The sequence below is a fragment of the Anopheles ziemanni genome, chromosome 3, assembly GCF_943734765.1.
Source record: "Anopheles ziemanni chromosome 3, idAnoZiCoDA_A2_x.2, whole genome shotgun sequence".
NCBI classification, from domain to species: domain Eukaryota; kingdom Metazoa; phylum Arthropoda; class Insecta; order Diptera; family Culicidae; genus Anopheles; species Anopheles ziemanni.
Window position 1 is genome coordinate 9,578,216 of NC_080706.1, and position 115,341 is coordinate 9,693,556.

The 115,341-nt window shown below is 45.9% G+C and overlaps 6 protein-coding genes across 7 annotated transcripts; 2 read left to right on the forward strand and 4 right to left on the reverse strand.

Annotated features, from left to right (window-relative positions):
- Positions 1–234: 234 nt before the first annotated feature.
- On the reverse strand, positions 235–1,670 carry LOC131289778 (high mobility group protein I-like). Its single transcript, XM_058319089.1, has 2 exons — positions 1,543–1,670; positions 235–662 (listed from the first exon to the last, which is right to left on the reverse strand). The coding sequence occupies exon 2, from the start codon at positions 628–630 to the stop codon at positions 235–237; it is 396 nt and encodes a 131-aa protein (XP_058175072.1). The 5' UTR covers positions 631–662; positions 1,543–1,670.
- Positions 1,671–11,970: 10,300 nt separating this feature from the next.
- Positions 11,971–80,984, reverse strand: LOC131289791 (RNA-binding protein Pasilla). Its single transcript, XM_058319102.1, has 9 exons — positions 80,861–80,984; positions 51,713–51,894; positions 43,674–44,282; positions 43,430–43,631; positions 38,022–38,102; positions 20,095–20,283; positions 17,998–18,638; positions 16,356–16,857; positions 11,971–12,221 (listed from the first exon to the last, which is right to left on the reverse strand). Exons 1-9 carry the CDS (start codon positions 80,982–80,984, stop codon positions 11,971–11,973), a joined length of 2,781 nt encoding a protein of 926 aa, XP_058175085.1.
- A 14,801-nt stretch (positions 80,985–95,785) lies between these two features.
- LOC131287209 (probable maleylacetoacetate isomerase 2) lies at positions 95,786–109,351 on the reverse strand. 2 transcript variants are annotated; one of them, XM_058316241.1, is made up of 4 exons: positions 109,178–109,351; positions 108,661–108,838; positions 96,194–96,312; positions 95,786–96,124 (listed from the first exon to the last, which is right to left on the reverse strand). In XM_058316241.1, the coding sequence occupies exons 1-4, from the start codon at positions 109,199–109,201 to the stop codon at positions 95,786–95,788; spliced, it is 660 nt and encodes a 219-aa protein (XP_058172224.1). In that variant the 5' UTR covers positions 109,202–109,351. The 2 variants fall into 2 exon arrangements, with proteins under 2 accessions (XP_058172224.1, XP_058172223.1); XM_058316240.1 differs by lacking the exon at positions 109,178–109,351 and having other exon boundaries at positions 108,661–108,871.
- On the forward strand, positions 96,826–97,670 carry LOC131287206 (uncharacterized). Its single transcript, XM_058316236.1, has 2 exons — positions 96,826–96,879; positions 96,957–97,670. The coding sequence occupies exons 1-2, from the start codon at positions 96,826–96,828 to the stop codon at positions 97,668–97,670; spliced, it is 768 nt and encodes a 255-aa protein (XP_058172219.1).
- On the forward strand, positions 98,190–98,980 carry LOC131287208 (uncharacterized). Its single transcript, XM_058316239.1, has 2 exons — positions 98,190–98,231; positions 98,309–98,980. Exons 1-2 carry the CDS (start codon positions 98,190–98,192, stop codon positions 98,978–98,980), a joined length of 714 nt encoding a protein of 237 aa, XP_058172222.1.
- LOC131287207 (uncharacterized) lies at positions 100,229–101,111 on the reverse strand. The gene is made up of 2 exons (XM_058316237.1): positions 101,061–101,111; positions 100,229–100,921 (listed from the first exon to the last, which is right to left on the reverse strand). The coding sequence occupies exons 1-2, from the start codon at positions 101,109–101,111 to the stop codon at positions 100,229–100,231; spliced, it is 744 nt and encodes a 247-aa protein (XP_058172220.1).
- Positions 109,352–115,341: the final 5,990 nt, after the last annotated feature.

A 115,341-nucleotide genomic window follows, 5' to 3' on the forward strand; every position in this document is an offset into this window, starting at 1 on the left:
CGATACTGTGTATGTTCAAACACTCTATGTCTACTTTCAAACTTTAAGTAGCCTAAAAGTCGAATGAGGCAACTGGTGTCGAAGTGGTTAGTTGATGGCAAAAACGGCTTTACAGTAAACTGGCTACTCTCAGAGAATAGAGAACCTTTGCACCTATTCCGTATCTAATGCAGCCATAAAGCTGCACCACTCGTCCCTTCTGCCTATCGTTTAGTGAAATGATTTTGTACTGCACTAGGGATTCTTTTTCGGGCGTCCTCGGCCTCGACCGGTGCCCTGGGTAGCCTTGGAAGCTGCCGCCTTTTCTCGCCTGGCAGATTTAGTATTGGCCTTTTTCGTCGTCCCTTTGCGGGGACGACCGCGACCTCGCTTCGCCGGTGCCGGTGCTTCCTCGTTGTCACTGCCATCCGGTTCCGTTGCTGGTGCGGCCTGTCGTTTTTTACTCGCCGATTTCGGTGGTGAGGGAGCAGCAACCTCCTCCTCCGTTCCGTCGGAGTCGCCGTTTTCGACCACGGCCACCGGTTTCACCTTTGCTGGAGACTTTTTGACCTCCTGACCGTTATCCTCCACGTTCACAACGCTCTTCTTGGGACGGCCACGTCCCTTTTTCACCTGTGGTTCCTCGGTCATCTCGAAGGGTGGTGCTCAAATGAAAAACAAAACTAACTACTATTTCGAAAAGGTATTAATATTGAGTGCAAAATAATTTCCCAATTGTGAAATGTAGTAATTGTAAATATCCATTCGATTACATAAAAACTTGTAATTAATTTTAGCCACACAACATCGAAAAGAACAGGAACACAAGAATTATTTTAAGGCCAAAAAATATGCTGTTAAACGAAAATAGGAAAATTAATTGCTTTCGTAATTTTACTCATCAATAATTTTCTCAGCCCCATTTGGATAAGCTAGACGATGGCTTTAGTTGACAAGATGGCCTTTTTCGTGTCAAACAAATAACCTATCACCACATAACCATGCCAGAAATGCAACTACACCAAATTATGATACGACCGGATGTAATTTTCCGTACAAAATAATAATGGGCTGGAAATATTCTCGATCGATTCTCAGAAGAGGATAAAAAAAAACCTCGGCAAGCAGCGCTTGCTACAATATGGAGAAAAACTCAACAATATTCCGTGCGTGTAGTTTTGCTATCGTTACCGTGCGACGGATGGACAGTTTATCGAAGCGTCCCAGGATGCTTACGATTTGCCGCCATTACATTCCACGACGAGATAACGCTAGGCTTCACACGTCTATTTCCATAAGCGGTGCGTTCGATGTTGCGCTTGGACAGATTACGGAAACGATCTTCGCCAAGCGCTTGGTTAAGATTTTCAATATTCTAATGATGCGCGCCCCACATACGATTAGACTGTCAATATAAATTGATGGCACGCCAAGCCAAGCGCATTCGGATGGCGAAGAAAATGGAGAAACAAGATTACAGCACTAAAGCCACACCCGTGGAAAATGGAAAACTTGCACGAAATTGAACCACAATACGTAACAAAACTATCCCGATTTACTTACGCGGTGAAAATGCTTCTTGTTTGAGATTTTTGGCGGCTTTCTGCGGTAGCGAGGGTAGATTGAATCCAACAGAAAAGCGAACGACACGAAGTAGACAACGACAGCTAACTGGCAGCTATAAACTAAAATACCAGTTTTAACGTCAATCGAGTGAATTGGTTCATCATTGCAGCGCCAGAAAGAGTGCACTAGCAGTACTGGAGAATAACATCATATTCTTGATGGTAGAGAGAACAAAATAGCAGTATCATTAACCACGCGAAAGCTAACCAAGGAGGTGCAAGATAGCAAGGTGTGGCAACTTTGACGTTTCTGTCGGTTGACATGAAGAGGCGTTTGAATTATATCGCATTTGTCGACCGTTACGTTGAGTATGAATACAAATGATTTAATCTGAAGCTTGAAGGAGAAACAAAACAAAAACCAAGGTGTTGACCGAAGTTTAAAAATCTGAACAAAATTGTTTTTTCTTTATGTAGAGTAATAAATGGAATGGTCAGAAAACTAACTAAATAATACTGAAACAATCACCCAAACGCATTTTGCATAATCCATAACGGAGAGTTCGATAACAATTTTACATAAATTGACGCTTCAAGTTGATCATTCGATTTACCATATTTCATTCTTTATTAAATCCATAAAACGATGTTGAACAAACTCAATCGAAAACACAGTCGACACCACACATCGACAGCTATAAATGGCATCAGTTTCACACAGACGCCACAGCTCAACGGGTCAATTGGCGCAGCTTTTCTTTTTTTCACCTTTCCCTCCACAAATTCTCTGTAGAGGCAATTTTCTAACTCTATCCTGGAAGCTTTCCATACAGGTCCTTTCCAACCCTTTCAAGTTTATAACATGCCTCTCCAAGTAGCGTCGTGTTCCTACTAAATAAATTCAGTTAAATTTAATGTACTCTTACTGTAACGCCCTATACGCGCACTACCACTGTGCCTCCATTTCATATCCTTACAGCGTTTATTTTAATTTCCTTTTTAATAATTGAACTAATTTGACAGATTCCGGTCACTATATGCTCACTCTCTAAATATATTTCATATGCAAGATGGTTTCTGTCGGCAAAAATTCTTGTTTGCCATCTCTCAATGTATTTGTGGTTAATAATAATTTTTCATCACTCGACTGCACATAACTTCTGTTGCTTTTTTTTTACCCTTTTTTATTATTATCATTAACTAGGTTTAAATGTTTGCTGAAATGGATGTGTTTTTTCCTCTGTTGCGTTTCGAGTATACTCGTTAGATTTTTCTTTGTAATTTCGTTTAATAGTTCTAATCTTCTCAGCAGTTTGATAAACGATGTAAGATGAGGGAATTGTAGAAGTATTCTATGTTTGTTTGCTTGCTTGCTTTTTTTTGTAGATTTTTTCTATTCCTGCTTTTCATTCCGCTCATCATATTGAACCGTACAATGATGTATAAATATGAACAATGTAATATCAATGCCATTTTTTTTATTCCCCCACTAGCTTCATTTTACAAAATGTAAGCTTTGCTGTTTTGTTCTTTGCATTTGACGGATAGGTTTTCTTCTTGTGTATGTTGTATGCGATTTTTGTTTTGAACTTTTCTCTAGTTTTTGTTTGCATGTTTATCGCACATTTCAAAAACTGACCCATTAAGTTTTCACTTTTCCTAAAGATGTAACATCGTAACATCATTGTACTGACAAACAAACTTTATGTATTTGTTAAAATTAATTCAAAAGATTCTTTAGGATTAAGTTACATTTAGAGCAGGAATTCCGACAAAAGCATGGTCGCTACCAGCGCCGAACCATGCCATCTATGCCACCAAAAGGACATACACAGCCGGGTTTATACTCAGTGAAAGATACTTAAGATAACTTATGCCACGTTAGGACATCGAGTGTGGGGTTAATCAGTATTCTATTCCAGCACTAACGGTAATAAAAGGGTTTGAAAGGGCCAAAAATGAAGACGAATGCCGGTATGTGATAAAGCTTTAAAGGTGTTTTATGTTTCAGTTCCACATTCACCATGGAAAGTATTTCCCTTACACAAAACTAGATTTTCCCTACCTTGCACTAGGAAAATACTGGAACCACTTTTGTCCACAGTGTTCTCTGCCCTTTGTCATCCATTCATTACGTTTGGCGTTCTATCCCACGTGGTACGCTTTTGTTTGATTTTGTTTTAAGTTATTTTATTACAGTTTTATTTCCATCCATCGTTCTTCTCTATAAACAATTCTCTTGACACTATCTATTCACTTTTATTTGTTATATTCTCTAATACACTGGCTTTCTTTCTTTTTGAATTATTTCGTTTCGTACTAAATTTTCCCCTCACACATTTCATTCTGATGTCGTTTTGTTTGTCTGACTATAACACATGTTTGCCACCTATTCTACAGTGCCATTATATTTTTTATCTTTTTTGTTAGATGTCTTAGCTCTTTTCTTGTTCTCTTATAAATCGTAGAACAGATTATTTATTTAGCAAATGAAAACGAACATATCAACTTTAGATTTCCTTGCACCGCGTTTCCTACTTCACTGCTTCTTTCGCGTATGCTTAAACGAACTCACCAGCTTTTTCTTTACTTATTTTACCATGCACGATGCCCGATGTAACAGATGCACGAAATTAGCTCTCAACACCACAACGTGTTATGTGTTGTCACTATAATTTGTTTATTAGATGCTCGCTAAACGACTAATAGAAAACCTTTTGCCCACGGTTGTAGGAAACGAGAACAAAACAGAACTATGGAAGGCGATCCTTGTTTTAATTTTCTATTCCTTTTCTTTTTGTGTAATTGTGTATGTTTTCCTTTGCCGCTTAGGGATGCGTTCCACTCGCACGATTTAACAACAGTTACAACTACTAGGCTTTAGAAACAGTCGCGTGTATGTGAGTGAAAGTTTTAAAGTGAGAAAAATGGGCCTCGTAAGTGTGCCGTAGAGTGTGTCGATTCTAGTGGTGTTTTTTTTTATAAAGGGTTTGTACGGATGGGGACAGAAATCTGCTATCAGCTCGCAGGTGAACTCTAAGTTCGCTTAGGTTTTAAGGAGTCCACGTTTTACACCACATGGCGTAAGCACGTGGTTGATGGTTGTTTAAATCTTATTTGAAAATATTGTCTATCATTGTAATGGTATTACACTTTATTCTTATGCTTTGTTATTAAAGATTTTTCGGCCGATTTCGGAGTGAGTGTTGGAGAATGTGCGGGTAGGGAAATGGTTTTATCATCTTATTCAACAACTTTTTTTTTATAATGTTTGCCTTATTAAGGATTTAAGATTTTTTTTTCTTTGACAGTTGAGTTCGTTTTTTTGTTTTAATTAGTTAATTATTTGTTTATGTTCATCCTAAGGGGTATTGTTTCTACAACGGATTTGAAAGAATAACATTCCACCTTTAATGTTGTATGAACTTTTCTTAGTAAGTTCTATATTTATTTCAACCGATGCTAGAAAACAAACTAACAAAGGCTAGTAAACTTCCATGAAGTACGAGAAGGGGTAGACGAGTATCACACATTGCGTGCACAAAACAAGAAAAACCAAGTCGAACCCAAAGCCAAAAACTTAACTTTGTGTTCCTTAAAGTCTACTTTGTGTTATATTTTCTACAGGTAATAAGTTCCATTCCATGCCAATCCCATGCCGCAGCCCTTTTTGAATTGTTTTCTATAATAGCTCTTCGTCCAGCGCAGCAATTTGGGACCCCGAGGACGTGTTGGCCGGAATTCGGTTCTGGTACCCACAGATATTGTTCAACCATTAGAGTGTGTGTACTGTTAAAGGGCACAGTGGAAAAAAGGGGGATATGGAATTGTATATATATATATTTTTTCCGGTTTAATATGTGTGGTATGAAAATGCTGCTCCTAAACATGCTATGCGGACGCGTAGTCAAATGTGTGCCTTACGAAGTGTGCTTAATGGATTGAAAAGGTTTATGCCCGATATCCTGTGTTGCATAAAAGGGTATGCTTCCTATCAATGGGGGCACAGGGTGCAGCTGGCGCACCGCTTTTGTTAGTAAAAGTTTATATTTGGCAGGTAACCGCGGGAAAAGGATGAGTATGTACGTGCAAAGGTGTTTAGATTTAGAACAACTGGCAACGATAGTGTTTGTGTGTTGCTGGGGCAAAACCGGTATTAATCAATGATTATTTCTGGTGTATTTTCATTATTGATAGCGTTAGCCGTACCACTTTTGATTTCTGATACTTTTTTTTTCTTTTAATTTCACCATATTTAACACTTCCTCCAATTTCAAACTTTTTAATTGTGACAGCGCACACACACACACCGATTTTCTGCGAATTTTGTTTTGCCCACTGGGTTAGATAAAAACCCTTTTTTCGCTGATTTCTACCGTTTTGCGTGAGTGCATTAAAAATTCTGTATGTTGTACCACTTTGAACTCATACTTTGTGTTTAATTTGTTGCTTCTCTTTTAGATGAACTCTCAGTCTACAAATATAGATTTCACTACATTTAACATTTTTTGTTGTGGGTGTGTTGGTTGGTTTAGTGTTTCTTTTTTTTCTCTCCTCGCTTTCGATATAGAAAGGTGAAAGGTTTAGGAAGAACTGCAACACCAATGTGCTGCCGTGGATAGTGACAATAGTAGTATGCCATGCGTGCTTGATGTCGGTTGTGTGGTTATCCTCCATTTCATAGAATAGAAAAATCATTTTTCTTCGTTTCGTCTCCAGGATGGGAGAGAAGCAAATGGTTCGTTTAATGATAGTTGTAAGAATGTAAGAACTAACGGTACAAATTTAGCTTTTCCGGTGAATACCTGTTTTTTCAATCCTTTTTGTTGAAATATCTTTACCAACCATGGTTGTATATTTATTATTCTTTTCGTTTTTTATTTAAGGTACGTAATGCTCTTTCAGAAAGGGAACGTTGTTTTGCGTCATGCAAAGTCCATTCTCTAGTTCGTTAAAAAGGAAATTGAGGAAGAATAAACGATAAAATAAGATGTCCTCGAGTGTTCAGCGTTCCAATGTGCGGGAATTGCCCATGCGGGGGCCGGTGCCTATGTTGGAGTGTATGCTTGTGTGTGTGTGTTTTTTTTATCCATTCAACAAGTAACAGCAATAGATTCATCTACCATCACAACGTTAGACATTATCGGCACGCTAGTTGCCATCTGTTTTGTATTGACTTCCCGAACTATGTACACTTTAACCACCTTCAGTGCGACTTACTTTTGTTGCAGTGGAGTGGCTCGCCTTCCTGTCATGGGTTTTTGTTTGTTTTCTTCTACCACGGCTGCTTAGTACCGCTCCGTATCCTTTCGGTTTTTGGCGGTAAATCCTGCCCGACTCCCACCCCCATCAGATCCGCACCGCGAACCGTGTGTTGTACTATCGATTGCTGAATCCATTTTCATTTCAATTCAACTGCTTATGAGCCCTTGTCACTAGAAACGCGGAAGAATAAACAGTAAACACATCTAACTGCAACACATATAAGACAAAAAGGACAAAAAACAAAACAAAACAAACCATCAAAATAGACCTGGGATGAGCTAAGAGGAAAATCAGAACCAAATCAAGCAAACAAGAAAAGAACCGAAGGTGAAATAAAAGGAAAATAAAATCAGTACATCAGGCGAAAATAATGTATAACAGCACATAAAATAAATAAAAATAAACAACAGATTTCCAGCAAAGTTACAAAAACAAAACAGTAAAAGAAAGACGAATAGCACCAACAACCAACGTTGCAAGAGAAAGGGCCCAGGGTCAGATTGTTCAACCGGTGTGGTTGGCAACTCCATATGTGTTTTTTTTCTCCATTAATTGTCTCATTATATTCCATGTATTTTCACTAAATTTTGTTTCATAAAACGCTCCGTTCTTTCGGTTCCCCTCCCCGTCTGTCTCGCGCAGCTGTAGCATTCGGGCCGCCATTGTCCTAGTCTACTCACTTACTTACTTCATAAGTTTCATTTCCCTTCCACAACGGTAACGATCGAATCCTTCGATTCGCAGCATTTCTTTTACACACAATTACGTGTTTTTTTCCGCTCTCCACTCCTCGGATGGATAATCGTTCTGTTGTTTGTTTTTTCTATAATTTGTTTATTTACTAGTACACCTTTCGTTGAATGGCGCTCATCTATTTGCAACTCTTCTCTATAGTATCCTTACAATGTGTGTGTGTTTGTGTTTTTTTTTGTGTTGTAGTTGTCACCCTCGCTTGACTACTAATATGTGGTGTACTATTTTGCAGATGTTGCACGCATTTTCCTTCAGTTTCGTTTCCTTCGTCATTTCACTATAAATATAGATAAACTTTGAATAAAACATAACACAGTAGATAGAAGAAGATGGTACGAGTGTAATGCTTGTGTTTTACAATGCGTATGTGTTTAATGCTCGTGAAAATGGTGCGTGGTGTAACGGGATGGTAACGGGTTTGGTATAACGTTTGCCCCACCGTTCGAAGGTAGGGCTTTCCGGCTTTTCCTTCCCTTTCTTCCGGGACACACACGTGGTGTGTGGCGCATCGCCGGGAAAGGGGTTGACCGATTAACTAATTTATTTGGAACTAGATGTTTTTTTGTGTGTGTATATGTTTGTGTGTTGGTGGTGGATTGTGGACGAGACGCGTCTTTAAGACCGTATCGACTACATAAAACTAACCCGTGCAAGCTTAATGTTCTTTTCTTTTTTCCGTATGTGTGTTGTATTACTTTCCTTTAGCTTAAGAATCTATTTTTCTTTTTTTTTACCAGGCGAACCTTCCTTCGCCCTCCTTTCAACGCCACCGATCGCTCGCTCTATGGTTTCATGTAATGGTAACTGAACAAAGATCCGTATTTAAAATTACACAATTATCTTTACGTGGATGTTTAGTATTTATATATTTATATATGTAGTGATGTGTTTTTTTTTTCAATGTTTTGCTATGTATAAAGTTATATACGGACCAACTTTCGCTTACGCTGTACCCGTTTCCGTTCCGGACTTTAACCGTGTTCCCCAAGAACATTTCGCGACCTGCCCCAACGTGTGGGGTCCTTTTTTCCTTTTTCATTTGGCAACCACGCACATTCACGCCGAATAAGAACCCATTCCACGCGCTCCAGTGACGTCGTTGGCCGCAGGGGTGCACAATGGTTTGGAAATGTTGTTATGTCGTTTTGGATGCAAATTTTAACAGTGCAAACAGGTGACCAAACGGGACTTAAAACACTTTGGAAGGTAACACCCGTCTCGGGGCTTTTCCATGTTGGATTAGTTGCTGTGTGTCCGCGGACAGGGTTGGCACGTACACAAGCGAACATGTCTTTTTCTGCGTTTCGAACAGGTTGTTTTTTCTTTAAAACAAAAAACCACAGGGAAATCAGGGGCAAAGTCCAACATTCCGCTGGCAGCCAGTGCGCCGTTTCACATCCTGGCACGGGGGGGGGGGGGGGGGGGGGGGATAATTTTGGCGGAATGTTCCTCTGGGGCGCCTTAGGATTCCGCCATTCCCATAACCTCCACGGGGCCAAGGTTTATCGTCTTTTTGGTTTCTTCAAAGGTCATTCCACACCGTGCGGTTTCGTTGAAATAACTACCGATTCCCTAACCCTAACTAAACCAGCCGCGTTTAAGCTGGAAGCAAAACGAACGAATAATAACATGCAAACTGAAAAAAGGACATAGTAACTTTCCTCCGAGGCGAGGCTAGTGTCATACGATGAAGAGTTTCGGTACATGATAGTGCATAACAACCAGATGCGCCAAAACATCAATAATGGTAAACTTGATGCCTATACCTAGTCTGAGATACTCCAAACAGAACCTTTAACGCATTCTTTGCCACAAAAGAACCTGTGTTCCCCTTCAACAGCTACGTACGTTTCAAATCGCTCGTTTTGCTACTAATTTACCGGTGGTTTACGACTAACTAAACAACACTAAAATAAGTCAAAGGAAAAGAAAGAAATTAACCCTTTAGGCCTGGCCTGGAACCCGTCGCAATGGCGCACGGAGGAAATGTGCACATTTTAACCGACTCTCGGTTATTAGTAAGTAAGCGAAAACAAAAAGAAACAATACGGATGAACCAACCGATTAAAGTGATAAAACCGTAACTTTATATACCACCTCCCTCCCCCGAAACGGCACCGATCGGTCCGATTGAGGATGGCCGTGGCTTACTAGAAGCAGTAACCTTTATTTCCTACGCCTTATGCCCTAACCTACATTCATGCACTAGTGAACGTTTCCGTAGTCCGTTGTAAGGAGTTTCATCCGTTCGTAACAAGGCAAATCTTAATCGTCAAACAAACACTAGAATATTTTTCGCGTTAAAAGTAATAAAAAAAAAAAAATACACCCTTATATAAACCATTCCAATTCCATTACTTCCTTGCTTCCGTCGCAAACACTGATTGTCTGCCCGATCGAACGCTAACTATTCCACTTTTCCCGACGCCTTTCGACCGTTCTGCGATGAGAACGAGGTATTAAGAAAGAAGGTTTAAAATTTATTAAAGTTAAAAAAAAATAACATACATCCCTATAAAACTTACACCTTACGAGAAAGAAAACAAAACACGAAGGCGGAAGGTACTCCCGGTTCGGTTATGGCTAGAATGAACATCACTACCCATCGATACGCCACCATTGCGGTCTTTCTTGCTTTCGGGTGATAATATGGTTTGCGGAACGAATGTGACAAAAGTTTAAAAAAACAAAATGGTAGAGTGCATGATTCGGTTTTGGTATTCGTTAACGATGACTGGCATTGCAGAGGGCACGATCGCCGAACGGTAACCACTGTACGCCAGGTACGTGGCAGAGTATAACGGAAACCGAACACAACCATCACAATGTCCCTGGATGATGGGTGTGCTTCGTCACAAAAACATAATGTAACTTTACTAACCCAGGTAGGATGGCCCATGGCAAGGAGGGAGGATCTAACATCAGGTGGAAAAGCAACGTAAGTACGCCTGTTCGTACGGTCATACTAAAGTTCCACCCGCTCATTGCTAACAACAGGGTTAACAATAATGCAATGATACAGAAATTGAACTTTTAAAAACATAACTTTCCTACGAGAAACATAGTGAAACAGGTAACAAAATTTGCATTCCACCCAAATCGGTAACAAGAATGCATGCAAGTTTCAACATAGGGGCTAAAGGGGGCTAGTCATAGCTAAACAAATGACTGATGATAACATGTGTTGTGATGCGTGTCGTTTATCGTAACCGTTTGAAGTTATGCGTGATGTGTTTGTTTGTGTTTATGTGATTTTCTTTGAATTGCGATTTTTACCACCTTTTTTCATCACACTCCAACAGTTTTTCTAACTCTAAACCTTCCTTTCCATTTGCCTACATTGTTTTTTTCATACATCTTTTGATTTTGTTACTATTGTACCACGCTCCTCGTTAAAACTGTGTAATGTGTGTAGGTGTTTGTGTGTATGAATTGTTATTGATTCATCACGGTTTAATTTACCTAGTAAAATAACAACTATAAACTAGATTATTTTCCACTCCACGAACGTTCGATTCATGTGTATGTTTTCATGTTTGCTATGTTGTCTGTGTCTGCTGTATTAGTTATAGCTAGTATTCCACTTTCCATTGCTCGCTTTGCACTTTCTCGTCCTTTCTTTTCATTTTGCCTACCCTCGCTGTTCGCTATCACATTGCGAAATCGTTTTATAGACTTTCCATTTTCCTTCCTTTCCGTTTGTAGGTAGCATTACGGTTATAACGATTGAAATTTTAACGCTAACATGTCTACTTGTTTATGTTTTGCATGCTTCGTAGCATCGCGCACACATGCGCGCCTCCAGTTGTCCTTCGTTTTCGTCACTAAACTTAAAATGGCGCCTTGCACGGATAAAAATGATTTTAAAGAGAACAACAAAATTATTCGGAACAAGAAGTACGTAACAAACAAACAAACTCTTAACTTTCACTGCCTTCAAAACGAAAACGACGCCTCTCGCCTGCTGCAGGAAGCAACGCGAGGGTAAATAATAAGGAAGATATAGATTATGAAAGGAGGACCGCAAATCATTGTGTGTGTGTGTGTGTGTGTTTGTATGTTTGTGTTTCTGTCCGCTGCCTATCGCTCGCGTTTAATGTGAATGCAGCAAAACGATCGTTTGCCCCCTGCCTGGAAGGATATCACACTTCACGATGGCCGGCCACCGACCAACGGCCTGATGCGCCATTTGCCTTACATTTCCTTCGCGCTTGGATCGCTTCTCTATCGCTTCTCTCTATCTACCTCTGGCCGGGCGGGCGGTGACGTCGGCTCAGATTAAAGGATGCGCTACGTACAGGTGAATGTTTGCCTTAAACTCGTCGATGGCGGCCTGCGGGCGGCCCTTGGCCGTGCCGGCAAAAGCTGCGGTGGCGGAGCCGGCGGCTGATGCGGCGGCACCGCAACCCTATTGCGACACGGTCGCGACGGACGCGGCCGACGTCTTGTTGGCGGCCGCCGCCGTCTGGCAGGCGCGCTTCGTCTCCTCCTGGCTGATGCGCTCCTCGATCAGGAACTGCGCCACGTTGATGGCGTTCGGCTGGCCGGTGATGGTGACGATGCGGTTGCGCGTGCCCGGCGCGAAGATGCCCTTCTTCGAGATCTGAATGTTGGCTCCGGATATGTGCTGGATCTCGACCAAACTACGCCCCGCGGGTCCTGCGATGTTGGACGTTGGATGTGGTACGATTTTGGGTTTTTGGTTTTTGATTTGTTGACGATGCGAAAACGAGAAAGAGAAAAACATTATCAGTACGCTCCGGTGCGGGGTGGCTCGCTGCATCATCGCATCGAATTTGTGACGTGCAGTTTGCGGACGCCGTTCCAGGAGGCGGAGGTGGACTTCAGTGCACCGCATGCTCCAGCGCCGTTTCTCCTGGAACGGTGTCCTCTGCGGACGGATAGAGGGTTTGAAGAAGCGTTTCACCATCACCAGTTAGTAAGCGCAGAGGTCTACAGCGTAAAGGTTAAGCGTTGATAGGGCAATAAGAGGGCAGCAAGATGAAGCCACTTGTAGAGGGGGCTTCCAACGCCACAGCAAGTTTGACCCAATGGTTTACTTTTCGTGTTGATGCAAAAGGTTCGGTTATGTAAGTTTTTAAATAGCAAAAACAATTTGTACCGAAAAATATTATATGCTTAGGATGTATTTGGTATCAAGTCTAAAAAAATATTTTTATTACGTATGTATTTTAATTAAATGTCAGCCCATAATTTGCATTTGATTAGCTTCATTTGTTACAAAGGTTTAATCAAATCTTGTTTACCCAGTTTTTGTAATAGCTCTTTCCTTTCCACAATGGTTCTGTGAACTACAAGCATGATAAATACAGAGACATGAGATGCCCTGAGGATGGTTTCATTCCTGGGACGCAACCTGATACCCAACACCAGAGACATTCCAACTGGAACTGTGACACCTGTGTCCACAACTATAGCATTCTAGCAAGCTGTACGATGCGACTTTTTCCAACACGCACAACCCCACCAAGCGATTTACGAAACAAACCCCCTCGCTATTCGGCTAGGACTTAATGGAAACCCTCAAGTGATCGTGCAGGTTAGTCGATGGAGCAAATGCTGTTTTCTACAAAGAATGTTTCCTATCGCTTTGAAAGATGTTCCTGGGCATCAATCCCACCCGAGGGGGGATAGCTTTTGAGGTTGGGTCAAACTTGCTGTGGCTTTCGAGGAAACGTGAATGTTCAAAGTGATACATTGTACCAAGCGAGAAAAGTAAAGCAGACTTTGGGTTAGATGAAGTGTGTTTAAAGACGACGCGATAAAGATAAAGCAACGGTAGTGGAAACATATATATAGTACGAAGAAGTAGAAGTAGAACAAAAAAAGTGTATATACTTGGCAGATAGGGACAAAAAAGCGGCCATATTCGGTCTCGATCGATCGTTGCACTTGGGCGAGAAACACGCACGCAAGTTCCTCTCGCTCATTCTCTTGCGTTCGCTCTCTCTTTCCCATCTCGGAATGGTTCACTTAGCAAAATGGGATTTTTCGGGCCACAACGCGAAGTGTTCCAGCGTCGTATAAGCTCGAAAAAGCTGGTCGGATCGCAATAATACGATCGCAAACGATCGATGCATCACCACGTCGCGTCGTTCTGTCCTTGCTAGCTGTCAGTCGACTGTCAGTTACTGACGAGCCCTATGCCTATCGTAGTATCCTGGTGGTTTGTACTCATGGCATCAATGTTTACTAAGGTTCTAGTGCTATTCTTCAACAAATGCGTGTGATTCTTATCGTAAGGCTTCCTTAATCTACAAAATGTTTTTTTTGTTTGATAAAATGTCGAAGAGACATAAAGAAAAAGAATAAAATTAAACAAAAACATAACAATAGATAGTCTTCTGGTAAATAGGATCGAACAAAGTGGAATGATTTCATGCATATGGCAACCCTGGATAAAGATCTAGACAATATTATCCTACCGTTCGGGCATCGACGATGCGTTTATATCATATGACATTTCCTTCATACCCTCTCAGAGGTACAAACAGTTTAAAAAAAAAACAGCTCCTTAAAACTGCAAGCTCAGTGGACACACTAGGTCTTATCACATGTACGATGTGCTTCGTTCTACACGAGAGAATCATTAGATTTCCGAGCTTCCGCGCGATGCGCTCTGGAGCGAATGTGGAATTCTTCCCCAGCTCTGTAGCTTCTTTCAGTGGCAACAGGTTAGGTGTCGGTGGACTGCGACCTGGGACGAGTTCCGGGTCCGCATCCGGTGAGACTTGGGTGGTGTTTGGTATGTGTTGAAGTCTTTAGTGGCATTCGTTGTACCTTCTAACGCTTATCTGGCTATACGCGCTACCCTGGTGAGTCTTATCTAAGTGTGACTGTGTGCATGTGTTCGATATCGTGGCACGGTTTTGCACCGTTCTGTAGGGAGGGGGTGTGTTTTTTTTTTGGGTCGGAGTCAAAGTGGTCTCAGAAGTGATGATCGATTACGTTGTCGACCGAGCTCATGGGATATTGCAGAAATGGCATGTATGTCGATTGCAGGTAGGGATTACCTGGAAGAGTAAACGTTTATTTGGTCAAATTGTGGCTTGCTGTCGAGCAACGGATGACGGTTTATTTGAAGCTTGTATTTTCGTTTAATTGATTCAGCATTGTTTTCTCTTTTGTTTTTTCGTTGATACAATGGAATGGCATGGGATTTGGTCGAATGAACACTGCAGAAGCAGTGCAGTTATGTTATGCGCCACTCTCGACTCTGTTGGTAGAACGGAACAGACCATCAGGATGATGACGCACTGCTCTCTGACGTGTCGTGACATGGGCGTGAAGGTTGCCGATAATGGTTCTCCGGAAGCAGTGACATGATGCGTGGAATCCAATGATGATTTAAATAAAATTTTCTTTGTACAACGATGTAACGCTTGTAATGGTTCCATACACAAGTGAGCGTACGATAAGAACGGAAAGAAGGGATGATCGATGAATTTTGTACAATTGGCTTTATGTTTCTGAATTAATTATAGATTGTATTGTACAGAAAAAATGTTCAACAGAGTTTGTTAGTATCGCTAGAATGTTTATAAAATTTAGATTTATGAAAAGCAACTCCGAAAAATTAGCTTATCTTTCTGGCGATCTTTAATTCATAGGTCGTATACACACAAGTTGCTTCACATAAAATAAAATAAATGTGTAACAAAAACTTGTGTTGATTGTAGGAAATTGATCCATTGAAAATAGTGTTTCATATTTGGCAGGGTAGTTTATTCCTTTGGATGAGGTAAGCGATGGTCGTACAGCGATCATCACTTTGATTTAAAATTGGCTTGCTTGTATTAAACTAGAGATTACCACATATAAATGTTCTACCGCCTACTAAGTGATATAAAAAATGACAACGAAAAAGATCTCGTATCAGAAAACAGATTTCGACCAGGTTTGAATGTGTTGTTAGTGGCAATGGGCTGCTGCTACTTGAACTCGAAAATTTCATGAAATGCGGTTACGATCTCTGAGCTCGATCGAACAACCGTCCGTCGATCAAGTTCCTTCCCCCCCACATCCGCCTCTCCCTCCCTATTTGCTCCCCGTCACCGATGGTGGTGATAGATTTCCCGAATGACAGTAAGAGAATTTTGTTTTCGAAAGCGCGCAGAGAGATGAACGAGAGAAGATCGTGAAGAGAACAGCGTTGAAGAAGACGCAACGTAGGGTTGTAGACGAAGGAGAAAAAAGAAATCGATAGAAAAAACAATCCTTCTCCAGGGGTACCTTGGACCCTGGTTAGTGTTTAGGGACCTTTAGTTTGTGCACTTTGTGTGAGAGAAGGATTGTTGTTTCGGTGTTTTATGGGAAGATATTATATAGAAATATAAGAAGAGAAAGGTGAAAATTTTGGGGAAAACGGCTTGGCGAGGAACCGAAGCCAAGGTTGGAAGCATGATTTCCAACGGAAGAGAATGTAAAATATGGGATGTTGGATATAGACGTGGTGTGCGAAGGTTAAGCATGAGGGTCAATGGACATGAGTGATATGAAAGTGATGAGTATTTGAGAGGATTAAGCGAATAAATGATAATGTTATGTGGTGATGGTCCAAATTAACCGTCTTAAAAAAGGATGACGTGATGGGAGTTGGATGATTGTATTTATGCGCTCGTTTGGGTGTGTACGTGTGAGGATATGAAGGTGTGGTGCGTGTAGTTCCACTTCTGGCAGGAATGGCGATTGAAATAAAAAACAAGGGCCGCAAAAAGAAAACACCAAACGACTGACTGGTTGGGAAACAGGAGTTCGGTGCGCGAAACTTACCCAGGATGGCGCCCACGATCACCTCCGGGATCTCGACGTTCTTCTCCTTGCTGGTGCTCATCTCGGCCGGCGTCGGGCTCTTGCTGAGCGAGCCGAGCGTCTGGGCGGCCGCATTGAGCGCGCTCTGGTTGCTCAGGCTGAAGGCGTTGTTGTTGATCGAGATCGGCGTGGCGGCCTGCGTGCCCGGGTGGCGGAACGGGTCGAACGAGGTCGGATCGTAGCGGTCGATGGCGGTGGTGCGGGGCGTCGCCGTGCCCGCGCCGTGCAGGTACGAGTCGAGGTTGAGCTGGCCGACGGCGCCGTACACGCCAGGGGCGGCGGAGGCCGCGGCCGCCGTCGTCGGTTGCATCTCCGGCATGCCCAGGTAGCCGAGTGTGGTCGAGTGCGTGCCGTTCTGCAGGCCGACGCCGATGCCGAGCACGCCGTACTTGGCCAGGACGCCGAGCGCCGCGTGCACCTCAGCCGTAGCCGTGTCGGAGTAGCCGGACTGTCTCATGGCACCCTGCGCCGTTCGCGTTGCGCGTGAGGGTTGAGGTCGGTTGAGTTTGTGTGATGACGTCGGACCGCAGCAGTGGGAGGTGGGGTTCAGCCGGGGAAAGGCGCCCGAGAAAGAGAGAAACACAAAATACGGATCCATCGAAATGGAAAATGAGGGGAAAAGAGAAAAAAAACGGAGAAAAAGGAGATAAGTTAGTATGGCTGATTGGGAAGGTCGGTAAGAGAAAGTAACAAGCTCAAAACACGGTACACTTAAACATTTGGGATGGGTGGGGACACAAACAAGAGCACTTGACGGTTGTGGCAGTCTCAGCTAATATTATCGATTAACATAAAACCCTCCCTTTGACGTTGACTACTGATCTTTAAAAGCCAAAAGGGTAAGTCAAGAATTGGTGGCAAATAAAGTACTCCTGAAACTGCCACAAACCGAAGAACGGGACGGTCCCGCGGGAGATATTGGAGCTGGAAAATGCTACTGCCAGAATGCCGTTTGCTTCATGTGGAACATCGAACATAGCGTTCGCGAGCCCCGGATGATCCTTGGGGGGAAAAATCAAGTAGATAACGGAAAAAGAAAAGCCCATCTCGATGCGGAATGTTTTTGGCGGATGGAAAGAAATATGATGATCAACATGTTTGGCCAAAACCGGCGGTAAGTTCGCGGGTGGAAAACCGTACGTTAGATGCATTCTTTGGGCGAGGTGTGGAAATAAATTTTGTAAAATTAAATAAAAAAAAAATACGGCACACACAACACACGGACAGAGAGCGCCATGTACGAACATGTAATGAGGCAAAACATGTGGCTAGATAGACACTGACGGCGTAAGGGCGATAGAGCAAAGGCAAAGAGAGATAGACATCGAGAGAATAGGGACTGACTGAGGACGGGTAGGTCGGGGGTAATTTGATTGAAGAAATATTTGCACAACTATGTATATATTTATAAACTGAAGATGTGGAAAAGAAAAGGAATTTCCAGAAATGGACTGACTCCGGTGAAACTCCGCGCGCGATGTAGGAAGTTTTGGGGAAATTGGGGATTGGGATCACATGGGATGGGGGGGATGTGGCTGGGGGAAAGGGGGTAAACAATAACAGGGTAAGAATATTTGAAAGAAAAAAACCATGAAAGTTCTACCTTAATGTGGTCAAGCAATTGTGTAGTAACTGTAGGATTAGTCTGTGGTGATGGTGCACCTAGGTTTAATGACAGATTAAGTCCGGTGCCATTGACCAGCAAACCGGCCGCCGTCGCACTCGGCAGGGGCCCGCTGATGGCGGAGTTGAGTGATGCGGTGCTGGAGCTGAAATTGGGAGTCTGTGAGGCGGCGAATGGCGAACCAGTGGGGTTGAAATTGGCCACCGGTCCGTTGATGTCTGCGTATGATACGTTCAAGCAGGTGCCGGATGATGGGTCTTCGACGATCTTGGCCAGGATCATCTTGCATGCAACTTTGTTGTTCTCCTTCTCGCCGATGATCGTGATGCAGCGCTCCTGCAGCGTGAGCTCTTTCGGCTTCTGCGAGATCTGCACGTAGGAGCCGGATTCCTCCTTGATCTGTTTGATGTACGCACCGGCCTTACCGATGATCATGCCCGCGGTCGAGTTCGGCACCAGGATCTTGACCTGCTTGTCGCGCTCCTGGGCCTGCTTCGCGTCCGCCTCGGTCAGTGCTTTGGTCATGTCCGGTTTCTCCCGGATCTTGTCAATGATAAAGTCGAGCACGGTCAAGATGCCATCGACCGTGCCGCTAATGAGGCAGACACGCTCGGTGGTTCCTTTGAAAATGAAGAGAAGGTCAACATGAGAGAAAAAGAAGAGAGAGAGAGAGAATAGAGAGAGAGAAAGAGAGAGAGAGACAGAGAGGGAGAGAAAAAAAAAGTTGATGAGCCTGAACTGTGAGTAACTTTGTACAAATGGTTCTTAAAGATTTCCTTCAAAAAGGTACCAAGATCACAAGACCAAATGGACTAAGAAGTGGGAAGGGTACGTTGGGACGATGTGTTTTTTTGGTGAGAAAAGAATAAAACAAGGATACTTTTTAGTCAGACATCCCGACACGCTTTGAGGCAGGTTTGTTAGAAACTTTTCTACTTCATTAGCACAAATGAAATGCACTTTCCTTAAAAAGCTGAAGACATGTTTTATAGTGAACCTTTTTCATGCAATTAAAACGTCAAACCGTGCCGAGAGAATGACTTCCAAGGGAAGGCTAGAACCTTTCTGTTTGTTTCTGAGAACACATCAAACATCTCCGACGATGGGGGAAAAGTGGAAAAATGACAAGAACATTTCGATCCCACTAGTCGGTGGGGGTGTTTGCGTAGTCGCGCCGGAGCACCGAGAGCACATTTCCCGAGCTGCACGCTGGAGACCTTGCTAGAGGGATGTTTGAAAATAGATATGATTATTGTGGCTGATGTCGTTGATCGGCATGATTGTGTCCTTTTGTGACCCGACCGGGGGGTGGGTGAGGCGACAGAGGCGCAGAAGAGATGTTGTCGTTTGATAATGTATCTATATAAACAATAAAACACGTGACCAGCGAGTGCACACGATGGGCGGCAGGCATGAAACGCGCCAGAGAGAGAGAGAGAGAGAGCGGCGACAGGGAGCGTGATACACCGAAAAACGGATGAAACAGCAAATGTTGCGGGGTTTTGTAAATACATATATAGCAAAACAAGGAAAAGAAAAAGGACACGTAAAGTGCTAGAACGTAAAAACAAAAACAAAAAAAAATGTTTGCCATTTGCTAACAATCGATAGCCGGCGAGTTCGACGAGTTAGGATACACGAATGTTTTGGTGTTTTGTTGTTTGCAAAATAATGCGCTGCTGTTTGTGGATGATTGGAGCATTTCGAATTCGATTATTTTGTGAGCGTGACTTTTGCGGAGCGCACAACAGAGAAGAAATCAAAAAAGGTGACACAAACAAAAACAGTACATGTTGGGTAAATATAAAATTTAGGGAAAAGTTGTAGTTGTTTGAATTGAGATTGTTACGATATTTTTAAAATTATATTTCCATAGCATCATTATCCTTTTAACAGCAGAAATAAAACTCAACTAAAACGAGGCTCATCACTGCACGTCGACCGATTGACATATCGATCGTAGCGCGAGGAAACGTGATGGAAAGAGTAAGAGAAGAAGATCGTGGGGATGCCAGGGCAGGGCAGAAGAAAAAGGGGCTCGGGCGGGAGGAAAACATTAGAGCCGACGGCACTTACCGGGGTAGAAGTCATGCGATTTGGACATCTTCACCCGTGCACCCGCGTCCTTCTGCAGCGAAGCGATCGTCTCGCCCCCCTTGCCAATGATGGCGCCGGCGGCCACCGACGGCACCAGCGTCTTGAAGTGGTAGTTGTCCCCGCCGCCATTGCTGGTTGTGGTGGTGGTGGCGGTGGCGGTTCCCGTGGCTGTTGGAAAACAGATTGAGATGGAAACAACGAAGATGGATTAGTAAAAACTGGTAAAACTTGTGCTTTTTTAAGGTTCTTAAATAACATTTTCTAATTTAAAATAGTTGACGAACTGTTGGGTCAACAAATAGTATGTGCTATATTGCTACGAAATATATCTGAATTCACCAGATATACCGATCTTATGCGTAAAACCACATAATAAGTTTAATTTTCTTTCGATCGTGGGAGAGGGAGTTAGCTTCATGGATTGGTATCTGATACGCCAACACCCAACGATGTCTAGCCACCAATCAACTGAGACATAGGACATGATCAAACAGCACCAAAAGACAACCGGTGTCAGCGTTTGCTTATCGCCATACTCGCTTTGCTTGGGGTCCAAAGCAGAAGCGGTTCACCTTGAAATTCTCCGGAATGTTTACGGACGTGGTCGTTGAGGTGGAATTGCAGAAGCATATAGCACCTACGCGTGTTAACATTAGTTTGTCCTCCACCCCCATTCGCCCCCACGATCGCGTCATGTTCGTGTGCCATACTGTGGATTTTTTCGTTGGTATAAAAACCTTTTCATTTACTCAGTCCTTCACCGTTGATTTTGCTGAAAACTGTGCCCGTTCAACTGGGAAAAGGATGTTTGGTTTCTTTCGTAACTTTTTCTGTAAAACACTGTGTGTGCACACACCACCATGGGGGGAGTCTTCCACCAACGTCGGCAAGCAGTTGCTTCGATGGTGACCTTGAAGCAAGAAGAGATCACAATTTTTATCATACCACTGAATGTCAGGGTCTTTCACCAGAAGACTCCACCGTTAAAATGTTGACAGAAGACGGTTTTACGTCAAAGCCTCCAAGCGAAAAGGATGCCAGAAAAACGTAAAAAAGCGTGTACGCCTCTTTTTCCATATCGTTCACCACCACTGACGAATGGCGGAGGAGTTATTTGCCCCAAAGTGCGGGCTGCCGAAATCGAAAACATCAAAACCCACTTGTCACTTTGATCTCCGAGGGGAGAGGGAGGGCAAAGTGTCGGGGACGGCCATAGGACTCCAAGGAAAAAAAACAATCCTTTGAAGAACTGTCACTTTTGTGCCAGGTAAGGTAAGTGGAGTAAATTGGCTCGGGGCGCGTGGAAAACCTCGAGAGGAATTCGCCCGGCCCACGGATGGATTCTCGGTTTCACTTTCAGGTCTTCACTTTCGAGCGCCAGTTGTTGGTAAATTTCGACTCCACCGTCGAACGGGGTCAGTAAAGTGGGACGAATGATTATCGACCGCAGAAGTTTGGAGAAGCCGGCAAGAGACCGAGATTGAATGTTTGGTGCAATGCTTCAATTTCGACGAGTTCAATTATTGTGACGGTGATCGCCAGAAAGGAGTTCGTGTGATGTCTATTTTTTTTTGTTAGTTTGACATTGCAACATGGACTAGGCAATTGACTCGCATTTGTAAAATATCGTAGAAACGGTACATACTTTTTGGAGTTTCATATTGAACACATTTAGTTTCGTACGGGGCAAAAAACGAACCCAGTGTGACAACCTATACCCAATAATAGGACACAAACCACAATGGAACAGCAACGTTGATAAGTCAGCGTCAGCCCGAGTGTTGCCAACTATCGAGCGAACTTTGAAATTAAACTTCTTGTCGAGCAGCACGCGAACTAGAACGAACCGATAAGTCCCTTTCTGAAGCAATTTAGCAACTCCAGCAGATCGTGCTCTATCATCGAGTTGCTATAATCTTCTCGTTTCGTAAGCCCTGGCCCTAGTGGTGTTGGGTAGTTCATTTGCCATTTGCGCCATTCCGGTGTTCGGTATGTGTAGTTGTTTGTTTTTCCATTCGGTCTCCCTTCCTTGCACAATCGGTACTTCTAGGGGCCATATGCTTCTTGCGCTTCATTTGATCCTTTTCACTTGAGCATGTTCCTGATTTTTATCCCTTTTTAACTGGCGTTCCTTTTTTCCACCTCTCTCGCTCTCTTCGGTGACTTTGCACGTGGTTGGGAAACTGGAAACTGGACTGAGGAAAATCCCAGTCACGGCGACCACTGGCGACTACACTCCTCCCTCCCGTCCTCCCCCCGCAAAAAAAAACTGTCCCATGGGGTGGAGCGGAGGCTATAAAAGTTAATTGTGTTTTTCCCTAGCGGTCCGGGGAAACTGTCGCAACACGCGGCCCGGGTTCATTCCGACCGCACTCGTACGACCCATTAGCTATCGGGACCGGGCTCGGAGGCGCGTGCACACTGCTTTCGTACAAAAAGTTTTCCCGCTCGTCACGTCACGTAGGGAGAGATGGGTAAGTTTTTATTTCCGGGGAGAGTTCATTCTAGAGCAGCGCACTCCAATGTCCGGTGCGGTGCGGTGGCTTTTCTGTGTTGGTTCGTGGGATAAAAATGGGACTTAGTAAACACAGTTAGCTCTTTAGACGGATTCGGTTGAGGCAGATGGCCGGGAGTGAGTGTCGCTGTGCAAGATAAGTTTTCGCAGGGAGGAAGAGGCTAAATGAGGCAAAACTTGCGCAACATGTTTTTCTATGATGGGAAGATTGGTGAACTGTGGTTTTCCTTTCGTGCTCCGGGTAACTAAAATAAATAATTATTAGGAGACCAGAAGTTGGTAAATTAAGTAGCCTATTCGTCTTTACACACATTGCAAGTGTTCTAAAAATGTGCTAAAATGAAATTTGTCTTTTACTACAGATCGAAATACTTTATCTAATGCGCGTAAAACTTCAAACTTATTCTAACGTTGAAAACTTGCTACATCCATCGAACCTCATCGAGATGAGGATAATTTCTCAGCTATAATCAACAACATCATAAACAAGCCATATTATGAGTTAATAAGCACCATCTCATCTTCATCATACGTGGGTAAAATTGCAAACAATCACGACATAATGATACGCCAGGCAAGTGGATAATCGCATCTTTTGCGCAAAGACGTTTGAGACGTTTGCTGGTGGAGGTTGCGACTACGCTGACCGGTTCCGGCTGCTCTTGCTCATGATCATGCGGCTCTTGTCTTACTAGATCAATGCCTACGACAAGCGATCTTTTCTCGGTCATGGTCAACGACGCGGGTGACACACTGCCATGGGTTCTGCAGCGACTCCTTCGATGCGCCGGTGTGCGTGAGTACATTCTAACCTACTACTGAACGATAGAATCGCGACCTGTCCTACAAGGCAAGAGGCTACCCTTCCGAGGGTAGGCCCTAGTTTCCGTTGAAGGTTATGTCTATTTCGCGTCCGCTTTTGTTTTTGCTGTTGTCACATACAACATACTTTCTATGTACGGTGCAATTGTGATGGCAAAAAGTTAATTGAAGCTATTCTCCTCCCCTTCGGGCCACTCGGTTCAAGTGTCCGATCATGGTGAGGCACGGCGTTGCCACGGTGTTAACCGATTGATGCCGATTAGCATTGTTATTCGAAGCAACAACCTACACACACGGGCGAGAAGATCTATTTTTATCGGGCACCCACCAATACCCAGACTCGGCCAATATTTTATTCACAGTGACTGATTTGCCAGCCAGCCTGCTTCGGTGCCGCGCTCGTGGCCATCGCTCGATTGACATTTGGGTGCCCGCTGATGTCGGGCCCGTCGTCTAAGTATGTCGCTCGACTTAATTTCGACGGCGATGCAAACGAATGACATCGATCTGCTTTCATTTGCAGTTCCGATTTGATTGAATAATTGAACGGATCGAGGCAAGCGTGTGCACGTACCAGTTCGTCGTTTAGTTGGCCACCGGGGGGGAGACAGGGGGGGGGGGGGGGGTTTGGGACAGGGACACCAAAATGGGACACCGAGATGTGTCGTTTGCTGGGGTCCGGTGGTCGGCTACAGGTGGAACAGACGGATCGCTATTTTAAGAACGGAGCCCGCAGCGAAATAACAAATGAAATGATTACGTTCTTGTCTTGTCTTGTCGGGTTTTCCTTCGTCTGAGAGATGCCCGGTATCATCATCATCGTGCGGTGCTGTATCGAATCCGAGCACAGAACGACCACCAATCCTTTGACCCTCGACGAAAAAAAAGCTTGCTAATGAAATAAACTTTCGAATCAAGTCCAAGGTCCCGCGAGGTGTCGCGAGGTGACCGTGAGCCATCTCTCGGGAGTCGAAAAAAAAATCGACGTCTCTCGTGCTCGCATACGTGGTTTTATTACGTCAACGCGACCGTTTTTGGGGTGGCGAAAACGAGAAGCTTTTTCTCAAGCGGGAGGGAAATAAAATAAACAAACAGACAGAGAGCGGGTCCCAAGAACGTGACCGACCAACTGCAACCAGGCGGTGGAGTTTTCCCCGTTGTTTTCTCTGATGTTGCGCATTGTCGGGCGCGTCGTTCCGCAGTTCGGTATTCGGCTGGGCTGCCGTTCGTTTAAGATTCAAATGAGCAATAAAGGCACACTTTGGCTAAAAGGGACGTCGAGGGAAACTGTCCCCAAAGTGGGATACCACGGGTCACGTGTTCATCCGCGGGCAGTCTCCCGAGTTGGGTTGGGGGGAAAACAGCCCAGATTGGAGCACGGGGTGTCTGTTGTCGCCCTCCGCCTTGTCTGCAACGCAGGAACCGAACGCATATCCACTAATCAGCACTGGGCTTGTGTGTGTGTGTGTGTGTGTGTGTGTGTGTGTGTGTGTGTGTGTGTGTGTGTGTGTGTGTGTGTGCATGCATACGATATATACTGCATCACATCAGAGGCCAGCTTTTGCAGTTGCGCATAGCAATTGGTGCATATTTTGAGCTCCCGCTTCCGTTTTCCGTCACCACCATTCCGGATGCACACGACGAATGGTTTGCTTGGCTTTTCGAACAATCCGAGAAAAGTTATTCTCCCCGACACGCAATCACGGAGGTTGTGATGATAATAGTGTGCCACATACACCGGCTTATGTGGAAAAGTGAGTTATTTATTTGGGGGAAAGAATTTTAAATAAAGTAGTTTATTTGTGGGTTTTTAAAAAAAATATAACTTTAGATTAAAATTATAGTTTAGATTCAGATTTATGAATCTGAATGGTTTTTTTATGTTATAGAGATTCATTAATCCCAAAAAATCATCAATTTATGATGGGCAAACAATGGATAGAATGACCCCCATTTTTTGTCGCTTGATCCATTGCAATGAAAGAATCATAGAGATTCGTGAAAGATTCATTAAGGATTCACAAGATTCATAGGTGTTTGAAGATTTGCATCCCAAAAGATTCATGAATCCTTCTCAATGAATCTTATATGAAAGATTCGTAAGGCACAATACTATTCATGAAACGTAAGTTTAAAATGTGATAGAAATCAATTTCAAGGCAAACGAGTTAATCTACAATGTTTTGAAAAAATTATAGAATTAATGGATATATATACATGGACCTAACATGCATAACTCAACGTCAGAGAGTCACTAAGTGAGCAGTAATAGCCAATCATTAAACTCTTAAAAACATGTCAAAATTTGAGGCAATAAAGTACGACACTAGAGCACAGTTAAAGCTGACTAATCGGTCGGTTAGTGGGAGCAAAGTGCGGGCGGTAAAAGTTATGGGCAGATAAAACCACCATAATCGCACCCCCCCGGGCGCGCTGCTTTCCTCCGACCGAGCGGGCTGCGAGAGTGAGCGATGCGAGTCGATAAAAATCGAACCATTTTCGATGTATTAAAGGCTGCCGGGCGGCACCATCAAAACATCGCTGACGGTTCGATCACCCAGCAAGGTGTTAACACAAGTGTGACAATCAACACCCTCCACGGTGGGTGGGTGGAGGAGTGGAAGCTCGGCGGTGGTGGAGTGGTGGAGATACGATTGTTTTCGAACGACTGGAAAGTTGATCTTCCCGTTCCGTTGGCACATCTTTCTTGATTTGGATGCCCTAGGAGCGAAGGGAAGTTGTGCCGGGTTATTCGAACCTTTGACGTCATACTATCCATTCGCCATCGCTTTTCATTTGTGCCACGTTTCCGTGGTGTGTTGGAAAATTCTGGCGCTTCTATCTGCGTTGAGCGTTGAACTCGCGGCTGGTAGGAAGGGGGACACCCAATAAGTGTCATTCGGAATGATTGGACTAACTCGCGCGCAGAGAGCGGGGCCTGCGGAAGGTGCCGAAGGGCGGGCGGTGTGCAGCAGGGCAAACTTCCGACGATTATGATTATTACCAGCGAAAGCTAACGCAACGTGGCAGACGATTGGCGGATACTCAATCGTACGGCAATCACGGGTACGCCCGGGCGTTTTGGAGCTGATTGCCGGCGGAATTGAACGTGATTGTTGGTGTTGGTCGTTTGCGAGATGGCATCATCTCGTCGCCGAAACCCTGCTGCGAACTGACACACATCTTGCCAATCTTTTCCCTCCGATGTTTATCATTTTCGGCGATGATTACCGGTGGCTTACGGTTGCAAAAGTATGGCTTTTCCTTCGTGGGCTTACCCGTGCCGGAGAAGAAGTCAGAATGCCTATTCGTTGGAGATCCAAAGACCATTCGTGAGCCATGTTAGTAGTTGGCTGGAAAGTTTTGATGACGCCATTTTTCGTATTGCACACACGAGGAAAACTTTCGCCCAGAAACTTCCGCCGGTGATTGGCACAAGTTAACAACAGTTACAGTTTTGCCATGAGAATTTGCGAATTGTTTGCGCCAAGTTTATTATCCGCTTATTATTGGATCGCTTCGCTTTGTGAGTTTATTCACTCAACGAGCTAAACTAATAATTCAAAATTTAGCACTATTGTAAATGAATTCCTCATCCAAACAGCCTCTTAGAGTGAGCTGTAAATTCATCTCACGAAATGTTTGTTTAATCACAGTATAATGATTCAGGAAGGCTGATGAACCAAGATTCTAACGGGTCTCCCTGTAGGGGAAATGAAATTCAATTTCCACATGGGTAGTTTTGAATCGGTTAATGCTTTTCAAGGACATTCCAATCAACTCCACTCTTCGGTTTCAACGAATGCTGGTCCTTTGGCATGCATGTTTAACTATTTTCTCGTGAGAACTACGAGCTCATCTAACGGATTTAAATACTTTTTAGACAAACATGTCGAACGTTCTAGTGGCTTTAAAAGAACGAAGAGCACAACGCGGAACGTTAAAACATTCCCAAACGACGGCGTTTATTGATCGACCATTGCATTCCAGCGTGTTGTTCGCGGGCTCGTCCATTATCGGCACATTTCGCCAGTTTTGTTGGCCGGGGAAATAAAAATAATTAAATGCACGTTGGGACGTTTGCGAGCGAAAGCGTGGCGAAAAAACACTTACCTTGCCACCGCCCGGAGTGCATTTAACTGTTGGTCGTTCGTAGCGTAAAAAAAGCGTGTCGTTATATTGCGTTCGCTACACGCTCACGTTTTAATTCCTCCGACATTTCTCCCGCGTAACGACCACCGGGAAAGCCCGTTCCTGCCAACCCGGCTGGCCCTTTACAACCAGGCGAAGTTGACGGTGATGATCAGACCGTGATCAGAGCGAGTCAATTTCATTTTTTGATGACTTCATCACCGAATATTTGTCGGTGCGGCGTCTTGGTTGAAAATCTTAAAGCTTAGAAGTACACCCACTGAGGGAGGGGTGGTTTGGAAAATGGCGCATAGGAGGCATGGTATGGTTGTGGCCCAAAAGTGCCCAAGACACACACACAAACGCACAAGCGCACGCGAAAAGATGTACAGACCCTCGCGGACTTCGGACCAGGGAAGCGTCTGCACCAAAGCATCACCGTTTTATGCGCTCGTAAATGTTACCGTTGGGCGCGCGTTATTATTATTTTTATTGTAACGAGCCAAAACGAGAAGAAAAAAACACACACACACACCCCAAAAACAACAACCCTTGGCGCGTAAGTGAGCGAAATCACGCGGCGCAATGGGGTGAAGCGCAATAATAAAAACAAAAGCAAAGCCAAACCCGAAGGAAAATCGCAGCATCCCCCCCCCCCCCTCCCCGCACGTCCGGGCGAATCACGGCCCTTCCGCCGCGTGGCCCATGCGGCCGTCCGAATGCGCAGAATGAGGTGTAGAAAAATCTGATTTTATGCTGCCGAGCTGCGAGGGCCTTTTGGGATGGGGGGGTTTTGTGTTTTTGGGTGACTATTTTTAGACGCACTTAGAGCGTCCACTTTTGCGCTAAAGGGGTCGAGGGAAAAGGGCTGGTGGGTGGGTTTGGCCGCGGTGGGGTTTTGCAAGTGCCCGGTTACTGTAAGTACCCTGTGCCGGTTTTCGATTCCCTCTTTTCTGGTGGACTAATAAATGGTATGCTTATTCCCCATGGAAGATCAATCGATTCCATTGGAAGTGATAAGAAAGTGTTTGGGAAATGTCGACGAAAAAGGATTTTTATTAAATAAAAATTTTTAAATTCTGTATTTTTTTCGGGGTAAACTAACATAACGCGTCTAATGTTCACCAACAACCGGGTCAAACACGCCCTACGCTGGGATATGAAAATTGAAATTAATGGCCGTAAATCTGCGCAGCGATAAAAGGAAATGCTCGTTTACGAGCAACTAATTGCGCCACAGTGGTCAGCGTTCTCGAAAATCAATTGACGCCGGGCGGGTGGGGGGGAGGAAACCGACGCCGAAACCGAACCCCGCCGAGATTGAGTGAGTGTTGGAGTGTTGTAAAAATTATGCACATTTATCCGAGATCCCAACGACCAGACCATTTTCATGCACGATTTCCATATTAATGGGTCCGTTAAAAGAAGCGCGCACTTGGGTGGCGTCAAGAGAGCATCGCCGAGAGTACGGGCGGAGAGACGATCTTGTGTGGGGCGTGTGTGTGTGCGCGTTTTAGCGTTTTTTTGCCCCACAACAATTGGTTGGGATTGTGAGAATTCTACGGCTCGTTGACGGGGAGCACGCCCCGCGATGAAAAAATGTCGGTCACCGCCACTTGACAGGCTCACTTCACTCCCGATAGCGCCCGGGGGAGGGGGGGTGAAGAAAACCGGACCGATACGAAAACTGACTCCCATCGTTAGCGGAAGCGAACCCGTCCCGTGGGGAGGGGGCGGAAGGTTCTGCGGTATTCTCCTTTATCAGTTTCAGCGGCTTTTAAGTTCTTTTCAAGTTTCCATTTCCTATCTTTCAAGTCTGTTGTTTCGCATTCCAGATGCCTTCTCCGTTTCGCATTATGTGCATTTCGACGCGGAAGAAACCGGCGGCTTCTGGTTATGCGATTTCTACTCGCACCGTTTAATCTTCCCAACTATGACGAAGCACGAACTGCGCTGAAGTTGTGAAGTGTTTAGCACAGAAGCGGTTTAGCTCCCGATCGGTACCCGATTGCATAAGGTCAGCGAAACCAACCGTCCCGACCGCAAGACCGCCGGGGGAAACGGAGAAGAGAAAAATGGACGACCATCAACCACATCGTTTTGTACCTCCCCCTTTTTCCACCCACCGTTTGCCAACACATCGAAACACAAGTGTCGATAATTGAAATCACATGTTTTAGGTTGCGGGAAATGTACGCGTCATCTCGTTAAGTGATAATGGATGTTAAGAGTTTTTCAGTACAGAAAAGTGTCGTGGTTTTTTACATCATCAAATGGTTTGTGGAAGTACGAAACCTTTTTGAAAAGGATTAGTTGTTATCCACCAGTAGGAAAAGAGAAAAATATATGCTATCCTGACACGTTGTAGAAAACATACTTTTTAGCTTCTCTCTATCCTTTACGCATTTGTTTAGACATACTTGTCAGGTTTTTTTTAAGATACACCCATCCATGTCTCTCGTTTTTCGGGTCGGTTTCACGCAGCCGTCCGTTTCATCTCAATAATGTCAGAGTGCGTCCCACGTCGTCGTTTTTTTCCACCCCAGTCCCAGAACACCTTTAGCACTTTAGCCAGCAAGTGTCGGGAAAGAATCTCAAGATACACCGAGGTAATCGAGAAAGAAGACATGTGGCGTCTACGCAATCAGCCGCGCGCTAATAAGATGCCATTTTACGAGCCACTTCCGGTGCACATCTGGGCCGCCGTCCGGAGCTGGGGGGGGGGGCACATCAAACGCACGACGGAGTGTTCTTCTCCACCCGGTGCCAGGCAGGCATATTGCGGCTTCACTTCTGGAGACCGCATAGTGACACCGGATTTTTATTATTGCCCACCCAGGGACCAAACTTCCACACACTCACACACACATATATAAGCAAACGGGAGAATCACTCGAAGTATCGGTGTCAACGCCGGGGGTCGCTTGGGTGTACTTCCGATCTGATGGCGCGCGCTTGAAGGAAGAAGGAAAATCCCGGCCATAAATCGGACGGTCCGAATATACATTTCCCCCCGGGGAAGTGACGGCTACCGGGTGGAGAGGAATGGTCAGGTGTTGGGTGGATGTTTCGCAAATACCGAAAACATACGAGCGTACGCGGAAACTCTACGCTTTCGGAAGCGCCCCGAGTGCTGGTCGCCCCGGACTAATGATATGAAAATATTTACACCTCATCAGCACCGGGGACAACTCCAGCCTTGCGTCTCGGTATGGCCCACACTCCACCTTTCGTTATAAGTTTTCTGCGTCGAGGAAGAAGGTGGGTCTTACATCTATCACGACGACGACGCCAATGATGCGGCTCCGTTCTAATTAGTCCCCCGGGAAGAAATGCCATTACTGCCCGTCCAATTGCATGATGGATTGGGTTTGGATTAGCTAGGAACTCCTACAAGGAGAGAGAGAGACAGTGCCACCGAGATGTTTGGCAATTTGACGCAATGTAGGAATATGATTTCCCAAGGATCCATTACGTTCCATTTCCAGCTGACAAACCAGATGTAGATTTAAAGCTGTTTAACATGACATCCTTCCTTAAACATCCCTTAAATGTTCACTATAATATCTCAAGTCCATCGACTCACGTCAGCAACAGATCGCGCCGTTACGCCGTTGTTCGCTTGGAAGTGGGGAAAAGAAAAAATTTCCCACCGAAATGATTATGAAGTTGCTGCCGCATACTAATTTTCCCTGCTCCAAGCGTAACGAAGCAGCAGTTGCTCTAGTGTTTGGTAAAATCACCATTAACCGTGCGGGGACGCTAGGACGTCGGCGTCCGTTTCTACCTCGTCAGCGGCTCTTCAAAATGTCCTTTCGTTCCGGCATCAGTACCGGGCTCCGGCACCAGGCTAATGGTGCTTCAAAACGGTTCCCAGTCTTCTGCCGGAGAAGAATAAACTACCGCACTACGACTCTACGAAAAAAAGCGAATCCACACCGTCAGCACTACCACTACGGGTGTGTTTCGAGTGCTGGGACGTCAATGAGGACTCTGCCGGGGCTAGGGTGGACGGCTGAAGTGAGGTAAGTTTAGTGAAAAGAAGTAAATTTATCACTCACTCATTTGGGTGAGAAAAGAAAAGTGGAAGTAAGGCTGGAGAAAAATGAGTTTCCTTGTGACTCGCTCGTACATGGACCTTGGATGGTTTGTCCTTCTGGAGCTATTGTAGTTCGTCTGTCGAAACCGTCACCATCTTCAGCACGGTCCGTCACGGCACACGACCATCTTGAGCATCTTGTGTACATCGTCATCACCGCCCGGGAACGTGAATCGAGCAAGGACGACTGCGGATCCAAGACCCGACCTCTCTCCATCTCTTTGCACCTTTTGCCCAGCGAACCGTAACAGCGGATGTGTGCGCCGGGCGGAAAACTTCCGCAGAATCCAACGGGTAAATGAAGGAACGTTCGGTGTTCGCTTCTCTTAAAGCCCGTTGGAAGGACTTACTTTGCGCTACGCTCAATCATTGATCTAAGGGATGGTCGTCCCAGGTTTTACCGTTTTGCAGAAAGCCTCAAGCCTGGACGAAGGCCGGTTCCCCGCTCCGATCCATGGACTTTCCCGCTTTTCTTTTTGACCGTCGGCTAAATTCCGCACCGGCCATTAAGGAGCCGGGGCAAGAAAGAATGCCCTTAACTATGCCCTTTCCACCGGGAGATGGAACAATTGCAGCCCACCAGCCAGAAAGGAAGTGATTAGACTACCGGCGGAAGTTGCAGCACGGCGTGGCAAAGTGTCCAGATGCCTCAATGCCCCGTCCAGAGTGGACTACATTCCTCGTTGAGGTGAATTAGCCGGAAAAGGTAAAAGGTAAAAGGAAAACGAAAGCAAAAGTTCAAACCGAACCTATCTTGTGCCCGCTGGCGCTTCGCAACATCTCTTTGGAGCACTCGTTATCCCTGTGTGTGTGTGGGTGTGTGTGTGTGTGTGTGTGTGTGTGTGTGTGTGTGTGTGTGTGTGTGTGTGTGTGTGTGTGTGTGTGTGTGTGGGAGTAGAGTCTATTTTTAATCCAGCCCTTGGAACTTCTTCGCGGGGAATGCTTTTCAGAGAGTAGAGTGCGGCTGACTGTAGAGTGCGGCATGAGACGCCTGCCTGTCTATCAAGTAGGCTCTGCACTGGCGTCGCCGTCGTCGTTGGTTGTAGTATTCGCCTACTAACATCGAGTAAGGGTGGGTATATTCATAGCGATACTCGACCCGGGGCTGTGCCGTTGGGATTGATCTGACAGCTATCGTCAAACTGTCAGGATGTTGCGAAACCGAGAAAACCGACAACAACCGAGCACCGGAGGGAAAGGTGTGTGTGTGTGCCGCGCAGTGGGATAAAATTGTCTTTTCACACCATGGCCCTCCCATCTTCACAGTGTCACTGTTGTCTCCATGGTGTTTTGAATGTGGAAACTTTTTTTTCCTCCCCTTTCACTCGGCTATGATTGCGCGCGTTGAAAGCAACATCAGGAATATAAATTCCATCCGGACGGAGGTTGGGAAGAGCGGATGACGCCCCCGGAAGCAGGATACAGTAGCAGGAATTGAATTTCAAGAATTCTCGACACACTTCCGGCCCGCATGATCCGCACTAGAAACCGAAGACGGTTTGTGCTGCTTTCCGTGTCATCCGTTGGGACAAATCCGTGCACAATTGGCATGCGGAAAGTCTAGCTTTGCAGAATTCTTCAAGCTTCACCGGTATAGGATTTTTGTCGGCCTCCAAAACAGGGTGCGATGCAGTTGACGAAAGCGGATCCATCCCGTTATCCCCTTCCGGAAGGGATTTCATGCTGACGATGAGGAATTGATGCGAACCTTCCAGACCAACACATCCGCGTGATGCCCTTCACTCTTTTTAACGCTCTCGAACTCCGTTTCCTGCGCGGGGATGGATTATTTTTATCCGTTTGTTTTCTTTTTTCTCATCTCTTCACTACCGACAAAAGCGTGCTGCTGCCATGGACGTGGGAAGATAAATCACTTCCAGGGGAGGAGAGAAAAAAAACCGCCTTGTAAAGAGACCGAGATCGATAGGAATAAACAAAAGTTGGCGTTAAATGGATACCCCCCACCGGCTCGGAATGGCGCGGTGGAGTTGTGCGGAACGGATGGGTTTTCTTTTTGTTTTTTAATTTGTAATCGTTTCGTGCGGAATCAAAATATGCTCATTAATTTATGGCGGCGATGGTGCAATCGGAGTTTTCACAAGCCCACTGCACACAGAGTAAGATTAGCCGGCACTGGTTCTACTTGCTCTCAACAGCACGATTTATTTCGCCTGTTTGCGCAACCGACACGTCTCGTCGGTGCTAAATGTTTAGCCTCTTTGATGTACGGAATGAGTTGTTGTCCATGTTGCCATACCGGTTATTTGGTAAACCTGCGTACGGATATGCTAATGTTTGGTTCGATGCGAAAATTAATGACATGCAGTAAGAAGCAGACTAAAAGATTTTATGTAAACTGTTTTGAGAAAGGGTCGTTTAATATAAAATTTAATTCAACCAAAAACCATTGCACTTACGTTGCACAAGCTTCGGCTGTTCGCAAAACAGTTTGTACACCCAACATACAAAAACTTCCCGACATCGGTGCAAGCAAAACCAAATTAAATATTTACAACCCACTCCCCCCCTCCCGAAAACCCAAGGACTGCCAAAGATTTGTAAATATTTGATGGAAGCCGAGAGGTTCACGTTTGATTCGTTCCATTTGCGATACTCTTCGGAGAGTTCGTGGTCTGACGGGGGTCGTTTTCGTGCGCCTTACGCATGAATCAGCTGGGATTACAGTTTACCACAGTTCACGACCCCGGGCGCAAGCAGGGTAGGTGATCTTACTTTTTATTTGGTTTTACTATCGGACGGACGACGGTAAACAGCTAGCTGCTAGCAACTGCTCATCGTCGATACAAGGTTTTCTTTACCATGCGTCAATATCATCAATAATTCCCTCTACCAAATGCAGTTTCAGGTCTAAAGGATTGCGGGAAAAAGGGCTAGCTTGAGTCAATCGATTCAGGGACAAAGTGGCAAAAGGAAGGTTGTGGACGTTTCTAGGTTTTCTATAAATTAGTAATGATGAAAATACATGCACTAAAAGCGTGTGGAAAAGCTTAAGTTCTCGGTTGACTGCAGCATACATGAGGCAGTCCTCCGATGGAATGCAACATACATTCGGAAACGATTTTCTTTTCTGTCGCAGCCCATTAGCCGTTCGATGGTGTCCTGGTTTCTCAGTAATGTGACACGCTTTTCCCCGTCGCCCAACGGACCCGTCGCCAGCCACCGTTGGTAGCAGCGGAACGGGCACGTTGGCAGTTGTGATGCGCGCACGAGAGATGCCACCAAACCCACGGACGGACGAGCATAAAGCACCACTGCAGTAAGGTGCAGTAACGAGTCGCCATCGTCGTGGACGTGAAAAGCTGCAAGCAAGCACACGAGCAGGCAAGGCCACGCGCTGGCTGGCTGGGATGTACGAAGAACGTTTTGTCCAGCCGAACCGTGGCCCGATAGACGTACATGGAGGCAGCTAGTTATTGCCATTTATCATTCGACAGCGACCTTCACGGAGCGCCGGCCAGACAAGGTTTCTCCTGCGGCAAAACGCCACTCGCTGGGTACGGTTGTGCCGTGGAGCATAAAAATCCAACATCGAAAAACTGAAACCGCCCGAACGAGCTGCAAGTATTGTCGCATTGCTTTGCGCGAGAAAAATAACCGCAGTGTTAGGAGTAGAAGCAATATTTACAATGAGTTTGTAAAACGTTTGTAACCGTTGATGTCAACGTTGTCACTCTCTACACATGATACACTTTGAAGGGGGTTTCCGAAATAGAAGCTCCCACACACACACACACACACACACACACACACACACACACACACACACACACCGGGGGGAAGACATCGTCCCCGACGGTTCGGAAAAGAAATAGGTCACAGAGCACTCGAATGCCTAGGGAATCGATCGAAGCACCGTGCAAGAGGGCGTCTAAATAGCATTTCACCTGTCCACGTGTTTCCTCCCCTGCTCTGCACCGTAACATAAACCACCACCAATTAGACACGTCGTTGTGGTTCATCGCACACAAACACGTGCGTCGGCCGGGAGAGTCGTTTATTTAGTTAGCCGCGAAAATGCGTACCAAGGCCAGCACGGCAGCGACCCGCGCGCGTCTCACATGGCCCTACGACCGGGCCGGTATGCAACCCCCAGCCTTCCCCTCCCCCTCCCTCTCCCGGGGTATGGGCTGCACCAAGTCGTTGCCAGCTCCGGTTTGCGCCTTCTCGGCGCGGATCCGTTGGCATTGTGCGGCAATTTGTAGCGGTGAAATTCCTGCGCGCGTACTCGCGTCTTGCTAGTTTTTGCCGAAGCCAACCCTCGACTGTACGGAGAGGCCTTTCGGGCAGTGTTTTCTTGCAAATAAACAAGTTGTCTTAAACACACGAGAATTGGATGGCAGCTTGAATGGTTCGTTGCTAGAGAACATGCTTCAATTAGAAGAAGGCATTCGTTATGATGAGAAGGAATTTTAATTTCTTTAATTGTAGAAAATAAACACATTACTGAAAAGTAGTACAATAATTATTTCTCGTCTTATTCAATAATACAAACTTAAGGGTTTGCAACATAAATCACCCACATCGAATGCATTGCACCGTTTGCTTCTACGAGTTGCCCCACATTGGGACGATTTATGTCTTTGATCTTCTGTCTTTTTGTGTAGAACGAACAAAACCGATGGCAACGATTTAGGTTAAACATAAGATTTAAAACGCCATTGCCTTCCTTTTGGCACACTATTGAGATGGTGGTAAAAAAGTTCTCGTAAATTTAAACACTCACCAAATCGGTCCACAGCTCGTCAGATGAAGTACTTTCTAAGACAAACGGATTTTCGCATTTTCCTCCCTCACCGTGTGCCCCAGCCGTACGCTCCGCTTCACCCGGCCAAATGCGTCTGGTTTGCGCCAGACACATCGAAAAATCCTTCACTATCCCTCCCCCGTTTTTGCCACCCCGCACTGACCACGTGCGTTTCCCCCGGGGCGCTAGTTCTATTTTAAGTCGGACCAGAGGAGAAAAAAAAGCAACCCCAGAGGAATCTTTGGCGGACCCTCGGACGGCCGGCGTTGGCTCGGATGAGGTTTAGGTGCGAAAATTCCAACCAGACAACGACACCGGCGCGACACGGTAAGAATTTCCGTCCGTAATGCTATTATAATAATAATTCGGTCGGGATGGCGGTAAGTGCCGTCCATCTGATCTGCGTTGCCCATCCCTGGCGTCGCGCGTAACCGAAGGTGAATCGAAGACGTTGCCTCTCATGGGGGTTTCTAACTTCGTTTATGGTTTTTTTAGTTCTCATCTGGCGTAGGAGTGAAATTAGAAAAAAGAAAATCGTGCAGGTATTCGGAAGATTCCCAGCCCGTATTGCCATTGCGAAAGGGAGTGGAGGGTAATATTTATGCTGCTACGAAGCTACCGGCTAATGGTGCGAAGTTCATAATTTCTCATCACATAAACTACCGGCCCGGGGCGGGTTGATTGGTGTTTATGAAACATCGGAGATCGCGCTCGTAGGTCATACCGGTAAAAAAAGGTTTAATATTACGTTTACTGAACGCTTTTCAGCCCGCAATCTCATTCGGGGTTTGATTTGTGAATGGACTATACACGAGCCAGCAGTTCGGCTGAATCGCATTCCATGGCCGAATACACGTAAATATGTGAGTAGCACGAGTAGTTTGTTTGCATCGACAATAATGGCGCAAAACATCGTTTTAGTTTCCGTAAACAAACCAATCGGTTCAGCTGAGGTTGGTAAATACCGCAGCAATAGAAGTCCGTTGTAAATCATCCAGCTGCAATCGGATGAACGTTGTTTTCATACGATCAGCAAGATTGCATATTTTTCTTATTGTTAAATACGAATCCATTTCTGAGCATTCATTCTCCTAGCATTTTTTAGCATTCGCGTTTGAAATGTTCCAAAATCACTATATTTAAGACAGAGACAAGTAGTGAAATGAAACGATAAAACGAAAACATAGGTTCTCTATGCGATCCTACAATAATTTGACTACAATTTATGATTCAAAACAGTGTTTCTCCAGCCTATCTCGCAGGACCATGACCTCTCGTCCTGCTTCGATGCTTCTTGATCACCGATCTGTGCAACTTTTCCGAAGGTGAGAAACACAAACAGGCCACCGGTGGAGCAACACTTTCCATAAACTGCAATATTTATGGGAAGTGAAGAGGCAAAAGTCAATGAAAATGTTGCGCATCTCCGCACTCCGAGCAAAACTTCCAACGGCCAACGGATTGGACGTGATGGGTGGGTGAAAAAGGGGGGGAGCTTTACCCTACTGTTTCAACCGTTCCTTCCCGGAGCATCGCTTCGCGCACACCGTTTTCCACCGTTTTCGCGTGCCTACCTTCGAGCAGTTCCATCTCGCGGTGGTTCAGCTGTACGTTGGCCATCGTGCCGAGATCTAAGTGCGCATCGGGAAACTTACCTGTGCGGAGCGAAACGCGGGGAGAAAGGGGAGAGAAAAAAGAGAAGAAAAGGAAACGTAACATTAGAAGACTCGTTTACGTAACACCGGCACCGACCGGTGTTGTGCGTCTGTTCTATTTTTCTTTCGTTCGTTTTTTGTTTTGTTAACGTAAATATAGGTCTATAAAAATAGCAGGTGAATGAAAGCGAGTGTGGTGCAAGGATGGGCGACAGGGGGGGTGACCGCAACGAGGGCTGGGGGTGTTTGGAAATGGATGGAAGCCTAAGCCTGGCGGAGCATGGAGGGAGCTTCGCGTGACCAACATTCCTGGGCTAGGTGGGAGTCTTGGAGCAGTCGGGGCCATTTCTGATCACCAACGGCCAGCAGGGTCATAGGTAAAATAGTAGGAGGAGGAGGAGGGAGGAGGGGTTCAGAGGTTCATTAATCCATTGCACATAGATGAGGATCTTGAAAACAGTGCCGAGCGGCTCTATGTTCCATCGAGAAAAGTTCGTCAATCCTTCAAAATGTGTTGCATTTTAAGGGACTCTCTAATTTGTACGTCAACTCAAGACAACATACAAACCGTGTTCGAAACTCTTTAAAATTACAAACAATTTGTGAACGACTTAGCCATAATTCGAACATAACATGTTGCTATAATTTTGAAATATGAGAGTAGAAAATAAATCTAATGTTTCTCCCGTACAAGCAAACATTGATATATGATACTTTGTTATTAAACCGTATGAAAGCATCCGAGAAGGTAACATAACCCGCTCGGGGGAGTGGTAAGAGTTCTAATTAGTTCTACGGCATCGTTTACCCACTCGGGGCTAAGAGTAAGTAGCATTCAAAAAAACATTCACCTCAACAGTTCACCCAAAAAGATCTTCACCAAAAGCAAAACTTGACGAAGCTGGCGATTTGTTGGTTTCTTTGCACCCAAAGGTAACTGCCCGCTGAAAAGGAAAGCTACGAAGGTGAACGAGTCACAGATACCGTCCAGAGATTATGCTGTTTTCTCTCCAACATGCCAAGCCGTCTCCAGGGTATCATACATTTCCATATTTTATTAACAACCTTAAGAGGAACGGTTGTTGCCTCCGAATTTCATTGGCCTAGGTTGAGCATAAAACAAAACGAAGCACCCTCCCATCGATGGATCGACGGTGGTTTGTGTGCTGCGAAATGGGCTGAATAATGTTGGCAAATTGTGTTTCGGGTGCAATGAGAAGCTTCGGGGCTTTTGTGCAAATTTTGGGAGAATGCAAATGTGACTTCGGATGAGCACAAACGTTCATGGGAGAAAGGATTCTAGGTGGAAGCCCCGTTTCTGGGCATGGATGGCTGTACTGGTAAAGGTCGTGTTGAAATAAGACAGATTCATGAGGAGAAGAAGATCTTGGAATTTTCCTCTGGGGAATTAGAAAGTTCTCCAAGATTTTTTATCGAACGATCGAAAGCTGTAAGACAAATATGGTAAATTGGGAGCTTGAAGAGTGGAGTTCGTAACTGAAGTCTTTCAAATGCACTATAGCCGATATTATAACCAGTATTATATTTCACGCAAGAGCTCCCTTAAATACATCGAGCCAAAGGCAATACTATGTACTCGTGAACGAGTGAAAGCGTTGCGCAAAAACAAGAAAACCAATTCCATGTCATATGTTGTTTTCAAGCATGTTACTATTGCATGCGGTGTTGTTTTAGGTTTTTTTTTCGCTTGTGCTCCTATCATCAATCTTTCACTTCCTCCCAACCTACCCGACGATGCAATATCAATCATACACACAACGTTTGAAAACTGGATATTGATCAAACGACTTCAAACAATAAGCCACCTCACGCCGTTGCGCATGAGGGGGGAGCCAAATCATGCTGCCTGAAATTTGCAACTGGCAAAAAGCATGCTCTCAGAACGACTGCAGTACGCACCACACTGCCATAACGATATATTTATTGCGCACAAAGCAGAAGGGTGTGAAGGGTAAAAAAATCCATCTAATTGACACTTGTTGCGGGGCGGTCCATTTGGCACTGGCTGTTTTTTTTTCCTCTCGCCGAGTTCGGATGTTCGGCAGTGACAGAGTGGAAGAGAAAACCGATAAAAATGATACCACGACGACAAGCGTCGCATCTGATACCGGCGGCCAATCAGAAATTGATATCAATCGTGTTTTTATTGTACATCACAAGGGGGGTACGATCGGTTTCTGCCTCGATTAAATTGAAGCTCGCTCGTCACGCAACATTGTGTGTGAATTGGGGAAATTGTGTTAAAGTGGCGCTGATTGGAAAATAAAAGCTGTGGCGCTTTTTTCTCCACTGAAAGAAGATAGAATCATCAAATCATCAAAGCAACCAATATTTAAAAAAAAAAACGCTAGTTTGTTTTGAGAATGTCAAATCTGCTCATGTTTGTGCATCACCATGCGCCTCCTTTAAATTGTCGACCACCAGGCGCCTCCATTAAGTGTTTTATTCGATCTTCTTGGAAAACTTATAACAAAAATATATTAAGTGAAGTGGGTAATACTGAACTCAGAATAACATCGAAATGTTCAGAGAGTGTTCGATTTCACATTGAATAGACACTAATGAGCATGCATTGATAGCCAGGTTGTAGTCATATTTCGTAGCTATTCAATGGATCATTAAGAAGATTTATCAGATGTAGAAAAATATTCGAATTTGGTTTAGAATTACACGCGACACAAATGTCGCAATTCCATGGTGGGGACAGGGGTGATATTCATACTGTTGGCGGTGTATATCATGTCTCAAAATGCATAATTATGTTATTCATTTTAAGAAAAAGCGGTGGGTAAGGAAACTCGACCTAAATCTAAAGACAAATCCTCCAGATAAACGCTTTCACTGTGTGAATTGAGACTTTTTGCTATCCACCCTTCAACAAAAACCAGGACATCATAAGAACCGAGCCGTGCTGAAGCGTGGATCATACATTCTCTCGCGACATAAAACAACAGTTCGGGGTGAGTGGAATGGCAAGTATGAAACAAAAACTAGGCCAACAAACAGTTCGATTTTATCCACCCCCCATTGCAAGTGGTGGAGTGGTTCGAAGGGCAGCCCTACGCTGCACTCGGGATCAGGCGCATGTGCTTTGGGAGCTGGAGTCAAGCAAACCGTGGCCCCTTGCTTCAGGCAGGGTTCTACCAACACGGCACGAACGACAATGAAGGATAGTCACACTCTAGGATAAACTCTTGTTTTTCTATGTGGCGACTAAAAACTATCTGGGGGAAAGTTTTCCCTTTTGATTTTTTTAAACCTTGGTTTAAAAGGAGTTGCCTTAGTACCTCATCTATGAATGTAAGATATAAAACCGCTTTGCTCAAATGGCTGATGTTTTGCTTTCCCATTCCACTTGCGTTTGTTTATTTTTTCTAGTTTTAAATAAACTCGTTGATAGAATCGTTATAGTGCCAAACGCGTTAACCTAACGATTTTCATAATTATAACACTCGGCTGCTAAAGTCGATCACCACAGTGTATGTGCTTTTGTTCGGCATGAAAAAATTATGTGCAAGCTTAACACACACACACACAAGCACAATCAACGGCATATCATTCAGCAACATTCTGACTCCCTCCCCCGGGGGGGCGTTTTATGCTTAATGAGCAATTTGGCTGAGGACAGCATTTACCGAACCCCGTGCAGCTGGTGGGCGTGATCATGGAGGGTCATTAATTATGCAAAAGGGATTTCCCGCGATGCAGCGCGAATTCGGAAGGGTAAGGCAATTTCCTACCACGATTCGTGCCCCGTTTATCATGCTTTATGCACCACACACAACCGCTAAATATGTCCTTGAGTTTCTTCCTTAAGTGGGTTATAGATGGCAAAGCTTATACTTATACTTATCGAACTTATCGAAAAAAAGTGTTACGTCTAAATATAGTGAATCGAGAAATGGTGACGTGAAAATGTGCTGAACTATGACCGTTGTGGTAAAATAAAATATACTAAAAGCATATTCACAAATTATAATGTGACTGCTGGCAACTTTTCCCGTGTTAACTGTTAGTTTTGTACAGATGGAACTGAAAAAACCCTTGAACATGAATATAAAAAACACCTTATAGGAAAGCATCTACATAGAAAAGGGATTAAAATATCATTATAATAGTCAAAAACCGATAAAAAGAAATTATTACGGTGATAAATACAATAAAACGGTAGTTTATGAAAACGATGTTAATAAAAAAGATAAATCTGAGTTGAAAGTGTTTATTTTTGATTTTCTTTATGTATGTCGATGATGAAATACGATGAATGGCTTCTCGGTGTGACCTGTACATGCCCGTCCCGTAGTACTGTCTCATCTCTTATTCGGTGTTCTCCTCTTTCGATGACTTTCTGGTTATGGTAATCCATTCGCGTTGGCAACAGCAAGCAGCAGTGAAAAGTGGTGGCAGTAGCGAACCGGACAGCTCTTTTCTCTTCCATTTCCCATTGATGTGTGGAGCGCGTTGTGTATTTAATACTTTTTGGCGGAAAACAGTGAAGCGGGTAGTGATAGAAAGCGCATGTAGAAGAAGAGGTAGTGAGTAGAAAGGCGTAAAGTAGTTGGTGTCACCAGGATACGTCGCGAGTGTGCTTAGAAGGTTGCCTTGCCCGTTTTTTTTTGACTCTTGATAGCGGTGTCAAAGATTTCTGGTGGTTGTCGCATTTATTTGGCGCTCCGTCCGTTCCATCTTTCTTGCGGGCGTGCGTTGGTGTGTATGTGTGTGTGTGCTGGCTTCGTTCTCTTTGGCAGCCCGGAGTGTGGCGTAGCGACAGTTGCTGCTCGACGGATTGGCGGTGGCAGATGATGAGGATGATAGTGGTGAATGTTTTGACGGTTTTTGGTTCAATGGTGAGAATGGTGAATTCACATGCAGATGCGTCGAAATGTGGCTTAGAGGTTGTTTCATTGTTTTTTTTTCTATTTGCGTGTTTTGCCTGTCTCCATTCCTGTATTGATTCATTGCTCAGCTGATCGATTTTTCGCGCTGGCGTTCGTAAACAAAATGGCCCCGGGCAAGAGAACCCCAAGTTTGTTTCTGGTTTATTTCGTTTTGCACATTGGCTCATTGTTCTGTTTGTACTGTGATGATAGTTTGTTTTGGCTTATTTTGCATTGATCGATTCAAACGAAAAATTTGCCCTTGTTTTGCCCAAAACGATTGCGAAAGTTATTTTCTTATTTTTTGGTTTTTTGTTTTGCTTGCTTGCTTGCTTGCTTGCTTGCTTCTGACATAAATTAGGCATACGGAAAAGAAAGTTGATGTACTGCACTTTAGTAGTGGAAGGTTTTGGAAGAGTGAAAACTCACCGAAACCGGACTTCTGCTGAGTGTACTGATGATGTTGATGGTGGCTGTGGTGGTGATGCTGTTGTTGCTGTTGCTGTAGCTGTTGTTGCTGTTGTTGTTGTTGTTGTTGTTGTTGTTGTTGTTGTTGCTGACTGTGATGGAAGGCAATACTTTGCTGCTGATGCTGCTGAGCGAGAGATTGCTGTTGTGCGTAGCTATTGAGCTGTGTGCTTCCATTATCGTAGTGGTGGTTGGCGTTGCCCACCTGGAAGGACGCTCCGTCGGAGGCTTCGAATGGGAAGCGCTGTGAGGCGTACGGCGAGCCCGACTCCTGGGCAAGCACGGACGATAGCATGTGGTGATGTTGCTGCTGGCCAATCATGCTGTCGGAGGGGGAGCCGATCGGCGTGGAAGTCGATCGGAACACCGGACCGGCGTCGACGTGATTCGTCGGCGTTCCGATGATGCTGCTGGCGACACTGTTCTGCTGCTGTTGCTGCGTGTGGTGGTGGTGATGAGGATGCTGCTGATGGCCGTGTTGTTGCTGATGGTGGCTGAGCTGGTTGATGCGCGCCATCAAACTGTCGCCATTGCTCAGCAGACTGCTGTTGCTACCGGTGCTGCTAGCAACGGACGAGGCGCTTCCGTTCTGGTGTTGCTGGCTGTGGAAACTGACGCGATGGTGTTGCTGGTGGTTCGCAGCACTACCCGGGCTGCTATTGTTGCGCTCATCGTGTAGGGCCGAGCTCAGCTCGTCGAACATAAAGTAGCCATTGTTGGTGTGATCGGGTGAATTTTCCAACGACGAATGGCTTCCGTTCGCCCTCCCACTGTCTTGGCGCTGTAATGTGCCATATTGTTGTTGCTGCAGTTGTTGCTGCTGCTGCTGCTGCTGCTGCTGCTGCTGTTGTTGTTGGCTTGCGGTTATCATTTGGCGCCTTTTTTATGGCTTCTCGCGCAAACACACCGTCGCGTACGGATTTGCCGGCCGGACGGAGCAACGGTCCGGAAAATTAACCACCGCAAGCTCCCCTCAATCGAAAGGCACACACACAAACACACGCACGCACGGCGCAAAAAGGAGCGCCGATCTGTTTTCCTACAGCAAAACGCTACTGCCACTCCGTAACACCGATCGCGACCGCAACGCTGTTCCGGTGGTCGGTTTTCGTGGGTTAATTTTTAAAGCCCACCGCTCTCTCTCTCTCTCTCTCTGTCTATCTAACAAGGTGAACAGTAATTGAAGGCAGGAAAACACTCACTCTCGATGCGCCATGGGTCGGAGAAAAAACACTCGATCGGTGGATAATTGCACTTCGTTTTCCATGTATCTAACCGATTTGGGCGCTGCTTAGTGTACCACTTTTTAGTTTCTTATCCTTTCAAACTGGCCAGCCGCGAATTGCTAGAGTTCAAGGAACGGTGTGGTGTGCTGCTGTGGTTTGGTTTTGGGCTTTCGCCAACTATTTCATGTTTCTGCTACTTCCTCTGGATTGTGTCAAAAGCAGAAGGATGGATGGCGAATGTGATTTACTATGCAGCAATAGACACCGTGTAGAAGGTTATAAAATCGAACGAAATCAATAAAAATATGCGACAAACAAATAGAAAAAAAAAGACGGAAAAGATAGCTTGACAAAGAGCGAACAGTGTGTAAGGCCCCCAACACACCTACAACACTAAACCGCTTCGGTCTATTTTGATCATAATCAAGTTTTTTCTTCTTCTTCTTACACTTAAACTATCGTATCGAAACGATCTTCTTCGAAAATGAGGTATCTATAATTTATGCGGGATGAATAATTCATGTTTTTCAACTTTGGAGAACAAACATAGATGCTGCGGAGAAAAGGAAGGCACAAACGATAATCGGGAAATAAAACCAAAACTGGGTGGAAACGAAAAAAAAAAACCATAAATAACGAACGAGAACCACGATCTGCGAAATATGCCTGGTTATTGATTTCTGGTGGAAAAACAACGGTTAAAATAGAAGAATTTTCTAACAAAAGTTGTGCTTTCTTGAAGCAGCAGGTAGTGGTTTACCGAAATCCGGTCCTAGCTCTACAACTCCCTTGAAAGCGGCCGGGAATTTGATCGCGTTGTATCGATCAAACATGTTTCGGGCTAAAACAAACCAAAACACCGACTCCTAGCAGCGACCGTGCCATCGACCCCTTCGAGATGTTCCCGTTTGGCGAGGTGCTGCAAAACTGGAGCACCGAAAACCAGCATCAGCATTTAAGTTCGCGAATATTTAGCGCGTTTTCCACAACAACTCCCCGTAACGTATCAAACGTATCTTTCAGTTTATGCAAATTGGTTAAAATACATAAAAAAACAAGACCACTATAAAAACGACCCAAAGCGAGTGCGACCTTAAAAGACGAATGCAAATTAAAGTCAAAACGATCCCAAACCACCTTATTTTAGTGTCACACATTAGCGAAAATTTTTGCAACATCTTGCAATGGCCGCAGCAGTGTCGAAAGCCTTAACTAACGCTTGAAAAGAGAGCAGCTCGGTCGGGAGTTGGCGAAGAATGTTGCGAAAGATGGTCACACAAGGAACATCGAGCGGAAATGAAACTGGTATAAAAATATAATAAAATAAAAACGGACCAATGACAGTGCGAGAATTACGACTCCGAAGTAACGAAGGAAACAATAAGCGAGCTACAATATGAATAAAAAAAAACAAAATAACTGGTTTCGTTAGATGATATTTCATATTGGTCCAACATATTTATGCCGCGTGCGTGCCAAACTTTCGGGTTACAATTCAAACATTATGAAACAAACATTTAAAAATTGGGTTTCGCCCTAAATGTTCAAGTAGCCTGAGTGTATTAGTGAAGGAAATTTTGTTCAGTAGAAAAATCTTAAAACTTGGTAAAAGATCAACCCAAACATATAAGCGCGTTAATGCGGTTAGGAAGAACTCGAAAGCTAAAAAGTAACGACGAAGCAAATCTTCTCAGAGCAGTAAAATTGTCTTCAGGTTTTTGAAAGGGTTCAAGCTGTTTGATCATGTTTCCTCGTAGGTTCTTATGCTGTTTTTTGTTTGGGAACTTAATACTGCTTATTAATGAAGCTATCGCTAGTTTGTGTATTTTTCTTCATCCCAGAGACAAACTCCACTACCCATTGATGTCCAGCCGGGGACGGGAGGCTCTTCGGTTCTCGCTGCACGAAGATGTCAAAAAGCGAGTAAAAGAAACACGTTTCCCCAATCGGCACGGGGGTGAAAGATCGACGGAGAGGACCCCCCCAACGGTGTCGGGTTAGGTTAGGGGAGGTTTCAATATTTGAATATTCAAATAAAACCGGCCTCTGCAGATTGCGTTTGCATTTTCGGTGGCAAACGTGGGCAAAGCGAGCGACATCGAGCCGGGATCGGGACGAATGGTGATCACACACATATGTTGTCATGGCTGGGGGCCGGGCTGGAGCGGAAACCAGGGAAGGGGTTTGTGAGAAGCGCGTGCCTTATGATGGGGAATCATAAAGTCCAAGGATTGAGCGAGAAGAAAAAGGTGTGAGCGAAAGGCCAACTGAAGACGATTAGCCGATGGTGGGCAGCAGCCCCCGGCCCCGACCACCACGGTGGTATCATGGTGTGCGGGTCATTGATTGTGACAACATGATTTACCCATAGCTGCGAATTCAAGCAGCGGCCAACCCCGTTTGCCCGAGCAGGTTGGCCTATTTGATTGCGAGCTCTAGAAAATGGAAACATTAGCGCGCTGTTAGGGGGGAGAATATTCGAAACATTTTTGTTTTTCAAAATTCTTCATTTCTCCGCGCCCCCTCACAGCATATCGCAAGCTGTATGTGCTTCGAACAGCTTTTTTTTTTCCCCAGATATCAACCACGGTTGGAAAGTTACAGATAAAAAAAGTAACACTACAGCAGACAATCGGTTTCATTAGTGGTAATGATGATGATAAGGGCGTGAAAAGTTCTCCCGAAACCGGAGTTGCGCTCCAGAAGTTCACCTAATAGACACATGCGGATGTGTGCGCTATTAGTGTCGGTTCAATGTAAAAGCGAACAACAGAGGAGATAGAAAAACATCGAGTGGGAAATGTCCCACGACAGTTGCCGACCGTAGAATGAAAATGGAAATTCTACGCCACGCATGCATTCGACGGGCGATAGATTTGACTGACTCCATTCAATTAATGTCCATCTTCGGTCTGAGAGGAAACCATTGCTCGCTTTTGCGTACCGCGCGTTAGGTCAAAGCGTTTGCTAAGAAATCGTCACCTCAGCCGCGACAATGAGAGTTTAAAGAAGTGGCTATAGCGCCTAGATGGTGCGATAGGGGTCGGGAAGGAGGAGAACAAAATACGTGGGTACGTTCCGTCGCTATCGGAAAGAAGACGCGACCGGGAACGGAACTCGCCACATGTGCGCAAACAGTTAACGGAGAAATATAAGTCAACGCAATCGTGCCGTTGTGGAATGGAATGATGAAGGCTTGGCGACCGAAGCGCGAATCGGCGATAGGGGAAGGATGGAGATGGGATGAACCAAAAAAAAAAAACAAAGCGGGTGGGGTGGGGGCAACAGAAACACACATATCAACTGTTTCAATGAAGTTGTTTTCTTATCGTCGCGCAATTCAACCTACAATACGCCAGCGCTACGCAACTGCCACCGTGGTTGATTTATTCCACGGCGTGTGTGTTTGTGTGTCTATGTGGAGTGAAAAATTGCGTGCCACGAATGCGTTGGAAGCAGATATTTTTTTAAAAAGGCGTTGAAACCCCCGTTTTTTTTTCGCCACGATTCACGAAACGTGCTCGCCGGAGGGCCTTTCTGTCGAACGGTTAGGAAAGGGATAGTAAGTTATCGTTGTATGGAAACTCACTTTGCAGGAACAATGCTAACAGTTGCGAATCCATTCTTTTCGTTTCCGACGCTTTTCCGATCCTTGTACTTGTACAACGAGTAACTAGCCGATAGGAAAAAAGGATGTTTTGCGTGTTCCTTCCTTGTTTTCTGAAACGTTCTATCGCGCACCGCAATGCTGACCACTAGGAGCACATTTCGCTGAGGATTCCTTGCAAAGAGAGATTACCAATTGGGCGTTTTGTGTCGATTAAACAACGGGTCAGTACGCTGCTTGCTACCCCTAGGTCGCCCGATGGAGGAACCTATCGGGCATTGAAATCTAGTGGCCCAGTGGGAATACACGAACAACCGAAAATAGACACCAACCAAACACACACATACACTCCCGTTAGCGATAGATAGGTTCGTTCCGCGTACGTCACCAACTAAGTAAAGAACACTTGATAGCAAACAAAACGAACTGAAAATAAAACCAATCAAATGTGAAGATTGTTCTAAATAACGAACGCCTGTACACCTCAAGGAGTAGCATGTACGATCGCGTAACACTTCGTAACGGGTAACCGGATCGATTTGTCAACCACGTCCAGTGATCGCGAGCCACCAACTACGTTTGCCGCTTGTTCGTTCACTAAACAAATAAACAAACAAACAATTGCCCGTTGTGTGCTCCGGAGAGCTTGTGGTTCGGTTCTTCGGCAGCGCAACAATCGTCGTCAACCGTGGCCAGAGGCGCGATCGACAAGCATCGTGTCACACACTAACGCGCTCACCATGCGCCCCCACCTCTCCCCCCCGGGGTCGCCTATCCCGGTTTGGCAGGCCGTCGCGCGGGATGGTCTTGTGTTTGACACTTGTTGACGTTGACGCTCGGGAAGGTTGCCACCGACGGTCGCTAGATGGCACAATAGCGCCTGTGACAAGTGCGAAACGGGCTCGGGTGCGCGCGCGTGATGCGTGTGGTTGTGTCACGAGCTGCTAATGAGCTACTGCCGTTCCCCTCAGCAAAAACAACAAGAAGGGAACGAAACAGGATAGCCTTCACGAACGCCGAGGTAAACAGCTAACGATTTTGACAGTTCTAGCCGTGGAGCAATGGGTTGGAGGTGTTCCTCCGGAAATACGCGTACGTGGAACACACCGTGGCCGCAAAAATTTCCCCCCTGGTAGGCTGTGAAACCAGCAACCGAGGAACAACAAGGGTACGGATCCGATCTCCGGATGATGGAATCGGTGGAATCGGAGCACAGTAAACTGAAGCGGACCCGCGCGCGCGCACGTCGACTGAAGCGGCGGAGTTGCACGGAGTTTTTGTCTATTTCTATGCACGACCGATATTGGACTGAAACTGACACTCGCCGGCGGACGCCCTCATCGCGTCGAACACACAGCTAACTCGTCGTCGTCGTCGGTCCAGTCCGGTCGCGTTCGTTCGCTTCGCTCGCTGCAGATACGGCGGCGCTTGGTTGCCTCCGCCGCTGCTGCTGCTGTTGCTGGTTTAGACTGACGCTATCTGTTTCGCTTACTCGCCCCGAGCCGATACCGCGACGAGTCCACGCTCCAAGAACGGGCCCCGCATGACAGGAGGGAGTGCAGGAGCAACGAGTGGGGGACGAGATGTGATCGCGGACGCACACTAACCCGCGGGGCGCGAGTCGAGTCACCACGAGGGCGCCTTATCGGCTTAGTTCCGCGCGCTGTGTGAGAGCGTCGACGACCAAACAGAATCGATGAGCTCCCTTCCCACCCCTTCCCGCCGCGGATGTGCAAGTTCCCGAGGTTCGGGGATTTTCGAATTCAAACCCACGTCGTCAGATCGACGGCGATCCGTATCGAAGCATCCGCGGTGGACTTTTTCTCCCATTATCAGCAAAACCATCCCTTTGGTTCGGGTTCTCAACCCAGGGTGGATATAAAAAATCTCCATATGATCGCCCCACGATCACACGCTGATTGTGGTTGCTGTGTTTGTGTGAGAGTGAGATATAGATTCGACTTGTTATCCGGCAAGGCGACCCGAACGATCGCGACAGAACCTTGTGCCACACGACCCAGGGCGACAGAATGAACTGATCGGATGGGCGACGGAGTGAGCGAGCAGGGAAGACGGCAGTTTAGGCGATCTTCACGCCAGTGGTTGGCGGAGGCTGCGGCGGATGAGGCTGCTTAACTCGTTTTTTTTTTCTAGATTTCCCCTCTATCAAACGCCGTTTGGTAATCGGTGGCATATGGAAATTGTGTAGATTCCATCCAACACATGTACATTCATTCGATGTAGAGGTGGAGATCGACACGATCGACAAATGGCGACCAACATTTTATTGGTTTCTATTCCCAATCTCACCCAGCGATCGCTACAAGAAGGCGTTTTGATGCGACAAGGCACGAAATGCTACTTGGGACACCTTGCTTCGGATGCGATTAAGCGTCAAAATGTTGTTCATCATGCAACAAGTGTTTCATTTCAGCGAGTGAATACGCTCCGAAAGTGCGTTTTGCACTCGCCCGAAATCGACTCACTTTCGACCACCAGGTTCCGCTTGGGCGAACGTTCCGAACGGGCACGGAACCCCCAATTGGCGATCGATAGTCGATAATTGTTCACTAATTTACAGCCACTTTCCCCCCACCCGGCCTCGTTTGCGACGAGACATATCGCGCACGTGATTTATTATAAGCGCGCACGCATTTGTGCATCCTTGTGCACGCCACGTGGTTCATCACTTTCGCATGGAAATTAGGCTTTAAAAAAACCCTTCACCCTTTGGTTTTTGTTTCGTTTTCCCCCGGACATTTTCTCTTCGTACCCACCGAGCCCGTACACGGGCATCCTTGAGCTCGATCAGTTGACGCTAATTGATGCCAATTGCTTTGTCGAAACTGGAGCCGCCATCTTGCGCCAACGGACGGCACGCGTGTTGGGGAGGGCAGGCATTTCCACACGATTGCCTACGGTTCGGTCTGCACAGGCAATCACTTCCCAGTACTGAGGTCCACCGTTTCGAGTTGCCGATTATTTTCTTCGCTTTTCGCAATCATTATCCAAGATTTTCCTCACTAACGGTGCACGCTCGAACCGCCATATCCTCCTAGGAATCGATTCGTTTATTGATAGCATTAGAATGTGTTCTTTACGCCCCGGCACTGGTGTGTTTCATACTTACACTCCTCATCAAACCCATCTCCCCCGGCAAGATCTATGGGATGGGCTTGGAAAAAGGAAATCCCCGAAGCCGATTCTATCCGGCACCGTGACCAGTCCATCAATCGAACGATCGCTTCCGAACAGCCGAGTGGACGCAGTTGCACGGTTGGAAATACCCCACGGTTTTACGACCCACTAACCACAATCATAACTCCCTTCCAGCCGGCATCGGCGCTGGTGTCCAAGGCGAACGGGTCAACAATACCCCGGTCAACGTCGGCAAGAAGATGGCGGACATACCACGTTGGCCAACGTTGGCGAGCGCAGGCTTTGCTCAATGTTTGAGCCCCGCCACCGAATGTACTCCGCACCGGGTGGATGCAAACGTACCGTGTCACAATCGATGCCACTGCCCAAGCACACGCTCTGTAGGCGCATCGTGCCAACTGCAACGGTGACTAGTTGCAGCAGAAAAGAACCAGCTGAGATATGGCATTGAGGTGGAGAAGAATTACCCTTAAGTGCAGCAAGACAACGTAAAGATATCTAGAATGGAAAGGAAGCCATCGTTTAACAATGGAATGATTGATAGGGAGATTCATAACTTCTTCCAATTATGACCAAATCTTATGATCTGTATAAAGATAGCTTCTGTATTCTGTGATAGAAAAAACGGTCATTACATCAACGATTTTCGGCCTAGCTCCAATACCACATCTTGCCCAGTTTCCTGCATTGCTCAGCCGTTACATTCAACTGGGTTTTACAACAAAGAATCGGCCGTTTCGCCGGTGACGAATGCGGTTTTTACGCAAAATGGCGCGACATTCAATCAAGGTTCAACTTGGAAGCTTTTTTACCACACGTTTGAAAAGAGAGGGGGAAAATATAGGAATTATAAATAACGATCCGATAAGCAATCTGAAGGCTTAGCCCGCGCTCTAAACCCATTGCCTATCGAACGGTTCCGTATGCACACACAAAAGAAAGAAAAAAAACGCAGACAGAACATCGACAAACGGTTACGGGTGAGTAGCTGACCCCTACCCGGTGAAGGCAGGAGATGCCGAACGAAAAGTAAAACGTCGGCCTTTTTTCAACGGAGGCACGCCAAGATAAGCGCGGAAAGTGTGTTTGTGCGCAGAAGTATGATTACCACTTATCGCTGCATAGTATGTACACTTTCGGTAAGGGGGACCGAAAACAAGCGCTCAACATAATGTCGGCCTTATCACTTTTGGCTTCTTGCTGAATTTTGTCGGACTGTTCGAATGAAAACAGCAGTTCGCGTGAAAAAGTGCGCCATTGAACAAACAAACGTAAACAAATAGCAAATTAACACAGTGTACGTAGCTGTATAAAAAAAAAGCACAGACTGTTTTACTATCAGTTTTCACACATTAACGTAGATGTATGTACAAGCATTACATTATTGCAGCATTTGCTTTTTATGAATAGTTTGTTAGTTTTAAGGAAGGGATCATACTCCTTCGTGGGATCCCGCAAAGCCCCAATGCAGTCAATCAAAAACCCTCCATGATCACGAAATAGATCAAACGACACATAATGCATGCAAATTTAGAGTGGAGAGTCGAACAAACGGGCGACATAAATGCCGCCCCAAATATCCTCCCTGACATTTGACATATTTGAATGCAATCTAGGACAATATACACACACACACACACGCGCTAGCCTCCGCATGGTTGCGATGTTGCTGCTACTGCGGATGACCTCGCTAAAGGTGGACTAGTTTACCTCCCCCCCCCCCGCTTTTCGTTCTCTTGCTCTGTCTCTCTGCCTCTCAGGACGAGATACGACATTTGAAATCCGACGCCAGTGCGACAACCCGAAGGCGTCTGCAAGGGGGTTTTGAAGAAAGAGAAGGCAAGTAAAAAGAAAATAAATAATAAAACACGGTATGTGTTATGAAAAGTGTGATCATCCGCTACAGCAATGGCCGAGCGAAACCCGAAGAGAGAGTGTTTGACATCCACCACTTTGACAGCTCCCAGTGCACAATGGGATCCTGGGGATCGAAAATGCAGTGAGAGGGACTGCGATAGAAGGGAGAAGCCTGCCGAAAACAGCTGATAAACCTTCGTCGGTCATGCTTCGATGATGCCGACGCCCTCGTGACATATGTTGGGGGCGCTCAGCTCAGCTCCATCTCGTTCGGAGTACCTGCCATCCCCCGGGGTAGCCCGGCGTGGGACACTATCCTGTTCATCTATGTGCGTGCAATTTAGGGGAGCTCTGTGGTATGCGTAACTGCCAAAAGGACTCTTTTTAATGGTACAACACCGACGAGTGGCCGATTCTCCGAGTAGGTCACTCATGTTTTTATCCTGCATACCGCAAGGACCGATGCTTTTCACGGGAAAACACGTGCGCCAGAAATGGCTCTCTTCGAGGCGCGAGTATCGGACCAATGTCGACCAGGAGATAAGGGTAGATCCCCGGATAAATGAGAGAATCGTTTGGCTCGGGAATTCGTCGTGGCACGCTCAGGACATACGCGAATTGGCAACGTCATTATGAGCGTCGACGGCAGCAGAGTGTGTTCTACGAATGACCTTCCCCGGGGAGTGGAGCATATAACGAACACAACAACACACACCCAAACCAGCAATAAGATATGCCTTGTTGATGGTAGAGCAATGAGCTAAAACAGGACCTCCAAAAAGGATAAACGTCGCTGTCTGGAGGAGCTACCAAAGACTCTCCAGCAGACTTTTGCTGCAGCTCATTCGGGAGGATACCATCAACATCCGAATGCACACGTGAACAGGAACATTCGGGGCGCTAAAGGACTTTCATGACAGAGAGCACCGCGAAGTGAGATGTTCTCCCACTGTTTGCGCTGGTATTTCCCTTGTATGCTGTCCTGCCAGCTGGGAGATTCTTCGTAAACGCGTGTGTCTGTATTGCTGTATGGCACACTCTCGTCAATATATCCTTCCAAGAGGGTTAAAAAACCTCGCAATGTTTGCCGCAATCAATGTCCGATTATGACACCATCCACACGCGCGATCAAGGACGATAACCTGGCCGAGGTCGTTGTGTGTACGCTATGTCACTCTCTTATTATAAGACATGCTTAATCGTTAATGCAAATAAAAATATCTTCTTTTAAGCTCATTGATTCAAGTAAACTTAGGATTACAACCACAAAACACGTATCTGGCTAAAGAAGTCGCAATAGTGATAGATACTTTTTTCCAACGGTAAGCTAGCTGACCCCGACGAATTAGAATAAAACCACACATGCCTCGCAATGTAACGCATAATAATCCCGTTTGGATGTGCCTCGATGTATGTAACTGGGACAGAAACCTCACGGTGCACGCACGGAATGGTACGAATTCGGAGAAGAACGTAGAATGAAATGGAGAACTGGAGCAAAACACCACACACGGACGAGGGAAAAATAAATAAATGAGAGCATAATAACAAATAGAGCTGCTTACGTTGGCTACCACCGCCGTTGACGATGAAGGAATCCAGGTTGCTGCCCGACTATGGACGGACCGACCGACTGAGCCTTGTGAACTCGCCTGCTCGCCTGTCCGACTGACTGACCGACTGACTGACTGACCGACCGTAGCCCGTAGCCCTAGAAGCGCCACCGACCGAAACCGAACCGGAGAGCCCGCTGGCCTGCTAAGCTGGCTGGATTTTGTCGGTGGCCGCCACTTCCGGCCGCGTTCCCGCACTCCGCCGCGTTCGATCACTTGGAGAAAATCGCTTCCACGGGATTGGCGGGAGGGGGGCAGGGGGGCAGGGAGTTCGAGTGAAAAGGACGGCTCGGCTCGTATGTCGTAACACCTGCAGAACGGCGACGGGCCACGCGAAGGACACGGGCACGGAATTGAAGCAGGTTCGCGATCGATTTCCCTCCCCACACGGGGGCACGGGTCTTCCGGAAAACGAAAACGGTGAACGCGGGACCTCACACTCCGAACTGCCACACACGCTGCTAGTTAGAGACACTTTCGCTGCGACACTGCGACCACCGCAGAACCCGACGGAGGAACTAGCGTGCAGTAAAGGACACTAGGTTACTTTTTTGTTGCCCGTTTCCTGCAGCGATGATCCACTAACAATCACGCACACTCACAGACACTGTGTTCAGTCCACGACCAGGGGGCCGCACGTGCAAGAAGAGTGTGAGAAGCAGGGATCCTATTGTTTTACTAGAAGGAAGAAGGGTAATAATGGCATAGAACAAATAAGCTACAAAAAAGTGATCACAAAAATTCCGATAACAATGCGTGGAAAAATAAGCCCCGGGAAACTCAAAGCAATCGCGGTATGATGCGCTCTTTCTCTCCTTCTCTCTCTCTCTCTCTCTCTCTCTCTCTCTGTATGACGTGACGCTTTTGCTTGCCCAAGGAGCAGGAAAGGAGAGAATGTTTCTTTGAGTTTACGCTGCTTTTCTTGAACGACTTTTCCTGGTAACGAATGGAAATTGCAGCAAGCCGTGTCCGTTATGACACAAACTAGCACGCTTTCTCGCTCCCGCACACCATAGTCCCTCTCCTTTCCACGACCCGTTTTTTTTCAATTACACTGCATCGTTCCGTCTCGTTCTTGCCAAGAGGGGGAGAGGGTTTCGCTTCCTATGTTGTAGGTGTTACAAGGCATCCTTCCTCCCTCGGTAACCCGGGTCACCTTCCGTAGCTGGTGTTTCACGGTTTGGTGGCGCACGGGCTGGCTTTTCAAGTTTTCCCATGCTAGGGCATTTTAATCTTCTTCTAGTTTTTCCACCTCTTCACGTTTGAACGTTCGCGCCGATCGATCCGCCACCCGACCGCCGGAACCAAGTTGTACCCTTCCGGGGCGACGGTCCGGACTGCGGCAACCACTGCGGCACAAGGATATGTTGTTTTTCTTGCCCGTTTTTTCACCGTTTCGCTAACCGGGGTGGTCGTGTTTTACTTTCTAACTAACATGACTTCCGGTTGATTGGCATATCAGGGGCTCGCGGACAGACAGCTCACTTTGGCGACTGGGAAAAGCAAGGACGTTCAGGGACACGAGGACGAACAGGATGCAAAACGACCAGTCAGGGCTTCCACAGTTAGTCCGGGACCCACATTCAGCTGGCTCGCCCCCGGAGACTAATGGACACAAGGACCTCGATGAGTTCCGGAAACAAACACACCACACGCTACTTTTCGCTAATGAAGTTCAGTAAAGGAATTCAATCAAATAATTTTACATAAACACGAATCCGCACACCAGTCCCAGAGACTGTTTGGCTCTCTTTCTAGTGAACTGATGGGTCGTCCTTCACTTGTTTTTGGTTTGTTCTGACTGTCTGACGCACGGCAGGGTTTTACACCCGACCGAACCCGATGCTGATGGTCGTGGATTTTCACCTGACACTAACAGTTACTACGGCTGGCCGCGTTCCGTTCTGTCTGCCGTGGCACAAACACACGCACACACGCACGCACAAGGGGTGGATTTGTTTGTTTAATTGCTTCACGCGCAGCTCCTCACCGGAGAGCTCCAAAAAAGCACACACCGCACGAGAGAATGCGTTTGATGATGTGTCGCAGCGGCGAAGTTTGCAATGTGCCTACGACGATATGGTCGCCCGTTTTCGAGGTTGAAGCACACCACGCACGCAGCTGGATCGTGTGTATGTATGTGTGTGTGTATGTGTCACATGAGAGCGAGAAGGATGATGTGCGCGAAAAGTAGACGCGACGACAAACTCACGTTGCTGCGGCTGCTGTTGCTGTCACTCGAAAAATGACAGCGCGCGCCCAAAACCGAGTACCCGGGGGGGGCGCGATTGGGGTGGAGCGGCCAGCCCGGCAGGGGGATGACGCGATGACAGCAGCGATGGCCACGACGAATACGGCGACCAACCGGTGATGGCGGCCAAAGTGAAGAGGCTCCGCGATCGAGAGAACGTTGTCAGAGTGTGGAAGGATTTGCCGATAGCAGCGCAGCTAACCTTTTGTGGATGCTCTGTTGTGGGGACCCGATTCAATCCGACCGCCCGAGCGACCCCGACCGATTGGCACTCTTGCTCTTGCTTGTGTTGCCCCCCCCCCCGTTGTTCAGCATCACACCCTCACGCCTGTTTTCCCTCTCGCCCGAAGCGCGTCGGTGATCGCGACACTCAAACACGGTTCTAATGGCAAAACGGAGCTCACCCTCTCGTGTGCTCTCCGTGTTGTGGGCATTCGCTCTCAGCTAGCTTTGCTGCATTTAGCGACGCGACGGGATAGAGGTGAAGGCCCCAAGGCAGCCCCAGCAAGACACAATGGGGGGGAAACCGCTAGAGAGGTTGCGCAACTGTCAGGTTGGCGCAGTGGTGTATCGACGAACACACACACCACGCCAACGAGAACCGCGGTCCGTTGTTGTTTATTCCTCGCTTCAGGGCTCGCTCTTTGGAGCCTGCTCCAAAACCTGCTCTCTTCGTCTCTCTGTTTCTCTTGCTATCTTTGACCGTCAAACTTTTTTTTTAACGTTACACTCGCTCAGGTGTTCGGTCAGCTGGAGACACGGTGGCCCGCACACTCACGGCGGCCTGCTATAGTGCGCTAGTGTCCGCAACCGATTGCGTCTGTGCGCTACTCTCACGTGTGTGTGTATGTGTGGGCAGCGACGCAGCTGGTAGCAGCCTTAATCCACGACTCCCAATGCACGGTTCGGGAGAACGAATGGTGGTAACTCATCTTCTTCCGCGACACGATGTCCATTTTGCTCGTTGGGCGATCGAATATCGCAAGGAGAGCAGAAGCCAAATTACTCCTACGCGGGCATAGTCTCCTCGTCCACATGTCCTGGTGTACGTCAAAGTAATGTTGGGCAAGCATTATTGCCAGTACTAATTCTCTCGTCGTTGCTCAGTGGTTGAAATGCCACATCGCGAGAGAATCTCAACGCGTCCTGGCGCTCAGGAACCGTTCTTGTCCACGTGGTTTGTGGATTGAGTGCCCTGGGGGGATCTCCAACCACCCGCAATCCGGAGGGGGATTGAAGGAGACATGGGGAGACGAGTGTTTATGTAATGGTGTGCAGCAAAAATGGACGTCTCTCTGGCGAGCGAGCGCCATACCATGCCCCATCAGGCATGCCGTGACGTTTGCTGAGAACTACCAAGCAAAAACGCGACACATACAGAGAGTCGAAATGGAATGTGTACGAATTATTTTCGACTGAACGATGACGCTGAGTGTGGCGTTCTCCTGGCGTTCGAGAAGCCCTGCGCATCCTTGCTCTGCCCTGGTTGCGGCATCACGGTCGAGGATATTCGGGCGCAGGGTGCCTGCTCGTGCCAGGAAATAATGTGGGTCACCCGAGGGGGTAGGGGGGGGAAGGGAATGTGGGAGCCAATGTTTGCAAGCTTCCGACTGCACGCAGAGCAGTGACGCAGCTTGTGATCCGTATCGGATGGCTTTCCAATTTTATGCCCCCCGTCTATTTTCGCTACTCTACATTGTGTGGATTGCATGTCAATCTCTGTATCGCTAATCCATCAAATTAAAAAATACTAACAACATTGCAATGGGCTGTTGGGCAAATTGAGGGACATGCAAGGTCCGTGCCTTGTTTTTACCAACAATAGTATCGTATTTAATAGCAATCAATCGACAATCGTTCTCGGATTGGTAGGCCACTAGAAAGAATGTTGTTAATTTTTGCCAAATTTTCCATGGTTTATGTTTCAACATTACTTTCCGGATTTTGTACATCTAATATTGGAAATGTGTTACATATTCTGATACTTTGTAGTTTGAACAACTCATTTATTTTAATTTTTAATTTCGCTGTTTGAAAAAAAATGTTCTTGTTAAGGTTATTTGTCGAGTAAAAGGTACTAAACCAAGGTAGCAAATAGCATTCAAAAATCTTTTGACAACCAAGTGATTTTCTTCCAAGGCGAAGAGATACTCAAATAATCGCTTGAAGCATCTCTTCACCTTCCCGAAACGTAACCTTCCACGCCGAAATGCACCAGCACGTGTTTCGTCAGTTGAAAAAAGGGCTCAAGTTCTCGTACGGGCGACCTTCGCACTTGGCTTAAACCCCTCCAAGGATGGATCGAATCGCAACGAGAGGAATCCGAGCGCTGCTGGAAGATCCATAACCAGTTTTGCCCCCTTGTGGCGGGGATCACATGCGATCGTGGCGACAAGAAGCGAATATGCTCAACCATTTAAAAATAAGCTCTGTAACATGAAGCAAAGAAGGGAGGAGGGAGTAGGGGGAAACAAAATCAAGATAATAAAATATATCCCCAAATTTATCCACCAACTGGCATCCTCCGACCGCGGGCGCACGGGGAGGCGGAGGGATAGAAGCGAAAGCCCCAAATGCGAGCGCTCAACGGAACGAAACGGAATGAGGGAAAAAGACGGCCAAGGATTAGGACCCGTGACCGTGTTTGCCCGCGCCCCTGACACGATGACGCCGAAACCGGACAGCCACCACCGACCACAAAACGTGTTTGGCCGCAGGAAAAGAAACGGATGGCATTGTGGTGATGAAACAACATTTAACAACAAACGCAAACAGGATGGTGGGAGGGGAACGGACGGCAAGGGAGAGAAAATATGGTGAGCATTTAAATCGAACCGGTTGCGCGGAAACGGACACGAAATCGGATTTCGAAGGTTGATCGGTTTTTTCTTTCCTCTGGGTGGAGGAGGGAGGTATAGTGCTTCCTCCCCCCACCTCGACCGTCAGCCGAAATCCCACAGTTTAGCGCTTTTCGGCGGTCGCGTGTACTTATTCGTGTGATCCGCGAAAAGCATTCTGCCATTCGGACGACCTTCCGTGATTGGATTCCGCGTTCCGAAGCCCGTTTAATTTTATTTTCGCTTGTTGCGACGTCCAACCGCGTTCAAAAAGCTTGTTTAATTTTTCGTCCGTTCCTCCGAATCGATTAAACGACGGGCTTTAGGCGCGCGCCAATGAGTGACGCGGCTACCGATTGGGTGGCTAGTGGTAGTAGTGTAGGTGTCACCGGATGTACACTGGTGGATATTTTCGTAAGCTTACGGATCCGTATAATGTCATAGGAATTTGAACGTTTTGCGAGGATCAGATCAGATCGGATGAAATTTTAAATAAGATATGGATCTTCAAACAGTCTAACTATTCGACAGGTTTGTCAATTACGAATTGTACGGTGTCGCGTCACTCACATAAGACGGACACTTTTGTTCGCGTTTTTTACATTCCAACAGAAGTGTTTTTAAATTTCAATCTGATTTCATTGAATAGATTTAAAACATTTTTGCTAAACGTTCTTCAACAAACTCAGTTTGAAGTACCGGTTCTAAGTGAAGGTTCTAAGATTTCTATGCCGAAAGTAACATTTTGGGAAACATATTAGGAATAATCTTATTCACCGTTACTAAATTAAACTTTCTCAATTCTTGCACAGTGATTTTCCAAAACAACAACCACCACACTGTGTATGGCACTGTAAAACATAATATAATTTGAAAGCTACTTAAAAGGCAGTCACTGTGACAGTGCATCCTCCTAAAAAGCCCCCGGGCGGCTGAGTAAGCAAGATTTACCAAATTTCACTCCGTAAAAAGGCAGGTGAACGTACTGGTTCCGGCCCGGGAAAGGCTCCTGCCGCGCCACAATTAGCCATCATGGAAGCCTTCGAGCCATCCGAAGCGCACCCACACCGGACCGAAAAGGGCCGTGTCTGGTCGTTCGGTGTCAAATTAGGTCGAGCGATGGGACACGGCGGAGGTAGCAGCGTTTTGGCTAATGGGAGGTCACGGCGTGATCCATATACCCGTGTGTGTGTGTGTGTTTGTGTCTGTTTCTGTTTCTGTCGGCTCACTAGGAGCTAATTAAAATTCATTCAAATTTCTCATTAAAATCCTTTTTAACGGGAAGAAATGCAGGCAGGTTCGGGGTGAAAAAAAAAAATTCCTGGCTCATCCCATAAGGTCCCTTTCAACAACAGTTCCCAATTTTAGCGGGCATCCTGCACGTGGCCAGGATTTCGTGCCATTTGAGCGCGAGGGAAAACCGCTCAGCCCGTTTCGCCCTCTTTTTTTTAATGTTTCGGGTATTTTGGCATCGATCCACTCAATTATGCCAATCGGCAGCGGGAAGGATAGGAGAAAGAGAGGGAGAGCGAGACCTGTGGTCGGTAGAGGGGAAGGGTATCGATTTTGAGCATGGGCAAAATAGGACGCTGCCGTTTATTGGATTTTAATTACGACTTGACGCCAACAGGGCAAGAAAATGAGCGTGACGAGGAGCGGGTGGGAGGTAAGATCAGGTACAGGTGCGTCCTTGCCGGAAACCCTTTCCGCTGTCACCGTCAACCTGCAGAGCCCGATTGATATATTTGTGTGCCGTTTGCCACCGTAACTTCTTCGCGGGAACATGGCCCATACGGTGTTGATCCCTTTTAAAGGCTTCACTGTGGGACATTTTATAGCGTCCCGGTAAAAAGGGTAATACAGTTGAAGGAAACAACATGTAAAGTATTGTATGCGCCATGTGTTTTTTTTTCTTCTGCCTAGAGAAGCCGTGCAGTGCGTTGTGATGCAATACGGGGCCAACGAAAGTAGAAGACAGTATGGAGCCTTACGCAAGGGAAGGAAAACAGAACATGTGAAGCGGTGCAAGAGGCACGAGAACATTCGAATGGACCCAGCGCCCGAATCGGGCTTGTCGAGAGCAAAAGATTAAGGAAGCAAACAAGAAGAGGAGCAAAACAAATGACAGCACTTCGTTATCTAATCATGAGCGAGCTTGGTTGCGAAGCGTTAGAGGCGCCGAGCAGCAAAACGTTCCCGGCCCGGTAGCAAACGAATTGTTGACCACCAGATCGCATTATGAAATAAGATCTGCTGCGCGCCGACGAGAGGAGCGACCAGTGACATGCGAAAATAGGACCTGCAGTGAAGAAAATGTGAGAAAGCGCAGAGAAAACGAGCAAAAACACATTAAAAACCAACGAGGTTGAAACAAAAAGTTTTGTATGACATTAAAACTTTCAGTGTGTAGTATGATTATTTCAACATGCTGAATATTGAGTTGGTCGAATTTCTAGTATGGAATATGAAAAACCAACAACTAGTAAGGTTTTCGAATAGGGTTGTATGGTTTTGATTACCATAATTTAGTTTTACACCCAGCACTGAGTTGGTAAATATTTGTAAACTCTAAGGAAACAATTTGAACGATTTAAAAAAAAGTTCAATCTTTTTTAATAATATGTTTTCAGTTTTTCTAAGAAAGACATCGTCAACTGTTATTGTAGCAAAAGTTTATTACCTGATGTTGTTGTTAAATCCAAAAACAAGCTCATACTCATCATCGATGATTTGACAAGTTGATTCCCAGAGAATTTCTCTGCATTCGACAGCGCTTTACCGTGATACTACTCGGCTTATGTTCACTTGTGGTTGCGCGAGATTGAATTACGTCGTCTGGCGAGGGAAGAAACCTAGCTGCCACAAGATCCGCCCGCTAGCATGAGTCGGTAAACCATCTGGTGACGAGGTTCGTTCGCTTATCAGAGACGCTATTTCCAGGAGGAATGAATCCGTGCTATTACTCAACGAAAATAAATCGTAAGCACAGCGTTTCTAAAAAAAAGGTTGTCTGAGAAAAGTCAGTATCATCATCGCCTCTCGAGTGCTTAATGTAATAGGATTCACTGATAACAGTTCTGATAATGATGTTAGTTTACAACACGTTTGTAAAAAAAAACTGAGTACATCGTAGCATTCGGTTAACGTCTCCATACGGTCCGATTCTTTCAAAAGTAATCTACATCCGTCGTCGAAACGTAGCGTGAACTCAATCGATAGCATATCATTCGATTGCATGAGAATTTGAGTGCGCAATGGTGTGAATATAAGATTGAAATACCATACATGTAATAACGGCAATCTAAAAGCAAAAGTATTCCCACCAGGGAACCCACGAATAGGGCCCAATCGTCCAACCAACAACCGGCACTTAATCTTATCTCGCGCAGTGCGACTCAATCGTTCGACGCTGTGAACACTCGCGTAGGGTTTTCGGGGCGATTGTGGTTCAAAAATATGCCAGACATGTTGTAAACGGCCAATGCAGGAAGGAAAGGAACGGGCGAGTTTAAAGAAACGAGAGGAAGCAATCCGGCCACAATCTAGACTACACATACACACACACACAGAACCGTTGCGTGATGGTCGTCATGTCGTTTAATTACACACGGTACAATATTCCCATTTTCTAATCACCGTTTTCATTCGTTTACGACCATCATAGGGGCTCCTGAACGCTCCTTAGGCCAGCGCCAGTATTGCCAGCTGTTTCGAGAGCCCAAAGTACGCGCCCATGGTTCGTCTCGGCCCGCTGTTGACTTGACGAGCGTCCCTGGCGGACTCGGAAAGGGAAATATTTACGCAGATGATTGTCCAAAGTGAGGCGGACGCGGCGTGCTTCGGGTGTCTGGCTGCCTCTTCAGCCTGGTTTCGTCTCCTTCATACAGAAAAAAGGCGCCATAGGGTCCCAGTCACGATTGTCAACAAATGAAGCATTGGATGGCGACGGGTCTGTTATGCTCACTTATCAAACATAAGGCATACACTTTGAGACAGATTAACCCCCTCGGCGCAATACACATACTTAACGCTCTTTAATATAGTCCACCAAGACGGATTACTTTAATAATCACTTCGTTCACAGGAGAAGTTCACTTGGGAAAAGATTAGAATAAGCCGTAAGAATCGCGAAAGCAGAGAGTTAAAATAGTGACAAGGAGAGGAACTTTGTGGAAAACTTTAGTTCCAAACAAACTTTACCCTGGCCAAATGGACCATAAACATGCTCACAGTAAAGGTCAGTTCTTGAAATCGTAAAGGTCAGTAACTCATTCAAGCACTCATTCACCAGCGCGCTAAAGTGTTAAACAGTAAAACCTTTAAAGGCTTCACGTGCAGAGCAGATTACGAACTTCAAATATTGAAAACAATGTTCGAATGCTGTTGTAATGCTTCCGGATTTGATGCGTTGTGCTTTCCCACATTGTTTCTGTTCGGAAGTTTACGGTTGCACAATTTCAGATGACATTTAACACTCAACGCGGTCGTTCGTGCGCTTCGGTGTGCTCAAAATCGCAGCGAACGAGAACGTCATCGCATTAGCCCGTCGCTATATTGTGCTCTCGACGTGCGGTACCAGCTCAGCATAATATGTTTGTGAAAGCATGATGTGCCCGGGCTGGTTGATCATGATGACGGTGATGATGCCCCCCCTTGGCGCGATGATAGCATCATCGCTTACAAGTGGAATATTGCTTCCGGCTCGCGGCTACCGAGGGCTTACTGTCCACCACTTAACTGCTTTTATCCATCTCTTTTATTTCCAAATCGCCATCTCTCCGCCGCTCGTAGTTTCCTTTCACACTCGACGGTAAATTATGATGTTGGGCATGTACAAAAAATAATCCCCGAATGTACAACGCGCGCTCGTCGGGAATTTCATACGGCACGGCGTGAGGGAGAATGCATTGTTTGTGACCGGATGTTGTCACGCTTTGAATGCATGAAGTTATGAAAAGTTGCATTTATGCTGTCACCCTCGTTGCTTTTCTCGTTGTAATCGTAATTATTTTCAAATGTGGATGTGAGTGACATCCACATATTTTTTATCTTTGATCACATTTTGACATATGTTTAAATTGTTTCATGCAAATATATTTGTTTATTCGAATAGATGATAATTTTTGAGTTTTATAAAAAATAGCATTGTATGCCAAATACGTCTTACCATAATCAAACAAAAAAAAAAGGAAAAAAAGAAAAAACTAAGCAAATAAATTCGTCACACGGCGAGGAAGAGACCTATCAGATCATTCCTATTTTGAAAATGTGTTTGAAGAAGTGTTAAATAAGACGAATTTCACGCCACATGGCTGTTGGCAGGGAGAGCGCGAAATAAAAAAACACACTTCGTTGACTGAAGACAGATGCTGGGAAATTGTTTCTAATTCAAATCACTTAAAGCTGAGAGCGCGAACACCCAACGAACGATATCGAAAGCTCTTCAATCGCAGCGTTTAATGGTGTTAACTCCGCGCCACCTCCCTCCTTCCCGATGCGGCCCGAACGATGGCGATGACGTGAAGATCGAAATTGATCCGCTCGAGGAACTTACGGTAGGGTACGTTCCCGTCCGTTTTTTCCCTTTTTGTTTTTGAATCCATGTTTCTTCTCCAACATCGACACAATATCAGCGCTTGGAAAAATAGGCCCGTTTCAAGTATGCTAAATTGTATCCAATTGATTCCATCAACCACTTGGCCCGTGTGTTCCGGAGCGCGTGGGGGCCCCAGATCGAAAATGTTCCGGCGTTCTGCTGCTTCCGTTTGCAAAGCGAGAACAAGAAGAAGAAAAAAAACACACACATGGACGAACTAAAATCAACACCGGCGACGATACGAAGCATCGTCTGCCCGCATATCGCTGGCCGAACTCGAGCCTCGCTAACTCGCGAGAAGTGCCCAGTCAATTGGTCAATTGGACTCTTCTTTTCTAGCCACGGTTTCCTCCCTCCTCCCCGGAGACTCGGTCCGAGATTTGTGCCGCATGTCGCTTGCGTAAAAAGGTGTGTAAAAGAAGGTACGATGCGTTAGGAGCGTACGATCAACATCGAGCGACGGTTCGCAGATCGACGGATAGATCCGAACATACACTGGCACCGCAATTGGTGGTACTCTGAGGTGCCGAACGCAAACCTCCCTCGGTGTGTCTCAGCTTGAGCTTGAAATGTTTGACCAGGTCTGCCTTTGCTTCCATTATCTTCACCGGTGATGGCAAAAAAAAGCCTCCTCCTTTCCCGGGCGATGTAAAAGCTGCAGGTTGCTAAAACAACTAGTGTTTGCTTGGTGCAGATGCGTCAGCCTTAACGCGGGTGAATGTACAGAATTGGTCAATTCACGATTTCTGTTTTCTACTGTTTGCCGTTTGTTTAACCAACCACAATTCTATAAATAGCCCCCTGTCTGTATGCACCGAGTCAAGTGAGGTGAAGAATGATTTCCCACAATGGATTTGAGAAGTGCGATTGGGAAACATATTCCTTCCCTGCCACTTAATGCGACGGACACAGGATATTGTGTCAATTAATATTTTTTCTGAAATTCCAACCGCCACAAAATGAAATGTAAACCTACTCCCATCATGGTGGGCCAAATTTTTAACCCCCAGAGGGCACTCTCTTTAGTTCGATTCCAAACCCTCTAAACCGCAAACCGTTTCTTTAGTTTTACCTCATCCTCAACAGAAGTGGTGCCCTTTTCCCCCGCCCACCCGTAGGGGTGATCAGCGTTTGAACTGCGGTTGCACAATTTGATGGATTTTGGAAGCCAAACCTCCCCTCCTCCCCCCTCGGGTAACTTGAGCCGAGCGGAAAATGTGCTTCGCTTTCTGCTCCGGTGGAGATGATTTATAGCCCATCGCCGGCGCACGAACAGGGAAAGGCATGTGGAAGGGAAGTTTTCCCTGCTCTTCTACCTCGCTAGTTGTTCGGATAGGCCTCTTAGAAGCAACCACACACATAAATCGTGCGAGTGATTTCGACTGACCTTTCGGCGCGAGCTGACGACGATCGCTAAGATGTCCCCGGGAAAGGGGATGGTTTTTCTTGCGCCCTGCCCTCGCGTGCCGTGGGAAAACAAAACCAAGCAAAATAGATCGATGATAGGTGCCCGAAGTTGTTTAACAGATGCATCTTTTCAAAAAGATACATATCGAAAAAACAGATAGAAAGTGCTGAAGAAACATACTTTCTTGTGTTCTTTGAATACAGAAATTTTTATAATTTAAATTTAGATGTATTCAAGTCAAGATCGATAGGATATTTAATTTAACAATATTTTTGTTTTCTACTGAACATATACTAGCATGCCATCATTGATTTCTATCACTTTCACTTGCTATAGATATTTATATCAAATTGAAAATGGGGGAAAAAGCTAGCAGCTTACTCGCGTCTCTGCTTGCTGCTATTCATATTTAGTTTCTCCTATTGCAGAATAGACATAGTTCCTGACACCGAAACATGCTAATTTTAATACGTTTACACCCAGCAAGCGGGTAAAACTCCTCGCCGGTTGGATCCACCCGTGCAAAACTTGAATGTTGCATTGTGCAACGTGCGAGCAGAAAAGGCGTGTCACACAAACACATTTGCAGAGGGTGACGTGTGAGAGGTGTGTCGGGGCGTCGATGAAAAAGGTGTCATATTTCTGTTACCCATCAGATTCGGAATCTGTTGATTTTTTATCCCACCCGTTTCAACAATCGGCTTGAGTGCATCCAGAAAAATGGCGAAAGTTGACAGTGAACAACTTCGAATACGATGAACCAACCACGTGTTTGCATAGAAGGTTCGCAACGGAAAGCGAAGGAGAAAAGGGGGCGCCAGTAGCTCGTCGTAAAAACTTTCGATTCCATCCTGACCTATTCCAAGGCGTTACATCGCGAATGGTCGTAAAAACAGGTTTCGCCACTTTTCGAGCGACATCAATAAGATTCACAGATACACAATTGTAGTTGTTCAAAAAGGTATAATGCAAAATCAGTTGAAGATGGAAAACAAAAGGAAAGAAAAATAATTCATAAACAAAATGGAGTTCTCCACAAGCATTGATGTGTCAACCGGTTTGTAATCGTATGTTTGAATTATTTGGATTTGAATTATGAAAATAATTTCACAATTTAAAAAAAAAGTGAGTACCCAAAAACTAACTTTCGCCATCGATGGTGCTTTCACTTTTATCATTTTCGGGCGTTTTGGTATTTTTCCTTTTTATCCTCCTTTTACTACGACCTCCCTTACACCCACTCCACCCGTTTGCCTTAATCGCGCTCATCGATGACCTTTCTGGCAATGCCATTGAAAGGCTACAACCGCGTCGACCGCTGATACGACCATCAATTGATCATCTTCGTTACGGCGAACCGGTTTTTCCTTTGAAAAATTGTGTGTGACTGTGTGTGCTCTCTGCGATTACTTCACTCAGGGGCAAAAATAGGCCAGACCGCCACCGAAAACTGCCAACGGTCGACGACGGCTCCGCTCACGCCAGTGATGACATTGTCTTACTTTTCGCCGCCTGCCAGCTGATCGGGCTCGCCAGCGCCATTGTGAAATTATGCTGCAGCGGGCGAGGTGCCGCATGGAGAGGGAAACAATGTCCGAAAGCAGCGGCCAAGAAGAAGTGGAACAATAAGACATCAACAAACGAAACAAACTTGCAGTGGAAAGAAAACGAGCAAGCTCTAGAGGCAGTCTAGAGGGGGATAAGTGTATGCGACCCGATGATACGAAGCCGATGAAGTGCGATTGTGTAAAGTTATTTATTGTGAACTGGCTTGTTCCACCTCACCTCAAAGAGAGAGGAAGGGAGAGCGAAAAAGGAGGGGCTTTTGATGACGAAAGCAGATTGGCAGATTTAAACCTGTTACGGGCAGCAACCATCGACCTGCGATGGCTGCTCGTTTGGTTTGCCCTCGTTCGGTTGACATTGCAACCACTTTTCGCACTTCCGGCGTAATGGGAATTTTATTATCTTTTGTTTGTGGTATACGAATGTTCGCAGGTATGGTTGTTTGTTCATTCTTCTTCTTCTTCTTCTTGGCGTAACGACCTCTTGGTCATGCCTGCCCCGTTAAGGGCTTACGAGACTTGTTTCCCTGTTGTACGTGGATAGTCAGTCCTCTCGTACAGGGGAGGGTCCGGTCTCGGTTGGGATTCGAACCCACGCCGTCGAGGTGGTGAGCCCCGGCGCTCATGGGCCGATTTTCTAACCGGCGCTACCGCTCGGCTGTCGCGGACCCCCATACATACATCATGTAAATTAACACCAATCGAAAATATTTCCACCTTTTATTGGGATGTTTCAAGTTATATTTTGAACTGTTAAAAAAATGAGAAAGATACTAGAAGAAGGTTTTAGTTTATCTTTGCTGTTTGCAAGGTCAAAAAAGAGGAAAAATTACCACTGTAAAACCACCCTCAGATGCCAAACTTTGGTAAAACCTTTCTAAAAGAAGATAGGCCTTTAAAAGTTTACCAAATAAACAGGAAGCTGGATTTTACAGGTCTAGTTGCGAGTGGTCGTCCCTTTTTAATTTCCTTTCCGGTCGGCGCGCAAGATAAAAGAGATTACGCTGAGGTCATGTGAAAAGCATTAGCTCCTTGAGGTCGACCTTCAAACTTTCGCCGTAGCAGTTTTCCTTCGAGTTGCGGCTAGAGAAAAGTACCAAAGACAACATTTGAGGCAAGACTAGCTGGTACTTGGGAGTGGCTGAAGCTTTTTATCGGTTAGATAAGGATCATTCGTGCCTGGCGTGAGTTATAGATGGAAAGCGTCCTCGTGAGCCTCGAGCGTTTCGGTGAGGTATTGAATTTTCCGTTCACTAAAACATGTCAAACAACGGCACGGCAGAAGATGGTTTCGAAAACGATGCCTCAGCCTCTAATGGACTGTGTGAAGTAAAACGACGACGTCAGCGGTCTTCCATTTCGGCTTTGAAGAATCATTTTCCGGAAGCAGGTGACTCGCAAGCAGACGGCAATTAACGACCGTTTGGAAAATCATTGCCAGTGTTTGAACCTTTTTCCCCCTACGGCGTTTGCAAAACTCATCGCGATGATGATGATGATGACGTTTTGAAGCCTGAGGCACGAGCACGTCATATGCGCGGTGAGTTAAATGTGAAACCACCGGACGGAAAGGTGTGCCCACGGAAATTGGGGGTACAAATTTACCAGGCGGCAGCGCCCCCGAAACGAGATGCGGGACGGATCGCGGTTTTTCCCACCAACCGAACCACCCTTATCCGAAGCGCAGCAAAGTTAATCCAATTACCGAAAGCACTCGCGTTTCCACTTTTCCCCTTGACCGGGCGGTTTTCGGGTTGGTGGTCGGAAGGTTCCCAGCTTGCTGCTCGTCTGTGCAAATGTGCGAATGAAAATCTACTTTGATGAGCCAACGACGAACTCATCAGGACAGAAACAGGGGGAGTCGACGCCGAACGGTGTACGAGATCCGAGCGCAACAACCGGCGTGGCGAGGTTTTTCCTTTTTTTCCGCCCAACTAAACGAAAGCGGGAGAACGAGTTTTAACGCGTTTAACGAGCGAGAGAATGGTGCGCAGATGAAGGAAGGGAAATAAAGGCAAGAGATTTCACTTGTTCTTAAAAAACAGCGAGATGATACGATAGAGACATCTTTGATGATATGAATGGCAACCAAACGACGTCTGGGCGGAGGAAGAAAAGTGAGACATTGAGCTAAATCTTCTCTGCCTCCCGGTGCTGGTAAACGTAAAGTACCGTGTAAAAGGCAGACATAATAAATTATGCTTCCGAGTGGATTACCCGGTGGATGATATAAAATAACGTGAAACCCTCGGGCGGATTGTAACCACGTTTAAATCAATGTACTAAGATGTTGGATATCAGAATGGATTATTTTGTTCGCTTCTTATAAACATTGAATATGTTTTTGTTATTGTTATTGTTATTGTTATTACAATTTGAAATTATATTGAAGAACATTTGAGAATATATTTCCAACACTTGTATTATTTATCTTAACAAATAAACGAAATCATTTCAATTAAAATATCATGTTTCAATTAAACCAATAGATTTTCTCTTATGACTGATTACCTCGCAGAGCAACAAAAGTGATATGACAGTGAAGTAAACAAATGTTAAAAAAATAAACAGAAAACGACACTTACCGATCGTGCTGCCCCCAAATGGTTGTGTAATCGGCGGCGAGCCCTGAACCAGGTCAGAGCCACTGCTCGAAGATGATTTAGCGTGATGAAGCGCTCCGAATGAGAGTGTGTAATGATCATGAAAATGGTCATCTAAAAGGAAAAAAAAAACAACAAGATGAAGCGATGGCATGGAAAATGGTCACAAAACGTGTTCTGGATGTATATTGTCGGAGCAGTTGTATTATTTTGTGTTGTACACTTTATTTCTTATGTTGGTTGTAAGTTTTGGGAGAAAGTCTTGTGTTTTGCGTGCTTATGTTTTCCCACTTGCATAATTTGTTTCCTATTTCGTAATAAAATTAAATCGCTGATTTTAATTTTAGGAATTTTGTGAGAAAAAGTGTGTGTTTTCATAGTTTTAAAAGACCGTGCTGGCCAGCCAACCCGATTCGCCAACCTCCAACCAAGACGAACGATTGTCAAAGATGCAGCAACAAATTCAAACAACAACAAACAGGGTAAACTCCCAACACAATCCCACTCACACGGGCCCGTTTTGTAAAATACTGATCATAAATTCAGATGATCTTCATGGCGTCATGGTCCCCGATCAAATCTGGAACGCTGCTGTTGGGGGTGTTGTGTCCCTAACCCAACAGCGCATACCGGTTTGTGGTGGCCAGGGCGTTACCGACACGGTGCTGAATACAATTTAACCAGTTTACCTGCACGTGTGCCGTCGTCAAAGGTACCCCTTCAGTTTAAAAAAAAAAACCTCTGTGCACACGTTTAAACGCCACCTTTACCGCATCTTTCAAGGAACTTAATCGGTTCGACACGAAATGGGATTATTGTAATTATTTCTCCCATCTCCGGGCAGCACACGAGGGAGTTACGAAGGCACTGTTTACTCGGCACCCGGCCGTTGCGGGGGCAATTATTGTGTTTTATTTACACCTCCACGCGGGAGAAAAATGCTTCCCAGCAAAGGGGTGCAAATAAAATGAGCTGCAAAACAAGCGCAAACATTAAACAAACGAACGATAGAAACGGGAAGGTTTTAGAGGAGCACAAATTCAAACCGTACAGCTGGATTAGCTTCAAAGTATGGCACGGTTTTTCGAGCAAGACAAATAGCACGCTCTTAGCAACAGCATCGAAACAAAGACGACACCGGGAGGATCTGTCGAATAATTAAACCCATACCGATAACCTTGAACGTTGCGTCAACGCTGCAGGCGAATTCGATTAGCTAATGGCAAAATGATACCGCAACAATTCGTGTCCGGTTGCTAATAATCACCGCACGAATAATTATCACCTTTTGCCTCCTCGCCGCCATTGCAAGACAAAACCACTGTCAAACCAACCCCAAACACACACACTCGCAAACGGTCGTTGGTCAGCCCCGAAACCATTAGACAGGGCGATATGCCAGAGTGTGATTCCGAATTGGTTGGTCCACTTTTATTTTTGGCATACGCGCGTTTGTGGCCCAAATGATGACACGACGAAGAGAGAGAGAGGGGAAGAGAGGGGACCGCAGGGGGCAAGTGCAAATGTGCACAGCCCGCCGACAATGGCGATGGTGCACTCGGCACGGACACCAAGTTCATTTGTTATTCAACGACACTTTTCCTCCGCGTGAGAAGGAGATACACAACAACAACAAAAACGGTGTCGACCCGCGCGGGAAAAATAGAACACATACTCATAAGGCCCGCATACAGAGTTGAGGGCGAAAAGGGGGGGGGGGGGGGGGGGGTCGATCAAAAGCTCGTCCGAAAATAAACCGAATCGTCCTGGCTCGGCAGCGCCATGTGACGATGCGCTTTTCAAGGGCACCTCGCTCGAGCGAGTGAAAAGTCGTCGTTGGAAAGCGATCTAATTCCGTACGCGTACAAGATTTCCTCTTTTAGGAAGGGAACCATCCGATGTCGCTTTGTGCAACGAAGGAAAGCGAGCGATGCATCAAATCAGGTGTAGGTTGCTATTTTCAATCGGATTCTATCTTTGATATATATTTATTTCAGTTTGTTCGAATAATGCACGACGATGGACAAAGGGGACAGAAAAGTCCACCGGTCGCTGTTCGGATCGATCCTTGCCGGTAAAATGTGTACGTTAAAAGCATCTTCTGAACCGACTCGGAGACAAAAAGATCCCCCTACGAAATGGCACCCGCCGGAAGGAAAAAGCACACATGAAAACGGTTTCCAACGAAAAGCATCGTCCGGTCGCATTTTAAATTGGAATCTCACAAAACTAGGCCCATCGCCAATGCACAAGACGACACCGCACGAGGAACCGAAGGGCAAACATTTTGGGTTGATCACATTTGGGGCATCGGAAAAAGGCACACGGCGGTTTGTTGGCCCAAGGACGATTCCAGGACACACGCCCCACATCAAACGAATGAAATGGGATAATGGATTGATGCTTTAAATGATTCAGTTTGACTCGCATTTTCTTCGCTTTTTCGTGTGCCGTTTGCTCTTCTCTTTTTCGCTTTCCCTTTGGCCAGCATCATAAAAAGCACGCCAGCACCGGAACCGATACAAATTAGTGCTTCTAGGGCCAGACCGTACGTTTTGTGGTTTTCCATTTTTTATGTGGCCCCGCTGTGCGTGTCTGTGTGTGGGTGTGTTTGTCCATTTGATACGAATCTCTGATTTAATTAAACGCCGCTTCACGATTCGATCCTCGGCTGACCTCTAGCCCACTTTCCCATTCCCGCTGACTGCTAGCAAATCCCTTCACGGATTTAAAAAAAGCAAAAAAAATGTAGAACATGACCCAGTGGAACCGAGAATCCCGGTTAAGAATTTCGGTACATGGTGCCGTGTCACGGATTTTTGGGCACAGATTTCGATGCGGGGAGGTCGAGGCCGGCGGCGGAGAATTTCCGGCTCCGTTTCCGTTCCAGAAGCATGACCTCCCGGATCCGGACACCTTTCGAAGGACACGTCCTACAACGGACTTAAAAAAGAAAAAGGAAGGAAAAGAGAGAGAGAGAGGGAGATGACGCACTGCGGACACAGGGCCGAAAATGTTGGCCGCCGGCCCAAACACGAGCCTTCGGAAAAAGCGGGGCTCGGCCCCGGGAACGGCATCGGATGGATTTAATTATTTTATGACAGGTCCCACCGACATATCGAGCCCCGCGTGGAAATCGATCGGTTGGCACTGTTGTTCTCGGGTTGAGAACGCCGCAAATGGGCCAGCCTCGTTTCTGTCTCGACGCTTGATGATGAATTGTAATTTGGGAAATTAAATGAACAATGTTTACGATGTTCCGAAAACGATCAAAAGTGGTGGGATGAAGCTATTTTCGTATCCAATTGCTTCAGCGCAAAACGAAAGCGTGTCTCGGAAAGCATAAAGTCATTTTCCTTCAAGGATGTCTGGCTTGTTAGTTTCCAGAATTAAGCACCCGAAAATCACAAATAAATACCTGACAAGTTTTCCCTCGTGGGATGTTGTGATGTATGTAAAACCATTCCAAATGTTGGATACGTTTTGATTTCCTTCATAAATCACGTCGCACGTAGAAGGACTCCCGCGGCTGAAAGGGAAATGTGTTTCCTTTTTCTTCTGCGATAACGATAACACTTCCATCGAGCATGTTGAGGAACGTTTCCTGCCGACCGAAAGCCGTGCGACCATGACCAATCCGGGAGGTTAAAGTTTAGAGCCTCGTCCAGGACTGCATAAGTGTGGTAGGATTTTGGCCGTGGCTTTGCTTTCTTCGATAAGAAAGTTTTTAAAGCTACTTACGGCACATCCCACCTTAAGCTTGCGGTCCCCTCGCGTGCTGTAAGACGATTGAACTACTTTTTCGGGATGTTTTGGGTCATAAATTAGAGCGACTTATGTGTGCGGCTGAAGGTGTTGTTGTGGCACGTTGGCTTTGGGTCAATGAAAGCAAGGGTGCGAAAGGGTGGGTGCGTTTTAAACAGGCACCCTTTACTTTGAGGTACTCCAGCCGAAGAATACTTTAAACGATACGTTATCAGGAGTGCAAAATGTGCTTAAGAATTAACCTCCCACCACTATGAATTATTATAAAACATTAGGAATGGGAACTTGATAAGATACAGCGCGGCGTGCTAGAGTTCCAACGACGCATTCGGCAGCAAACGGGAATATGTTTGCATGTTAACCAGCCCGTTGAAGTTTCCTGCCTGCCGAGGAAATAAATTATTCTACCGAACATACGGAAAGGTTTGTGGGGGGGACAGAAAAAAGGCCAACTAACGATCGACCTGAATCGGTTAGGTTCGACGGCTGATGGGCCTGTTGTCGCCAGCCGGTTCCTGTAGTTGTTGTGTCACCATGGACGAGCCTTCGTTTCAAACCCAAAGAAGGAGGAAAACAAAACCCCCTCTCGAAAGGGTTAAAGGGCTCCACTTCCGTGCGGCGTGTCATAAATTAACGTGACCGACGCCAGCAAACAAAGCTGACCGTTTGCAAATGAGTCTATCGAGAGAGGGGGTATAGCGGAAGAAAGGTGCTTCTCACTGATAAATGAAGGTAAATATAGCACGTAACGAGTAAGTATCATTTAATTATCTAGCACGAGCGTTAGTGTTGAAAAATCATACCGGAAATGGGGTAAAAAGGGAAGCATAAAAGGAAAGCAACCGAATAAAGATGAGACGCGCGTGGGAGTGGAAACGGTATAATCGGTTATGCTTCAGTCACGTGGTGCGGTCGGTTCTGCTGCACACATGCAACTGCCACACGACGCTCGTGGCGCTTCCCATTCGTCGGGAGAGTGAAGCCCAATGGCGTCTAAAGCACAGCTGGGGGCCTTCGGGTTGCGAGAGATCCTGGACCACGCCGGAGAAGGACACGCGTTTCCCGGGAAACACTGGAACCCCGCCATCGCGAGAGGGGAAAATGGTTCGGGCTTCGACTAATTGTTTTTCCGATTGCAGCACCTAGCTTCGCAAGAAAAAAGCTTGATCGTAGTGAAAGGAGCTTGAGAAGGTACATCAAAAAAGGCCAAATGTAACTAAAAGAAAAGGGATACGCAACAGCTTCGGCGAGGAAAAACTCCCTCCGTGAGCGGAACAAACAAAGTAGACGCTCTCGCGGATGGGAGCAATGTGGTTGGTGGAGTGTTCTCTTTGGCTAGGCTTCGAGCAAACGCGTTCGCCTAGTTTTCCTCGGCAGGGCGCACAGGAAACGGTTTTTCCCTCGCTCCGGATTCCCAACACAAGGTCGCGCTCATTGCGCAGATGTCAGTGATGGCGGGGGCTTTTTTCCCATTTGAAACGAAACGGAAAAATTTGGTTGGCATAGGAGGGGGAGGGGCGAGAGAGATGGAAAGGATTTGGGAAAGTTGGTAGTTTTTGTTTCTTGTAGCTAGAAAAAACGGCTTTTGCTTTCTTAGTAAAAATTATTTTCTTCGAAATTCCTTCTCCTTCGAAAGGAAGCTCCGATTTCCGGCAGCCGGGACATAGATTTTCCGAAAAGCATAATGTTTTCGTTTCCACTTAATTCCGAACCGCTCAGCACCGACAGCATTTGGAGCGGCGTGTCGAGATTTTCGGTGAATGTTGATTTTTTCTTGAAAAACATTGATACGACGCGGGAAAACTTAATCCAGCCCGCCAAGGGGTCGGGGATCGGGAAAAAATGAAAAGCGACGAAGAAGATTCCAGAAGTAATCCTACTTTCGCCGGAAATAAACCCGCGCGCCTTGGGCCGGCGCGGGGTGGACTGGTGGACAGGTTGGTAAAGGACACTTCGCTCTCGCAGCTGGACGTTTTCGTTCCGAATCATTCGAATCAGGTTACACCAACGCCTGCGGATGGGCACCGGGAAATGGGATACTTATTTTTATTTTTCTCCACCGGCGGTCGGTGGTGATGCGTCCACCCGTTGCGAAATCGGAAAGGTGATGTTCGGAGGCTCGCGCAAAACTCGGGAAACGGACGCAAGGGTGCGGCACGGGAAGCGAAAATTCAAAAGGATGCCTCCGAACAAACCCCCAAGCTAGCCACATTCTTGGCGCACTGCCACCCTGCCACCGTGGGCACGGGGGGGAGAAAGGGGAAAAATCGCGGTGCGGTGGAAAAACTGCAGCGGGCAAATGTAGGACGCACGAAGGTGATGAAGTTTTTCATTTAGCACCGCTTGCGACATGACACCGCTCGCAGTGCCTTGGGGATGGGGGGGTGGGGGGGGGGGGAGTGGGGAAGTAAGGTGCGAGGTTTGAGGATGGTACAAAGTTGGTGAGGCTGCTCCATATCCCGGGACCTCATTCGTGACCGGGATTGTGCAAGCGCACAACAAATCAAAGCGCAGCCCCGGAATTGGAGCCGAGAGTGGCATCCGAATAAAGAAACAGCAGGAACTCCCCCTTTGGAAAAAGGGATCCCACCCAACGACATGCCCGGGGGGAAACGAAACTGAGGTGGAAGCAGCATAAAGGATTGCGCCCCGAAAACGGATATGAGAATATCTAGCAACAACATAAGCGCGAAGAGAATGGGGGGCGGCCCGCGGTTTGGGGGGCCGAGAACGATAAAACAATAATGTAATCTTTGAAATGAAAGAACCCATCGAAAATGGGTCACCCAGGGGATGATTGTATTCAGCGGCCGGCACTCGGCCGGAATTACCAAAGGGATATGCGAAGCCTACGAAGTTTTGGCCCAGGCAATAACGCCGAAGGTACGCTTCCGTGTGTGTGTCTGTGCATTTCGGTGAATTCCGACTTCCGCAAGCCACTCTACAATGGTTCAAGCTTATTAAAGCTGAAGCTAGTGGGTGGCAAGCTAGTGGGGTGAACGAATAAATTAATTTTCTTTATGAAGCGCCTCTGATGTTTTACGAAAACAAACCTACAACAAACGAGTTTTCAACTGTAAGTCAATGACGGAACCGTAGGAAAGCAGAGTACCGGCAAAAAAATGTATTGCACTCCTCACGGTTTTAATGTTTGATGTCAACCAACCCCAATTTTGGAGACCTCATAAACGCGTACAATAAACGCCCAAACCCCGCCAGCACTTGAAGCAAAAGCAAGTGCATAAACACAGCAAATAAATAAAAACCGGCAGCTGTGCGAATGGGAATAACGAGGCAATCGAACTAGAAAAGCACTTAATTATTTTTGCCATGTTGATAAGAGCCCGGGTGTAGAACGGCTGTGGGTTGCCGTAAACACAAGAGCACCAATAGTTAGTTTCCCGCATTGTACGTACACTCTGTTTTTTGTTTTCGGTTCTATTAAAGCAACTCCTGCCCTCATCCGTTCGGAAACTATGGAAAACAATTACGAAATAGCAAAACAATTTCGCGGTTCGGTGGAGCTGATAAAAATGGGCGGAAGTTAATGCCGATTATGGTAGAAAGCGAGCTGAAGCAATTTTAAACGCCATTGTTGTTGATGAGTAATGCGTTTACATTTACTAAAATAATCTAATAAGGGTCCGACGAAAGTGGTGTTTCGGGTAACTAGCTCTAGTTGTTCCTAGGGATATGTAGATTACATTTTAATTATAATTTTAATTTTAATTTGAAGTTTAGAACAGGTTTTCGAAAGTTCTAATCTTGTTTGAAGTAGTTTCAGCCATTTTTCATGCTTCGGGAAATGTTTCTCCATTGTGTTGCAAAAGGAAAGTTAAGACTTTTCTCGGGAAGACGTTGACCTTTAAATAGTGTTCGAAGCACGTGCTCTATCAGCGCAAACCAGGACTTCATCTACTGGTATTGTCGCTTTTTCTAAAAGGTTTCTTTGTCCCGTAAAGCTCTTAACAGAGAATGGTAAAAAACTTGTGCAAAAAAGGCGTCGAATGAAGCATTAGAATCTTTCGAACGAACGTGTACGATGGCTCGACTTTGTTCAGCGAACTAATCGAGTCTTCCCAACTGCAAAATATGATGGTGCCCGTATGATGCACTCACTCGCAACTCGAATGCACATGCACTTGAACCGACGGCCTTCCGTTCCCTGCTGCTGGGAGCAAACTTCCCTTGGAAGCCACAAGGAACTGGCGCAACGTCCATCAAACGCAAAGGGTGTACGAAGGTGAGACCATTTAGCCTGGGCTGGATGAACTCTGCCCGTACTGAAGGTCCATCATCTCCGTCCGTTGCTTTTTCCGCAAACGAATAAATAGGTTTCGATACGTGAGGAACTCATCAAGGGTTTTTTTTCTCCCCCCGTTCCCCGGTGGGGTTGCTGTCGACTCTTTGTAGCCGGTCTACCTCTACACTTGTGTCACTTTAAACCCTTTGTGTGTGCGCTTTGGCAAACGGGCGAATTGATAGCGAAGTGGTGCTTCCAGATAGACGTATCTGTGCCGCGCCACAAGCACAAAAGCCTGCCAATGCTGGCGAGCTGATGGTGCCGATGATGGACCAGGTGAACAACCATCTCTCCCCCGTGTGTGTGTGTGTGTTTGCGCGGCGTCTACTGTTCGTTGTTCGTGACGATTGTTCCTCCCTGACTCGGTGCATTAGATGAGTGTTTGGAGGTGCATTGGAAATTCTACTTGGTTCAGTGCGAGTCTATTGTTTCTGCTAACTGATTGAACTCCCTCATGGCGGGATAGTAGCGCTGTTTGTTCAAACAATGGGTTTCAGTATAAATAACGTCAGAGACTATTTGAACAATGAAAAATGTTACTGTCGGAAAAGCCTTCCTGATTCTGATTTGCAAGAGGATCCAAACCAGCTAAACCAGATTTTGATTGATTTTGAACAGCGATATGTCGGCATCCCGAAAATTAATCGGTCCCATTCTTCACTGCAAACGGGGAATTGAAAGATGTTTACAGTAACCAAAACATGGGCCAATGGGAGAGCCTTGGAATCGGAGTGAATCAAAGAGTTATCGATCGATTGAAACACATTCTTAACTCAAAAAAGGGGTATTAGAAGGTTTGGGCGCGATTAAAAATAAAATCTGATGATTGATTAACCGATTGAACATTGCAGTAGCAAAAGCATAAGCGTGGGTCCAATATTTGGAGCAACTTCCTATCGTTGCCCGACGTTCCTCGAGCCTTAACTTGCCCCGGGATCATAGTTTCCCAGGAAGCATGAATTTTTTCGGCAGTGGGACCTCTTGCAGGCGGGAGGAAAAATTGGCAATAGGCTACCCCGTCCCGGTGGCTGCTCCAGAATGGCGGATGATGAATGACAGTTTGCGGTCATTTGTCAACACGCCCGATAGGGGTTTTGCTAGGGTTAGTAGTGCTCGCTCGCTCGCTCGCATGCTGCTTGATCGACGCGATAACCGTAGGGAAAACTGTTTCGGTGTGCGGCGGGAAAGGAAGACAAATCGATGGAAAATAAAGAAGAATCCAGCGGCGACCGATAGCATTGTTCAAACCAATCCACTGGAGGAAGTTTACGATAAGAGAGAGGAACCCAAGGCATACAAAAAAAAAAAAGACAGAGGCATAAGCACGTGGTAACGTTTACGTCACGTCTCCAGCGGAGCGATCAATTCGATCAATTGGGCTCACCAGAGGATGAGGCATGGCCAACCATTCTGTTTCAGAGAAAATCGAAACCGAAGGACACGTACTTTGGGGTGAAGGAGTTCACACGCTTGAATGCATTTTTCTCTTCAACATGGATTGTAGGGAAAGGAAAGAAGAAGCTACGAAAATCAACAACGATGAAGCAATGTCGCGCGTCTTAGACGCAGTGGAGTTGGAGTGGGGGGCGGGAGTTGACTTACCGTTCGTACTGAAATGTGACCGTTTCGAGGTACCATCGTCGGTGCCGTCGTCCAGGGGTCGCTTGCGCGAGTCACCCAGTTCCGGGCTCGGGCAGGTCGTGTCCATGGCGGCATCGGCGGCCATTATGCTGTTGTTGTTGTTGTTGTTGCTACTGTTGTTGTTATTGTTGTTGATAATATTCAGGACTTTGTCGCAGACTGCGTTTCCTGTGGCCGCCGCTGCTGCCGCCGCTGCCGCTGCCGCCGCCGCCGCCGCCGTTGCTGTGCCGTGCTCCAACGTGATCGGAAGTTGCGCGACCGGGGGTGGCAAATGGGCGCTTAGGAACGGTGAAAAATCTCCCAGTTGACCCTCTATCTTGCCCACGGTCTGGTGCGTCCCGGGTTGGGGGAGCGCACACACTTATGGATACAGAGAAAAAAACAAATCACAAACACCTCGACACGACAGAAGCACTCGCGGCGAACGTACGCACGCACGATCACGCAAAGCACACCCTCACCCACACACACACATGCACACACCCTGAGGTATTTGGACGCGCGTTCTTTGGGTGGTGGTGGAAACACGAAACGGGAACAGAAACCGGAGTAGGCGGGGTGGCGGGTTAATATGACACAGGGTGATACTTTTTTCCTTCGCGAAAGCCCGTTCAGCCACTTTTAGGTGTACTTTTGAGGATCGGTTTTCCGTTTTCCCTCCTATACCTCACTTTGCTTGCCTGTATTGCACTTCGTTACTTTCTCTCGTGTTTAATCAAAACATTAGAACGGCCTCCGGTCGAGGGGTGGAAGGGAAATACACTTTAACACGGGCAGGAAGAAACAGGCCACTAGCATACAGCTGCCCTTAACGGTCGGTACACACCTACGTTAGCTCACGACGAGCGCGTTGACACTGGCGAAACAATAACGACGTCGAACAGCATCAGAATTCATCCCCGCGGTTGCATCGGAAGCGGAAAAGTACTGCCAAAACAACAAACGCGTCAACACATCGGCCAGCGCACGATATTTGAATTCGTGTATTTTTCACTCGGCTACGAAAGCAGACTCGCACGAACACGCATCACACACTTTGATTGATCACTTTTCCGTTGCACGACTGTTTGCTCCCGTGTGACGCTCGTTCTTTTTCGTTCCCTAGCTGCGTGGTAGGGTTTTTGGAAGAAACAGGTAAATTGTGATTAATAGCGTCACAACGCACAAAGTCACTGTCACACAGTGCGGGCACAGTGCTACTAGATTTTGCTGGGCAATTGTTTACTCTGCTCAAGGATTAAAAACGAAAAATGTCGTGCTCGACCCGGGGGCCTACTGCGTTCAGGTTGGTGTGAGTGCAAGTCAACGAATGTGTGATGTTTCTCGAGCGTCGAACGACGACGATCGCCACCATCGCAACACCGATCGCTTTCAATTGGTCCGTTCTTGCAGGGTACAACATGGCGTCCAAAGGCCCCGTGGCACGAGCGAATAACGAATGCGGAGCTGATAACATTGTCGATGGTGGACCGCGCTGCCGCTTATCACTTTGGCTGGATTTCCTACCCGCGACGCGCTCCCTTTTACCCCGTCCGTCAACCAACACTTGGACACGTTCGAACTTGTGTTGGATTGTGCGGAGCAAAATGGCTCGACTTGGCCCGGGGAGGTGCATGCGATGCGGTGATAACAGCACCGGGTAGCGGAGGAATGGGCCGGGGTAGATGAAAATAATCTAAAAATGTTACCCGACCTCCGTACAGTAGTTCCCAAACCGTTTTCATCGAATGCCTGCTACGTAAACGTTTGCAGGTTACGGAGGGATAGTTTTAAATAAAATTGGTTAATATCCTGTTTCGATTTCAAATAATTTATAAATCGTCTAGCTTGATGAAATAAACAATCCATCATAAATGGGTTTGCGAATCACTGTGCCGTGTGATGGAATCACCAAAACAAATAGCCACCATTGGAATTTGATTACGTCCAATCACTAAGCACTGTCAGTAGACAAAAGAGTACGAAAGTAAAAATGGAGGACTGCCGATCATTCACTTGGGAGCAGCCAATTGGTTGTCACACTTTTAAATAGACCTGCATCATTCCTTGAACAATGAATGCGTCACAAGCGAAGCTCACTACTAAAAGGTTGAATAAGAAAACCAGATAATGATTCGCTTGATAAGACACTCTCTGCAAGCAGGAGGATTTGCTGAGGAAGACAAACTATGCGTAAGTTTTCCGGAGAGTCGGGAAAAAACAGGGATCAGATTGAAACAAGATGGTAGAGCACCGACATGATATACTCTCTAAAAAACAAAACATTACTCCCCCGAGGACGATATGTTTCCATTTCGGAGGGTTTTCGCTTTCCCTTCAGTACGTCGCGAACGCATACATATTCTTATGATTTTCTTAACTTTTCCCCGCTCGCGCTTTCCCTCTCTTTGCTTGTCTCTTTTTGGTTCTACCAGAATTAAGGAATTTTGTGGTTCGCGACATCGTTTTCACGCTCGAAGCCTGTCCGAACATGAATGGACCTACGTCGGTTTGGAAATTGCTTCCGATTCTGTCCATTTGGTTAAACTTCTTTTCATGTCCTTAGTGCCAGCCAACCAAGCTTATAGGAAGTGAGGAGCCACCCACTAGAAGGCTAAAATACTAGTTGTTGGGGAAATTGTGGCCAGCAAGCAACAACAACTGCAGGACCACAACAAAGCTAGTAGCTGGATGTTTTTTCATCAACAAAAGTTATTCAACTGTCACTTTCGTTTGCAGCTGGATATCTGGGGATTATTTGGAGATAAAAGGAGCGAGACGCGAGCGATGCAAGAGAGAAAAAGACAGGTGGAGAGAGTGAGAGGGAAGAAGAAATCGAGAGCGATGGAAAGAAAACTGCACATTGCTGAATGGCGTTTGAAAATGGAATTGTTGCGTGTGTTATTGCCGTGCCAGCAGCTTCCTTCTTTTCCGTTTTCGGACGTGCAAGGTGTCACTTTTGGGCTTCCCAGCCCGCCAGCGCTAGAAGGCGCGTGTATATAAACTGCCTCACTGTAGCGAGTGGTTTCTCCCACTCGCACCCCCTGCTACAAAATGGGTCGAAAAATGCCACCGTGCGCCACAATATGTTGTGGTGTTTTTGTTCACAGCCCACATCACACTACCCTGCACCCGCACTGACCAAGGTCGCACACTCTATGTTTGCTTTAAGGTACTTTTTTCTTAATTATATCACAGAACAGTATTTCAATCCAATGGTGTCCTGTCACTGTTCTGTGTTTTAAACGAGAACATCAGATGAATTGAGCTAAACTGAGCAAACTGCGAAAACTGTTTTTGTATATGAACTTCGTCGCACTTGGCGCCGCGAACGCTTCGCAACGATTTCCTTCGCGGTATGCGTGCGAGCTCGGTAACATGTGGAGGAATTCGTTGGAGCAAGAGCGGGCGAACCGATCGTCGGAGCGTTGAAGATTGCGCAAGTCTCGCGCGAAGATGACGTCACTGAGTTTCGAGGTGACACAGAAACCCACAGAGCGAGAGGCAACGAAGGGCGAAGGCGAACAATTTTATAGTAGTTTGTAGCACAATAATACCAAACTCGTCGCCTTTAACAATACTATTTAGCTATAGTTTGATCACATTGCACCGCCACTGTGGACGCACACACCGCAGGAAGCCTAAAACCAGTCACCTTCGACACTGTTTCACTCGTTAAAAACTCGTATGTTTTCAGACCTGGATGTTTCTGCATGCTGCACCACCAGCGGCCAGAATGTTTCTGTGGTACGCTCGCCCGACTTGTCAAAAGCATGCTCAGTATCATAAATGCTCTATAACCGCTACAAACCGGTTGGCGTGCCCCCTATCGAGGTGTTGGGTAACCTAGGACCGTTTCGCGTGTACACTCACACATTCTCACCGTTCAACCGGTTCTTAAGTTTCAGCTCGCTCAAGTTTGAGAGGTTTTCTCTCTTTGAGTTGAAAATCATCTCTTTTGACAGAAGATCCTGCAATGGTGTTAGTGACTCACACACATAGAACGGCGAGTTGAGAGAGATCGAAGGAATGTTTGCACGAATGTTTGAATGACGAAAATACTACCTGTTTGGAAGCTCATCTCAATTGATCAATTGCAATTCAATTTACAGAACGGTAATTGCAGCTGGCGGAAGATGCAACAAACAACAAAGTGCAGTTTGCAGATAAACAGCCGGCACCGGAACACGTGTGCAAGCACAAAACTAGGCGTAAATGATCGACTGATCGGTGATCTTCTTTCTGACGTTTGAAAACGATCTCTGAAAATCTTTACCTATCCATATGACAGGTGTTGGAGTGGTGAGGTGGAACTGAATGGGGTGGAGGGAGGTTGTGAGATATGCGATAGCAATGGAAACGGCGATGATTGATGCTGTCAAACCGTTGAAGGACATGTTTAAAGTTTCCACATCGCAGACCACGTTATGGACTCGTCATCGTGCCTTCCGAGCCAAATTGTCGGTTCAAAATGGAAAGTATTGGGTGGCCTTTTCCCTCAGCATACGGGTTTTCACTCAACTACATAATTTTCATTCCAAGAACACATTTGTAAAATTATGATTGCTCTGATGTTTATATAATTAAAACAAAAAAATATTAATTTTAACTCATTTTTTACTTCAATTCATACGACCATCAGGTGTGAAGCTAACCATGTTTGCTTATTTACTCACTGGTTGCACATCAAACCTCCACGACGCAATTAATTGCCCATTGCAGTTGGGAAATTATTAACTGCCTGCTAAACCTTGCATTCGCGATGGTCGTGCGATAAGCCGTTTGGGATGGAACCCGGAGGAAAGCAGGCAGGCTGGCCAAATTGTTGGCCGGCACGTTTTGTCGCGAGACGTCCGTCCGTCCGTGGAGGGGCTGCAACCTTGGGAAAAGTCGTTTGCGTTTGGAGTGAACGAAAAATCTAAACACTCCCCAGGTAAACATCGCGCGGTGAAGCTGGAAAGGTAAATGTTTTCGAATGTTTTCACTTCCATCCCGGTTTTAAAACCGTCTTTTGAACATTCATCAGCCCGGCTCGCCAGTACCACATCCAGCATGCAGCCAAATGTTGGCCCCTATCCGCTGAGCAATTCCACCGTAGAGAAAATTTCCTGCCCTTTCCCCTGTTGTGGCCTTTCCCAACGTCGTACACGCCGGGAATGCGTAGCGCCGGGAGACTGTTTACTTTACACAGCCAATATAGCTCGCCAGCTTGCGCAGCGCTGCGCAACGCCACCGGAAAAACGTGATCCAACACGTGGTCGGCGTTCGGTGGCGCAGCGACGCACCGAATGAGACAAGAAAAGCTACCGACGGCGGCCAAAAATAAGGGGAGCGTTTTATCCTCCCCTGCGTTTCGGAAGCAGATGTGTTTGTAGCGGATAGCCTTGCAGTTGCATGATCTGTACTTTTCCTTTTTTGAATTCTTGTTAGATTCATCCCGCCAACATCTGTTATTGGTTATATTTTGACAAAAGCGGGAAGAAAATCTCATCTCTGTCGATCATCTTTGACTCAGCCGTTGCATGATTCATGCCACAAAAGATGATGGAATGGATGATCCCACCAGAGTTTTTGCGTTTTGTGCACTTGTTACTGGGCAGTTTGTTACCAAGCAAATGAAAATATATTCGTGAACATGTTTTTCATCAACTGTAAGCGTTTAGCGTTGCCTGTACTAGTATTTAGACTCGTCCCAATACAATTGTGTCCAAAGCAATTCAACCGGCAAACAATAGCGCGGTTATGCCAACAATACATCACAGTGAGTTTTTCTAAGGAAATAACGGTAGATTTTGTAAAGTTTTAATAAATCACACATCGTAGAGATAATGTAAAATCCAAAAGGTATAAAACTCATACAATCATCCAATCTTTAACCAATCAAGAGGGTGTGTGAGTAATATAGCCGCGAACATCTGCGACAGTCTCCCGGTCTGAGGTCTACCGCGAAACCGCGAAGAAGGTGTCGGAAGGTACCCTATTGTGTTCGTTGTCACGTTGAAATGATATCTGCGACGTTTGCGTGCGCGGACAGCGAAGGGCTGATTGATGGGAATGTGCATGAAGTTAACGAGAAAAGTACTGCGCGTTGGGATAGCAGCCGTGATGTTCCCGGAGCCGGGTCAAGATGACCACAATCCGATGATGATGTGGGCTATTATCAAACTGGTCTTTTATATAAGGTTAATCCATGAAGTGCCCGTGAAGTAATAATGTTTTTTCCCCCATGCAAATGTTAGATCTTTCAAGGCTTAACTAGAAATAATACTCATTTGCGCCCCGGTTCTTTGAATGTCAGCATATAAGCTTTATTATTATGGAAAGTCTTATCCAACAACATGATGAAATGAAAATTCCATTTTCTTAAATCCCATTTGGCCCATTTGGTTTTGGCCCATTTTCTTAAATCATAACAAAACATGTGTTGCGTTAAAAAGAAACCTGATAAAATCGATTGATTATTTTATGAAGGGAAAGAAAACTTCTACGCATTATGTTGGTAAACGTTATCGAAATAGAATGCATGGGAGTGTGATTATTTTACATTTTATTTCGATTTTATAAGGCAATTTGAATTTCAGTTACTTTAGAATGATTGAATGTTAGTAACTGTTAATATGTTATGCACAAAGTTCTCCTATTGAACATTCTCTTTATAATTTTCTCAGGCGAAAAGTTCATACCAGAAGTCATATCATCATCATGTGCAGCATATTTCAGCTGCATTGATCCTCTTTTCAAATACTTCAAGCCGTAGAGAACGGTTACCTCTTCCCAATGCCAACAGAACGAAGAAAGTACACTCGTTTCTTAAACACGCTTCTCGCCTATCCTGTCATCTGAGGGGGGCCAACCAGCTTGGGCTGTTTCATTTTTCTTCTCATCTCCCGGTGTTTTCCTTTTTTTCATTTCTGGTCAAACAACCATGTAACACTTTCCTTCGGCCACGTCGTGGCCCGGGGGTTTGCGTTGAGTCGGCTTTCGTGGCGCGTTTTCGCGCGTTTGTTGCTCAATGACCATCCCTCGGCCAATTGCCCGGTGAGGGTCGGTGGTTAGGGTGCGGTGGTTTATTTATTTTTAGCTGCCCATTTACCTCCTACTGCTGCCTGTCCTGGTCAGGTGCTGGGATGGGCATTCTCCGCGCCAACCGGACGGCGTTGCGTTGCGGACCCGCGTGTGGCCGTTATGTCGGTGGACATTGGCGGTGTTGGTGTATCTGAACCATATGACTCTCGATTTTCCTCCTCTTTCCTGGTGTTGCGCGTCCCGGGAATGTAGGAGGGACTCTCTCGCGGTACGGCACGACAAAGGCTTCTCTGACAAGCGTTTCGATGGTGTGATCAAAGCGATTCACATTGCGGAAGGCGTTGTGCCCTGAAGGGCTGTAGTGGCTGTCAATTTTCATCAGCTAGTGGCCATTAGAATAAGTACAAGGTACAAACAGGGGGGGGCCTGATGATATGTGCTGCTGTCCTGCCATCATCAGCGTCGATACAGGAAAAGATTTATTACGCTTCGGTGCTCTTATCGTACCGAATGGGGCAAGAAAACCGTCAACCTACTAATTAATAAATAACAACTACTCATGGGAACATGTGTAAAATTGTTTGTTATGATGGGATGAACTATTCGTTGTTCTACGGTATCAAATACTTACAAATGTTTTATAGCATTATGGGTGAAATTGGACGAAACAAGTTATATTGGTTTTCTATCACCATGAATAGATTGTAATCTCTAAGTTTTTACTTTGGGTAGGATTATAAGTACAGTCAATTCTTTTTTGAATTTGAACTTAGTAGAAAGTTCAATTAAGATAACAAGAAAATAAAACATGCCTCCTTCAAAGGGTAGAATAATATTATTTATTTACCGAATAAAAGAAGAAATCATGTCTCAAATTCAATTGTTTCATTCAAATGTCAATATTCTTATGGGAATGTTTTACTCACCTCGACCTTATGCAAGGCTTAAATGATCGGTTTTATCATAAACATATTAACAAACCTTCAAGCGTCCCCTTGGTGACCTCACAAATCGCACCTAACCTTAAAACTGACCCACGACATCGATCAGAATATCCCCCAAAGAGCCACCGAGCGGCAAAACGTTTCAAATTGGGTTTGGCCTCATCAGCTTCGGCACTTAACGAGATTTCATGCCGAAAAAATAACTGCACCTTCCCGGGTGCGTACGTTCAGAGGCGTTAGAAGAGAAATCAAACGCCATGTTTCGCCGCTTTCGGGTCGGTTAAGCGTTTGAAAGCCGTTTGACGAGCCCATCGTGCCAGCCATCCCCAAAGCGAACGATCCCACAAGGGCATCGGGCAATTTGAAATGTTTGCATTGTGCCCTCCCGCCGGTGCAGGTTAAAATTCTCCCTTGGAGGTGCTTCGAAGCACTTCCGCAACGTGGCACCTATAGTTTTCAAACGGATGGGAATTTTGAACCACTTTTTCCGTTCGGCGTAGAGGGAAAAAGCACACGGTTTGGAGGGTAAAATTATGATAAAATACACAACAACAACAACAACAACAACATGCCTTCCTGTCCAGTCCTCCCCCACCATCCGTCGAACGCGTGCCAACGTTTCAAGCGCATTTTGATTGCATCGAGTCACGAAAGAAAATTTGAATTTCATGTCATGTCGGATGAACAGCTGGAGTTGAGTTGGAGACGGGGTGTAGTAGCGGGAGGACGACTGGCCGCCGGCACTGACCACTATTCCCACACCACCACACCTCTTCCTTACACACCGCCCAACAACAGTTCTCTTTCTCTCTCTTTCTCGAGCTCGATCTAACGGACCGGAGAAGGTCATCCGGAAGCGGACCGCGGATCGCCGGATCGATTGGCTTATTTATTTTTCGCTCCCGCGCTCCCCTTCCACGCGCCTTCAGTATTTATCGTGGCCATTCAATCTCCTCTTCCCCCAACATCCCCTTTCTCCAGGCCCGTTGTCGTATTTTTAGTCACACCTACGAGAAATGGGAAGAAAAGCCAGGTGCCTACGACGCGGGAAAACACGAGCTCGATATTTAACGGGCGACGGCTTATCGACACTGATGGGTAGATAAATTTATTTTCCATCCCCTGACCTAAGGCCCCCTTCGCCTACACGCCTGCTCCAGTGGGCGTTGGAGCGAGCTCCCCCTCGCTTAGGGGTAGCCTAATTTTTCTGGGTCAAATATTGGGGCCGGTCACGCCATTTCAAAGTCCGTCACACACACTCACACACACACGCACACGAGAAACTTATCCTCCTACAAGGACATGGAGAGTGAGTGCTTCATACATTTTCCAAGCTAGTGACTAGTAGGCCTTTTAACGTTGAAACGACGTCCCTGATGTCGAATTGGTCAGTTTTAATGTTCCGTATGAAAAGATGGGCCTGAGAAAGTTGGAAAGCTCGGCCCACTCTGAGGTGCTTGATAGTGGAAAGAAAGCCAAACGATACGAACGGACCTCCGTGACCTGGGCACATCTAAATGGGCCGCGCATCCGACCGGAACCATCGTTCCCGAATCGAAGATCATAAATACGGCCATCGTCAGCCGATAACGAGCGCACCGAACACACCCTTGTGACGTGGCGCGCAAAGGAAACCCGCCGGGTTTCGACTCCTTCGAGGGCTGCTATCCTTAATCAAACACGCGCGGGCACAAATTTCCCAAGCACAAGCGAGAATACGACCGAACACAACGGTACCCGATAAGTCCACCCGTCGTGACGGGCGATAAACCATTGGGCCGGATGACGATTCTATGCGCGAAGGGCTCCCGAAAAAGGAATGGAAACAAAACTAAACGAAAACCACACGCGTTCCGATAAGATAAGGGATGGTTTGGTTAGTTTTGAGCTGAAGATTTCGCCCATACCGAAGGAAAGTGGCTTTCCTATGGTTCTGAAAACTCACACGAATTGAGCGAGGTGCAAAGAAAAATGAGGAAAAAGTAATCATAAATGCATCGTTATCGGGCGAACAAAATGCACTTGGGTGATCGATGGATGGTCGCACAACCGTTTTTCTGCGCTTCAAGCAAGGGAAAAAGGGTATATGTTTGAATAAAATTTATTGCCAAGAATCTATTTGCGGAAAGAATGACCTACGAATGTACCATGCATGATTCAGAGTGGCGAGTTATTTTGTAGAGTTGAGGTTTTTAATGAATTGATAAGGAAACAAATGTTCATGCGATAATGTTGAAACATATTTTAGCTTCTCTTTGTTGGCCCTCATTTCTAGGTATCGTATTTAACTGAAGCTAAACAATTAATGCTGAAGCTAAACGGAGCGTTAAATTATTAAGGACTGAACGAAATTCTTCAACACATCGTTTTAATTTGTTCTTCTTTGACGAACCTCGAACGCCAACGGTTTAAATAATAAAATAAAACGAATAATCAATAATTTAACCTTATAATTTTTCCAAAAATTTACAAAAGTTGCTTGACCGTAATAAATGATCGTAAATTATGCAGATTTCATGAACTAGTAAATGTGTCTAGTAAAAATTGATTTGAAAAAAGTTTCCGTGCCTAAATCATTTATGCATCGGTGAACTATAGTTGAAATATTGTTTATTATAACACACAACAACTATTGTGTGGATGGCAATTTTCGACCTAGGTGTTAAAATTGATGAATCTTTACGATCTTTTCAATCGAATCATCGTCCCGGAAGGTCACATTGAAGGTAAGCTCACTTTAAAGACGTAAGAGACAGTGCTATCTGCAGCAGATGAGGATGAACAAACAAAGAGGAAGAAACAAACTTTTAGTCTTAAAAAATAACTCACATGGAAATAATACCCATCATTTAGCGTAATGCTTCGACTGCACTGCAGCTTCTCGAAGCTCGTAAAGACACTGTCATTGCCATTAGAGAACGTTTCGTCATGCAAACAAGCGGTTAACAAGAATGGACGAGATGATTTGCTCCATCCAGCGTGACGGTAGGTTGTCTTTTTTCCAATTTTAACCTCACCGTTCTTCCCCTGCTCTTCCCACCAACCGATCGCGTACAGTTTTCGAGGCAAATGTCAAGGATATGCGGGTTGGTTACTTTTATTTATGGTTTTTTACAACATGATACAGTACGTCAAGTTACGAGTGAAATCAAGCAGGCGGTTGTGGTTGTGGAGTAAAAAAATAAACAAAGTCACTTCTAACATTGGCGATTTAATTGTTCATTACTTTGCCTTGGAATAGGGGTGAAGCGATGTTCGAGCAACCAATGATTGAACAACGATCTTAACACATGCTTTGGTAGATCATTTGAAGACGAAATGAAGTAAAACGTTCAACGAGAATCATGAAATCAAAGCTGTTAAGAGTTCAATTTAAAAAAAGCTCTATGACTCGTTTGTTTCTAATTTTGTATTACGTTTCTTTCTGTTAACATTAAACTTTTGAATTGAACTGCGTTTAGCTAAGCTATTTGGCGGTTGTGGCTCTACATAACGGGTATGCTTGTGTATGTATTCAACTCACTTACGATCCGATGATCAGCAAACAATAGGGAATTGTTGCTCGAAGTGGAAGAGCTCCGAGATCAGAATCAGAAATCATAGAATAAGAGACGCCAACAACTACAAAAAAATCGTTTCATTTTATATCCGGCCAAAAGGGTAAATTTGTGTTTGTGTGTTTGCTCTCTAGGTTATGGAGTTGCGCAATAATTACCGCACACACGCCATTTGCCAAGTGCCGGAAGATGCACTGGCCGATGCACGCAAGGCAAAGGCAAAAACCACCCTCTTGCATCACGCAACCCGCTTTCATCATCACCGGTTGTGGTGTGGTGGCTTTCCAGCCTTTTTGTTTCGTTTTGAAGGCTAAGGGCGAGGTTTTCGCCACGAACGGCGTCGAAATCGTCTTGAAAAGTGGAAAACAGAAATGAAGGGAAAATCATCCGACAATGTCAAGGTCAAACGCATTGAGACGGGGAAAACCGGTAGCGGAACCCGACATTCCCTCCACCGAAAGGGGAGGAATATATTGGCGTAACGATCGTTTGGGGTCATCCGGGTCGAACAGGCTGGAAAAGAAAATCACCCACCTTACGTTGGGTTGGGGACACCCTTTTTAAACCCGGTAGGTCCCGGATTGCGTGTCGTTGTGTCGTCAGATGCGACGGTCGGGATGCATTTGCATTTTTTAAATTAACTGTTTTGACCCACGATCGCGCACCTCGTCCGCTACCAGCGCGAATGGAAAGGGAGTTTTGTTTGTAAAATTCCATCCCCCATACCCTTATCATCGTTCCAGCAGCCGGGTTGATGCGGGTGTGCATTTGAATACCGGACAGCATCGTCGGTTCGGTTTGTGTGAGTGTTGCACATTCGAAGTGGAGTGCATCTGGAAGGGTCGGATGCAGTTGCATCTCCGGTTTGATGCGGTGATCGTGGAACAAATTGATCGCATCAACGACGACCACGATGATGATGCTGATGACGATGAATATGATTAACTGGGCTGGCCTTGGCAACGAGTTAGTTGGGCTAACGAGTGCTCGTTGTGCACACTCATACACCTCGCTAAAACTGTACGTGAGGCTGCACACATCTTGCAAGCGGCGAGTACTGGGATTGAGTGATCTTCGTTCGACTGTGAAAGGTGGAACTGCAATCGAATGGGTTTCAATTTTCTGATGACTGTTTTGGAGGACATGATCGTAGTTGGAAGCTTCCGACATGATCAATTTCAATGTCTAATGCTACAATAAAAAACCTACGGCACTCGAAGCGACTGGTATGAATGGCACATGCCACAGATAATAAACCATAAACCTTCTCATCATATCTCCCGAACGCACCAGCCATTCGCCAGTCTATACGAATCTGTTTGATTGGACACATCAATTGAATGTTTCTCCAGAAATCTCACACAACGGACGCGCGGCCATTGGGCACTCCGTATGATACCGGCATTGGTTGTGTGTACCATCGCAACCAAGCATGATGTAATCCCCAAGCGACGATAGGCGTTTACCGGGAACAAATGCCTCAATCAACGGTGGTTGACCTTCAGCGTGGGTTTTTGTGCGTCCACAAAGCATTGCCACTCGCGCAAGTTTATGTTGCAACTTTGGACACATTTAAGGCTCATATGTTATACGGTAGTACGAATGTGTAGGATACGTTGGTAATGGAAGCAATGTGATAGTTGAGATAGGCAAAGTACACGGTTGATAGTAGCAGCCGCGACCGGTACGGGAGTCTAAATACAAAGATCCGATCAGGAGATGATATTGATATGGCACTTGTGCGACTACCTGACACAGGCTTTCAGTAATTGTGTTTAATAACGATACTTTTTCTTAGGGACAAACACCTTTTTCCAATGTTTTCATTATCGGTAGCAAATGCCATCATGCGGACTACCCCGGGTTATCGAAACTTCTACGTCTCGGTTTGGAAAGGCCTTTACTACTGCCATATTTGGAATGTTTTACATTGATAAAAATGATCCATAGCCCTTGAAAGTTTCTAACAAGGTCAAATGATGTCAATTGTTATAATTGTATCGTAAAATTTTTCAGTTATTTCTATTCTTTTCAAATTAAGCGGACGTTACAAATCGTAACGTAACCGTAACGTAATGAAGTACATACAGTTGCATACTTTCTGGCTGAAAAAAATATTTGAAAAAAAACCGTAAAAATTTATTTACCAAACATTTGGTACAGCAAAATAAGAATCGACTGCATCTCTAAAACGATGTGATGTTCATTCAGTGATGAAATAGCATAAACTTTCCAATGTAGCTGCTCACAAAATATTTATTGTTCTGGTTCGCGAAAAACACACGCAATAGAATTCACTCGTTCGTCGTCCACACGTCTTGGATAGTTTTCCAGCGAACTTGTAATTTTTTTTTTCATTCACGACACAAATACACGAATTAAAAATGATAGCTGGGAACGAAGGGAATGGCTGTTCCAAAAAGTCAAGCGACACTAAGTGTACTAAATAATTAGCATGGATTATAGACGAAGCAGAAGCGCGAAAACATGCAGATATAATTATTACCTTTTTGAAAGTAGCGACACGTTTTGACTTAAACACTAGTTAGGTTCGTTTCGATAGCGTAGAGTAATGTAAGCAAATGTTGCACAAACCACCTTTTAAAGTAATGTAATGTTTAGAGATGCAAACCACCATCGGGGGTCGTCATCTAGCCTGACGCAAAACGATTGTTTGAGAAGATGTATAGTTGCTGATTGTGCCTGTACGCCGCGGGTTACGGTCTGATAGTCAAGGAGAAGTTGCAATAAATACTTTTGTCCTGCCAGGAAGGTGTTTCCTTTTAAGCAACGAAAAGTAAATAAAACGTCTTCCGACCATACTCACTTCACAAGTGAGTTGATCCTCACATGGGGCTTTTGTAATAGCTGAATCACACAATATAAATCATTACGTCCTCGACCTATGTGTAGATATTTTGTGTATCTTCATTCCATATGGCAGCTTCACTCCTACTGTTTTGCTGATTATTTTAAAATGCGTGTTTTTCCGTTTTACAATTTATGTCCTTTCCTTTTGTTTCCACTCTGGTTGTAAATAGTATTTGTAATATCTCGTTTCCGACGCACTAAAATGACTTGTGAACATCATCACCATTAACATGATGCAATATACGACTAGAATTGTAGTTCCAATTGATGGCAAATAGGACGAGAAAAAGAATCCCTTGATGAGATTGTTGGAAGATCTTGTCCGCGGTGTTGTAGTTGAGAGTAGTTGCTAGTTGAGGTGTTCTCATCGAGAGGTGGGTTGTGTGTGCGATCGATTTTTTACGTCTCATTTTACGTTCGACAGTCCGTCCGTAGTGCAGCGCGTATACACTCGTCATCTCGGTTTGTGCAGGGAATGTGCGATCGGTTCATCGTCATCGTCATCTGCCTTACTTGGCTGCCTCCGGTGGGCAGTCCGGCTGGTTGGATGGGTGCGCCGCCCGGAACGCCGGATGGCCCTCGAGTTCGCGGTCGATGCGCAAGATGATCGGATACGGACGCAGATCGACGTGGAACCGGCGGGCGTTAAATACCTGCGGCACCAGGCAGCAGTCGGCTAGCGATATCTCATCGCCAACGCAAAACTTTCCAGCCGAAGTCGAGAGCAGTTTCTCGACCGCCCGGAAGCCACGCGTGATCCAGTGCTGGGCCCATTCCTTCTTCTTTTCCTCGCCGACGTGAATCAGCACGATTAAGTTTTGCAGCGGTTGAACGCCCGATGCAATTACCTAAAACATAGTACAAATTATTTACGTTTCAACTATTTCGCTTGTTAGTGCAGGTGTTGGATATCTTACCTCACAGATTTCACGCACTTTGGCACGTTTCAAGACATCCTGCGGCATCAGAGGACGCTGGGGGCGTGTTTCCTCCAGATAATACATGATCGACAGCGACTCAACAAGCGTGTGTCCATCTACAAAGAGAAGAAAGAGATTAGGCTGCAATGCTTCGATACTTCGTCACGCCTTATCGGCTCATTAAAAAGGGTCATTTCTGAACATATTTCAAACTCTTCCTTTGACCTTTCGTGAAGCTAAAACCTTCCCGTTATCACACAACGAAAACCAAAGGAATAGGAGGTCTATCGATGCGGTATGGATGATCTACGATAAGATGGCACGCAACTACTCGCCGGTTCCGAGAGCGGCACGGTGTCCATTGAAGTGTCCCGCGAGCTAGTGGGTGTCATAAAGCCGGACGGCAAGATTATAGGACCGAAATTGACCACTAGGGATGATAAACCTTTTATTGGATGGACGATCCGTGTCTTCCTTCCTGCCGAGGTTTGGATGGATCGAAAATGACCTGCCGGTTCCCGCGGAGGGTAAACTATAGAATCGAGCGCCCGGGAGGACTTCGCGTCAGTTTGCATCTGGTGCTCGAAGAGAACGAAGTGAAGTGGAAAGTAGTCCTCAAACGCGCGAAAATGTTGCATAAAATTGCACTCGTAACCGTTTTGGCGGCCTTTGCCTGCCAACAGGTACGTTGTGTGGAGTGAACGGTACGTCACCTTTCTGTTCGAGACTAACGAGGCTTGGGGATTTTTCTCCTTTGCAGCTCGTCCTGTCGACGAAGGTAGCCGAAGTGCCGGAAGCCGTGAAGCAGGTACTCGGCCCGCGGGCCGACGGAAACCTGCTGCTCGAGTTCGACAGTCTCTTCAACCGGTTGCACTACGACGTCGACTACAAGCTGCGCGTGCTGCGCATGAACCAATCGCTCGCCATTAAGAACCTGAACGCCCAGTTCATCTCGCGCTTCGGCATCGTCATCACGGACATCCAGACGGAGAAGCTGCGTGTCAAGGATCTAATCCTGCAGCATGCGCTCGAGATTGGGGACACGCAGAACCCGTGCATCGTGGCGCAGAACGACGAGGCACTCCGACAGGCGACGCAAGCTGCCGCCGACATAAGCCTCGCGGCCGAGCTGGCGTACGCCGACATGGCGACCGCCTCCCGAGTGTTCTTCTACCCGCAGGTGCAAGCGTTCCAGAACAGCTCGACCGACCTGCAGAGTGCTGTCGTGGAGAAGCTGAGCCGCTCGAACATCGTCACCGACCTGGACATTGTGCTGGCCGAGCTGGCGTACCAGTACGAGGCTGAAGAGAACAAGGTGGAGCGCGTGATTGCCGGTATCGAGCAGGAGCTGGCAAACTTCCAGGAGGTGGTGAACAACGTTCGCCGGGATATCTGGGCCATGTCGGACACTATAGGGCGTAACTTTGTCTTCAACATGGGTCTCTTGCTCGAGGAAGCGCTGCAATGCTCGTAAACCCCGTCGGGATGCTCTGTACACGAATTCGTGGGGGGGTGGTCTTGGGTTCCGGTGTCGTAAAGTTCCGACCCGCAATAGAGATAACATTCGCAAGGCTTCGCGCTAACCTTCCTCTTTCGGGGTATGCGCGCATGATTATCAAAATATTGCTTCCAATAAACGGGTTCTTTGGCAGGTGAAATAATTGTTTCGCATTACTTTTGGGTGTGTGTGTGTGTGCGAGTGTATGCTTTACTTTTTTTGTTAAGTGTTTATTTTGCTAGCCAATCTAATCGTTCGATAGCAGCACCGAATGTACCTGGCAAGAAAGCGATAATCTGCTTCTCCACTTCCCTATCGGTTCCTTAGAAAAACACATTTAGATTACCGAACGATGTTTACGTACGACCCAAGCCCCACGCAGGGAAGTGGTCGTTAATCCCACTCGAAAAATCAAAATTATATAAGAGCGACCCATTGGGGGCCTTCCTGATATAGTGATTGTTCGTCCACTGTTGCTGTTGCTACTGAAACGAGATGAAGTCCGTGGTTGTCTTTTGCGTTCTTCTGGCTGCCGTGGTGAGTGATCCTTCGCTTCGTTTGAGGATCTTCCAATGGTGTTAATGTATTTCTGAATATGTTCGTTCCCTCGGCAGAGTGTCACGGCGCAGATATCGATGCGGGAACTGGCCGAGATCACCGAGGAGTACCGAGTGCGCTTCGACGAGCTGCACGCTGACAAGGATGCGTTCATTCGCCTGGCGAGGGTGTTTATCCGTGCCGAGCTGAAGGGATTGAACGAGGCAACGTTGGCGAACTTGGCCGATGCGCGGAACGAAATCGATGACATTCTGACCGATGCGCGCGCGGACATCGCCGACGCCATCCTGCTACCGAACGCCAACGAGCAGTGCCTGCTGAACCTGGTCGAGACGGTCATTGCCGAGGGTAGCCGGGCGGGTGATGACATGAGCTCGTGCGCCGCCGACAAGATCGCCATCAAGGAAGGTCTCGGCGATGAGTTCCGTACGCTTACCAACACGCTGCAGCGCATTTCGACGGCCGCAGCGGAGTACACGCTCTACACGTTCGCCATTCACGATTCGTTCAACGATCCGGAGGATCACATTGACTGGCTGGAGCGCAACTACGCCAACCAGGTGGCCTTCTGGGATGAGGTGGCCCGCCCGGAGGCGCAGGAAGACCTGGATAACATGGAGATAAACCGTCCCATTCTGGTGGCCGAAAACCGTGCCTGCCTGGACGCTGCCATCGCTCGGCTGAACACGGCCATGCAGAACGTACGAATTCAGATCAACGGCTGCTAGGAGCCATCACACCTACACACACGGCATGCATTTCCAGGTGCATAGCATTTTCCACGACTCAATAAACACCCGTAATCACATTAAACCGAAACGAGCGCGTTGCGTCACAATAGCCACAACGGATGGGCGGAGGTCGAAAACATTTGATAACTGGCCTGCGCGAAAACCAACGATAATTAATTGTAATAATCACGTTATAATGGCGTTAGCTAATAGATTACGGCCCCAATTGGTTATGGAATTTAGATAAGCCGAAAAGCTATATCCGGCGGTCTCTTTTCGTCCAGCGAAATAACTCCTACCCCCCGAATGACTTGATTAAAATGGAACCTACGATAAGGATCGTCGATTGAACGGCGACGACGACGACGGAGAAGAAGAGCACAAAAACATCCTTATCGGTGGCAAAGGTATTCGATGAAGTGTGACATCTACTTCATCAGGTGGAATATTGTGGCCGTCACGTCCTTTCGCTCGCATTTAAAGTCGCTCAGGTCATTTTGGTAATCGAAACATTTCGATTCTCGTGACTTTCCAAATAATTGGCGAAAAAGGAACGATAAAAGTTATACCGGTTGCATAATAGGTATTAACATGACTATCAATTGCATTATCTCTAACGTACTATTAATATGAATACTTTCCTTCTTATCTCTTTTTCTTGAAATGCTTCTCCTATCCTTAATCTTAAGGTCACTTTGGAGGTTATAACCAGACAGCAAGATTGTTGAAAAGGCTACACGTCAGAGTAGCTGTCAGTGTCAAAATGACACAAAATGTTCCAGTCCTATGCGGGTCTAAAACTTCTTGGGTTCTTTAGATGGGAATTTTTTGTCAATCTGCAAGTGTATGTAAGACATTTTGCTCAGGAGATATGTTTAGTGAACTAACTATTGAATGTAGACAGCGATCTTCGTCAGAATTTGGATGGGGGTAAGATATATTAAAGATCGGTGGACAGGCCGGTAATAGCGGGAGGTACCACACTCGAGAATCGACAAACCAAGGCCTCTGGCTTGGTGCACCTTGACCACCTTGACCCGGCTACTTATCTGTCAAACTAAATATCAATTTTAATCACTTCGAAAATCCAAATCCTCGTGTTCTCACTTGCATTTTGCGTAGGTTATAGCAACAATTTGGTACTCGCAAGTTTGAAACGATTTATCGAAGAAATAAATACTACACGTATGTAATCTAGCAGTAGGTGTATTTATATCATTAGCAGTTTAACTAAACGCTTCGTGGTTACAGACACGATGGGATCTTCTCGCGAATGTAGTCCTCAAAGCTCTGCTGAGCTTCGGCGACGACCTGCAGGCAGTCGGCATTGTCGGCGACGATCAGCGGGCGGTTGTACTCCATGGCGTCCAGCTCGAACTGCATCAGCGGGCGTGCTTCATCGTTCCAGGTACGCTCCGTTTCGACGAACGTTTCCTCCAGGAACTCCAGGTGCCGCTCGGGATCGGCGACCGCGTTCTGGCTAATGAACGAGTACAGCGTCAGCTCGGCGATCGAGTTGGACAGACGCTGGAGCAGGTTCAGGAACTCGTAGAATGACTCGGGCAGGGAATCCTTGCTCTCGGTGGTACCGGCTGCGCAGGCGCTAATCTCATCGCCGAGACGAACTTTCTCGTCGACGATCTCGTACACCAGATCGAGCAGACACTGCTCCTGGTGGTTACCCTCGACGATCAGCAGACTAATCTCTAGCCGGACATCGTCGAATCCGTACTCGGCGTTATTGCGGGCCTCACCCAGATCCTCCAGGACTTGCTCGTTCATCGTGCGCACCGAAGCCCACAGGCCGGTGCGGGCAAATTGCAGGAACTGATCCTTCTCGCGGTGCAGCTCATCGAAACGCACACGGTACTCCTCGAGGGCTTCCCGAAGTTCCGCGTTGCGTGGCTTGACGGCCGTCTTCGACGGGGCTCCACTGGCCTGCAATTGATCGAGCGTGTTACATGACGTGTATCTAATCGCATTCACCCTCCCGAATCGATTCCTTCCGCATCAGCCAGGGGGATTATCTCGAGCCGACGCGAAACACCTGCGTTTCCTTGAAAGTCGCAACACTTACCAGCACAGCGAATGCGCCGATAAGCACGAACAACGCACGATTCCAGGCCATTATGTATGTATCGTTGGATCGACGGCGATTGGACAACACTGTACGCCTCCACTAAATTAAACTAAATGCACCGAGGGCACCCGGTTCCGCTGGTTTATATCAGCTTTCGGCGGATGCGATTCAGCAGCTGGACAAGCCACTTTAATCGAACGGAACACATATCCGATTAGATTGCTGCAACCAGGTCCACGGTTAACTGCTAACCGTTTTGGGCGATAACTTAAAACCCGTACCCACAGGTGCCCGGGGATTGCGGAAACTTGACTCAACACAAAGTATTATTGCCGACCAGGTGTCCCAGAAGCTACCCGGTGCGATAACGACCGTACGACCCTCGTATCGCAGTTCGATTATATCCTGTGCACGTGGTCGGAAATGAATAAGAAACAACGGGATATCCTGTACGCGAAATGGCGATGGATAACTGTCAATGTCGAGGACTTCGAATGTAATTACAAACAATGCAGTAATTATACCCTTTTTTTGGAAATCTACATCAAATCTAATAATTTCAAGGGTCCTTCATAAATGAAATTACATTTATTGGATGGACAAATATTTAGACTCACATAAAACTGTTTCGTTCCTAGCGTCGAATCCTGCATCATGATTGTTTCCGTCCAGGAATAGTTCTCAAACTTTTGCTGAAAGTACGCAGCAGTCAACGTTAAACCTCAAAAATGTTCCGAACCCCAAACCAGCAATTGTAGACTCAGATTACTAAGGCACGTCGAAAAGCAAACATCATTTCCATAGTAATTTGAGTTTTTGCTTGAGACACAGAAGGCGTTGGACAACTAGCATGAATTGAATGTAGCTATCGTTGAAACGAGGCTTTGCATCAGTATATTTATCACGTTAAATGTACAATCCTGTTGGATACTATTTCACAATTTTTCCTTGCGTGCAACAAAGTCCTGAAAAGCTTCGTTTACGAGAGTTCCTCTGTCGATTTTCACATAGATGTCGCCATTAGCAACCCACGGTGAACGTTTATTATCACCCAAAAGCTGAAATCGCTTATGTGTTACTGTTGTTTATAACTGACCATAGCTACACCGGTTGCCTATTGCCCCGTACATTGAGCGAGAGTTTAAACGCTTTGCGCTTTGATAATCTAAACTCTATATCTCCAAGCCGGTGCTCTGATATATTGCCCTTGATGGGGTAGATCGTTCGGTGGCCGGTTTCGAATTATCTCTAGCTTATCGCAATTAAAAAGGTGGATTAGGTGAGCACTCCTCTTTACAACGTTCATCCGTTTAGCGTCGAATCAACGTATCGTACAAGTCACCGATAGCTCGCCACGGAAGGAAGTGTAACGTTGCAACGGGAAAAAGGATGTATCGAACGACGGTGCTTTGCTTGGCGGTTAGCCTGGTGGGCCTGCTGTCCGCGGTGAGTCTCGTGGAGTCGGTGCCCGCCTTCGTGTCCTTTCAGCAACAGTTTGGCAACTATTCCCGAGTGGGAGAAAGCTTGATGCAGGGAGTGCGCAATAGCAACTCGCAAGTATCGAATCAGTTTAATGTCGAGCTGCTGCGCCTAATGTCAACGGCCACGGTGGCACTGCGTCAGATAAAGAACGACACGCTGGAGAGAATTCAGAGTGCCGACAACCTCGACAGTGACTGCCGGGAGCTGATCGAGGACCTGCGGTACATCTACACCTGGTTCAGCGAGTCGGACGTGCAGCAGTGCGCTGCGGCTTCCGCCGATCAGCTCATCTTTTGGACGCAAGATCGTTTCTTCCGCTACACCGACTACGTCCATCGGGAGCTGAGCGGTTTCACGCACCGCGTGCTGGAGGTACTCGGCACGTACAATAAGATTTTCGAGATGGATCGCATCGACGACCAGCTGCAGCTGTACTACGAAGACTTTGGGTTCATCCAGAACAGCTACCAGATTATCCTGAACGGCGAGCTGGAACGTTTCGAAGGCGAGGACCATCCGGTGCGCCAGAATTTGTACGAGTGCTTGGACCGGGCCGTCTACTGGTACGAGAGTGACATGGAATACGTGTCGAGCTATGTTGATAACAACTGTGAGCTCTTCTAGTACATAAGATGGTTGTTGATTGTTGCGCGATCATAATAAGGCAATAAAGAATATAATCATGCAAGAAAATCAAACTCCTTGTGTTAAACAACTTTGAAGTTGTTTTTATTACATGCAAAATGATATAAATGAGCTTCTTACTGCTGATCATCATGTCATGATTCATAACCTATAGAATTGTTTCATAGCTTGCGTAACTGATAAGTATGGAAAGTGTTTCCGACCTTAAGACCCGTTTAAGGTGTAATCTCACAATCTACCAGAGAATTGAGCTGATTAACGTCTGCTTATCACTTTGTTCGTGGTAATACAACCGAACGGACGTGTTGTTCCACCATTGTGATAGCAACCGTTGTAGTAAGAGGATACAAAATGTCGCTTAAAGGCCGAACGGTGATCACATTGTGCTATCTGGTATTAGCATTTGGGCTGATAATCCAGGTAACTTCAGCTGTCCCATCCATTGTGAGCTATCAGGACCTGTTCGGGAACACTTCAAGTGATGGCGAGCAGCGGATGCAAGTGAGAAGGGCGATCAATTCGGCCATCACTCGTCAGCTCAATGCGGATCTACTGCGGATGCTTGGGAACGCAACGGCGCTACTGAGGACGACGTTCAATGAAACGCTTCACACGATCGAGACGGCGGACATGGAGGACGGTGCTTGTAGGGATATCGTACTCAATCTGCACGACTACTTCTCCTGGTACGCGGTGGTGGACATGAAACAGTGCGCTTGGTACACGGCGCAGGACATGATTCCGTGGACGACGGATCGATTCTTCCGGTACGCGGACTACGTATACGGTCAGCTGACGCAACTGACGCACCGTGTGGTGCGCGTGCTCGGGAGCTACAACTCATTGGAGCAGATTTACACCATCGAATCGCTGCTGGCACAGTACTACGAAAACTTTAGCTGGGTCTATAACAGCTACCAGACCATTCTGGAGTACGAGCTGGAACGGTTCGATGATGAGCAACACCCACTGAGGGCAGACCTGTACGAATGTCTCGACAGTACATTGGAGTGGTATTACGTCGACGTTGAGTTTGTTCTGGATTACTTGGAGCTGTATTGTTAATGTGAAGCAATAAAGTAGCATGGTTTGATCACAAACTGTATATCACGAAATTATGACCTCATGAAATGTTTCAAATGCCATGTCTAGACGATTCTGGTAAGCTTCCTCAATGATAAGGAAACATTTCTTTGACGTCGCCTTTATGAGCTCTGTTCGAGCGATTAGCTACCCTTATCTCGATCCTATCGTAATTCGAAGTGGTTCATCTTTTCGGCTACGTTTTCGTACCGCGCATCAGTGCGAACCGACAGGTGGTCAGCGACGCCATCGCCTACCCGCAAGAATAACAAACGGAAAAACATTTCGCATCACAGTAGTATGTCCTGGAAGGTATTGTTCGTCAGTGTCTTGCTCGGATGGAGTCACCTTCCCGGTCTTACACCGGCATCCGGTGAGTTCGTCATCAACCAGTACCAGCAATGGTTCAGTGGATACTCGGTAAACGCTGAAAATCAGATGGCACTGAAGCGAAAGATCAACTCAAACGAAACGCTTACATTCAACATGGAACTGGTGAAAATGCTTGCGAACTCCACGACGGAGCTACGTACGGTCGATAACGCCACTGTGGCCACAATCCAGCAGGCCAATACCATTGGTGAGCCGTGTCGACAAATAGTGCTACAGCTGTACGGTGTGTTCCGTACGATAGGCCAGACGGAGCTGCAGGGTTGCGCCGCATATGCCACCAAGGAGCTGAAATACTGGACCACGCAACGGTTCTTTAGCTACGCAAACATTGCCCACCGGGAGACGACGGAGTTGACCCACAGGGTAGCGTTGATATTGGAGCAGTACAACAAGGTGACCGAGATGGATGACATCGAGGCGCGCCTGGAGCAGGAGTATTTCGAATTCAACAACTTTAGCAATGCGCTACAGGTAGTGCTTAACAGAGAGCTGGAGCGGTTCGATCCACCGAATCATCCATTGAAGGAATCGCTCGCTGATTGTTTGAACACAACTGTAACGTTGCATCGGCTCGATATGGAGTACGTGTTGAGTTACGTCGATAACTCCTGTGGTATGGGAAATTACAAGAATGAAGCCAGAGGCTAGGAACCCGGAATGATCAGCCAAATAAATTTAAGCACCAATATAAGGATAATAGGAGGTCTATAAATTGTATAATATCGGATCTTGTATCGGTGAAAATATGACGCAATAGACACAGACGGAAGAATGAAATAAAGCAAAGCTTACATGAATTTTCACTTTTCAACGTATACGAGAAGAGTGTTTAGTAATTGAATAAAAAAGAAACGTAGTGGTCTTCAACACAAGTAGAATAAATAATTCTAAACCAAATGATCCTTCGAGCTGTGATATCGGATTACCGATAACGGTTACACATAATTGTGTATACAGCGGAAGAACCAGCACTTTGGCCCAGATACAAACAACACAAGGTCAGTGTTCCGTTTCGACTGGAATAATACGAATTATTGTTTCCTTTGACGCACAAGAAGGATTGAAGCTCCGTATGGTGAGCCGCTTTCCCGGTGCGTTAAGATAATTTCCTCCCCGATAGCTTAAACGATCGGAAGTTTATAACCTTCGCTACCGGCAGATAATAGGCGACGATACGGCTACTGCCGGCCTCCGCCTTATCTTGGTACGAATTCGATGGTCAATCAGCTTATTCCGTGCATCACTATTGCAACGCACTCCCAAACAGTCCTCAGTGTACGTTTAACAGCGTGAGGAATCGTATCGAAAGTGAATAACTCTAATTAACCATGCGCCAATTGGTCAACTTAGCGGTGGCGTTGCTGCTGTGTTGCTACTGTGTGGACAGCACCGTTGGCAACTTTCTTACCGAATACCAGGGCAACTTCTCGGCCCTGGCACGCGATGTAGAGTTCGAGCTGCAGCAGTTGCGTGAACGCAATGGGCTGTTGATTCGCGAGTTCAACCGGGAGCTGTTGCTGGAGTTTGGCATCATGGTTCCGCGTATGCGCCAGGTTAGCCGCGAAACGGAACAGTACATCCTGAACCGCGATGACGTGGACGATGAGTGCCGCGAGTACACGCTGTTCCTGTTCGAGCTGTACCGTATGTTCCAGGAGTTTGACATTCAGGACTGTGCGTACTACGCGTTCGCCGATCTACGGTTTGACGCACTGAATCGCTTCCTGCCGGTGGAACGGTCGTACACGCGGGAAAACTTCCGGTCCATCAGCCAGACGGTAATTACGGTGGGACGTAACAACATTCTGGAAGAGGAGGAGGTCCGAGCCGAGCTGGCCGATGAGCTGGAGTACTTCACGAACCTGCGCCAATCGTATGGTACGCTGCTGGAGGAGGAACTGGCCAAGCACGGTGATGACGCGTACGTCACGATCAACGATTTCGAGGATTGTCGCGACTTTGCGTACTACTGGCAGGATAGCGATGCCGAGTACATCAAGAGTTATCTCGACGATAACTGCTACTTCGTGTGAGCGGTCGTAAACGGAACCGACCGCACTATCGGGTTCGATCGGGCAATAAAATCATTAAGCAAGTATTTCGGAAGGGGAAACACCGGATCGGATTCGAATGATTTTAGATAAAGAGGTTTGGGAAAATCCATTCTTCCTGCTAGATGATAGAGGTCAGTATTCGTTTGTCCACTGATTGAAACGTTGCGTAGCGAAGGTGTCGAATTATATCATGATGACAAAGTTTACGCTGGTCCTCGTTGCCCTTCTGCTGGTGTGTGGAAGTTCGGTAAAAGGTTATTTGCTAGAGTACCAACAGGATCTATCCGAAATAAGCTCCACCGCAATACGGGAAGTTGCAGCCAGGTCGACCACAAACAGCCAGTTAAATGGAGCGTTGAATGAACAAATTTTAGCGCAGATGGCAGTAACGACAGTTGCAATGAGGACCGTTTCTCGAAACCTCACTAATACGCTTCAATCCGAGCTAGACAATCTGGATGAATCGTGTTCAGAATATTTGGATGATGCTCTTGAACTATACCAGTGGCTTTGGGGCACAAGTCTCCGGGAGTGTGCAAGGAGTGCGTACGCCGATTTAGATTACGACACGTTTGTTCGCTTCCGACCGCAAGCTTCCTCGGCGCAGCGGATCATGAACAGCGCTACATATCAGACCGTGCGCACCGTTTCGCAGAGTGACATTTTCGACGCAGCCGGAATCGAGCGCAAGCTTACGGACGAGCTACAGTCGTATCGGAACACGTGGCAGACGTATCAAATGACGTTACAGGACGAGCTGGATCGCCATGAAATCTTTATGAACGGTACAATTGACCGGCTGGAGTCATGCCTCGAGGAGGGTCTTAGCGTACAACAGCTGGATGTTGATTTCGTGCTGGAAGAAATTGACACAAACTGTGGCGCACAGTTGATTATGATGAATTAACAAATAAAATATAATGCAATACACGCATTTGTACTAAATATTGTGTTTCACTATACGTAAGGAGCGTTTGTTGACGTTGTATTCAATTTGCAATTCTTGCCGGAATTTGACCCCTCCTTGCTAGGGGTTATCAAAGTCAAGCATTTTATACGATTGACATGTGCATTGTGGTCCGATTAGCGAGCTTATCGCTTTTGAACAATCAGTGTATTCTCTTATCACTACAACGGCGTCACCCGATACGGGTTATTATTTGACCAACATCGTAATTTTTGGAGATGCACCATTTCAAAAACTCGAAATGTTTCTCGCGAGTGGAAGCAAAGCGTTGCTCGTTCGAGTTTTGCTTTATTCCCTTTGTTCGATCGGTGCCAATGGCTTCCTGTTGGAGTACCAAGGGATGTTTGCGTCCCTCGGACGCAACATCACCTTTCGAACTGTTCAAATCAGTGAAGCTCAACGGAACACGTTTTCGGGCGTAAGTGCGAACGCGTTACGTGCAGTGGCCACAGTCAGTGCGCTCGGACGCACGCGAACAGTGGAATCGCTCGATTTTATCGAATCGTTCAACGGCAACCTGACACCTAGAGAGGAAACCTGTTTGGAAGAGGCACGCGTGGCACAACTAACATATGCGCATTTGCTTGGTGAGGACATTTCGCGGTGTAACTATTATCTTCATCGTACGCTCGCCGAGATCCTTCGGCAGGAATATTTTGACGCACTTAGTGCGGCGAATCTTTTGGCCAAGGAGAGCATCGGTACAGCGCTGGCCGTAGTTTACGCCGCAGCGGAACGTGCCGAGCAGCTTGAGCTGTTGCAGCACCAGTGGACTCATGTGCAGGAAGCGTGGCTCATCATCGAGAACGAGCTGCACAGCATAGTGGAGCGGAAGGCAACGTACCATACCAGCGCAGTGGAGGAACTGCATTTATGTCTCAACCAAGCCATATTTTTCTTCAACTATACGATCGAATTCGTAAAAGAAACGCTGGAAGAGTGCTTTGAAACCGAAATGTGAATAAAAACTTACCAATTTGAAGCGCCGGAACCTGTTCCATGGGGTTAACCTCGCGGTATTCATTGCAGTGCTGCTCGCCGCCGGATTTAATCAAACTAATCGGCTTGATATCGTACGGAATTTCCTTCAGGTTGAGCGCAATTCGCACACGCCACGAGCAGGAACTGCGCCAGTACGAGTACAGGATGGGCTGCGATTCGGGAAGAATATCTTGATTAGCCATGGTTTTCGAAAGTCACTTGTGCACCGAGCAAGAGCTACAGAACGAATGGTCGTTGGCGACGGGCGACTTATCTGTCGCTACGTGGGGAATTTTTCCGGTTTTGTCTAGAACTGGTTTACTGGCGATTAGAATTCTCGGACAACATCAACATCCAAATAAATGCGAAACGAAAACAAATTCCTCGGCCGGGGAGGGGTGCTTTGCTGTGTGCATACACTTTAGGCGCTTGAAACACGTAGAACATCTGTCCGCCATCTGAATGAAACCAAAACATGTAGCGTTCGCAAATGGATTGAAAAAACATACCTTCGACATCGCGGACAGCGACATCGAGCCGTGGAACTTGGAGTAATTAATCTTGAGGCCGTAAGGAGGTGGCTGCAGCAAATGGAAACGTTGTACGGTCGCCGAAGCCGCACCTAGTATGCTGCAAGAGCAACCACAAAACGAGCGAAGCCGATTCGAAAATAAAAACAAAAATATCACTAACGGGCGGGAAAGGAGGCACTTAAATAATAGCGGTAAGGAAACAAGGCGGTGGAGGGTTAGTAATACGATGGATTTCACTAAAACTCACTACTTTCTGGTAAGAGACGCGAGAACCGGCATCGCTTTGCGTTTTTGTTTACGTTTCAGCTGTCAAAACTAAATGTTTTTTGGAAATTAATTGCAGTACGAATACATCCACAATGTTCCACCGTGTGTCACAATACGTTCATACAGCTAATCGGTAATATTATTACCGGTTCAAAGTCCTTCGACGGTGTTTTCCGGGAAGGTCATTGAATCGGTAACCTACCGTTTGAATATAAAAAATATTTGAAATTCCACTACCGGTTGGGCGTTACTTTTCACGATTAAAAGGGACAGGATAGGATACATATGAAAAAAAGGCATTTGGTTAAATAGAATTTACATTACATATATTTCTTTCCTTTTTCTGGCATTTCCACAGTTTTTTTTGCTGGTTTTATACACACATTTAGTTTAAAATATACATCGTTTCTCATCTTCCGTTACGCGGTTTCAGTGTTTGCGCCCGTTTGTCACCTTTCGCTATTCCATTCTCAGTTTTGATCACTCTTTTCCTGGGTTTGTTCAATCTGTCCCCAGCGCTTTGTCTCTAAATCATCCCGCCCATCATGTGCTTCGCGTCGTCTCAAACTCTAGTAGTTTTGTCGGTAACTTTAACTGAACGGCTTACGGTTTCATTGAATCATGCTTGCATTCCCCCCTTCGGTTGGCTCATCATCATCATCATCATCAAGTGTTTTCGTTTTAAATCTGTTTCTTCTATTTGTCTTTAAAAATAGCACTGGCACTGGAATATTTTTATCTGTTTTTTTTGTGTCTACGCTTTCTTGTTTTTGTATCATGTGTCTTTGTTTCTTTTTATCTACTTATTCATTCTCTATTCTCTCGTTGCTGCACTGATTTTATATGCACGTAACAGTCGTTATTAGCGTATGCTTATCGTTTTGGTTAATATTTCAAAAATCATCCCCCTCTAGTCACTGTTTTGTAGATTCGTTTTTTGCGCTCTTTTGTTACACTTGCACTTGCTAGCATAGGTTTGCCGTATTTTTTTTGTTTTTCTTTTCCTGTTACCGTTTTTACACTTGTTTCTCAAACGTACGAGCATAGAAAGAGAGAGTATTCTGAGAATTAAAAACATTCCTGCGCCGACCTACGTTCCTACGACGCCGTGGGCATGCTAGGGATGTAGAGAGACGTAGTTTCTAACATCATTGTAACGGTTTCCCGAAGATTCGTTTTCCTTGAGGGAGAAAGTGCTTTAATTACATTCGGAAATCACAGAATTTTGCTTTATTTTCATGTTTCATCATTCTTTAACGTTTAATTTTACATCCTTGTGGTTTACTCATTTCTTTTCTTTTTTTCTCTTCTTTTGTTTTGCGCTAGCGACCGGTGATGAAGCTGTTGTTGCTTAACGTATATAATGGATGTTTGTTTTTATTTGTTTACTGTTGTCATCAGTAAAAGCGGGCATAGCGTGTTTCTAACACATAATATCGTAGAAGAAAAAACCCAAATTGTTGCACAGATTTAAGCGCCTGCAATTTGTTTGTCTCGAATTTTCAGCAAAGCTTCTGGTACTCGATTCCTGGGTGACAAACGTTCAATTTTCTTGCACAATGCGAAAGCAATTTTCCCGTGAGCCTTGCGGGGTGTTTCCTCTGGTGGATTGCATAAAAAGCGATTAACACATTCATGCTTGCCTCGTTGTCTGCTACATACGTTTCATCCAGTGTGAAAAGCGGTTTAGTAAACCATCGATTAAAACAGACCGTTGCAGCGGTCGGTAAAACGTCTGTATAACAATGAAATAAAGTTTCGATGTGCACGTGTTTTGTTTATGCGTTTGCTTGTACGTTGTTTGTTCACTGGGACTGCGTGTGTGTTTTTTTTGTGTATGTATTTTCTTTGCTTGATGATACTTTTCACCAAACAAAAGCGCATGTTATTGTTGAGATTTTACTCCTATTCCTTACGACACAGATCATCGTTGCGGTAAAGTTTCGTTTTATGCTCCAGAATTGACAATGGTTTTTCTTTATCCACGTGTTTTTGTTTTCGTTCATCTGAGTGAGATTCACTAACCGGGAGTGAGAGATGGCACAAGCAAATGTGTTTGTCTTTTTTTGTAGCATTTGAGCACGTAAAAGCAATCAATGTATAAATCGTCTTCGATCGATCAAAATCTTTTTCCTTTCAGGAATAAACAAAATTGTGCACGACAAAGTTAGTTTAAAAAAGGTACATGTTACTGCAACGAATGTACAGTAATCGTTGATGCTGTGAGCGATAAAGAGAAAATTAAATTTACCCATTTCCATACATGCAAACGAATGAGTGCAGTGCACACGCTAATCGACTTGTTATAACATTCTCATCCTTCTCCTCCAGGTCTCCTGCCTGCCTCCTAGTGGCCCGGGCATCCCGGGTCCTCCTTTTGCTTAAGTTATAATCACATTAAAAACTAACAGTGAAAACATTTATATTCTTAAGTGAGTGGTTGTGGGTGAGCCTTCGTGTGTTTTGCGTGTGTGTTCGTCTGTTTGTTTGTTTGTTTGTTTGTTTGGTTGTTATATTAAATCTCTTATGTTTTGAACCATTCATTCGCATTGCAATGCGCTCTTCTCTGTATGGCCTTTAGGTAACCAGCGTCTTTAATGCGTCGAAAATGTTTCGAGCACCCGAGGGACGTACGCGGTGGCCAGGCCATTTGGATATCTGTTTGCTTGCTTCACGAAGTTTCCGAAGACCATCTCATGCTTTTGGGGATAACGATTACTTAATTGAATTACTATAATCATGTATAATCATGCATAATACGACGCGATAAATCCTTTTCAATATTATATCGTATGATCCAACCATGCACACATAACCCACGCAATACAATGATGTATAATAACTTTACGATGGCCTTTTCATAAACCATGGATGGTGCGGGCAGAGCTTTGAGATAAGAACGATATGGCGCGGAGTGCGGGGATCGCCCTTCCGGTGAACGGAAGCTGTGGAAAGCAGGCATCCATTCCAGCGATTTCTTACGCAACAGCAGGCAAGCCAGCGTTCAAAATCCAGCTGCCTTAAACAAACGAACTAACCTAATAACACCTAAAGGTGAATTAACAAAATAAAACTAAAAAAATATTCGCTAACGGTTTGAAAGCCAGTTTCAAACGACCACACTCGGACACTAATAGTCTAATGAACAAACGTAAGCTTCACAAATTATCTATGCTTAAACGTTAACGCTAAGGTCGAAAAAGGTAACACAAATTGTAAAACTTATCGTTGATCCGTCTCAAACGTCAACGTAAAGGAAGGAGGGCAATGGAAAGAGTGTGTTATTCCGTAAACAAAAAAAACTCCGCCTCTTTGGCGTTATTATCGTATTAACGTTAAACACATTCATATGGCACTAAAATAAAAAAGTTTGACTAAAAGATAACAACAAGATGTTCACTCGATTTGATTAGAGGCGGTTGGGGATACATTTTTTCTAGGGTGTACAGTCCCTTTTTAGTAATTAATTTAAAGTAACCCTTAGTGCGCTAAATTCGAGTTTTGAAATATACTGGCCTGTCGATTGCAAAACTTAAAAAGCACAACCGTTTTCCCGCAAGAAGAAGAAAATGTGTAAATAATATCGTAAAACATTAGATCTTCTTAACCGGAGGAAAAATGTCTTACATACTTCACGGCAGCCACCGTACTGTTCTTCTTCACGCACTTCTCTTATCTCTTTCTCTAGTGTTTGTTTTTTCTCTTAAAAATCAAATGCGTTTGCATTGGTAACTTACACTCTAATATTGATTGTGAAACAATAGTTTATGTACAAGAAAAGACAAAACAGAAAGCGTCGATCCAGCGTACTGTTTTCCACTGCGAGATGGAGCATGTTTTTCCTTTCGCTTAGCATTACTGTTACTCGTTTTGTCTGCTTGTGTTTTTACTCTGCGGGCTTTGTGTTGTTGTGTGATTGTTGTTGCTGTGTTTCTGTGTTATGCGATGGATGTTCGTTTTTTTTTTATCAATTGCTCATCACTCATTAGTTATCATCTTGCTTTTGCGTCAGGATTGTCATTGAATATTACTTTTATTTTCCATTCGCCTCCCGAAAAGAGCGGAAAGACTTTTCATTTCCCGAGACATTTATATTTCTTTTCTTCTCATCTTCGATTCTTTCTTGCCTTTCCCTCAATCTCCCTCGCTCTCCCTTTCTTTCTCTCTGGCTCCAAGTTGTATGCTCGTTCATTAGTGTTGCTTTCTTTTGCAAGAGGTTTTTTGTATTGTGGTTTTCTTTTGGCATTCCGAGCATTCGGACGTCAGTGGTATTTTTGTTTTTGCATCATTGCGGGAAGAAAAGTGTTAGCCACTACTGCTTGCTTTTTTCCTCTAGACAACATGTCGGCACTAGGCTGCCAAATAGTAACACACCGTTTTCGTTTCTTTAAAATTAATTTGGCATTTTCCTTTCTTTCCATCCACCGACGAACGACTGAGTCGTTGTTGGTATGGAACTTAATACTAGTACACGATGCCCTATCGGGCGCTTCCGGTTCCACCGTACCGGGCTTTCGTGACACATGTGTTTTTCTTTTGTTTTTACTTGTCTTTAAGATAAGGTACACAACACGTTTCGTAAGGTTGATTTCACTGCCTCGCCTTTAAAACGCTCCCCATATCGTCCAACACGTTCCCGAGCCTGTACAGTTTCACGCAAGTTTTGCCGAATGGTTTGGTTTGTTTGTTTTACGTTTTTTGAATTTGGTTGTTCCGTTATTAAAAGTGTGAGGTCTAGTCCTCGCCATGCTTTCCGCTTTTTCTCAGCGTTATAAGAGCTTTGCGTTAAATACACACGTTTCTCCCCCAATTTCCCGTTGCGTGTGTTGTTTAATTTTCCTCATATTTTTTTTTGCTAGAAAACTGATATGTATTAACTTCTATTATCTCAATTTCACCATTCGTGCAGTTTATGCGTTACAGTTTATGGTTTGTCTAAGGTTTCTCGTGAGTGAGTCGATGAAATTTGATCTTGTTACCGACATTTGTCTGCGTACAGAGATAAAGAAGGATGAAAAATAAACTGTCGTTGGCAAACGGCTCGACTAAGATTCGTTGATGCTTTTTTGAGTGAGTTTTGAGACTAGTGAGAACAAAATCCAGTGGATGTGAAGTACGGTTGAGGTCGTTTGCTTTTCGTTCCGCTCCAACAACCGACAAGTTAGGCCACCAAAATACGAATAGCTGTCCCCTATACTGAACAGTAAACGGTAAACTGAACCCCAAAGTTTCCCAGTGTATGTGCGTTGAATTCGTAGAACTTTTCCCAAGATCTCCCCAGACTCCTTCCGCTTAGTTAAAGATTACAAGTAAGATTAAATTGCTCTAGATTCGTATAAACAGTAAAACGAAGGTGACCATATCGCTGGCAAATTGGGCATTTGCTTCAGTTGTGCTCGTTTCGATTTGTGTGGTTTCGTTTATCGTTTTTTAAAAATCACAACGCGGAGTATTTGATTTTGCTTCCTTTTTATACACCTTACCTTGAGCTAACAGGTTTGCCACCATTGTCTTGGTGATTAAGTTTGATTCATTTTTGTTCTTAGAGTGCTTTCTTTTGGCGTTCCTTTTGCGGCAAACCAAGTGATACTGTAGAAATATACTCTGCTCAAAAAGACGATTGGAAATATACGATTGCACTCGCCATTCAGCTGATTTTAAATCATCATTTGTAAATTACTTAATTTTGCGTTACCATATTACAATTGAGCGATTTTCCAGAGAGTCGGAAAAAATATATATCTGAGTATTTGAGTCTCCTTTGCTATTAATTTCGTTGCCTTGAGATGGAGGTGCGAAGGAATAAAGAAGGATCAATTAAACAAGATGATTGAGCTGGGTTAACAATGCTATGTTTGCATAAGAAAAGAAAA

Bases quoted from the DNA above. Each gene is read 5' to 3' on its own strand.
- LOC131289778 (XM_058319089.1), bottom strand. From the start codon at position 630: ATGACCGAGGAACCACAGGTGAAAAAGGGACGTGGCCGTCCCAAGAAG.
- LOC131287208 (XM_058316239.1), top strand. From the start codon at position 98,190: ATGAAGTCCGTGGTTGTCTTTTGCGTTCTTCTGGCTGCCGTG. The intron at 98,232-98,308 runs GTGAGTGATCCT...TTCCCTCGGCAG, and splicing joins GCGTTCTTCTGGCTGCCGTG to AGTGTCACGGCGCAGATATC.
- LOC131287207 (XM_058316237.1), bottom strand. From the start codon at position 101,111: ATGGCCTGGAATCGTGCGTTGTTCGTGCTTATCGGCGCATTCGCTGTG. The intron at 100,922-101,060 runs GTAAGTGTTGCG...GATCAATTGCAG, and splicing joins TCGGCGCATTCGCTGTGCTG to GCCAGTGGAGCCCCGTCGAA.
- LOC131289791 (XM_058319102.1), bottom strand. From the start codon at position 80,984: ATGGCCGCCGATGCCGCCATGGACACGACCTGCCCGAGCCCGGAACTG. The intron at 16,858-17,997 runs GTAGAACTTTCA...CGAACGGCGCAG, and splicing joins AATTGCTTGACCACATTAAG to GGTGCCATGAGACAGTCCGG. The intron at 12,222-16,355 runs GTAAGTTTCGCG...CCAACATCGCAG, and splicing joins GATCGTGGGCGCCATCCTGG to GACCCGCGGGGCGTAGTTTG.
- LOC131287209 (XM_058316240.1), bottom strand. From the start codon at position 108,871: ATGGCTAATCAAGATATTCTTCCCGAATCGCAGCCCATCCTGTACTCG. The intron at 96,313-108,660 runs GTAAGTTTTTAT...TTCTCTTTGTAG, and splicing joins GGTTCCGGCGCTTCAAATTG to ATGGACACACGCTTGTTGAG. The intron at 96,125-96,193 runs GTAAGATATCCA...ACTATGTTTTAG, and splicing joins AAGTGCGTGAAATCTGTGAG to GTAATTGCATCGGGCGTTCA.
- LOC131287206 (XM_058316236.1), top strand. From the start codon at position 96,826: ATGTTGCATAAAATTGCACTCGTAACCGTTTTGGCGGCCTTTGCCTGC. The intron at 96,880-96,956 runs GTACGTTGTGTG...TCTCCTTTGCAG, and splicing joins CGGCCTTTGCCTGCCAACAG to CTCGTCCTGTCGACGAAGGT.